This window comes from Equus quagga, chromosome 5 (genome assembly GCF_021613505.1).
Source record: "Equus quagga isolate Etosha38 chromosome 5, UCLA_HA_Equagga_1.0, whole genome shotgun sequence".
NCBI lineage: Eukaryota > Metazoa > Chordata > Mammalia > Perissodactyla > Equidae > Equus > Equus quagga.
The window spans coordinates 38789346-38920806 of NC_060271.1; the positions used below are offsets into that span (position 1 = coordinate 38789346).

The window sequence follows — 131461 nt, forward strand, 5'->3', positions numbered from 1 at the left end:
GGGCTAGGAGGCGATACATAAGGCAAGTTTCAGGTACAAACTTTAAGGAGACTGTCACTCTTGGAATCATGTAAGCGCTGACTTTCAATGGCCCCGGCCCCTTCCCCAGGCCCTGCATGGAAGGGAGCTGACCGGAAGTCATATAACCAGGAGTGGCCTTCCCCAGCCTCATCCTGACAGCAAACCTGCTTGTTCTCTGACCCGCTGCGGGACTAGGAGGGCAGATCAGGAGAAGAAGAGAGAAACTTACCTTGCACTCCATCCACCAGGGACAGGCTGCAGGCTCCATTTCCCACTGGACTGGGCGCTTCATGCCCGCCCCTCCAGCCTGTTGTAAAGATGGGGCGGGTCCTGGGCCAGGTCGGCCTCTTGGAGCACAGGCTCCACGGGCTGGGGGTCAGCAGCTCGTCTTCTCAGCTGAACCGTGGCAAGGCAAAGCTGCTGGGGCTTCTGAAGCTTCCAGTCTCCTGACCCAGTGGACTTCTCCCCTCAGGGCCTAGAGGGTCAGAGGGAGCCGAACACCCTGCCCCAGACCACTGTATCTCTTCCTTCATCTCACACCTGAGGCGCGAGGGTGGGGGGCGGTGCAGCAAGCCTCTCTCTTCAGGGCAGGGAGCTCGGGAACCTGCTTCACACCCCCTCAGCCAAGTGGCTCTGTGGCCTCAAGGCTCCTTTTGACCTCAATCAGCCTTAACCAGGAGCACCTGGCTGGCTCACGGGCCCTGGAGCCTTGGCGTGAGGGAGGACCCCCATCTGCTGGTGACTGTCAGCATCACAGCCTCAGGGGAGCTGTGGGTCCCCCTCGCTGGCTCCCACCAAGGTGCCCAGGAAGATGCGCCGACCCCCAGGCACGCTGCTCTTGGGTTTGGTGCGCAGTGCGCACGGGGCCCTGGATCCCGAGCGGACCTCGCCCAGGCCTGGGGCTCAGCGGTGTCTGCTTCCCCTCAGACCTCGTCCAAGTCCTAGTGTCTCCACCACGGTCCCCGCTGGGCTCTCACTTGTCCCGGGAATTCGAGCCGGCTCTCGTTCCGTGTGCCGTGGCCCCAGGGGTCTGTGCCACTCCGTTCCCTGATCCCTGCAGCCAGCACCGCCCTCCTCTTGGGTCCAGCGGACGCAGGTGGCCAGGTTTAACAGGATCTGCTCACCCCTGGAGGCTGTGCATTTCTGGAGCCCGTCTCCCCTCCCCTAACCGTGACCAAGTGCCAGGCACAGCCTGATGAGCAGAAAAACCACCAGAGATGCGGCTAAAGCAGCCTCCAGCCCCCATGGTGCCTGTGGTTCAGGGTTGGCCCAGGCCCGGAAGGCTGATTTCAGTGGTCGCTATAGCCATGGTCCTCGACCTCAGTGGGCTTTCAGCTTGGCGGGACGTGCAGAGCTTGTCGACAACGCTGGTGGCCCAGACCCAGCTCCAGGGATCTCCACCTGGCGGACGTGGGGGTGGAGGCCACGAATCCGCCTTAACCACCAGCCACGTGACTCGGGGCGGGTGAGTGGACCTCCCCTCAGGAGACACAGCGGTAGCTGACTTCTCTCCTCACCAGAGGTAGGAAGATGGGGACAGTGATCATACCCTTGGACACGCAAGGAACCGAGCTGAGGTCGGTGACCAGCTCAAGGTCACACGGCCAAGAAGGAGCAGATCTGAAATTTAACCCAGTCCTGGTGACCCCTGACCCGGAACTTTTAAACTTACACTTCTCATACAGGCACGCATCTGGGGTGGAGCAAAGTCTAGCAACAGATTGCCTTGTGCTGGGGTGTTGGGGACTGACTTTGGTTGTAATGTTTCCACCTGCAGGTGGCTTGAGAGCTGGAGGAACCAATATGGTGGCAATAGATGCACGGCGAGGGGTCGGGATGGGTGAGGAGGAAATAGGGAACTTTGGGCCTGAAAGTCCTGAGTCCACTTTCTGACCCACCTCTGCCAGCTGTGTGACCCTGGACAAATTGCTTAATGTGTCTGAGCCTCAGTTTCTTCATCTGTGAAGTGGCCATGGAGGTACTCATGCTGTTGAGTTGTTTTGAGACGAGAGGGAATATGCAGGGACCATCTGGCCTGTCACAGCGCTCAGGCACTGGTGCCTGTGGAAAAGCAGCCCTGGCCTTGGAGTCGGAGTTGGGCTCTGGTCCCTCCTGACGTTGAACAGGTGGAACCTGGGTGAGTCATCGACTGTTGGGGCTCCATCTGGTAGAAGAGACGTGAGACCTGCCCGCCCCCTAGGGCTTATTGGAAGCATGAGATGGAATATGTGTGAGCGCACCCGATGGAGCTGAAAAGCAGTCCACTGATGCACCCTCTCATTTTCATTTTAATTCCAGGCTACTTGCAGTAACTAAGAAAACTTCGTGAATCTTCTAAGGCCCAACATGGAGATCAGGGAAGGAGACCGATCAGGGTCTGCAAGCGTCCTCTGTGTTCCCTCCCCTTCCAGGAAGCCCTCCCTAAGGCCCAGGCTGGATGAGGGGTCCCACCTCTATGCTCTCAAGGACCCAAGGTTGGCCTCTGCTCCAGCCTCTTACGTTTCCCAAATGGTCTGCTTTCTCCTCCATCTACTCTTGTGCCTCCCCCACTGTGAACCCCTCCACAGGCAGGCCTGTGTGAAATTCACCTCTGCGTGCCCAGACCGGAGGTCTGCCAAGGCTGATGAGCTGGATCCACTGATGTTGCCTCATTAGGAGGTTCTGCTGTGTTTGCTTCCCAGACAGGTTTGCTCCAAAGACTGGAAAGTCACGTGGGAGGGTTAATTTGGAGTCAGCTTGATTGGCCACGGGGTGCCCTGATTACACATTGTTTCTGGGTGCGCCTGTGAGTGTGTTTCCGGGTGAGATTAGCATTTGAACGGGGTGGGCGGCAGGGGATCTGTTGAGGGCCTAAAGGAAACAAAAGGCAGAGAAGGAGGAATTTGCCCCTTCCCACCGCCTCCCCTCCCCGTGGAGCTGGCTCATCTCATCTCTTCTGCCGTCCAGCCAGTTCTCATAATAAAAAAATAGATATATCTCCTATTGGTTCTGTTTCTTTAGAGAACTCTGACTACATCACGTCTTCTTTTTAGAGAAAGCGTTTTAGGGAGAAGACAGAACTTTGGGCTCTTCCTTCTACCTCTCTGCAAGATTTGGATGGGGGCAAAGACCATTTTGGGGCCTCCTAGATCTACCACCCCAAATCCAAGAAAATGGGTCTCTCACCTCCCATCAAAATTCACCTGTTCTCATGCCCATCCTCTTGCGTGCGGCCCTCGTATCTAACTCTGCCAGGATGTGTCATCAGATGGATGGTTAGCCCTTCAAAGAACTGATTTGCATTCACACCCACTAGGATGGCTAAAATTAAAAAGACAATAACAAGTGCTAGGGAGAATGTGGAGAAATCAGAATCCTCATATATTGCTGGTGAGAAGGTACAATGGTGTAGCCACTTTGAAAAATAGTTTGGCAGTCCCTTGAAAAGGGAAATATACAGTTACTATACGACCCACCAATTCCTTCCTAGCGATATACCCCAAAAATCTATGTCTACGCAAAAACTTCCAGAGGAACGTTCATAGCGGCATTATTCTTAATGGCCAAAAAGTGGAAACAACCCAAAAGTCCATCAACTGCAGAATGGATAAATGAAAGATGGCGTGTCCAGACAATGCGCTATTTGGCCCTAGAAAGGAATGAAGTACTGATTCACGCTGCAACCTGGATGAACCTTGAAAACATTCTGTGAAGTGAAGGAGCCAGACACAAAAGACCACACATTGCATGACTCCATCTACAGGAAATGTCCAGAATAGGTAAATCTGTAGGGACAGAAAGTAGCCTTGTGCTTGCTTAGGGCTGGGGGCTCGGGGAGAAATGGGAAGTGACTGCTAACGGATAGGGGGCTGCTTCTTGGAGTGAATGAAAATGTTCTAAAATTGATTGTGGTGATGGTTGCCCACCTGTAAATATAGGGAAAACCATTGATTTGTACACTTAAAGGGGTAAATGGTGCGGTATGTGAATTAGATCTCAATACGCCTGTTTAAGAAGACATTTGCAATCATAGGAGGCCTTTCGAAATGAAACGGCCTAACTCACTGGCCGGTGGGTGGGAGAGGGACTGAAGGCAGTAAGCTTGGTCAGCAGGCTGGATAATTGCACCGTAAGCTTCCTCAAAACCTTCCACTTCTCCCTGTTGGAATTTGGAATGGAGCCTTCAGGGGCCCCCCCCGCCAGCCCACTCCCACCCACCTCCCACCCCACCAACACAGAAACCACCAAAACGGAATACACAAAACACAGAAGCCAGAACCATCGCTCCACGCTTGTTCCTTACAATCGCGCTTCACACGTTTATTGTTAATTTTCTTCACATGGCAGATACAGAACCATCCTCTTCTGTGATCCAAATGCACGCGCGAGAACCATCACTGACCAGGAAACACCACTCTTTAAGAACCGCCCTCCCCTTTCAGGATGGAAACACTCGTGGCAACTCTCCTGCTGGTCTGAGGGTGTTGCAGGCTGACCAGCACGTTTGTGCGTGCCAGAAACGAGTGTCCCCAGGTCCCCCACGACATTTTCCAGAATTTGCCATTGGCTGAAGGTGACTTTGAAAGCTATAGGTTTGTGAGCCTTCCTCGCTGCTAAAAGGGGAAAACCCTCGAGAACTGAGAGGCTGGGGTACAGTTCGTGAGCGTCAACATTTATGGGACAAAATCATATCGTTAGGATAAGGGACAGCCACAGTTCTTCATGCTTGTGAGGGCTAATTTTAGGAGTGGGCAAAAGGATTCCAGTTTACAAAAATTTCAAACAAACAACGGTTTTTAGCTGGGTGGGAAATAGGGAGACTGCGACGTGGGCCAACGAGCGGCATCGTTCTGCCCATGTGAGGAGCTCCCGGACCACGACCAGACCCCACGCTGCAGCCAGTCGACTGGGTAATTAAATAACACAAGTTATAAAACTTTAAAAATGGGGCATTTACAGTCAGGGACATAAATACGTGCTTTTAAAAGTGTCTACGTACATATTTACAGAGTTGTAAGACCAACCGTAGTAGCCCTGAAAAAAAGTCCCTTTTTCGTGTGACCACTGGTCCTCTTCAAAGTTCCACTTTGGGCTTAATCTATCACTATTGGAAATGGAGCTGAGAAAACAGCGCCAGAGTGGCCTCCGACATCCTAGTCTGGGGTCTGCCCCAAAGGCACAAAACCCAAGGCCCTCACTGAACTGAGTCGGACGCCTAGCTCAGCTCACCCGTTTCTCCGAGACGTGGGCTGTGCCCGCAGCGGGCAGGACCCGACGCCCTCATTCCCTGGCAGGCGACCGACGGCCTCTGGAAATCTCTTTCTTCCCCCCTTGCTTTTCAATCCTCCAACTTATTTTCCATTGCCCAATTTTTCTTTGTTTGTTTCCCTTTTCAGCTAATTGAGAAGCTCAGACACTAACGGTGTTGATGGTCCCGGCAAGTGAGGCAAAGCACATGGGAGACCTCCCTCTGCCCCTACAGGCGTCCCCTCCCTGCTGCTCTCACGGGAGGAGCCGATCTATCAATGGGACGAGGGCCTTCTCCCAGGTGCACATGGACTGACTGGAATTTCAAATCTGGAAAGAACTCGAGAGCCAGCAGCTCAGGTGGCTCGGGCAAAGAAGGGGCCAGAGGGCCGGTCAGCGAGGCTCCAACGTGCCCACACGTATTGATTCCCAGAGATGGGGGGCGAGGGAGAGTGGGGGTGAGGGGCGTGGAAGGGGAACTTGGCCTCTGCCTGAAGGCCTTCCTTGGACAGGGCTGGGGCTGACCCTGGGCCAGACCGAAGTCCCCGTCACGGCAGAAGACAACTCGAGAAGCAAAAAGCAGGATCAAGGAGCTCTTGAAAAATTGCATAGTAGGAGAGGCCCCACCCAACAGGAAGGCTGCGCTGCAGGACACGGTCCGGGGGCTGCACCCACGTGTCATCCCTGCCGAGTCCGCTGCCTTCCTGCCTGCCTGGGGCTCGGACCCCGTCTGAAGGCCGCACGCACACGCACACGCACACGCTCTCGCAGGCTCGTACGACTGGGACAGGTCGGTCCTCCCTGCAGGGCAGAAGGCTCGTCCCTTTGGCTTCACTGATTCCAGGTCACTTCAGGTGCTGAGGAGAAAAGAAAAGAAAAATAGTAACAGTTGCCACACACTCGGGGCCCACTGTGGGCTGTTCAGGCATTATCCCACTTCATTTTTCTAATTAAACGATTTATTGAGTATGCCACACACACAGAAAGAAGCACAGGCTGGTGGATCTTCACAGTGAACACCCCTGTGTGACCAGCACCCAGATCAGGAAACGGAACACGGCCGACCTCCGTTAGCCCCGACCCACACCCTTTTAGGACAACCCTCACCCCCAGAATAACCACCATCCTGACCTCTACTCGCTCTTTAACTTAAATCAATGAGCCAGTCAGCACATAGCCTCCTGCGCTGGCTTCTTCGGCATAACGTGTGTGAGCCGTCCCTCCCGAGCGGGGGCTGTTAGCTCTCGGCATCTCCTTGCTGTGCCGGCGTCCACGGGAGGGTTGCGCCCTGCATCCGCCTGGTCTGCTGCCAGGGCACAAGTGATTAGGTCCAGTCCGGGGCCACCATGAGTAACGCTGCTGGGACGTTCTCATAAACGTCTAGGGGACACGGACGGTGCACACGTGCCCATATTCCCGCCACGTGGAAACGCTGGGTGGTGGGTGTGCATGTGTAACACGAGCGCTCTCGCAGGTGTGCTCTGGTGCACACACTTCCGATGAGGGTCTCCCTGGGGCGTCATCACTCGGTCCCGGGGTGTGCGTGTGTTCAGCTTCAGTCGACACTGCCAAGCAGGTTCCAAGTAGTTACGCTATCACTGACCGCCATTCTAGTGCTCACAACCCCCCAGGGCAGGTGACACAGACCCCCGTTCTGCGGGGAAGAAACGGAGGCTCAGCAGGGAGAAGTAACTTTTTTTTCTTGAAGACTTTATCCAGCAGAACTACTACAATGGGGTTTTGCAGTAGGGGAGAGAGATGGGTTCAACTCCTGAAGTCTAATTTGTTTTTATTTTATTATTTATTCATTCATTTTTTTAAATAAGATTGGCACCTGAGCTAACATCTGTTGCCAATCTTCTTTTTCTTCTTCTTCTTCTTCTTCTTCTTCTCCCCAAAGCCCCCCAGTACATAGTTATATATTCTAGCTGTAGGTCCCTCTGGTTGTGGCATGTGGGATGCAGCCTCAGCATGGCCTGACGAGCGGTGCCACGTCTGTGCCCAGGATCCGAACCGGCGAAACCCTGGGCCGAGGGGAAGTGGAGCGCACGGACTTAGCCACTCGGCATGGGGCCAGCCCCAGAGAAGTAACTTTCCTAAGGCCAGGCTGACGCTGAGGGGCGGGGGTGGGCCCGGAGCCCAGTCAGGCCTGCTTAGAGCCGGCGCCTGCTTCCTGGTACGAGCCTGTGGCTCAGCCCTCGGGCTTCCTCCATGGAGACCTGGTCCCAGCCCCTGGCACAGAGCCAGGCACACGGTGAGTGCTTCACACTGTGTGCTTTGGGGGGTCGCATACGAGCCTGGAGCTGTGCTGGGCTAGGTTCAGGGGTTCAGTTCTCTCACCCAGAGGACCTGGTCATCGTTACTATTCCCGATCCTACTAATGACGCTGTACAAACTCAGTGAGAAGAATGATAATAGCGGTGCAGATTTATAGAAGGCTGACTATACGCCAGGCACTTTCCTAAGTGTTTTCATGAACTGGCCTACGCAATCCCTACAAGATACCCAGGAGAGGGATATTATCATTATTAACCCATTTTACAGATGGGTGAATTGAAACACAGAGACGTGAAGTAGCTGCCAGGGTTACTGGAGACAGGATTCAACTCCAGAAAATGCGCACTAACCACTACACGACATCAATTCCAATACCCCAAAACCTCTGATGAGGCTGGAAAGAGAGCTGCTTGCGGTGGAGCGGGGCGCCTTCAGGACAGGCAGCCTCCCTTCCCAGGGGCGGCCTGCATGTGCCCACGCCTGGCGGAGCCCCAGCAGAGGGAGGAACGGACGCAGAGACACGGCCAGCATGGAGTGGCCTGCACCCCTCATCTGGCGTGGCCATTGTGTGAGTTTCCTGTAGGTCGTGGAGCAGGATCCACGAAAGAAGCCACCTTGCCAGGCCCCACCAGAGAGGCCGCCCTCCAGGGAGGAGCCCAACAGCAGGGGCTGTGGGCTGGACACCTGGGGCTGGAGCTGAGGGGAGGTCGGCAGAGGCTGCGCCAGAGGGGAGCTCTCTTATCAGGGTGGCCTTCCACCCAGCCCACTCCGGGACCCTGTGAGAGGTCTTAGCCAGAGGAGCAGCGACAGCCCAGAGGAGGATCACGGTGGCAGCCAGACAAGTGAGAGGTCCAGTCCCTCCGCTGGACCCCCCTCTCAGACCCTCAGGCACGAGTCCAGCTGGCCCGAGGATTGGACAGAGACAGAGGTGAAATAGGACGTGCAGTGGAAGCTTCACGCTGGACTAGGCAGTGTGGCCCTTCCCTATCTGTAAGAGTGAACAGAAAGCTCTGGGTTTTGCTTAAGACACCGTGAGAGCACAGAAAAGGGAGGCGCAGCCCAGGACGGCAGAAGGCAGATGCCGGAGAACAGCCGGTTCAGACGGCCTGGTCACAGAGCCTCTGAGCCAGTGGGACAACGGGGTGAGAGGCAGTCACGGGTCCTGGTGCTCTGAGGATGCCATCCTTTTCTCAGAACAAACCTTGTCCTCATGCACAGTTTGCATATGGTTGCGGGGACAGACACAGCCCACGTAAAGTCCATTGTCCACTGCAGGAGTCAGAGATGCCAGTTCTGCTCCCACGTCTGCCACTCGCCTGCCCCGTGCCTCAGTCCCCTCTCTGTAAAGCGAGGGCGTGGACCTACACATCCCTTCTCATGCTAAAATCCAGTGCCATGGTATTTTTAAAGGTCATTCTGGAACTGTGTTAAACAGTGCAATCGACTAAGTTGTGTCCCCTCAAAATTCACATAGGGTAGCTGTGAGCCCCAGTGTGATGGTATTTGGGGGTGGGGCCCTCACAAGTGGATTAGTGCTCTTGTAAGAAGAGACACCAGAGCTTTCTCTCTTCACCAAGGCCACGGTGAGAAAGGGGCTGTCGGCAGGCCGGGACGAGAGCCCTCACCAGGACGCCGCCTGGCAGCCTGACCTCAGACTTCCAGCCTCCAGATCTGCGAGAAATCAGTGTCTGTTGTCTAAGCCCCTGGTCTGTGCCATTTTATCATGGCAGCCCCAGCAGACTAGGACAAACAGTACACGGAAGATGTGTCTGAAGTCATTTAAAAAAATTACCTCTATAAGTGGCACATGCTTGTTGTCAATACAAATTCGAAAAATAGAAAAAATTAAATAAGACTTTAAGGAGCAAGTTTCAGTGCCTTCGAAATTAAACTGTTGAGTTTGGCATATTCACTGTTGGCGAGTGAATACCAGCTGAGGGTGGCAGATGCAGACTGAGTTGGGTCTGTAGTCATCTGAGCATCTAGCTGGGGAAGCTGCACAGGTTTGAAAATAAGGGAAAAGAAGGCACCTGTATGGGGTCGTGCCCTGGCCCCAGGGGAGAGCTTCAGTTAGCAAGGCTCGGCAAATGCCGCGGGTGGACGTCATCATCGCTGAGACCACGGTGGCCCAAGGAAATGCCCAGTCTGTGAAGGAATCAGCCCAGTTGCACCTGGCTCTCCCTCTGCTGCCACAGGGAGGGTCCCGGGACACGCATGGGACTCAGAGTTGGGAAGTGCTCATCCTGGTGCTGCCTCCCATTCTCCGGAAGACTCTCCTCTCTGGGCCCACTCTTTCCATCTGTAAAATGGGACAGGGGGAGGGGCTGACCTCCCAGCCCTTCCAGTTCTGCCACCTTAGCATCCATGTCAACTTGGCCCCAGAGCATTCCCAGCTCGGGTCACGTCCCCTCTCAGGAGCAGGTTCCCGAGGGGCGGGCTCAGTTCCGGCTGCAGACAACAGATTCTGGGAAGGGGGGTTTTATTTCATTCGCCTCCCCAGTTCCTAGAGAAATAAGGGCAAGCCCAGAAGCTCCGACGGCTAAGGAAGGGAGGAGCGAGTGAGTGATGGGGGTGGGAGGGCAGACAGCAGAGAAGGTACCACACAAAAGACCCCAGACCTGCAGAATTCTGCCCGTTCTTGCCTTAAACAACCACATTCTCATTCCAAACGACCCTACAGGCACCCCCAATCTTACGTGTGTCCCAGATCACGGCGCCACCCGCTAACACAGATTCCCAGGCCCTGTGCACCAGCATGCTTGTTCAGTAAATTGGCAGCGGGACCCTAGGCTGTTTTTAACCAGTGCCCCAATGCACAGGTGCATGGGGTTCTCCAGTCATGCCTGACACACTGTCTCGGGGACATGCTGAGAGAAGGCATGCTGTGTCACCACAGGGAAGCTCAGCCCCCAAGATGGAAAGTCCAGCTTCTACGAATGAACTCAGGTTTTACCATTAGAAAATCTGGAAAAAAGCTTCTGGTTCAACAGAATTCTAAGTTTCATATTTTACAGATTAGGATTCCTTTCACTTTCAAATCCACTGTGGGAATAGGGCGTCCACAATCTTCTCTGGGCTTCAAGCCTCTGGAGGCCGTGATTAAGTGCTATGTATTATTACCATTATTATTATCCCAATAATCACAGCTAATACGTACCTAGCGCCTCCTATGGGCCGGGCACTGTTCCAAGTGCTTTGCACCCATTTAACGCTTGTAATTCTCACAACCCTAGGAAGTAGGTACTACTGTCATCCCCATCTTATAGACGTGGAAACCGAGGCTCAGAGATACTGAGAAACTTGTTGAGTCCCGCAGCCAATAAGCGACAGAGCTGGGATTTCAACCCAGGTGGTGCAGGGTCCACCCTCCCTGCAGGAGGCCCAGTGCCCCAGCTGGCACACAGGAGGCTGTACAAACGATCATGCCCACCCCTTCTCTTCCGCCCAGCCCCGCCCAAGACCCAAGCCCAGCCCCCCGAGGTGCCCAGAGCCACCCAAACGGTGCCAGAAGCTGCTCCAGCCTTCTCGTACCTGTCAGGGAGCAGGCGAAGCGTCTACTCTTTGAAGAGGGGTCCCTGGAACTGGGCTGCAGCCGCGGCCTTGACATTCCTACACTGCCTGGTGATGTAGGGGGCGGCGGGTGGAGGGCACCGGGATGCCAGGCGGAGACTGTAGCTGTGCGGGGAGAGGAACAACACATGCCATCACCAGGGGCCTGGCCGGTTGACCCAGACGGCGCCTGGGAGGCCCAGTGAGGGCCCCGCCTCTCCAGGCACCTTGAAACCAATAGGACGCGAGCTTTAACAACCCCTGTGAGCCCCACTGAGCCCGGTCCGCCACCTCCCCTCCTCTTGGAGGCCACGGGCCAGCGGATGTGCCCAGCATTTGGGTTCGGAGACCCTGCGCACAGCGGGGTCATCCTGGGGACCGCAGGAGGCGAGCTGGGGATGAACGCTCGTGTGCAGCTTTACCCTTTTGCCCTCCAAAGCACCTGGGGGGGGTTCCAGTACCAATCCATCGCCTTGGGTGGGGACAGGAGGGAGGGCCCGGTCCCCTCTAGGCCATTGGCTCCACACTGGCCCTCTATCCTGGCTTCGCTGCACCGAGCACTGTCACATCCGGGATCTCAGAAATCCTGTGACACCGCTTGGCCCTATTTGCTACTACAGCCCATTAAATTGGATTTTTTTCAGGAAAAAGCTTCAAAGTTTTTTTAAAGATGGGTAACCCAGACGTTACTGCTCCCCTCCTTCAGCAGCTCACTCCTGCTTGTTTGTCAGGCCTCGGCTGGGGTGCCACCTCCTCCAGGAAGTGTTTCTTCTCTAACTCCTGTGTGCCCCCAGCGCCCGCGTCCTTCCCATCATAGCACTGTTAGGCTGAGTGGCAAAGGCAGGACAATGGTCCGCCTCCCCCGTGAGCTGTGAGAGCCCCAGGTCAGGGCCTTTGTCTCGTTCGTTGCTGCGTCCCCAGCCCAGCACAACAGAAATAAGTATTTATCGAATAAGAACAACACAGATGGCACTTAATGACGTGCCCAGCACTGTGTTAGGTATTTCACGTGTATCAATATCTTACTCTATGGACAACCTACCAAGGCGGATACTATTCACCCTGCTTTACAGATGGGGAAACAGAGGCACAGGGAGGTTCAGTAACTTGTCCCTGGTCCCAAGTCTGCCTCTCTAGATAGAAGAACAGAAGTGAGCAGGCCCTCTGGTCAGGAGAGGTGGGAGGTGAGATGTGGGGGGGCCGGGGTAGGGTGGGCACGATGACCAGGACAGTGGGAAGGATGGATACTTCGACAACTTCCCGTGCTCCAGGAAGCCAGCTCTGTGTGAGGGAGCAAGAGACAGGGACCGGGCCAGTTCTCGAAGCTGAACCGCCAGGGTTTAGACCAGTGCTTCTCAACCCAGGCTCACATTTGGCAATGTCTGGAGACATTTTTGGCTGTCACTTCTGAGGGGAGGGATGTTACTACTGGCATCTAGTGGGTGGGACCAGGGATGCTGTGAAACATCTTACAACGTACCGGACGATCCCCACAGCAAAGGGCAACCCAGCCCAAAGTGTTCGCAGTGCCAAAGTTGACAAGGTAGCTCTCAGTACGTGCTTAGGAAAATAAATGAAATAAGTGAACGCATGAACAGACAGACGTTGAAACAGACCAGCGAGGGCCTGGCTCCCCATCCAGGCTCAGGCCGCCGCATTTGAATTTCTCCCCCACACTGTGTGATCCAGGCCCATGGTCAGCTCTTTCCACCACCTGAGCAAGGTTCAAGGCAGAAGACCAAGACCCGGCACTCAGCGGTAAGCCTGTGCCACACACGGTCCACCAAGGCTGCAGGGATTATAAGGCCCCCAAGGCGGCCTGTGGGGGCTCCATGGGCTGGCTGGCACCCCGGTGTGAGCTCAGCCCCTGGGCCAGCTGTCCCAACCGTGAGTTGGCAACCAGCTGTGAGGCAGCCTGGAAACAGGGACAACTTGCACACCCTTGTCCTGTTGGGGAATAAGGGATGGTCCTGGCACATCACGGGTCTCCCCCCCATGTCCCCTCTGGGGAAATGTCTCCAGCAGGGTATACAGGACGAGCAGCAGCTCTGGAGACGCTCAGGCCCTGCGCCATCGATATCCAGCTTCTTCCTCTGTCTGTTACCATCATCACTCATCTATTAAACACTCAACACCCAAATCAATCAAACGGGGAGAACAGCCCCTAGCCTCGCAGCCTTTCCAGCTGCTGGCCTTTCCCTGCTCCCTTCCCTTCTGTTCCACTCAGGCTTCTGAGGCCGCAGCAACCACAGCCATTTCCACTAGGGGGCGTGCTTTCTCCTGGCTCTGGGCATCCACCTGCCGGGAGCACTTATGGCCAAGGGCAAAGCCAGCGAGGACAGGTCCCTCCCACCACGCCAGCACCCTGCCTGGCCCAATGGAGCATAACATCCCAATGGAGGGACAGGCACATGGCCCTGGGGTCCCCAGGGCCTTTCTCAGTGGTTATCTCTGGACTCTCCCAGCCACTCAGGAGGTAGGAAGACCGAGCGCTTTTATACCCATTTCACGGATGAGGAAACTGAGGCTCAGACAGATGTGGAGACTTTCCTAGGGGAGCAGAGCCTAGGCCCAGATCCATGGGCCACCAGGTCACCACCTGTTTCCCGTCAGGATCAGGGCAGTGATGGCCAGAAGGACAGTCTCCTTCCTGATCCTGAAACCCTTTCTCTGGTCAAAGGACCCCGGAGGGCCCAGTGGCTATCTGGGGCCGTGATGCTAAGTGCCGAGGAACAGCGTCCCCAGAACCAGACAGTTCTCAGTCCCCAGCTTGGTGGTGGTGAACGTGCAGAGACCTCATGATTCTTGGTGCCCACTTGCTAGCTGTGTGACCTCAGCAAGTCATGGACCTCTCTGAGCTCCAGTTTCACCATCGGAAAAATGGGAACAGTAATTTCAGAGGGTTATTGTGATAATTAAGTTTAGAGACAGCTCTCGGCACAGCTCTGACCGGCGCTCCACTCTCTACGAGCCCTGTGTTTGGACGGTGGTGGTTGGGGGAGAGGGCGGCTCTGCTAAGGGAAGAAAGGAATCCTAGGAGGTGCCACACACCCCGAGAAGCCATGTGGCAGCACGGCCATCAGAGACCGGGGGCGAGTTCCCCTCCTCATACTCGCTGGCTGTGAGACCCAGGCTCTCCCTACCTCCCGGCCTCGGAGCCTCTGTTTCCTCATCTGTGAAGTGGGGACGCCCCCGCCGGCCTGCCGATGCAGAGCAGGGCTGGGAAGAGCCCAGGGACCGGGCCGGGAGAGCCCGCTGCCTTCCGAGAAGAGGTCAGCACCGTGGGATCTTCCAGTGGGGTGACGGCGTGGAGCGTCGGGGCAGGAGCCCGGCCGGGCCTCCCTCCCTCTCTTCCACCCCCCGCTTCCCCCGAGCCTGGTCTCCTGCGAGACCCCCTCCTCACTGGCTTCCTCACTGCCACGCTGGCACCCCTCCCATCTGTTCGACTGAGGAGTGACCCTCCCTTCCCAAGGCAATTGGGTCATGACACACCCCACTGCAACTGTCAATTCCGGGCCCCCCGATGGGCACCACGTTCTTTACACAGATAGTCCAGCCCCACTGACCTCCCAGCTCATCTCACTTCCTTCGGCCCTGGTTACCCCAGCGACACGGGGCTTCTTCCAGCACATCCACACAGAGCCCTCTGGCCAGGGGGCCTTCAGCCCTGGCTACTCATTAGAATCACCTGGGGCAGCCCGGGCTGCATGCCAGACCTGCGACATCAGAACTGCTGCAGGTGGCATTGGGCATCAGTGTTTTAAGCTCCCCAGTGAGTCCCACGTGGGACCAAAGTAGGGAACCACTGCTCTGGAGATGCTTCCAGGCCACCTGTGTGAGGCAAAGTGGCCCTGGGCCATGTCCTCTCTGCCCTAGCCCTGCGGCTTCATGTTGTCTGTGTGACTGTGTGATGGATGCGGGGCTTCCCGGGAGACCAGCGGTCTATGACTGCAAAACCTGGCTGGGTTTGCTCATCATTGTAGCCTAAACTTCTAATTTTGAGTGAGTGAATAGCAGACCCTCAAAATTTAATGAATGAAGAAATGAGTGACTCTAGACCCCACGATACTCCCACTGCACAGGCTTTTTCAGACATCAGGAAACCTGCACCCATTTAGTGCCAGGGCTACAGGACGGACTTACGAGGCCTCCTCGAACACCTCTCCTAACAGCCCAGGAAAACGGCTAACGCTCGTCACTAAATCCAAGACATCAAGAAAGGGCGGAACAAGCTCAGCATCTGCTGTTTCTAACAGGCAGGCGAGTATAGCACTTCTTTTATAAGGTTTTCATACGACATGGTTTAACTTTTATAAAATAGTGTTGTGGCCGGGAGGGGCCTGCTCAGTGCTCCACACAGACTTTGCTCAGAGTTGTCCATCCACCTGAAGAAAGCTCTCTACTCTTGGGCTCTGGACATTTCACCTAAGTGGAACAAAAACACATGGATGGTTAGAGCACAGCGGGGCCTCACACGCAGTCTCGCCCCAGTCTGCACAGGTGGGGAAGCATGAGCGGAGAGGATGTGTCCAGCACACCTGGCTCGCAGCAAGGGCTCATAGACAGTGGCCTCACAGCATCATCTCCTCCGGATGGTAATTTCTTAATTGTCAGAATCCCTCGATGGTCTGAAGGCACCGAAAGGGCAGAGCTGTTCTATTCCTGGCACTTGGGGACACATCCATTCTGTCATTCAGCCACTTAACATTTCCTTGGTCCAGTCCTGCCACAGGGACTCGACACGTCCTGTTCCCTGCCTGGAAGGCTCCCCACAGGGCATCACGGGGCTCGCCCCTCCCTCCAAGTTCTTGCCAAGAGCCGGCTTCTTGAGGACCCACCCCTCCCCACTCCACCTGAGATTGCAACGCCCTCCCCTACACTCCCGGCCTGCAGGCCAGTGACTTTCTTTACTCTATTTACCGCCAACACACTCGGGAGCTGCTTGGTTGTTTGTTTACCAGCTCCACCAGGATGTCACTTTTTGTCCCCAACATACCCCCAGCACCGAGACAGGTGCCTGACACACGGTAGGGAGCCATTCACTATCTGTTGGCTGAACGGTGTGTCTACCACCGTCCAGGGGCTCTGCCGAGGAAGATTTGGTGAGTAAGACACACAGGGTTCTTGACCTTGAGCAGTCTGAGTGTGACTTGGTGGAGCCTAGGGGGAAAAACGCTCAGTTCCAGAGGGAGTCTGAGGCCAGCGCGAGGCCGAGACTCGGGCCTCCGGGCTCCCAGGCCGCCACGTTCTCATTTAGCTCCTACTGGTTTCTGGGAAAGGAGATATGCAGACACACTGAGCTACACATGAGAAATGAAACGGAAAGAACAGGAGGGAAGGCTGGGGTCAGGGAGAAGACAAGGACACAGACAAGGATTCTGAGAGAGGAAGGGTCCAGCCCACGGCCCCAGCAGAGAGCAAGGCAGGACCCAGGAGGATCTAACAGTTGGTGTGTTGCCTGGGGCATCTCCACGGACTAACAAGTCACAATGGAAGGAGGCTCCCTCACCCTAACTGGTGTTCCTGGAGCTCCAGCCTCACCGGGCTTTGGGGAGTTGGGGAGAAGGTGACGTCCAGGGACAAGGGACGCGTGGGCCAGGGAGATGCATTGAAGTAACAACAAAAACTAAATAAAAATGGGCAAAGCCTATCCAATCATTGAACAGATAATTTAATGACATGAAGAGGCAATTCTCAGGGAAATCCAAAGCCAACAAAGATAGACGATGCCGGGCCTCTCCGCTGTGCCCCAAAGAGCTTAACAGGAGAAACCGCGGTCACTGGTCAGACAAGACAGACACACACATGGGGCCACAGGTGATGGATGTGATGGGATGGGGACTGTTCCCAATTCCCTGCCATCTGGGAAGGCCATGCCCACCCGCCCCCACCTCCTGAGATCTTCATCTAGGCCCCGTCACAGCTGTCGGTCTCGGCCCCTGGATGAGCAGTAACTATCGCTCAGCATGGTGTGAGCACTGAAGACACAGTGGAGAACGAGAGGGTCCCAGGCCATGTCCCAGTAGAGAGAGAAAGTGGATGAATGAGGAAGAGGCATGTCAAATGGCAGCGATCACTATGGTGAGAAACGAAGCCGAGGAGAGAGCTCGGACGTGCGGTGGGGGCGGGCGGGGTGGCAGGGTGGAAGAGGAAGACTTCAAAGAAACGTGTGAGCTGATCCGAAGGAGCTGGGTCACGGATCCGCTGGGAGACCTGGGCCTTGAGTGTTGTAGGTGGCGTGAACAGCATGTGCAAAGGCCCTGAGCTGACACTTGCCTGGGATAGCAGAGAAGTAAGGGGGGGCAGAGGGGAGGGTCTTGTAGGGCCCTGAGCGAGGTGGGAGTCAGGCTGTCCTTCCGGGCAGAGGAGTGACATGGCCTGATGTAGCCACTGTGTTGGGCACAGACTGTAGGATGACAAGAATGGAATACGGGAGACCAGTCAGGAGGCGACTGCCGTCATGCAGGCGAGAGATGATGGCAGCCTGGACCTCGGGGCCAGCTGAGGAGGCGAGTAGTGAGAAGTGGCTGGATTCTGGATACATTTCGGAAGTGGTGCGGACAGGGTTTGCTGATGAACTAACTGGATGCTGGGGCTGCGGCAGGGGGCTGAGAAAGAGACTGGAGTCTAGCCAGACTCCAGGGTGGGACGGTGTCCGTTTAACCGTGGTGGGAAGACGGCAGGAGAAGGAGGCCGCGTGGGGAGGTCAGTTTTGCGAGGATTACATTTGAGGGAGAAGCCAAGCGGGTGGTGGAAACGCGACCCCCATGACTTTGGGATGGGGCAGCGTCTAGGTGGACAGGACGGGCTCACTAAGGGGAGGGGCGACCGAGGGGAGGAGTCCAGGGGCTGCAGGAGGACGGGATGCTGAGGAGCAACCAGTGATGTGAGAAAGATGGTGGTGTCAGTGGCGGCAACATTTCAAGGAATAAGGAGGATTGACAGTGTCCCCCGCTGCCCGAGGGTCAAGGAGATGGACTGAAAACCAGCGGACCACCACACCGAACCTCCTAGAGGCCAGCAGCTTCCAGGGCATGGCAGAGACAAACGCACAAAAGAAGCAAGTTCTAGAGGCAGGGAGGACAGAAACCAACCGGGGCAGGGTCCAGAGAACTCCATCACAGGGAGCAGGGAGGGGGAGCGGCCGGCTCCAGGACACGCTCTCCAGGGCTCTCTCTCATCCCCACCGGGCCAAGGCGCTCTTCCACGCTCCCCTACCACGCTGCCCAGGCACTGAGTGGAGACGGCCTGCTGCGTCCCTCCCTCACCTCTTCCTCCCACACGTGTCAGGAGACATCTCCTGGAACGCAGTCCCCAAAGCTGGGTAGACCACACAGCCCCGCAGGAGTCACACAACTCTCGTAAATTCTCGGAGCACCGTTCATTAGAAGTCAGTGTCTGATGTTCTGCGCTCTTGCCAGAGGCGAGGGAGAGGCCAAGGGCATGGGAGCCGGTGCCAAAGTAAGACAATCTGAGAGGACGCTGGATTTCCCTGGAAGCCAGGTGAAGGCCCCCAGGTGGGAGAAGTGGGAGGCACTGGGGGCTTCCTGGCACCAGCCACCAAACACTTCCGGAATGGTCACCATCTAAAGAGGGCAGCCCCTTCTGCTCCCGTGGGGTCCTTCTCACTCGTTTGAGGTCCCCAGGCTGGGAGGCGGGGTGGGAGAAGTGACATAGCCCTGGGATGCAGGAGACCTGAGTTTCAGCCCTCGATCCACCACTGACTTGCTGTGTGGCCTCTGGAAATGTCTCCACCTCTCTGAGCCAGAGTAGTCTCGCCTGTAAAATGAGGATGTCAAGCAAGGAAAAGAATGTGAAGCACCCACTATGCACCAGGAGCTACTTTGGGTGCTTAACAGGAGCTCCTCAAATCCTCCCAGCAGCCTTTGAGGTGGAGACTGTGACAGTCCGCATCTTACAGAAGAGGAGACAGAGGCTCAGAGAGGTGAGGAAGCCCAATGTCCACCTTCCCTCGGCCAGTAGGGGTGCAACCAAGATCTGAATCCAGGACCATTTGACACCAAAGCCTGGTCCTTTGACTCAGACCTTGCAGCAATGGGGATGGAAGAGCTCTTTTCCATATTCCAAAAGCCAGATGGGGCTGACCCTCTGCACACAGAACAGTCGCAAGAGCTGCCCAAGAAGCTGGGAGCTGGCTTTGGGCTGGAACCAAAGGCTCAGAAAGGCCCTGGCGTGGGGGTCTCAAACTGCGACACTCCCTGGAGTCACCCGGAGAGACGAAAACAGCCCTGAGGCCTGCTGCTCAGCCCGCCTGGCGCTGATCTAGCTGGTTTGCATCCCGGGAATTGAGAATTTTAAAGGCCACCCTTGAGAGCCACTGGTCTAGAGCCCTCTTCTCAAAGTTTGGTCCGAGGCCCAGCAGCATCCGCAGTCCCTGGGGGCTCATCAGAAATGCAGCCGCTCGGCCCCCACCCCAGCACCCAAGTCAGAAACTGCATCTTAACGGGATCCCTGGAGAGGCGTCTGTGCACTGAGGTTGGGAGCGGGGCTGGGCAGCCTTCGGCAGGAGCCAAGTGCAGGCGCTGTGGGCGTGGCAGAGGTCTGGTCTGAAGCTGGGGGAGGCCAGGGAAGCTTTGTGGAGCAGGCCTTTCCCACGTGATGGCTGAGGCAGGAAAATGAAAGTGATCCCTGGGGGACAGGAGCAGAGGCTTGAAACCACGAGCCGGGACCGTCACTGGGGTTCCTTCAAGTGGAGATGCTGGGGACTGGCGGGGTCTGAGGGCGGAGGGGGTACCCGCAGCTAACACACGAGGGGCTGGCATCAGGGCCCTGCGGGCTGTGCTTAGGCGGTTTTCTCACTTAATCCCCCCTTTGACCATGTGAGATGGGGAATGGTTATTGTGCCCTTTTTGTGGATGAGGGGACAGCAGCACAGAGAGATCAAGTACTGTGGTTAAGGTCACAGAGAAAGGCGGGAATAGAAGGGGCGGAGGAAGGAGGGGGAGCCTGGAGTGGGAAGGAGGGAGCCAGGACTCACAGGGATCCGACTCCAGGGCTGGCTGCCTCTTAGCAGACAGATTTGCCCTCCTGCCCATCAGCTCTGAGGGAGGCACGGGCCCAGTGCCGGCTCCTGATTTGGTGTCCCCACATCCCAAAGACTAATCACGTCCCTGTCACGTGGGGCTGTCACGCCGGGTTTTGAGGTCTTCCGAGGCCATTATCTCCCCAAACCTGTCTGGCTTGAGCTTCAAATACCCAGCCTGTGACAGCTCATAACACCACCGACGACGCAGCAGGAAAGCCGGCTGGCCTGCGATGACCTCAGCAAAGGAAGCTGCCAGCGGGAGATCCCTGCTGTGGCCGCGTCCCGCCCTGCCAGGACGGCAGAGAGGCGGTGCCAAGCAGCAACTCACTCTGCCGAGGAAACCGAGCCAGAGTGAGGAGGTTACTTGCTCAAGGTCACACAGCAAGTTGTTCTTAGGAAGGAAGGAGGGGACACGACAGGGTGCACTGCACATTTGGGGACACATAACGGGGAGGAAGAGCAGAGTGAAGCCCCAGTGGACTTGGGAAAAAGAACCCTGGGAGGCAGTGCCCTTTGGGCGAGGGCACCTGGCACTGTCACTGCCTCCACCTGCTGCCTCCCCCACTGGACCTGAGCCCCAGCGAGCACACTCTGAGTCTATTCACGTCTCACCCGCTCACCTGCCTGCCACAAGTCCAGAGGACACGACACCTGCAGGAAACACAGGCCCTGCCCGTGGCAGGCCCGGCTCGGGCGGGGAAGCCCCAGCAGGCTGGAGGAGCAGCCTTATCAGTGCCCCAGCTCTGCTCTCCTCTGAGTTCCCACCTCTCACTGACCTTCTGCAACCACTCAGTTCTGGCCCAAATGGCGTCCCTTCTCTTCCCCTCGAGCTGAGCTGAGTTTGCTTTCTTCAAAAGGAAAACTTCTAAACAGGAGGGAGACCAAAAAGAAAACATGAACAAATACATGTGTCACAAGAATGATGAACACACACAAAGCAGGTTCCCAACTCGTGAGAGAAAGGGATCAGGGACCTCCCACGTGGCCGAGATGGGAACGCTCTTTTAAGTGGTAAAATTCTACGACGCTAGGACTTAATTATTATGGCCACTCTGTCTTTTACAGTTGACTTAGGCCAACGAAGTTACAAAGATGACTGAGTCAACTCCAGGGACAAACCCTCACATGGTTTTGAGTTGTTGGAATGCGAGTCCCGTAAGCCCTACATGGGATCTGCCCTGGTCACGGGATTTCTAGAACTCGATGTCTGGTGCCCGTCCAAGGACGCGAACAGTAAGGTGTGGCTGCCTTGATGGAGCAGCCTTGTGGGAACTCAAGGGCATCTCAGCCAGCTCGTCTCGGGAGCCCTGGGTGTGCCTGGCTGGCAGGGCAGCCCAGACGTGGGGCTGGCACCGCCGCGGGAAAGGCACGCTTGCTACGAGCCAGACGGAGTGATGACGCTGCCCAAAGGGCAAAGGGGCAGGGGGCTGTGGGGCTGGAGCATCCTGAGAGGGTCCAGGGCATTGGACCACAATCTGTTCACGCAGCTTCTCCCCACCCCTGCCCCGCCATCTCCAGAGCCCTCGCCCTGAACCCCAGCTGACCTCAAACAGGATGGAGGGTGGCTAGACAGGTGGACCTTTTCACAGACGGGGAAACAGCGGAGGCCTGCAGATGCCACCTGACTTGGACCACGCCCTCTGACTCCACTCTGGGCTGCTCGGGCCTCCCCAGGATCCTGCCCTCCATGTGGTTAGGAACCGCTCGTTTGCTCCATGGAGGCCTCGCCAACAGGCCCCCTCCCTGTGGGGACAGACACCAGGCCCAGCCAGACACTGGGAAGCCCGCGGACTCACGCCCAGGCAGTGGCGGACGTGGAAGGAAAAGCCCCCTAACGGTTCTTTCACGTCACCAGCATCTCCCAGACAAAGGTTCAGTGCAACTGCTTCCCCAGACACTGCCTGCGTCCTCCTCATTCTCCTCTGCACCACAGCAGCCAACATTTCCATGCTTACCGTGCGCCAAGCGCTGTGCCCAATGTATGACACAGTATAACAACTGCCACTCTTCACAAGGAAATTTATGAGATGGGTACTATGACAGCTTACACATGAGGAACTAAGGCACAGAGAGGTTCAGTAGCTTGCCCAAGAACACACAGCTGGCAAGAGGCAGGGCTGGGAAGGTAGCCTGAGCCATTTGCCTCCAGGGCACGGGGTCGTGAAGCCAAACGAGCAAGCCTCCGCAGGATTTCTGAGCCTTGAATGTGCTGACAGGCAGTGTAAATTCCCTAGAGGAGGATCCAGGCTGTCATTTACCCCAAACTTAGTTCCCCCATCGATCTGATAACTACTTAGTGATGGCCTGCTGTGCCAGGTAGTGAGGGCCACAGTGGAGAGCCAAGCAGCCTTGCTCGCGGAAGGCGCGGGAGAGTCCTGCCAGGGATGGCTTTGGTCAAAGGTCTACGCTGAGCCGCCGGAGGGAACCCTTTAAGCACCAAAAGAATGTTTTTAATTTAACCTCATTGGACAGAAATGTTCTAAAATCAGCTGTATGAAGCAGTGTGTCCTGAATTTCTTGAGCATCCTCTCTGGGAGTCAGGTTTCCCGCTCTGCACATGTCCGTGTGCTGGCACAGAGAGACGTCCTCGGGGCCCGCGAGGGTCTGCAAACCTTCTTGTCCACACGCTAAACCAAACCAGCCATTCCAGTGTTCATCACCCACCCTGATCAGTGGAACCCTATCACGCCCCCGACCCTGTGCTGGCGCGGGGGACGCAGCAGCAAACCAAGAGACCTGGTCTCTGCCCTCGGGGCATATGTTCCAGAGAAGAAACTCATTTGCATAGTATATAAGTAAATACATAATTACAACCAGTGATTTGCATTAAGGAGGGAAAACAGAGGCTATGAGAGCTCAGAACAAGGGACCTGACCACAGAAGCAGCGTGTGTGTGCGCGCGCGCACTTGTGTGTACACACATGTAGCTTCTGCTTACGCCCTGAGACTTGGGCTCCGTGGAACACACGGAACACGTTTCAGGATTTGCTTCACGTGACCATGCTGCCCGTGGGAGAGTAGAGAATGCACAAGTTACTTTACCCCCAGGAACAAAGAGAAAGGATTTCCAGAAGAGGTCGTTTCTGTCCCTGAAGGCCACTCCTCGGGGACAGAAGGGGACATTGTTACTACCTACCCTCACCCCCAAATCTTTCCTGCCCTCTTTCTGTGCCTGAATCTCAAAGCAAGTTTTTACCCCAGGAGATCTGGGGAGTTTGCAAGTTGGAACAAGACGGGGGTGAGGACGCCTCACGTCTCCTCCCCAGACCTCTTCCTGAACTGTGAATGACAGTCAGGTTACTCAAGGGCTTTTGCTCTTTACAAGAGGCCGATCTGAGTGTTTGTGAGCAGCGAGGACAGGCCCTGGGTTTTGATGGGGTCACGCTTGGCACGTTGTGGAGATGGGTTTCAGATGGAAATGGCCCACCACCTGGAGAATGGCAGGAAAGTGGAGGAGGATTGTGACTGAGATGTCTCCCCAGATAAGTCAGGGGCCACTTCCACCTGCTGTGCAGACCCAATCGACGTCCTACGATGGCGGAGAGGAGATACTTAGAAATGCAGAGCGCCCTACTCAAATCCAGGAGAGGGGCCTCCAGCACAGGAAGGCCCTCGTCTGAACCCACCACCACCTCCCTCCAGTGCCACATCACCCCCTTCCACACCCTCAGCCCAGAACACTTCCAGGCTCTTCCAAATCTCTCCGAGCTCTCAACACTGGAGCGCCCCCAGACTCAATTCCTGGGCTTCTTCTCCATCTACTCACTCTCTTGGCGGTTCCAAGCTCATGGTTTGAAATCTCATGTGTACTCTGAGGACCCCCAAGTTTCTATTTCCTGGGTCCTTTCCTCTGAACTTCCCACCTGCATGTTCAACTAACCCTTCCACATCTCCCCTGGAATGTCCAAGAGCATCTCAAACTTAACATGCCCCAAACGGAACTCCCAGCACACACGCACCCTGCAAACCGGCTCCAACCACAGTCCTCGCCTCGTCACTCAGTGACAACCCCATGCATCCATCTGGAGGCCCAGGCAAAAAACCCTGTTGTCATTGGGGACCTCTCTCACTCATCCAATCCTCACAAATCTTGTGGCTCTACCTTCAAGATACATCCAGAATTCCACTGCTACTCACCATCCCTGCTACTACACTCTGCCCACCTGCCATCGTTCCTCACCTGGTCACGGCCTACGCTTCCCAGTCTCTATTTCTACTCTTGGCACCTTTCAGTCTATTCTCAGCAGAACAGCCAGAGTGAACCTTTCAAAAGGCAAGTCATCCCATATTACTCCTTCCCTCAAAACCCTCCAGTGACTTCCACTCCCTCAGGGTAAAGCAAAGCCTTTACAAAGGCTGCAATAGCCAATACAGTCCACCCCTGGTTACCCCGACCTCATCTCCTACTCCAATAGCCAATACGAACCACCCCTGGTTACCCCGACCTCATCTCCTATTCCAATAGCCAATACGAACCACCCCTGGTTACCCCGACCTCATCTCCTACTCCAATAGCCAATACGGTCCACCCCTGGTTACCCCAACCTCATCTCCTACTCCAATAGCCAATACGAACCACCCGATTACCCCGACCTCATCTCCTACTCCAATAGACAATACAAACCACCCCTGGTTATCCCGACCTCATCTCCTACACCAATAGCCAATACGGTCCACCCCTGGTTACCCCGACCTCATCTCCTACTCCAATAGCCAATACAAACCACCCCTGGTTACCCCGACCTCATCTCCTACTCCAATAGCCAGTACGAACCACCCCTGGTTACCCCAACCTCATCTCCTATTCCTTTCCCCTCCTGGCCTCTCACTCTTCCTTGAGCATGCCAGGGATGCTTCCACCTCAGGACCCTGGCACTTGCTCTTCCCTCTGCCAAGTGCTTTCCTCCCCTTCATCGCAGGCTTGCTTCCTCATCTCCAAGTCTTTGCTTAAATTTCCCTTTTTCGGTCAGCCTTTCTCTGACCCCTCTATTTAAAACGGTAGCTCCCATTTTCACTCCAGAACTCTCTGCCCTCTTCCCTGTTTTACTTCTCGCACAGCACTCATCACCTGACATCCTATCCAGTTACCTGCTTGTTCACTGTCTGCCTCCCCGCCTAGGATGTGAGTTCCAGGAGGGTGGGCAATTTTACCCGCTGGGTTCAATGCCGCATCCTTCTAGAACAGCACCTGGCACACGACAGCAGGCACCAGCCCCTACGTTCATTATTAATGAATGGATGAAGACAATGAATGAAGGGCCAAGATCTGCACTCTTTCTTGACTAAATCACACCCATAATGCATCATCTATGATTTCCAGTTATTGTTTACAGAGGGGCAAGAACTTAAGACACATAAAAGCAATCTGAGTGCAAAATCTTTCCATGCCTTTATGTAAATTTTTAATTCTTTCTCACCCACCCCTAATTGGATGGCATTTTTTAAACAAATTACTGTAAGTCTTTCTAAGCATTCAACTTATTTTTCATAAACACTTCTATGCTCATATTTCATCAGTTTGGATACTATTTAAGTCATACAAGCACAATAATAAATATGAGTGGCACAAAGAGGGTTGGGAACAAACAGAACTGACCTTTGGCATTATTTAACTTGATTGCTGGGAACTGAAGTGTACGGGCTCTCCCGCTAGGTGTCGTCAGGATGCTTTCCAGAAGGAATGAGGAGCATCCATTAATATGGCGGGTCGGTTAAATGAAAATCAACTGAGCTTCAACTGCACTTCATTTTAACCACAGTTGGTATCCTAACAAAAGTTTGGAAAGATTTCCAGTACCACTGTACCCTCCTGGGCCCTGAACTCTACAAAACGCTCTCACAGCAATTATTCCCTACGCAACGGTGAACACACTGGACTTGATGATCGACTGATGTGCAAACGGGAGACCTCTGTCCTACCCTCTGGCTTCATCAGCTGGACCCCATTACACAGCAGCTCTGACTCATAAGCATGATGGAGAAAGCGCCAAGGTGAGGGATCCTGTGTGGCAGATCCAGTTTGGGGAACAGCCTTGTTCAGCACAGCCCAGTCAAGTACATATGACAGCATGAGAGCAATCAGCATTTAAGCTCTAAGAGGAAGAGACTTGCCATTTTTAGCAAAAGAAAGAAAACACACAAGGAAAATCGTCCACTGCCAGGTATTTTGGAGGCTCTACGGGAGAGGGACCCCTTAGAAGATGTCAGGTAACAGGAGGCAGAATTAAGGCTGGTGACAGAGGGAGGATGACCCTATTTTCAGAGCCAAAAACTGGGGGAAAGGATTTAAAAATGTGAGAGGCTATTTGGACAGCTGTAGTCCAGGAAGGTCAGGATGCTTGATTATAGTCACAGCCAGCCTGTGTGTGCACGGCGTGGATTGGTAACGGGGAATACTGTTTCACTGAGATTTCTGAATTAATGAGCCACGCTGTACTGACTTCTGGCACAGTCTCCTGGCCTCTCTGGGGTATTGCTCGACTTTCATTACACCTCCTTAACCCTGACGATGCGCCCCCATTAGTAAGCCTTTAATAATGACTGTAACTATCACCAAATAACCAACCCTTTTTTTCAACTTGATTTTAATTGGTCATTTGCTATCCAAGTAACACTCTCTACTCAGTTGCCAATAATTAACTGCCCCCAAATATATATTTTAAGGCAAAAAGCCATGAGTTAGAGAGCAGGTCACCAGAGTGGTGGCTTTGGTTCTATTGTTACTGGAAATTTCTTCCTTTTTTTTTTCTTTCTTTTCATTCTACCAATACTGAGCACCTACTATGGCTGGGAGCCGCAGTGGGTGCTGGGGCACACTGCAGGTCACAGGTCACTGTGCGACACCATGCTTGTCCTAGATAAGTCATATAGCCCCCTTGAAAAGACACACAAAGAGCAAAGATGGACAAGGCAGGGAATCCTGGGAGATGAGAAGTGTCCCAGCCCTGCGGCTGCCCTGGCTCGTCTGTCACAGGGCAGCTTTTAGGATTAAGGAGATACATAAGTGAAAGTGTTCTGAGAATTTTAAAGTGCTATAAATATATCAGAGATTGTTAATAAGCAAAGGAAAATAAAACGAAAACCAGAAGCAAATTAAACGATAAGATGGGGTGCTTGCTCTTTTTTTTTTTGAGGAAGATTAGCCCTGAGCTAACTGCTGCCAATCCTCTTTTTGCTGAGGAAGACTGGCCCTGAGCTAACATCCGTGCCCATCGTCCTCTACTTTATATGTGGGACGCCTACCACAGCATGGCTTGCCAAGTGCTGCCATGTCCGCACCCCGGATCCGAACCGGTGAACACAGGCCACCGAAGCGGAATGTGCGCACTTAACCGCTGCGCCACCGGACTGGCCCCCTAAAGGAGAATTCTGAAGTCTGGGTAAGACTCATCTGAGAAGCTGATAAACATGAAGATTTCAAAGACCCGCCCCCAGAGACTACGGTTTAGTAGGGCTGGAATTCCTAATAGGCCTCCCAGGTGGTTTTTTTTTTTTTTTTTTTTTTAAAGATTTTATTTTTTCCTTTTTCTCCCCAAAGCCCCCGGTACATAGCTGTATATTCTTCGTTGTGGGTTCCCCTAGTTGTGGCATGTGGGACGCTGCCTCAGCGTGGTTTGATGAGCAGTGCCATGTCCACGCCCAGGATTCGAACCAACGAAACACTGGGCTGCCTGCAGCGGAGCGCGAGAACTTAACCACTCGGCCACGGGGCCAGCCCCCTCCCAGGTGGTTTTTGACGCAGGTGGCCCACTGAGTGAACATCCTGGTGAGATGACCCCAACTACGGCCCCTCGCACAGCTGGGAACAAGCAGGAAACGGGCTTTCTCCAGCTGAAATCAACAAGACGGTACCTACTGACCAGCAAAACTCTCCCCTCATCTAAGCACCTGTCTGACTCAACTCAGGACAGCACCTTAAGAAAACCTGCTGTTAGCTGGCACTAATGGGCTGTAGCTGTAATTTTTATAAACATGACAATTATACTGATGAAATAATTCAACAGAGCATATGCCTCAACGACAGTATGTGACACCAATTTATTGCGGTACATCAAGAAGTTTGGGTCCTACATAAAGGCAAAGTCAACACAGGCCAGTTTTCACCCAGCTCATTCATAACATTCAGTCAAAGGAGCCTACATCTGAATGAAGAAGGGAAGCATAAAACACCTATTAACCTGTGCCCAGGTTCTTAGAGGAACTCTGAAAACTTCTGGAGTAATACCCCAAATTAGAGAAGAAATCAAATCAACGCACAGGTGTAGGAGCCAGGGCCACAAGGAGTGAGACGGAATGAACTCCAGCTACGTCCCTACAGTCAACCACTCGTTAGCACTCGGCACCAAGGAAAATATTTGTGCTAAACTTAGAGGACACAGGCATCAGGTAAAGACAAGAAACCTATTCTGTTTCAGAACAAGGTACTTCACCTGGCAACACATCTTCGCCAAGAAAGACATTGTGTGCACTTTCACCCCAACTTTCATTTCATTCTCTCCACAAATCATTTATTCAACGCACATGTGTTTTAGGAGCTTAAAAGAAAAAAGCAGAGGCCAGCCGGTGGCATAGTGGTTAAGTTTGCACACTCTGCTTCAGCAGCTCGGGGTTGGCAGATTCGGATTATGGACGTGGACCTAGGACTGTTCGTCAAGCCATGCTGTGGCAGCATCCCACATAAAATAGAGGAAAATTGGCACAGATGTTAGCTCAGTGACAATCTTCCTCAAGCAAGAGGAGGAAGATAGGCAACAGACGTTAGCTCAGGACCAATCTTCCACACCAAAAAAAGAAAGGAAAAAAGCAGTCTCTACGTGCTGCTCTCAGTGCACTTTGCTTACAGGGCCACCTCTTTATTTACGTGTGCTATGAATAGGACCACTATCTAGCTTCCTAGCCCACAGATGGTTACAGAAGCATGCCCGAAGGATGCCAGGGAGTGCAGAAAATATCCATAAATGACAGATGAAAAGGGAGACGGTGAGAGCACATCCTTCTCAAAAGATGCTGAAGTCACCTCTCAAGCTTCTGGATCCTGTAGGCCTGAATTATCTCTGAGGGCATCGCTTCTCCACAACAAAGTATTAATTGACGGTTACCTTGAGCCTTCAAGGAAACGTGAAATAGCATCCAGGGTACCATTTTTAAAAGCAGGAAGCAGCAGACATGTTAGACCACAGACAGCGAACACCTGGCACTGCAGAGCCGTCGCCCTTCCTGCGTCCAAGGCTGACACCGGGCACTCAGCCCAGCCCTCTCTCCCCGGTCGTGACCCTGCTCTGAATCCAGCTCAACGCAGCAGCACAGGCAGCTGCTCCCCATGCACAGATGGAAACCTACCTGCCAACCATGGCTTGGAAAGACTTCTATGAAAACAGAGAAAAGAAAAAAAGTTGACACTGGAGAGTAAGGTTTAACTCCCTGGACGAGTCGGTATCTGCATCTGCTCCTTCCCTCACAAAGCTGGGTGGAGGGGGCACCAGCGCAGCCGTCACACTGGGCCTGGCTGAAACCACTCAGCCTGGTCTCCAACAAATACAAAATGGACCAGGACCAAGAGGGCCAAGACCTGTGTTCACCTCCGCATGTCTAGCTCCTTCAAGTCAGTCGGTGCTTCTTGTCCACACTCGGGCAGCTGCATACTAACAAGCCGTGTCTCCCCGCTTCAAGATGCCACTGGGAAGAACTGGGCACAGCCAGGGCTCCCTTCCCAGACCAAGGGACAAAGAGGCAGGACAGACTTAGGAGGAGGGGTGGAGCCAGACAGCCTGGACTTGTTTCCTAGCTGTGACCTCAGGCAAATTGCTTAACCTCTCTGTGTGTCGGTTTCCCCATCTGTAAAAAAGGAGAACATAAAAAGCATTTACTTCAAGGGTTGTTTTAATGATGAAATGTGGTAATAAACGTAAAGCCCTTAAAACAGCAGCTAGCTGGAGCTTTAAAATATCAGCGATCATTCTTATACTGTTATTTCAATGAATCAGCATTCCTTGGTTAAGTTTCAATGGTTTCACAGAGCTAATGTTTTCTTCTGACCCTAGCTTTTAAAAAAATTTACATTTTGACTTTGAGATTCAAAACCAAGAGGAAGAAAGTGATATGGAGGGGTGATTGGATAAGGGTTAATCATCTTTTTTCTCGCCTTGATTTGAAAACTGATTCCATCTTATAGCTCATTCTCTTTAGTTGTGTTGGGAGAGCGTGCCTGACATGGGAAGGGGGCAGCTACGGTCGGCATATGAACAGCTCAGGCCCGGCTGAGGCACAGCCAAGACCCCTGGGTCCCTGGTGGCAGGACCAGGAGTCAGCTGAGAGCCTTCTCTCTGGGCAGAGGCAAGAGAGGAGGGAATGTTCCGGATGCTGCAACCTGTGCTGTTATGAAATCTCATACGTGGCAAGTCAGCTTTAAGCAGCAGCCACAACTTTTAATCAGATTGAGATTTAAGAGTACATCTTTCAATAACAGTAACAGAAGCAGCTAACGTTAAAAAAAACACTACGGCAGGTAGCATTGTGTGGTCCTCACAGGCTTATTATCTGTTGTCTTCAAAACCATCTTTTGTGGTCAGATTGATCATTAATGCCATTTTACAGAAAGGAAAACTGGGCCTCAGAGGTTAAGTAGTTTGCCCAAGGTAAGTGCTAGTCAGTGATAAAGCCAGGATTCAAATCACTTTATTCATTCAACAAATATTTACTGAGCAGCTACTACAAGCCGGAACTGTTGCAGATGCTGGCAATGCAGCAGTGAACAAAACAGATTTCCTGCCACGGGAGAACTTTCCTTCTAGGAGGGAAGACAGTAAACAAACGGAACATTGGGTAACAGAATGTATGGAAGAGTGAAGTGTCTCCAAGAACAGCGGGGCAGAGTAAGGACATGCAGAGGGACAAGGGCAGGATTTCAGACCCGTTGGTCAGGGAAAGCTGCTTGGAAGTTGATCAGCCGCTCCAGGTCCCAAGCCAATGAATGCCCTTACCTACATTCCACTGCCTGTAATGAAATCACAGCGTAACCTCCAAACCAGGCCAGCGCTGGCCTGCACTGCACTCTCTTTTGTGGAAGGCAAGAGGCCCTCAGGAAACTCTGAACTTTGAATTCCATTCTGTGTAATCATGGCAGGCCGCCCCGAACCAAAGCTCCACATGGACTCACACTGCTCCCCTACGGGGCTCCTGGGCTCCCGGGAGGCCAGGCCAAGGGCTCCCCAGGCACCTCCGCACGCTCCGTGCATCCCGCTCACTGCTTCTTTGCCCAGATGGAGAGGGAAGGAGACCATAACAGAAGTCTCTAGGAGTGTTTCTAAAATTCTGACTAGTTCTATCCTCACCAAAGGCAGTAATGACCCATTCTGTGACACTAACATAAGCTCATGTTTGTCAGTTTCCACAAAGGAATCTCTTTTCTTCCACGGCCTTTAAAAGCATGAGCAGTTTCTTCTGCAGCCTCTTCCAAGAGTTCCTCAGGGACCACCGCCATCTCAGTTCTACCCCTTTCCACCGGGATGGTTACTAAACCCTGTCAGTTTCCTCAGTGAGCTTCCTGGGTCTTTTATTGCGAGGACTCAAGTCTCTGACCCCATATAAACGTTAGTGGTCATTCCCACCACAGCCATCAGCAACTGAATCCTTACAAGGGGACACGCCACCTCCTTTAACATAGATGCCCGCAGACGAGGAGGCCGAGGCTCACTGGCGGCGTGCCCTGGCCTCAGTTCCAAATGGTACCCAGGGAATTAAAACCCAGGTCGCTAGTTCAAGGCCAGTGCTTAGTCCCTCTATGCTACTCCACCTCTCTGCAACAAAACCCCTCCGTGGGCAGTGACACCAGCATCAGTCATGCCGGGGACACAACAGCTCCGTGAAACCTATGGGCACAGTGAATTACGTGGTTTCACACTGCAGTTAAAAGCGTGGCTCTCAAATGAGGGGGCTGCGTTTGGGGTCCCCACTTAGAGTTGTGGGACGTAATGCAAATGATGGCACCTCTCAGACTCGGTCGATTTATCTGTAATCGAGGAGACTGCTGTCTCCCTCAGGCAGCGGGAGAGCTTCTGAGGAGTGAAGCCCTGTAAAGCGCTGGGACAGGGCTGGGCACGGAGGGACGGCCGGGAGCATTTTCAGCTCCCTCCATGGTGGCCAGCTACATCCGAGGGTCCTCTGAAAGGCCCAGGACACAGGACAGAGCCCATCAGATCTACAGTCCGACACCTTCATGATCCAGATTGACCATCAGAGACGTTTTCTGAATGGCTGACCGACTGAATCAGTACAGGAGAATGTGGCTGAATTCACAAGTCCAAGAATAGCCTGGAAATAGAAGCCATATGAACATGTTCCTAAACTCGAGCTGGCTTGGCAAGGACTGGATGTGATTATAAAAAGCAAGTGAGAGGAGAATGTTACTGCAAGGAAAATTGAATCCATATGAGTTTTAAACAACTTCATTCCAAGAGAAAGTATTAAAATATTAGATTTTTGGCAATTATTAAATATTAAAACAAATGAAATTATTTTAAATTGAAATTTCTTAAGCTAAAAAATTAAAGTTTCCACAACTGTATCATAAGGCCTAATTACTCTTTTGTTATTAACTTACCTGTGCAACAAATTCCACGTCTTTTTAAAATGATTCCTGTTTAAAATTTACATTTAGATTTGATGCTAAGACTCAGCAGTTATCTGAGCCCAGATTATACAGTAGATTCCTGTCTAAATACTGATCTGGAAACATTCTTAGCTTACATATGCCCTGACTCGGGACATAAGCCTGTACTTTAAATAAAACCCATTTGCAGCTTTCTGTCATTACTGAAATGACACCCCAGCTCTCTCCCCTCTCACTGAGTAACTCGGGTAGCACTGTCACAGAATGTTCAAAAACGTGGGGTTTTTTGTCTGGCTTCCTGCTGTAGGTTATAAACTGGACACGGGAAGGCATATTTAGGCACTAACTTCTTCCAGAAAGTGTTCACGTTCTCTGGAACATCCGCTTGAATTTCGGGGGTCGCTTTCTGTAAGAGAAAGCTGAAAAGGAATCCAGCTGGTACAAGCGAGGCAGAAAAAAAAGCACGCACAAATCCCATGACCCCAATAGCTCGGCAAGTTTTCTCTCATAAAAGTATTTCCAAGCCCCTTTTAATGGCTCACAACAGAATTAATTTTTGCAACTGCAAGTAATTTAATGCAGAGGCGCGATGGTTTTTCCAATTCTTATTCTTAATCTAGAAAGTAAACAAAACCTACACACACCCTCCAGGCTCTAATCCTATACTTTCAAAACAACTTACCACTGGCAGAAACTTAACCCTTTGTTTTGCATGTGACACACTGTTCGCTGAGGTGAGAAGGCAAGCCGACCAACTTTCTCTTTGGGCTAATGCCCAACAGGTCAACTTCTCAAGTGACATCTGAGGACACTCCCCATGACCCCCGGACCCTTCTTCAGAGCCACTTTCAAAATCAAAGGATACTATTATAATGAGCTTGATTTCTATTAAACCGATTTTTGTTGGCTAACCAACAACTGATCTAGAAAGCCAGCTGGACCTGAGAGGTCTACGACACGGGTGGAAGCAGATCCCAAGAGTCCAGCATGAGACTAGCCTCACTGTCCCAGGAGCGGCTCCTGCCTCATCAACGCTCTCGCTGCACTGGTTGTGCCCACAACGCGACAATTCTCATGTCCGCCAATGCTGGAAAAGCCCTTGGTATCAAGGCCTGTATTCCACATCTAGAGGAAATGAAGCTTCAAAAAAAAAAAAAAAACTATAAAAATCATCAACAGCATGGCGTAGCTTGGAGGCAGTTCAAATCCTAGCTTGCCACTTGAGAGCTGTATGACCTTTGAACAAAATCACTTCCCCGGGGTGTTTCTCCGTCTGTAAATGATGCCAACCACACGGTGTTACTGTCAAGAGTCAAGTGCACAAAATGCTTACTTAGCACAGTACCTCACACACAGAAAGCATCCAAGAGATATGTGGAATTCCCCCTAGAGTTTATCAGATCCTTTCCAGCAGCACTTGGAAAGGAAGCAGCACCAGGGCGGGAGTGGGAGAAAGAAGTGAAGTGTGGCTGGGGTTGAGGAGTGGGCACGGGGTTGTGGCCTGGGCGGTCCCCAAATGGGAGCCTGGGGCCTCGAGCCTGAACACATCAACCGATGAGCAGTTCCACATTTTCCTCTACAACACACCCACTCGAGCCTCAAGTTTCGTTCAACTTTTTTTTTTGACACTGGGTGTTTTCATTTTTTCTATAAAGAATGTTAATGGTAAGATGGATGTCACCATTCCCACCAATCTGGATCTCGTTTCTACTCTATTTTTTTAGCCCACAGCACTGTGTATTTAAGGCCCGGCATCCTGTAGGCAAATTCCCAGGGAGAGTCAAGGCCCCAGGAGGGCGAGGCTCTGGAATAAACATGGTGAGAAACTGCGCAGCGGCCCGCTGTTCCTCTTTCCCCAGGCCTAGCACCTTCTTCCATGAAGTACACACCCCTCTCTACAGCCCAGGGCTCAAGACCATTCACAACAGCCCTTCACCCTCTGCCCCCCAGCCTTCAGAAAAACGGGAACAACGAAAGTACCTACTTTGCAGGGTGAGTCTGAGGATTCAACGTGGCACTGAGAGGCTCAAATGAGATTACTCAAATACTTCAGCAATTAGGAGCTTCACACATTCGTTAACATAAACTCAGAGATTCTTCAGTGTGCACTGAGATTACCTGGGGGCTTTAAACGACAGAGCGCACAGGGCCCCCCCTCAAACTGTCTCATTTGTAAGGTTGGTTGTAGGGCCCTGGAACCCGGAGCTTGAGCACCAATCTGGGTTACGTTTGAGAACCGATGCGCTGGAGGACAGGGCTGTGGCTCCCGTCTGCTCACAGCCAGGGCCTGGCGCCAGGCGATCGAACCATCGCTGCAGTCACCTCCAGCTCTCCCGCCCTTCCCAAATCCCTCCACACAGCGTGGTCACTCTCCAGGCTCCTGAACACACCCTCGGCAGTGCTTCCCCAGGACGTCCGCTGAGACCGCACCCCAGGCAGCAGAGCAGGGTTGGTGCCACCAGGAGAGGCATGGGCTGCTGGGCCTCCACAAATACGACAGAAATGGCAAACCATTTTAGCTATCAGCCTGGTCTCGGGAGTACTTTAAACGTGGCCTTTACACCTGAGTCAACCTGTTCTCACCCACCTGTACTCTCATCCGCTCTTCAAGGTAAACTGCCCTTTACAAATTTTTTCATGGATATAAGTCAATCTATTCAAACTGAGGTTTGATATCAAATCAAAACCCACATAAAATATCAAACGCATTAAATGAGTTCTAATTTAAGTAAAGTCACTTGAACGTAAATATTAAAAGTCTGCAGTCATCTAGACATTTGGTCTCAAATATTAAGCTGGAAGCACCACCTTGACCACCTAGTCTTTGGAGAGTTGTGACAAAGTGAGGAGGTTTTGAACATGAAGTAAAAAAGAGCAAAAAGCCACCATGCAAATATAAGTTCCACAACTTCAGCATTTTGTCCACTGATGTAATCTAGCACCTAGAACACAGCCTGGTATACAGCAGGTGCTTAATAAATTAATGTGCTTCTGTAAAATACCTTGCTAGAAAGTACCTGTAGTAACCAAGTAAAAATAGCCTAAAAAAGGATTTGTAATCAGACGCATGGTGAGACGCCTCAAAATAGCAGGAGAGACATAAGGCTTTAGCCATGTTTTAAAACGTTTAACTCCATAAAGAGTAAAACCACCAAACTGAGAGAACTTGTTCCCGGTAAGATATGAGTTAAGTGACTTCCTGGGGACTCCTCCATTGAGGAAACAGCCGAGTGCCTGCCACGCTCAGGCACTGCTGTAAGAATAGCGACACAAGACAGACCTCGCCCTGCTCCTTCAGTCCCGTGAGTCTGTGAGCATCTGCACCCCGGAAAAAAGACCTCCTTCTAGAAGAAAAACTCAGACCATCTACTCCATTCCTCACTTTTGGCAGATTGGGAACTAAGATGCAGAAAGCGAAATAACTTGCCCAAGGCTAAGCCACCAGCAGCAGGGACACAGGCGGCTAGAAGGCGCCTGTCAGGTGCCCATTCACTGATGGTATGGAGGGACGAAAGAATGGCCAGCAGATGCTCCAAGACGGAAACCATCGTCCTTTCCAGAGCCGAGCTCTTTCTATCCCCCAACGGCCGCCTCCTCACAGGGCGCTGCACGTGTTCAGCACTCCCTTTAGAAGAGCACTTAACACAATGTTGAAATCCACTGCAAAACCTCGTCAGCCCCGCCCCCTCCCCCTCCCCGCTGGGTTTTTCTAACGCAGGGATATTGTAAGCCAGAAATGTGAACATTTGACCAAGGGAGGTTGATCCTATCTTCAGCTTTACCACCTTTCCCTAAGAAGGAATGTCACAGAGATATAAAGAAAGTATGAGAAACACAAGTGCTATCATGTAGGACTTTATGAAACGGCTTATATTCAACCACTTTTAAAAAAACAGCACTCCACAAAACCTTAAAACACGTTGCAACTTGTTTCTTCGGGGAATCCATAAGAATAAAAACCCCAAACTAGAGTAAATTGTTAACAAGCCAAGACCCCATAGGAAACTCTCTAGTTCACTCTTAAAAAAAAAGTCCACAAGGCCCTTCTTAGGGCCACTGTCCGTCCTGCTGCCTGTCTACCCTCTGGATGGTATATAAGCAGTCTGACTACCAAATATTCAGCTCACGCCAAATGGAAACCGGCGAGCAGAGGCCGGCCGGCCTGCCTGTGACGGGCAGCCCCTAACGCTCCTCCCACACGCCCCCTCCGTGCTCTCCCTTAACTGCGCCCAGTGACGCACAAAATGCAGTCCTTCCACAAGCGTTTAGAAAGTGTTTTTATTGGTTACAATGATATAAAATGAATCATTTGAATCCCCCCTAGTTATTAAGTGCTTGCTAGCAAGAGCATAAAAAAACTTTTTTATACATCTGACAAACTCAAACGGTTTATTTCATGCTGAAAGGGGAAAAACAGCAAACAGCGCTGGTCACTTGTCTATGATGAACCGCTCCCTCAAGGCTACATTGGTTAAAATCAACGGACAACCCCTTTTGTATGTGAAATTGCAAATTTTAATGTTTTCATTAGAATAGTCTTTTATATCACTCTCCAACAAGAAACAATAAAATAACTAACAGCAAACTTCAATACAAGTACACTCTCCAGATTAACAACTCAAACAAAAATGTAAAATGTAAATCACATATAATACAATTGAAGCGTCCAAAACAATTTAAATAATTTTAAATATTTTATTTTTAAACTACTACAAATGCTTTATACAACATTTCAACACAAAGTCCCCGTAACAGAAATGTAACAAAATGGGAATGATAGTGAAAGGATTAAAGTGGCACAAATTCACCAAACAAGTATTAAAAACTACAGATTTTAAGAGGTAGATTATTTTAAAGTTGGGAACAAAAAACAACATGAATAAACCTAACCATTTTCCACCAACTCAGTCATTAATTAGGGGGAAGGCATATAATGCATGGAGAAATGATACTTAGATACTCAGGAAGAGGCCAATCTGTCGTTTTTAATCTCTGTTAGAGACTGCGGTGTAAAAGCTGGTATGTAAGCTCGTTTATACTTACGTGTACACCTACATCTGTGCAGGCCTGTGATGCATCCTGGGCACTGATATATTGCTACATAGTCTCTGATAATATAATAGTTATAAATTAGTGCCAGATAATGATCTGAGAGGATAACGTCCATTTGGACATATAAACATGACACTGGAAGAGGCATAAAAAAGAGTCCATATCCCATCCGGTTTCCTCTCCATTATGCTGGCAATCTGCTTGTGATAAGAAGCAGGCTGAGAGAGAAGCTAAACGCCTCTCTGTCTACAATTCATTGAAAAGAAAGGCATCAAGAGCTGGTGTGTGACCAAAACGTCTTAAAATGAGTGCATCAGAATTCGTCATCCCTGAAATCTACAACAAACTACTGAGAAGGAGAGGACTTGCTTTGCAAGGTTAAGTTCAAATTATTCCTTTCTCTGTTATGTGCCAAAAACCAGGGCCACACTTGATTTGAGTTACCAGTCCCATGACGAGGAGCCAGGTCATCTAGCCCATCTTACAGCGCCCTCCTCTTTGCATCTCAATCACCCGGGAGCCCAGTACGCGTGGTGGGCACCAGCGAGGAAGCGGATGCCTGATTCTAACTGGGACAAGAAGCCTGCTGGCAATCGGTTGTGTGTGAGCACTTTTGAGTCAGCTTCAATGGTCTTGCAAGCTTGGTAGATTTCGTATTCTTTGCCGCAGTGCTTATCCTAAGTTGAGCATGCAATATCTTTATTTAGTCAATTAAGGTTTGTTTTGTTTGGGGGGCTTTTCTACAGGAAGTTCCTAGAAAATAAGAAAACTGAAGATAAATGACAACATAACATAACCTTTTATGAAGTGACCATGTTAAAGAAAAGGTGAGTAGACCATGTGACAAATGTCAAGACAGCAACAGAATGACTCTGAAGGTATGCAGGAACTTGAGAGTACCCCACTCAAAAGAGACGCGCTGGGAAGGGCCCCAAGCAGGTCTATTTGGAGTGGTGAGGCAGAGACAGATGTGGGAAATCAGCATATTTTTATTTTTTTAATTGATTCACGGTAAATGGGAAAACTTAGTCTGGAATTTCATTTTGCTTCTCCATCTTTAAGTGATCTTGACTGGTTACAATGGGAACACAGCATTTAAGAAAAACTTGCTCTAAAAGGAGCATTAAAGAACGTAAAAACACCTCTGGATTTACAGAGACCAGAGACGGAAGGAGGAGAGCAGAGAACGTGCCTCCTTCCCTGTCCTTTGTCTTACAGCCCAAGGAAAGCAGCCCCAGCCACGGACCTAAATTCAGCCCCCAATAAGCCACAGGTAGGCTCCGATGGCTAACTGTGGACAGTGAGCCCAACCCAGGAGCCAGTGGGCTAAGAGCTGTCACAGGAGACTCTAAAGATGGGTGCTCTGCCTGGTGGCCTTTGCTGCTTTATGCTCAGAAAAGGACTCGGAGCACCAGTCTTTTTTATACCCAGATCGACACAATGGCTTGTTCTCCAGTACGTGACCAACTGGCAAATTCTGCTGAGCCCTCAATGTTAAATGGAAAACTCTGACTTCATTCACAAGGCCGTCTACAAGCATACACTTGAAAATCTGTGGAATCCTAACTGGCATTCAAATGGACAATGCCTGAGTGTTGGGGACTAGCTCTTAATCACTGTTGCGTATGATGAAATACACAGGAGCAGAGGCGCTGCCAGCTCTGCGCGAAGTCCTTGACTATGCAGTGAGCCAAGGGAAGCAAACTCACTGAAAACAGAGTGAAAAGAAAGTATTTCTAAACACGTGCCATGAAACCTCCCCTGAATAAAAGTGACAAGTAGAAATAATATACTGAAGAGGAAAGGAGACTACAGCTAAAACACAACAAGAAGCGAGGACGAGGCCTACTCTCCCAGAGCCCTGGGCTGGACGCTGATGAACCACCACATCCCCAGGCCTGACTTTAGGAATCCTGATTATATACCCAATTCACTACAAGGTGCGGAAGACTGCAACAGACCCGCTGAAGAACTGCCCACTCTTATGCCCAGATAATCAAAATATACATGTCCTGTTGAACATGTGCGTTTTAATTCCCAAAAATACTTCATAAATTATTATAGTCACTTTTAAGTGGACCCCTGTGTAAGACACACGTCCTTCAGACGCGTCCGCAGCACAGTTCCAGGGACACACACAAAAGGGAACAGCCACCCTGGATGCCTGCTCCTACCATCTGCCAGTTAGGACAATACTAATGTTTTCTTATCTGATTCTTCTGTGTTTCAAATTTCACTCCAGCAATGTAACCTGCTGTTCACTATCAAACAAAGCAAAATAATTAAAACTAACTGGAGCAAAGAATACACACACTTTTATGAGGCACTTCGGTCCTCTGCGGTCTTAAGGGTTCTTCAAAAAGCAGTGGATGAGCTCAGAGGCTACCTGAACGAACTTCATAAATCTACAGCTACTCAGGGAACTTTTCTTTACAGTACTTTAATTCTTCATATCAACTTTACCCTTAAACTGTTAAATGGGGTCCAGTACAAATGAGTGATTCTTTCAGACAAGACTGGAGACAAAAGGGGACACAGTGCATTCTAAAGCATCAACCACCCAGGAGATGTTTTTAGTACCATCTGTGAAAAGAGGCATATTCTGGTTCTTTAAGCTGGGAAAGGACTCAGTTTAAGAATGTTCTATTGTTGTGGAACTTCCAGAACACAGACTGGGCACAAACGGGTACACAGTGAAACTGCTACGGGCAGGCAGCTTTATCAGCTGATAAACAGGTGCTTGTTTTCGCCAGGGCTAAGCTCCCAAATGGTACAAATGCATGTGCCATGGTCAGAGACCAGATGTTGACTATGACCCACAGTAACTGATTATTTACTACATTTATGAAGTAGCTTTTTAAAAGTCTGATCCTTTAGTCCTAGAGTAAATCACTCCAAGCAGCCTCGGCTAATGGTTCCGTAGCCACGACTCAAGGCAGCGGCACCAACAACTCCACCTCATCAACTGTGCCGTGGCAACAGCACCTTTGAGTCCTCACAGCCTCTCCCAAATGGCAGCCATTCCCCAGTTAATGCTGACTGCCTGAAACACCAAAGAATTTTCAGACACTGAAAGTTACAGCCAAGAAAGCCTAGTGTCAGGCAGCTCACTCTCAAGAGACGAGATTTTTAAAAATTTTGCAGAAATTCTATCTGATGATGAGTAATCTCACATGAGACTGGCCTGCAGGCATGATTCAGGAAACAGCAGGAATTCCAAGAGCACACATCAACTCAGGTTATTTAAGCAACTTAGAAAGTTTGAGAAGTCAATGTAACAAATTTAACTATTGCCCTATGTTTTTATCTGTCACTAATAACAGTTCCTGACATAGGGAGAACACAGAAGCCAGCAGTAAAATCACCTCAGATGTAGGAGGGGGTCTCACCCCATCACCGGGGAAGGCAAGGCGCTGAGCCATGCGGCTGCCCTGCCCTGAGTCACCGCCGTGCCCGAGAGAACCCGAGCGCTGCCCCCTGCTCCTTGGGAATCGGGCCTGATTCCTACCCTGAGCCTGGAGACGGGAGGGGCGGGGGCACAGCAGGCATTCTCAAAGGAATATGGGGTGGTGGTGGGTTTCATTTAACCCAGGAGGGAAGTTTTTTAATTAAAACAGAATAAAAGCAAGCATGAATAACAGTGGCATTCTCAGGTGCTTTAACTACGCTGAGGCCACAACCAGCAAACAAGACTGCAAAATGGTTTCAATGAACTCAGTGATTCATCTTAACACAAGGAGCGATCTATGGCTGGAAATACGACAAGTGACACTGAGATATCACCCAAGATATGAAGGAAGTTTGAGAGAATTTCATTTTTTCAAAATAGGGTACTTCTGAGAGCTTTTCACGGTTTCAAATTCAATTCACAACTGGCCCTATTAAAGAAAGGGCAGCACTCTGCACGTCCTAGGTCTGAAACAGGAGCTGGGTGCTCACCTCCACGACGGCCAAGGCAGTGACCCTTCTTCATGCCTCCAACTTAAGCCACAGCTATAGCCTTTAAACGCTTATGTCAAAATTATATAGGAAAAAGAAAAAAACGCCCTTGGGCAAGTATATTGTTTACTTCCAACCGTCTCCCCCCCAACTCTCTTGAGCTCTGAATTCCTCCGGCCCTGAAGACACACTTACCTGAAGTCCTTCAGCTCCTGCTTGCCACTGCTGTCCTCCCTCCTGTTTTCACTCGGGTCGGCAGCAGCTGCCAGCTGGAGACTTCGGGTGACTGGCCCCCCACTCCGTTCCCTAGATTTGACATTGAGCCGGTCTGTTCTTTTCTTATTGGCCAAAGCAGATTTGCTTTTTAAGACAGCTTTGCTCTTCTGTACCCTCACGTGCAGGCTCCGGGATGTCTTGTTCGAGAGCTGAGCAGAATGATTCTTGGCCACGGCTTTGGGTTTTTTCCCCTCTACATGAGTTATTTTGGCCATTCTTATCGGGCTTGAGTTCCTTAAAGAGGAGCTTGGTTTTTTGGACTTCACCGAAGCTGCAAATTTGACATTCTGCTTGGACCTGAAGGACGAGGAGGGCAGTGGGGCTTGTGCGGGGCCCGAGCTGCGGGCTCTGGTCTTGCCCAGAGGAGCCTGCGTGCTCTGCATTTTAATCTCTGCATCCGCTGTCCGTCTGCGGTGGCTGCCGCTGCCACTGTTTTTGTCACTACTTGCAGGTGACGAGTGCCCGCCTTTCTTGGATGAATGAGAAACTTTTTTTTTGGAAGGAGAAAGAGGTTTTTTGGGGCAGCTGAAGGCGGCGTGTTTATTCAGGCTCCCGATGTACGTGAACTCTCTATTACAGTACGGGCAGATGTGCGACGACGACTCGGAAGTGTTTTTGAAGTCGGCCTTCTGCTTTGCAGATTTGTTTTTTTGAAGGATTGCTTTCTGGACAAGCTGATTTTTCTTCTTCAATGCACTTAATTTGAGCTTATTCGATGACATTTTGCTGAGTTCCACACTGAAGTTCAGTCTTTTGGGCTGTCCCATTCGTCTGAAGGCATTTTTCCCAGAGCTATCTAAAACCACCACACCATTTTTGGGTTGCACAGTTTGTTTCAATGGTACTGGATTTTTCTTAGGGGTATACCTCTTCTTGTCACTAGCAGAAGCACATGCCAGGATATGTTTGTGTAACTCGGGCATGTTGTCAACACCTTTTCCACACTTTGTGCAGCGAATGGCAGTAGTGAAAGTCTGCGGGATATTGTGTGTAGTGAAATTTGTGGCCGTCACACCAATACCCATGGGGTTTCGGTGATGGTACTGAAATGGAGGTGGTTTAAAGCTTGGGTAATGTTGATTGAGACCCAATCGAACATCTGGATCTTTCGTCTTTATTCCAGAAGCCATTATTTTTATGGTTGTGTACAGCTCCTCAGAGGAATCATTTAACTCCTCCTCTTCTTTAGACGTTTCTAAAGGATCTTCTGGCAAACTCTGCATATGCTCTATATGGGCCTTGCTGGGATCTGTAAAGTTCTGGGGCCTCAGGGTGCCACTTTCAAACTCATGGTGCGTGCACACTTTATCTGGGTGGAGATCTCGCTGGTGCTGCTGCAAATTGCACAAAAAAGCAAATTCTTTTTTACACACTGAACACACAAAAATATTCCCAACTCCATGAAGCAAAAAGCGATGTTCTGACAAATCAGTTTTAGCCTTAAAAAGCTGCACACAAAATTCACATTTGAAGGGCCATTCTTCAGCATGAATAGATAAATGTTTGGTTAGATCTTTAATAGAAAGAAAAGGTGATTCACAGACATTGCAGACAAAGCTTTTGTTGAATGTTTCCTGAACAATATCCTGTTCAGCTGCAGACTGGGGTTCTTCCCTGGGTTTCAGATCTTCATTTTCTAATTCCTCCTGTTTGAAAGATATCATGGGGAGAGAAGCTTCCAGATTATCCCCGGAGGAAACAACAGATGACACTGCTGAGAGAGGGGGTGGCGAAGGGGAAGAGGAAGAAGATGAAGAAGAGAATGAAGATGAAGAAGAGGAGGAAGAAGATGAGGAAAGTGTTGGAGGCCCAGGTGAAGCAGCAGACATGAGCGGCTCCACAGAAGGAATGGGAGATGGCGAGGGGGACACCGTAGGCGAAAGAAGTGGAAGTGGGGACTGTGCAGCAGCATTCGAGAGTGGAGAGGGACATGGAGGAGGAGACGTGCCAGAAGACGGAGCTGGAAGAGGTACGGTAGGAAGGAGTGGAGGGGGTGGGGTGGCGACAGTTAACACTGGAGGACAGGGCGGAGGGGAAGAGGGATTTGTTGGGATCAAGAGAGGAGGCAGCTGCCCGGAAGAAAGGGAAGATGTTTGCAGGGCAGGTGATGAAGGAGAAACATCCGGTGGGGACCCGACAGCAGGGGCAGATAAACCAGAGTCAGGACCCAGGTCAGGATCTGGCTGGGGATCTAGGGATTTGCAAGGACTCGGGCTCCTGGTCACATCTGCAGTATTTTCTACAGGTAAATCGATGCCATTGTATTCATTGAGAAGAACCTTCTGTAGCATGCAGGTGGTTGGTTTCTTTTTCTTTACAGCACTGCAGGCTGCCTGGACCAGATGACTTTCTTTGAATTCCTTGCCTTCAGAGTCACTACATGGCTTTTTATGCACACTGAGATCTAATACAGATTCCCACTGGAGCGGAGTCTTGCCTGCACCCTCAGCCTTCTGTTTTACACCACTAGATAAATCCAGTGGCTGCTGGTTGCACACATTGCTGAAAGTAGAACTGGCTGCCCACTCTGTAGATCCCTTATAGTCATCAAAGCATGGCGGGCTCACGTTCTCTCTCTCCTCTCTCCCAGACAAACTCCATGCTGGTGAGTTGCTATGACTTTCTAATTTGGGTTTTTTCGAACTTAGAACTCCATCAGACCACACTGCTTTACCATCGCTCGGCTTTCCAAAGTCTCGAAGGGCAGGACTGTGTTGTGGAGAACTGGGAGGAGAGCTGGTCCGCCGCTTAAACCTACTCGAGAGTGCAGGCAGCATGGAAGCAGGAGCGGACACACAAACAGGACCTAACTTAGGTATTTCGGCTGCTGAAATCCCTGCAGGAGGAGTTAGTTTATCCTGGGTTTGAAGAAGCTGTTTGAGCTTCGATGACAAATACACACTTTTCTCTTTGTGGAAAGATACGGCCTCTGGAGTCGCTATGCTAAGAGGCAGACTTAGGGAACACGAGGGTGCTACAGGGTCAGACTCGGCTTCAGCCTTAATTTTGGGTAGCACAGGAGGACTAGAAGTTCTCCGTTTCTTGGCCTCACTGTTTGTGCTGCTGGAAGGCTCTTTAGGAAGCTCATCTGCTATGGGGACCTGTGTGGTCTTTATATTTTGAGTGATTTCCACCGTAACTGGAGTAAGCAGACAATTTATACCATACAAGTCTGCCGAATTGGACTCCATCTCAATCACATCACAGTTACTCGTGCTGCTGCTGGTCTGAATTTTACCATCAATATAGTAATTTAAGTTTTCAGAAATATTGCTAGAAATATCCATGATGTACACGTCATCTGCCTCCCCTTCCTCCTCTGGTTCTGTGCTTGGTACGTAGACATTCTGAGCGGGTGGGGCCTGCTCCGCTGGAGGCTGTGGCTCTTCGAGGAGGCCTCCTTTCCGCCGCACCCCTTTGGGAATCAGATGACGTTCATGAACTCTGCGCTGATGTCGTCTCATATTAGTATGAGTTCCAAAAACCTTTTTACAATATTTGCACGGATGAAGCTCTTTGACTTCTCCATTCTCTTCTACAACAGAAGAATTTACTGTTTCTTGGGAAGCTTTCTCTGAATTCAAGATCAGACAGTCTTGCCCAAGACTGGGAGGACTTGAGTCCTCTTTTGGAGTAGCACTGTCTCCAGACACTTTGCCATCAGCGGGGTCTCCTGATGGCTGGAGTGTGAGGCTGGGTTTTCGCTTTAACCCTGCCTCATGGCGACGCTCATGTCTCCTCCTGTTAATCTGTGTGCCAAATGCTTTCCCACAGTACTTGCATTTGAAAGCGTGATTGACTGTCGATATGTGGATATGCATGTGACGTTCAAGCCCCTGTTTGGTTGTAAACTTCCTTTCACAATGCTGACAGGGAAACATAAATGCTTCAAATACATCACCATTGGCTTCTTCTTTAGTTTTGGGAATTTTGATAACAGATGTTACCTCTGGAGAGTCTTCAAGAGCTTCTTTTGAAGTATTTTTTGGTTCTTCTAATAAATCTTCTAGCTTCTCATCACACTGTATTTCTGGCTCTTTCACAGAACTTTCATTTGGCGTGTCGGCTTCTTCTTCCCCCTCTTCTTCCAATTCTTCATCTTCATCTTCTTCCTCCTCCTCCTCTTCCTCCAGATCATTCACCTCACAATTTGTGGCCTCCAGCTCCTCATCTGGTTCTGTCCGTGGCTCGCAGGCAGGGGCAGGGACATCTAGTTCTGGAAGAGCATCCTGGTTAGCCACCTCCTGAAGAACAGCCGTCTGCTCAGCCGCTGAGGCTGAAGGCTTCTCGTCCTCTTCTTTGGGACCTAGAAAACAGAGAAGCAGAAGCACAGAAGTGAGGGCAAAAACTAGCCACTTCGTGATCAATTCTTGTCATTTACGTTATTTCTCTTATCACCTAAAATGCGGAAGGGAGATTCTGTTAACAATAAATAGCTCTACTTTCTCGTTTATCACGTTGTACTGGATAAGAATCCACCTCACTCATTCATTCAACAAGTACTTACAGAGCACCTTCCATGTAGCAGGCCATGCCGGGCATGCGGATAAACACATGAACAAAGAAGGCCCACGTGGAGCCGAGATTCCTGTCTGTGTTTAGTCACAGAAATATACATACATTTTCATTCACAGAAACTGTAGTGCTTAAAATTGTACTGGAGTAGCTGACAATGAATTTCAGGAGATTAAATGTGAACTCCAATTTCTCATGATTCTAAACTGAAACAAGGAAATTGCTAAATATATTACCAGGTTAGAGTCTTAGTAGTCTGTCTTGAATGAAATGATTCTCTCCGTTCTGACCAAAACTATCTATTTAGAAGCTAAAATATTTTCCAGAATCTGTGATCAGAATTTTTTTTAAGTAAAAGAAACTTCAGCGATATCTCTCCCAAGCCTGATCAAATTATTGAGAATTCAGGAGTACCTCAAGAAGGAAACAGAAATCGGAAGTCACACCTGAGTCTCCACGCCTGGGAGAAACCCAGCCTAGCCCAACCTGAGGTGGATGGTAGACAGTTGGTCAGGGAAGGACTCAATAGAAAGGTGACAGCTGAGCAGAGACCTAAAGAAAATGAGTCATGCAAATATCTAGGGGAGGGAGGGAAGCCCTCTGGACAGAGGCCACATCAGATGTACAAGCTGTGAGTCAAGAACATGCCAGCTATGTTCAAGGAACAGCAAGGAGGGTGGAAAGGCTGGAGGGCGCTGGAGGGCCAGCAGGGAAGAGAGCAGGAGATGAGATCAGAGGTAACCAGAGGTCAGCTCATGCAGGACCTGGAGGCTGCTGGCGTTCAGACTGAGTGAAACAGGGAGCTACCAGAAAGTTCTAACAGAGAAATATGGTATGAGACTTATATTCAAGAGAAATCACTCCAGCTGCTACGTGGGAGACAGAAAAAACTAGGTGGACAGCATGGGGGCAGAGAGACAAGAGAGGAGCCTACTACTCCTGCAGAAGCAGGGTGGGTGGGGAGACTAGGGTGGCATGGCAGGTGGCAGAAAATGGTCAGACTCTGGATACACTTTGAAGATGAAGCTGACAAGAAGTGCTTGTTGACTGGCTGTGGTGAGAGAAAGGAGTCAGGAGAATTCCATGGCAAGTGCAACAATCCTGTAGAATAAAACTACAGAAGACTGAGGGAAAAGCAGTTTTATTCTGTGCACGTGTGCATGTTGGGGGGAATCAGAGTTTACCTTGGATGTGCTGAAGTCTGAGCTACCCAAGCGATATCAAAGTAAAGATATTAAGTAGTCAGTCATACGTGACTTGAGTTCATCAAAGAAGCTGAGCCTAGAAATGCACAAGTCCTCAGACTAGGAACGGTATTTGAAGCCTGGGACTGGGTGAGGTCACACGGAGAGTGAGTGTGGAGGGAAGACTGTCCCTCAGGTGACTCCAGTGCTCAGAGGTTGGAGAAATGGCCAGTGAGGTGTCTGGAAAGACAAGAGAGTGCCCGCCCTTCGATTAAGGACAAAGTTTCAAGGAGGGAGCGATCTGCTGTACAGAACCGCTGAGGGGTTGGGTAAGAGGAGAAATGAACATCTCGTTTACCAAGATGGAGGTACAGAGATCACGACAACAACAGTTTTAGTGGAGTAGTGGGGACAAAAGCCTTGTGGAGCTCCTAAGAGAATGGAAGGAGGAGTGCGACACAGGAAGACTTATAAGCAACCCTTTCAAGTTTAGTGATAAAGGAAAGCACAGAAGTGGGGCAGTGGCGGGGAGGAAACAGGGACAGCAGGGAGCCCTAAGAGAGGAGCTGCTACAGCGCACTTAGGGCTGATGGGGATGGTTCAGGATGCTGCTTTCTCACTGCACCACCTGAGTCTCTGCTGACTAGGCCCCTCTTACTGTTCACACTTCAAGAGTTAAGAAAGGCTCTGTAGGTGCTGGGAAAACTGGACAGCCACATGTAAAAGATTGAAAATTGACCATTCTTTTTCACCAATCACAAAAATAAACTCAAAATGGACCAAGGACCTAAAGATTAGGCCTGAAACAATAAGTCTTCTAGAAGAGAATATAGGGAGTACACTCTTTGACATCAGTTTGAAAAGAATCTTTTCGGACACCACAACTCCTCAGATGAGGGAAACAATAGAAAGAATAAACAAATGGGACTTCATCAGACTAAAGAGCTTCTTCAAGGCAAGGGAAAACAGGATTGAAACAAAAAAAACAGCCCACTAATTGGGAAAAAATATTTACAAGCTACTTATCCGACAAAGGATTAATCTCCATAATATATAAAGAACTCACACAGCTCAACAACAAAAAAACAAACAACCCGATCCAAAAATGGGCAGAGGACATGAACAGACATTTCTCCAAAGAAGATATAAGGATGGCCAATAGACACATGAAAAGATGCTCATCATCACTAATCATCAGGGAAATGCAAATCAAAACTACACTAAGATATCACCTTACACCTGTTAGAATGGCAAAAATAACCAAAACAAAAAGTGACAAATGTTGGAGAGGTTGTGGAGAAAAAGAAACCCTCATACACTGTTGGTGGGAATGCAAACTGGTGCAGCCACTATGGAAAACAGTATGGAGATTTCTCAAAAAGTTAAAAATAGAAATACCTTATGACCAAGCCATCCCACTACTGGGTATCTATCCTAAGAACCTGAAATCAGCAATCCCAAGAATCCCATGCACCCCTATGTTCACTGCAGCATTATTCACAATAGCCAAGACGTGGAACCAACCTAAGTGCCCAGCAACTGATGACTGGATAAAGAAGATATGGTATATATACACAATGGAATACTACTCAGCCATAAAAAAGGACAAAATCGTCCCATTCGCATCAACATGGATGGACCTTGAGGGTATTATGTTAAGCGAAATAAGCCAGACAGAGAAAGACGAACTCTATATGACTCCACTCATAGGTGGAAGTTAACATATAGACAAAGAGATCTGATCAGTGGTTACCAGGGAAAAGGGGGGTGGGGGTGGGGGGAGGGCACAAAGGGTGAAGTGGTGTACCCACAACATGACTAACAATAATGTACAACTGAAATCTCACAAGGTTGTAATCTATCATAATCTTAATTTAAAAAATTAATTAATTAATTAATTAAAAAAAAATGAAAGGCTCTGTAGGAGCCTGTAGGGGGAGGCAGAGCTACCCTCACTTCTCCAGGCTGTTAATCAGCTCTTCCCCCACTCACTGGACCAATATTTACCACATGCTGGTACTGGTGAACAAGACTGTCAAGATCCTTATCTTTAAAGAACTTCACTTTAACAGCAGCTACACACAAGCAAGCAGGCAGCAACTCTATAATAAACTAATGGTCATAATCGTGGAAGTACACGCTCCTATGGAGGCACAGAGCAAGAAAATCTAGGTCTTGGTTAATTACGGCAGGCTTCTGAGAAAAGTACTGAGCAGGCTGAACCTGAAGGTCAAGGCTAGAAGAGGAAAAGGAAGCAGGAGGAAGCAAAACATGTAGCACGTGGTAAATGAGTTCGGACTGAACTGGGGCAATGGGGATCCACTGAGGTACTTTAAAGCAGGAGAATGCCATCGCGGAGATGTGGCTGCAGTGTGGATTAAGGGACTGGGAGGAAGACATCAGCAGAAGCAGAAGACCCACACCGATGCAGTGGTAACAGAAGGAAGATGATGGCCGCCGACACTAGGAGATGGAAAGAAGCAGTAGAGGCAGAAGAAAGTGGCCAGACTGTCCCGAGAGACAAGGTCTGTTCACAGACCCGGGGACTGCCTGGATACGGGGAAGACAGAGGGTTACAAAGGCCAACGGTTCCAGCCTCTGCAAACTCAAGGTATCAATACGAGCTCGATTACTCAGGCCCGGCCCTCCTGCTGTTTCCTAGGAATATCAGTCTGATGGTACCCATCTGCTACTACATTTACCAGCACTGAGGTTTCTGCCTCTAAATAGGAACTAGCCTTCTCACCCCCTAGACAAATTTCATCAATCCCATGAGTCTTGCACACACTGGGAAAGCAGTCACTTGATGGTGGTAATGTATTTCAAATGTGGAGCTAACTCCCTTTCCAAATACACTTCCAACAAAGACTCGGCATGCTGCTAAAAAAGTCAAACTGAGACAACAGAAAATGAAAATCATATCTCTAAGGCTCAGAAATCTCTTCACAGAGTTCATTTTTGGCCAAAATCTGTGGCTTCTTTTAATGGAAAAAAAAAATTCTTTCCCTGTGATTGGTAAACAATTCCAGATTTAAAACTGTCCAAAGTAATATGAACCAAAACATGCACAGCTCTATTAACTAGTAAGGCTCATACCAAAGTGTGTCCACATACTCAGTGAGGTCTGCTGAGTTTTAAACATAAAGGAAGGTTTGGAGAACATGAGGAAGAGTCTAGACTGTTGGCTCCGTAGGAAAATCGCTTGCTGAGGACAATACAGGATGTTCAGGAGAGGCCGACAACTACACCATCCAGAACCCACCACACTCTGACCAGCTGTTCCACAGCAGGTAAACATTACATACCTCTTTTCATGGGACCTGATGTTATCAGGGAAAAAATAACTGTCTTGAATTACTGAAAGGGAGAGGGGGCTGTTCGATTTTCTTTTTTAATTCTGCTAGCAAATGTAGTGATGTATTTGTATTTTGGTTGTTGTCCAAACAAATGTCTGTCTTAGCAAATCTGCTATCAGTAGGCAGAACTTAGTTTTACAAGGCTCTGGGAAATAAATGTGTAAAATGCTACAGGAAATTACAATCCTTTATGAACGTCATTACCCCAAAAAGTGCTAATAAAATGGTTTAAAAGGCATCCAAAATATTTTGTTGGGTTTTTTTCTCTACAAGCAATTCTTAAGAGTCACAAGCCTACACTTTGAAATTGGCCTATTAGGTCACTAGGAATAAGTCTTGAGCAAGCTCTAGTCTGCATAAATTGGCCACGTAACAAATTAAGACACACCTCCCTCACTTCTAGGATCAACAGTCTTAATATGGTGGCTCAACGCAACGAGCACAGAGCAACCTGCCTTTCTGACTAACTTTCAATCCATGCCTCTCTGTATATTCTTACGTGACTGGAGGGCCTGGAATGTGAAGCCTCACATGGTTCCATGCAAAAGAACATTTTGTGGGAAGAAACACAAAGAGATAAAATAGGCATTTAAATTCTAACAAAAGACAGACACATTTTTATTCTGATATATAAAATCAAAGGTGTTTGAGATTTTAAGTAAAATTTTAACTGAAATGCAAAACATACATAAAGTGTATAAATCACAAGTATATGGTAAGATAAGATGCTTACAAAGTAAAGACAATGAGGGACCCAGCACGGCTCAGTGAGGAACAGTACCAGCACCCCAGCAGCCTCTTGAGCCCCGCCAGTCTGACTTCTAGCACCACAGATTTGTTTTGAACTTTACAAATTATTTATAAATGCAATCACATAGTAGGTTTCATTTTATTTTAACCAGGGAATAAGTTCATTTTTAACAGGGAAGGCCTTTTATAACTTTTTTGAAGGGAAGGGGGAGGTGGAAGGCTCAGTTCACCATGTGACACGCAGGTGGCCTTTTTGCTGTTTAACCCTTTACAGTTCCCGCATGATTCTCAGGCCATTCCGAGGAGATACAAAGTTCAAGGAACTGGCGATACATACCCGGATCAGACAGGTCCGAGACCCCTGCTTACCTTCCGCAGGATCTCTCATGTTGGCAGAGGTGGAACCTGGCTCACTTGTCTTCACCTGTATGTCTTCAGTTTTGTTTGCTTTGCTTTTATTTTCTTGGGATTTTTTCTTCCCTGAAACACAATATTATTTATTTGTTTGTTTGCTTATGCATTCATTCACTCACTCACTCGCTATTATCCTGTATTCTTGAAGGAGACAATTACTAATGCAATCACAGCAAACGGTATATTTCTAGGCAATTATCACTTCAGATTCCTAAAGAAAGGAATGAATGATGAATATGAATTCTTTTAAGTCATGTCAGAGGGGAAGAAAAAGAAACCCATAAATACTGTACTTTTCAAAATCTTGGGCAATAGTTCCCTCTTAGCTATAATGTATTACATAGTAAATAATATATTCTAGAAAAGTTAACAATATTGATGTCAGAGGAAAATTAGATCATAGCACTGAGTTTCAACACCACACAAATAATAGTGACTGTCAGAAGTCTGGTTATTCATAAGAAGTATATTAGAGAAAAACAATAAGGTATAAGTTGGGGCCCTTTTCGTTAAGATAAGATTACCCATAACTGTCAAGGTGAAACAGCAGAAGCAGAGACTCTGCTGAACTGCAAGGGACAGACACGCACAGTGACTCCAACAGCCAATGCAGTCATGAATAATTCACAGCCAGCGGCGTGGCACTGGGAGGGTCCTGAGGGACTTGACTCCAGGTCCAGGATAATTCAATATTTCATTAACGATTCAGAGAATGGAATTCAGGAAACACTAACTGCATTCCAAGTGATACCACAGTTCAGAAGATAAGATTAAAATGCAACACATTTCTGACAAGCTGGAACAATGAACTCAAGTCAGCAGATATTCAATAAGGATAAGGGGAAACAACTGGAGGTTCAGACCCTCAGTCTCCTTGGGATTTAACCAGAATTTGTGACCCTCTTCTCCATTTTTTAGACTCTAAGTTTCTTCTCTTTGGTAGCTTTTGTTTTCAGAGTTCAGAATCAGAATATGCTCCTATTCATCTGCCCCCAAATTTCCTTCTCTTTCTGCAATGCTGTCCCCAGCCAGGTCTCAAACAGCTCCTAGAGCTGTCCTTGCTCTTTTGGAGCAACCCTCTTGCCATCTTTATCTCTGAATTAGTAAAATAACAAGTAGAAACCATTCATGGTTTCCGGAAAATGGAATTCTCTATAACAGAAAATCACTACAGAGAAGCATTAGACAACAAATGAAAATGCAGTCAGAGACACAAAATATTACTATTGAAAAGATCATAATGATTAGAAATAGAAATATCGATTACAATACAAAGCAAATACTAATCCTAAAAAACCCACCAGATTTTGATAAATGTTAAAGAGATGCGACAACAAAGTATGAAATACTTAATAATCAGTCACTTATTTTGCTAGTCTTAAAAAGCAAATTCTAAAATACCATTGTAAATCCCTAATTCTTCAGCCTATAAAAAAAAAACAGATGTTTTCTGCAACTATGAAAGTGAAGCTCAAATTCCTGGTAACACCTCTCTGTTCATTTCCAAAGGCAGCTAAAATGGAACTCAGGACACAAGCATGCACATCGTGGAACCACACTCTGGAGGGAACAGAAGCTGAGAGCCTGCGTGGAGACCGGAGATTCAGGTCCCCAGCTGGCAGGATTATAAACCAGTCACCTCTGCAAGGGCAAGGACACGGAAACACCGTTCACAGTGAGGGGGAATCTATTCTTTCAGTTCCTTCTTCCTGTGTCAACCTTCCAGCACTTAGCCTAAATCTGATGATGACAAAGGCTCCTGAGGAATCCAGTTGTGCTGAGGGAATCTGGAATCCACCCCCTTTCAACCAGTTTTGTTATTCTCACTGGGACACATGCCCGTCCCTGTGTGTGATGCCCAGGCTATATCGGATTACTGGCGGCACACAAGGCCAACATAAATGATCTGGCTACTAACATAACTGCTTTAGCGCTGCAGTTCACGTCCGACTAGATCCACGGCAAGGGCTCCCGGTGCCCTCAGATGCTGGAGTTGAAAGTTATATTCAGAAAAGTTTTTCCCTGGTCAGCACCACCTCATGTCCCTCAAACAAGCCGGGGAATATGACCCTTTCTCACTGAGCTCTTACTTTCTACTTTGTACAGGTAGGGGCCTTGGAAATAAACAAAAATAGAGGTACAGTCTAAACTTTGCCTTTTAAGCATAAACCTTACATACATTTAAAAAAGTCACTGTAAAATTTAATAGAAATATAGATGTCAATTTGTTGTAATACAATCCCTTGCAAAAGCATTTGAAAGATTTTCTGCAACGTCTCCAGTGCTACGCAAAGCTAGTTAGCAGGTCATACACAAAAAGTAAATCGGCCTATTTGTAAACAGGGCATTAAATAAGTGAAATTTCTAGATTTATATCACATTATAGATTTATATTATATTATATATATTATATACACTATATTATAGATTTATATATTATAATAAAGCAAAGCACAGCTTTAATAATACCATACATTAATATGTACTGGGAATGAAATCACATAGCTACCTAAAAGTAAAACTTATTTTAAGTTTTATTCCCTGCCTAAAGGAATATTAGCACACCTAGCTAACACTAATGTCAAATGTCTATTTTTGGATGCTCCCGACCCAATCAGTGAGAAGGGTCTCCCCCCCATCCCTCGGTGCCTTCTTTAAACCAATGACCAAGAAACCAGATCCCCTGGGAAGAGAAGCCAATTGTGGCGGGACCTCTGCCTCCTGTTCCGAGGGCTAACAAAAGTACCCCTGCCACAGGCTGCTACAGGCTACCCGGGTGTCCCAACCTGCAGCACGAATGACATCTGGGGACAGAAGGTTCCTGTTATGGGGTTTTTCAACGCTTCAGAGGATGTTCAGCAGCATCCCTGACCGCCACTCACTAGATGCCGGTAGCAGCCCCCTTCTGGTTGTGACAAGCAAAAGTCTCCAGACACGGCCAACCATCCCCTGGAGGAGGGAGTGTCTCCCCAGGTTAAGAACCACTGGGCTAAACCAATATTACATGGGTCACTACAGACATATGGGGCTCTGAAGTCTATGTATCTATTAAACATTGAAAAAGTATCTGAATAACACTAATAAACATCTAAAAACTAAGGAATGGAACAATTCAATTTACCTCCAAAGTACCTTTGGTGAACACTGATAGACTTAGTTTATGATGGAAATAAGTCTCATGAATCTAATTATCATTCATTCTTGGAACTGAGATCATCTGACACGTGAAACAATCTTCTCAACCTTAATCGGAACCATCTAACATTCAAGTTATTTCCCATTAGGCCCGTGGACTAGAGGTGAAGGGGCCACTGAAATCACCTGTCTGACCTGCTGTTCTGAGGGTGGACACAGCAGGGCCCCAGGGACTCAGTAGTCCACAACAGCCCAGACAGCAGGAACCGGGCGTCCTGACTCACACTCAGGCACGCTTGGTGTCATTCACAAGGCCAAAGATTGCAGTAACAGGTGGTAGAACCTGCTATATTTCCTTAAATCAGTAAATTTCTTTCCTGCTATTTGGTTTCTGTTCTATTTACAATCAAATTAAAAGAAAAAACAAAAACAAGCCCATAATCAAAAACAACCTACAATGACTCTTACGAGGGGGTGAGGGGACTCAGTCTCTCTCTGAGGCAGGAGGCGCCTCAAGCACTGGTCCGGCAGAGCCCACTGGGAGCCTGGTAAGCACACGTGTGCACTTACCATCAGGTTCGTGCAGGGTCCTACATAGAGGCTACTGCCAGCTGCAGGCTCCACTTGGTCTAAACAAGAAAGATACAGGAATGAAACACAAGGAAAGTGAAATGGAAACGGTGACAAAGAACATAATGAAGGACAGGACAAAACCGTGTGTACGTAAGGAAAAGAAATATACACAGAGTTATGAAGAAAACAGAAGGGAAACGGCGGTTACCTACTGCATCCGGGTTCTCACACACACTCAAGTTCGTCTTTGTGCTCTTGGGCAGTGACAGGACCCGCGCGGTATACTTACTCTCCAGCCCGTGCCAGGCCCATGTTGTAAAACTGATGCTCTCATCACTGCATACCGCTTCTGCTAGGAGACTGAAAGTCCCAATCCGTGCCTTTCACTTTATAGAGACACCTAAGGACTGGAGACATGAAGCCATCTGCCCAAGGTCACACAACTAAATTAGCTCTAGAGCTAGAATTTAAAAGCCAAGGAGGGAGCCAGCCCAGGGTCATAGTGGTTAAGTTAACACGCTCTGCTTCAGTGGCCCAGGGTTCACAGGTTCAGATCCCGGGCATGGACCTACACACTGCTCATCAAGCCAGGCTGTGGCAGCATCCCACATGCAAAATAGAGGGAGATGGCACAGATGTTTAGCACAGGGCCAATCTACCTCACCAGAAAAACCCCCAAAAAAGAAAACCCCACACACACACTCAGAGGAGGAGGATGCTAAAATTGCTCTTTCTACTATATGTATTTCTTAGGACCAACAATGGCACAATAAGCATATCTTATTCTTTACAAAACATTTTCTATCATTTTTTTCACTAGGTTTCAAGGGCAAATGAAAGAAAAGCGACTTCCACTGCATTTACAGAAAATGAGTAACAATCAAATTGGATGCAGACTTTTTTTCCATTTTAACTTCACCTTATGCCAGAAACAAGTATCAGCCAATACCACAGAACACCAATCTGAGCAAATGCGATTCATCATTAAACAATACAAATAAAGCTGGATTTCCTAGTGAAATAGCTTCCATATCCAGAAATCCAACAGCCATGACTACTTTTTAAAGACAACGCGTAGCATTGTCCTGCCAGTGCCTAGGATGCAAGCTGCAAAACCAAAACTGCCTAAAGCAACACATGAATAATCTAACCTAGGTCTGCACGGTGTTCCACTACTCTACTAAACTGGACGAACACTAGAAAATTCCAGAGAATGATGTTTCACTTCAAAATGTTCAGGCATCAGAGAGATCGCAAAATTCTAGAAGGCTTGCTCAACTTACATTAAAAATTCATCACAAGAGTTGAAGGCTCATGCATTTGGGGATTTAAATGAATTAAAGGTAGAACCATATGCAACTCTACGTGCACTGCCTCCTCACTGGGGAGCCACCCAACTCCCGAGGATAAAATTAGAAGTCGGTATCCACGCACAGAGGCAGGTCTACCCAATCTCTGTTGGGGAGCTCGCCATCTCACTCAGATACACAGCTGACTTCAAGGAGGCCCCATCTGTGAGAGTTCCACGATCGCACCATGAAAGGTCAGCGAGGACACAAGCTGCCCTGAACAGGATCCATACTCAACTCCCCAAAAGGTGGGTTGTGCCTGCTGCCTCCTGGTCCGCACCCTGCATTCAGCCCTTCATCACTCCACCTGAACTTTCACCCTCTCCACTCCACTGGAGCTCCACCTTCCACGGTCACCACTGATCTCATAATTACACAAGCCCAAATTTCTTCAGGCTTTATGTGCCCCAAGTTTCTCCTTTGTGTTTGACAGTTTGATGGGTCTTAAATTCTTAAAATTCCTCTCTCCAGCCTTATGACACTACCATCCAGAATCTCCTCCTTTCGTGACTATTCTCTTGCGAAATTTTCCTCTTCTTCCTGCCACTAAATGAGAGGGTCCTTCCAGGAAATCTGAAGATTGGAAGTATGCTTTCATTTGAGGTTAAAGAAAGTCTTCAACAAAGTATTCAGCTAAGCTGAGGGTACAGATCTCAGAGAACAGAACAGACAGGGAATAATGGAATTAATCCGCTGCCTTAAAAGGTAAGAGAGAAGAACCCTAAGATTTAGAGGAGCCTTAAAGATGGTCTTTGCTTCCCAAACTTCACAAACACACCTCTCTGAGCTTCATCTCATTATATATGAATTGCCTAAAAACTCACAGCAAGTTTACACAAAACTGGCGCTTTTATTCCCATCCAATTCACTACTCCAACCACCGTGTTCTAGCAGCCTTGTTAGGGAGCAACACTTTCTGGGTTCTAATTGCATCCTTAAAAAAGAGAATTAACAGAGCCATCTACATTTCAGGCGAGTTTGAGAAATTCATCATTAATATGTAAAGTCAGTATCCACGTTTTTGAATCTTTAAAAGAAAAGGGTGTGATTTTCAGGCCAGCAGGCCAGCGTGGCCCTGATATTAGCACTCAGGACGTCTGGTTAAGTCAGAGTTCCAAAAGCATGATGAAAAGCTCAACTGGCAAAAAAGCATAAAGCTCATGTGAAATGACTTATTAAGATTTTTACAAAAGCCCACAAGAGACCAGGTAGTAAAGAAGGGGAAATCTGGATAACGGCAAAGTTCTTAGCTTAAAGAATGGTGACAACGATGTTAGGCATGAGCTGGGAAAGGGTGGTCAGAGTTAGACCTCAGCAGTGTTTTACATCTGGTGGTGGTTTAACCTGCAGTTGGTGTGATGAGTAGAGAGGAGAAAAGCTGGAAACAGATATATAAAACTAAGTTTTTCACAAGGAATTAACAGTCTATTTCAATATCCTTAATCTGACTTGGGTACCCCGGAAGTCAGCAGAAGTCACTGACAGGACAATTGGGAACCTGGGGCAGCACAAGTGATGACAGAACAGCATCTCAGGAACTGCAACCAGAGGGGCTGGCCTTGCAGCTGAGTGGTTAAGTTTGCATGCTCCGCTTGGCGGCCCAGGGTTCGCAGGTTCAGATCCTGGGCGCACACCTATGCACCACTCATCAAGCCATGCTGAGGCGGCGTCCTACATAGAGGAACCAGAGTGACTTACCACTAGCATATACAACTATGCACTGGGCTTTGGGGAGAAAAAACAAGAGAAAGAGTGGCAACGGGTGTTAGCTCAGGGGCAACGTTTCACACACACACACACACAAGAGTGGTCCATGGCAAATCTCAGATTTGAAGCAGGTGGAAAAATCCCTTAAAAAAAGAGAAATCTCGACCAGAAAGGCTTCCATGAAGGTCAACAGCATGACCCAGGGGGATGCATTTATCAGATGATCAGAAGTGGTGAGATCAGCGGGAAAACAAGCCACTCGGGGCCTAGCCACACTGGTCCACAGTGTTTGAAAGAGAAGTCTGAAGCAGTAAGATGCTGCACCAGTTGGTTTTTATGAAAGTAATATGCTATACATTTCCAGATTTCTTTTACAGTTAACTTTGAAATGTACCTGACAGTAAAAAATTCTGTTAAGCTTCTTGGGCATAACTTCAAGTCTTTCTCTGTAAACTCACCAAGAGCTGGCCGTAATCCTGGAGGCAAATTATAAAAATAAAACCTCTCTGGTTTTAAGTTGCTTGTGGTATTAAAACAGGACTCTAGGCTTTGCTTCCAACAGAAACAATGGAAAAGTTCTGGATTTTTCAGTGCTGCAGAGCAGTGTAAATTCCTGGAATGCTTGCCTCCCGCCAGGGGTGCAGAGCCTCTGCCCCCCGGGGCTCTGGCCCCCACCTCTCCCAAGCTGTCAGGTTGATGGGAGAACAGCGAAGATCACATCCGCAGGGAGCTTTGACCTTCTGTAAAAAAGGCTTTTAGTGGCTCTGAGTGGATAACTCCAAGTACGAGAAAGGGCTCCCCAAATAAACTTGAATAAATTCAAATTAAGAAAGCATTAATTTCCTCATACTCTTTGGAACCTCAAAAAGTCTTGTGGCATGAACAAAATGATTTTAGAGACTAATTAAATACCTCTGAAACTTAAGCTGCCAGCCTGTTCTACTTTATAATTATTTTAATTTCTAGGGTTCTTCTCATGGATTTTCAGTAGATTTTATTTTAGAGGAAACAAATATATATATCTAAAGTCTGAAAATCTTACATGTAAAGAGTGAACTGGCAACCACCAAGTGAAGAACTGAACTCAAGCCCAGGTGTCAGTCCCCTGGGGCCAGGCCAACCAGGACTGGGGACTGTGCAGGCAGGCGGGGAGCTACAAGAACCTGGCAAGGTGCCAAACAGAGGGGGCCACACCCTCGAGCCTTGGTTATTCAGCTAAAACGAAAGGCATTTTTTTCTCACAAATTCCATGATAAATTTTACAATGTCATACCTTGATAAATTATCTACAAAATTTAGTTTAAAATATTTTCAGGAAGTAAAATCCAGATATAAATCTGAGTCAAGACAACTGCAATACTCAAAATTCATTCTCTACATTTCTTCAGAAAAATGTTCACAGGAACAAGGGTCAAGCCATATCACTAATTAATAAAATCAGGCTACAACGCCTCCATAGACATGACCAAGAAGACACACAGCGCGATGTGGCAGGTGGCTCCCCGTGATTACTGATGAGAGTATGAGACCTGTCTCCCCATCTGTTTGTATTTTCTAATCTTTCCAGACGAACATTTGGTTATATTATGCAGAAAATGAAGGAGTAATTTTTTAAAAAGAAGAAATACCTACAAAAGCAAAATTAATGAGACAAATGAAAATGTTTCCACTGGGTGAGATTAACATATGCAATTTTGTAACAGTACATTTGGAAAAGGCCTCAATTTTGTACTTTGCCTGCACAGCAAAGAGTGTTGCTGAAGCGTTTCTCTGTTTTCTGTCTCCTACCTTACACTCCTTATAAGTGCCCAGAAAAAAGCGCTATCTCCAGAAACACCAAATCCACAACACACACACAGTCATAAAAATTTAAAAGGGATTTCAAATATTTGTAACATACATTATTAAAAAGCCAAAACTGCTTAAGCATTCAAATTACCACTGTTAACCTTTGGGCGTAGATCCTTCAACTCTTTTTCCTATGCCTCACATTACTTTGAACAAAAAATTAATTGGTGTCCTCCATTTGAACAGCCACACACCTCCTATTCTTTGTCTTGTTTCACTGCACTTGGTTATTATACCTATCATTATTTAAATAAAAAATCTATCTTAAACCATCACATTGAGTGCCTCCCAGGTATAAGCTGAGGGAGTGTGATAATCATGCTTCTAAAATGCAAAAACTAGGCAATGGCATTTGAATATGCCACATCTCAGTAGAGGTTTAAGAAATTCATGCATAAAAACAAGAGAATTTACAAAGATACTAAACTACCTAGCATGAAATGGAACACACTGATTCCAGCCTAAGTTTTAAGACCTTTCATCACTGTTACTAAATGACCTCCTTCCCTTCTGTCCGAGACCTCAGCCGCCTTCCCGCCCCTTCCACGCCTGCAGGCGCGCCCCGCTCAGAGCCTATGAACAGATGCCCTGCTGCCCTCTCGGCAGAGAGCTCGGACCTCTCGAGGCTCACCCACGGACCTCTCGAGGCTCACCCACGCGCAGGGGCAGCGCCAAGGCCCCAGCTCCGACAAACTCAAAACTGCATCTTTCAGATGCAAGAAGCAGAGAAGGAACTAAAATGTATTTGTTCTCCTCATAAAGTTCTTACTTTTTAAATCACAAATTACATTTAAAATCAATTCCAGATTTTTTTCTTATAGATCTCTACCTAAAAACACAATCCCACTAGCCTACGTAACAACAAACTTCATTCTCAGATGGACGAGCCTGTATCAGACTACTGTTCAGATTTAGCCCAAGCTCATTACTCTTGCTCAATGATAAACGTTTTCCTCTACATACTTTGTAAAGTTTCTGGAATAATGGTGTAGTAGAAGGATTTTGATAATTTTTCTTGGGTGATTATTATCTACAAGGCACTTTGTTAAGAGCTATAGGGAATACACATATATTACTAAAAAGATGTCTGCCACGAAGGAATTGAAAATTCAAGTTGTATGTCTAACTTTGTGAAAAGCAAGCCCCTTTGCAGAAAGGCCCTACTAATGTCAACAAGAAGCAAATTTTGAGTGGGAAAAAATGTTCCAGAGAATCTGTATTTCATTAAAAATAAGAAGCGAAGGAGGGAGGGAGGGAGGAAGAAAGAAGAGGGAAGGACAAGACAGAGAGGTGGGGGGAGGGAGAAAGAGATGGGGAGATGGGCGGTGTGAACAGCCATCCAGCCAGGTAAAGCTAGGAGGCTCAGGGAGTCAGCTGACCAGGCAGCTACAAGCTGTGGCCCTCCTTAGGCGCACGGCCACCGCCCTCCAGCACCGAGACCACAGCCTTTTAGAAACACTAACCCTTACTTAGTGCAGGTCTGCAAGGATTATCCCACACTGTCCTGAGCTGATGCTGCTTCTCTCTTTTACCAATATAGGTAAAATAATGCCCCCAGGGAACAAACAACACTGCCAAAAGGCTCACAAAGGACTAGGATGTGAAACACAGTGCCTACCAGGCCAGTGCCCATGCTGGAGAAAGGGCCTCATTCTCCATCCAGCCACTCATTCCATCTGCTCCCAAAAGTTTCCTGTGTCCTCCAGGTCACACATCTTCCCTGCAAAGAGCTGACCCCAACTAAAGGGAGACACTGGACTGGGCTCTCCTCTGAATAAAAGAGGTCCTCAAAGGACAGAAGACACAACACTGATATTCACGAAACTGAAAGTACATTGCACAGCCTTGGGCCCTGACTTGATTAACGAAAAGTAATCGTGTTCAGGGCAGATGGGAACTAACTGTGATACACGCTGGTGATAACTACCTGATACTGCCATCGGGGGGAAAAAAACGAAATAATGTGCGGAAAGAACTTCACACAATAAATGGAATAAATTGTAAGGACTATCCACAGTAGATTCTACTAAACAAATATAGAAACCCCACACCTACAAGTCTAAATTGTCAGCATACGTTCCTTCTTATGAAGACAAGGACATTCTGCTTCCACTGACAACTCCGAATTCATCCATTTGCTGTGTTCATTTGTTCTATCCCAATTCACAAGATCCCACTCAGACATCATTAGGGAAATGTACAAGTCCAGTGAGGACAGAACTTTACCGAAAGAAGAGGGAACTCTGCCAAACACTCACTAACATCTCCACCAATATATATTAATGTTCTAAGAGCAGAAGCTGTGAGTATATTTCATTTCTTAAGTCTGTAACCTGCTGATTTTACTGTTTCCAACTAACTGTCTCTGCTTAATTTTTAAAATTAAACATACTAGGTTCACTCTAGTGGTTCCTAATCTTTTCAGGAAGAAACTTTAGACCCCTCTGAAAATCAGAGAACACTTTCTCTCTCCAGATAGTCACTAACAGACATAAACACAATATTTGGGGGCTCGGGGACCTCCTAAGTTATCACAAAGTCAAGCTGTGAGTTCATGCAAATGTACATTATCAACAGGAGTCCTCTGCATGATCCCTGAAAAAGAACCCCTACCCCTCAGACTGCTCAACAAAAATGCTGCACAAGCAGTTAAGTTTGCACGTTCTGCTTCCGCGGCCTGGGGTTCGCCGGTTCAGATCCCAAGTGCGGACATGGCACTACTTGGCAAGCCATGCTGTAGTAGGCGTCCCACATATAAAGTAGAGGAAGATGGGCACGGATGTTAGCTCAGGGCCAGTCTTCCTCAGCAAAAAGAGGAGGGTTGGCAGCAGATATTAGCTCAGGGCTAATCTTCCTCAAAAAAATAAAAAAGGAATAAAAATAAAAATGCTGCACAGATCATCAGAACGTTTGTTTCCCTAAAACGGATGTCATCAACTTAACTAGTAACTTCTCCTAAGAAAACAGCTCTTTCACACTTCTCTTTTTCCTGATTTCATATCAAGATGAAAGATGACAGATTTCCTAATCTGTCACATATAGCACTGAAATTGCTCCCACATAGTTACTTCGAAGGCTGTCTGATAATTTGGTATCTAAAAAAATGCATCCAAAATTCATCCAAAATGTCACCAGCATAGAATGTGGTTCTAACAGTACAGAAGAGTCACGAGTGGTTTAGACCACATCGAGAGAGGACAGAACAGAAGACAGCAGTCAACCCTCCATTTGGGCAGCAAGCAGAGAGCTGAAACATGTTTACTTCTGTCTAGGCCCATGCAACAAATCAAATGCCAAGAGTTGTCTAATCCACTAACCTTACCTAGGTGACAAGTGTCCTAGTTTGGGTAACGAGTGAAACAAGACAGCTTTTAAGAGAGACTGAGTCTCTAGCACCTGAGCAATTCTCTAGTGCCTGCAGATGCAAAGAAGCCCTTTACTCTTACCTCATTTGCAATCTACTTAATCCACTCCATGTCACCAAAGGAACATACATGGATTTTAAGAGGACATGCTGAAACTTTTATTTATTTTTAAATTCAGAAGTGCCATGATAAGCCCAAGGATGAGCAGAGTTCCCACATAGCGAATTTTTCTCGTGCCCAGCAATGATATGGAATGGACCAAGGCTGGTGTGCCATGCATGTTCCTATGAGGCTCTCAATGCTCAGAGCAACCCTACAAGGCAGGTCATATCCCCATTTTACAGACGGGCAAAGTGAAGATCAAAACATGCAGAGTAACCCATGCAAAGTCACACTGCTCTTAAGTGGTGGAGCTGGGATTTGAATCTGGCCGTGTAACTCCAAGGCTACGTTCTAACATGCCACAAGAAAGTGCACAGATTGTGCATCTCCCAGCACCCAGAGGTGTAGCTGGGGTCAGGAATTTTTCCCTTCTCTCCTCCACCAAACACAAACACACACACACACACACACACACACACACACATTTCCAGTTCATTTTAAACAAGTTATCCATTTGCAAAGTACTGATCTAGTGGTATTTAATACAGAAGCGATAGTGCAGCCTGAGCAGCACACTTCCACTCCACTAAAAAACTGCGGGGTCGTTTTTTTTCTTTTTAATGTGCTTCAGCATAGAAATTGAATTTGGGGGTGGGGGCTTACAACAACCATTCACTCTGGAAACAAAGTTTACCAATTCCATGTACTTTTTCTCTAGAGGACCCTGTCTCTTTAAAACTGAAGAGTCAGAAATAAACATCACAATATTCTTTATCACAATATTCTCTATACTCTATCACAACCATGAATTTAATTTACCTTGGCATACAGATAGTAGTTTACATTATTTTCTATCCTGAATTCCTGAAATTATCATTTTGATGGAATCAAAACCGCAAACAGATATTTACTAAGCTTAACATTTAAATTTGACCTTATCAAATATTCCTACGATCACACCTAGCAAGGAAAAGATACTTCCTGTGATAATACTCTTAGCACCTAATAAAACTCCTAAAAAGAAGCAAATTTGAAATCTTAAGCCCTTGTTCAAAATTCCAAACAAGAGCGAGACAACAGATAGTTATTCTTTTTTATTATTAGTTTTGGATGCCAGTGAGAGGGAAACTCTCAATTCCAGGTTAATCCTATGAGAACTACAATCCATAATGTGTAAACAGACAAGGAGCTTGCTCCACATGTAAAAGATCAAAACTGCAACTAACCAGCAGCGTGCTGCCTGCAGCACAAACCTGGGAGAGATGAAGGTGACAGGTCTTCACCAACGCCAACACGAGCCTGCTCACAGCGAAGGTGCCAAGGCTGTAGGTGGAGGGCAGTGAAGCCCCCATTCCTCACAGGGACCTCGACATTCTGCTCACAGCCAGCAGTCGCTTTACTCCACAGAGAAACAGGTTCTGATAATCTCACACGTGAAAAACAAAACTACAGCCAACAGAACCAGAAAGGCATATTCTACACCTCAAACTGGCAAGAGAATCAAACCTGAACCAAAGAAGCCAAACAGGAGAAACAACAACGAAAGGCACAGAAATTCCACTGGTGCCCATTCTAAACGGCAATGCAACTTCAAACACTGCACATAATTCGGTTTGGGGGTTCTAAACACGGGTGAACAAACCAGTTTGCCTTCATTTTTGTGGCATGTGGTGTCTCAGAAAACCTACAAAGGACCGCACCAAGGGGTAGGATAGTAAGCACAAGAAGAAAAGATTGTTTATCACTGTGGCTTCAACAGGAATAAACGGGGGGAGGGGTATTTTAACCTACGTAGTACTTACTGCTTTTCTTTTTAACCAAAGCAAAAATAATCCTCTGCAACTATACATAGCTGGTAACATACAGTTAATCCATTAAGGGTGAAACTAGGTTTTGATCATTGGGAAACAGATTAAACTAATAAGAACTTACATAAATGTGAAACTTGTGAAGGTATCAAATTAGCAAGGATTTTAGAACCTGGTATTTTTATACACCATACCCATACAATATCATTATTTTATAGTTAGAATAAATCTCTTGCCTCTGAAACTGTTCAAATATTCTTTGTATACTAAAGATAAATATATTAACTTTTATATAACACTTAAAATAACTATACAACATTTACCAGATTATTAAAACTTTCATCAAAAAATTTTTTTAAATTTCAAGGTCATGACCACAAAAATGGAAAGAGGAAACAGCTACAATAAATGCTTCAGAATGCTGAGAATTTTCTAGTCTCTTACCCATAATCCCTCAGGACTTTTTCTTCTTAATATATGCACCAATTTTTAACCTTTTAAACAAAGTTACCACCTCCTATTCTGTAGAGAAAAGGGTAGAACAGAAAGGAAAATGTCCGAGCAATCTGAAAAACGCAAGCACAGATGGCTAAGTGGGTTCTGTCCAGCCAACTACATCCGGGTCGGAGGCTCGGCGCTGGGCTGCTGATGGCTTACTGCATCTGGAAGGAAGAACTGGATAAAGTCCTCGCAGGACAAGCTTTAGGGAGGAAAGGCCAGATTACACTTTGTTACACATTCGAGAAGTTTTTAAGATTTTATAAACACACACATTCTAAAAACTCTCTTGTGAGACACACACAATTAAGAAATCAACCCCTGGCCCTCATTCGGAAAATCCAAGAGTGCTCTGGGACAGGTCAGGGCAGCTCCTTTCTTGTTCTTGTTTCCCTTCATGCTTTTCCCCAGAAATGAGTCAAGCCGCTAGAATAGGAACAGCTTTATCAGCAAACAAAACCTCTTAAGAAGGGACTGCTTCAAACAGTTCAAATGAGTTCCTCCTAAAGGAAAAAGTAAAAAATAAAAAGCTATGCTCCCCGAAAGAGACATCTGACAAAACAGAAAAACAAATTCCCCATCTTTTAGTGCTGTCACATCGTAAGGGCGACACAAACTAACAAGTACGAGGGAACTCCACTACAGCCACAAACAAGTCAGAACTGCACTAGATCGCATTTGCAGTGGATGTTAATTAAAACATGCTCATGATCCATAACAGTCATCTTACGAAAACTTGAAAAATTATGTTTTATTCAATCATTCTCAAAGTTTAGCGAGCCATTCTCAACAAAACATCACCAGGGCAGAGGAGGAAGCCACAGAGCACGGGCTTCTTGAAAGCATCAATAAGGCACAATGAGAGTCCTACGGTCCTGGCTCAAGCCCTCTGCCATCCGTATGGGAGGGGCGTTCGGCAAAGACAGCATCTCACCCTGTTCTTGTGGTTTCTAAACCGATTTCAAAAATAATATAAACCTTAAGAGAAATAACTTCACAAAAAGCCCAAACCGACAAATATGTCATTAAAAAAACACTTAACAGCTAGCAAGGGATAAAATGTAATCTGTCAGTGTTTTTGAAAACTGTTCACTTGAAGCGCTCAAAGGAATACAATAAATCTATTCAACCCATAAACCCCCAGAGCAAAAATAACTGAAGGCATTAGTTCTCACCAGAACTTAGCTTTCCAATACCGATGACTTCACTTAATCACACTGCCTTATTATTTAGGATTAAAGTAGGCAATTCTAAAGTAAGTGGTAAAAATTCATCTTGGCTAATTAGCAAAGCCTTATAAAACACTGCTACTTATTCAGTATAAGTGTCCTACTTGAAAACATTAGGAACAAACTGGATTTAGGCAAGGCGGAGCCAGTGACTGAGTAGCTGGGTGACTTGGGCAAACCACAGAAGCCCCCTGAGCATCAGTTTCCTCACGTGGAAAGGAGGAGAAGGACCCCTGCTTTGCAGGGGTCCTCGGAGGATGAGCAATGATGTATGTGGAGCACCAAGCACAGCACTAGGCACACACGACATGCGCTAAAGAAACGAGTAATTGCTCTCACTGTCACCATCAACAGAAAGCAGTGATTCGCAACAGAATGACGTAATATGCAGATAAATGTCAAATCATGAAATATGTCCATATCGAAGTACGTTGTAATGAATAAAGTCAGCCAGGAAGTCTTGTAATGTCTGACACTGGTTTAATCTGACCGGTAAAAAACAACACAACGGTTTTCAGTGTTTATCTTTTTCACTTTGAGAAACAGTAGTGTTTTCAAAAAACTCTTGCCTCTCCACATCATTCAGCTTCCCTAACTATGTCGACCAAATTATTAACATCAATGAAACCCACCTCAGCACTGTCCTTGGCAGCACGTAAAACACGAACGGCTAACGCCCACAGAGCGCCAGGCCGGTCTCTGGGCCACTGCAGCTCCCAGCGCTCCACAGCACCTCGGACCCACAGCACGGCCAGCACCTTGCCACCGCGCGCCGGCGTTCTTGGACTAGCTACCCAATTCCTGTTATTTAGAGGCAATTTCGAATAGAAAACTATACTCTCCTCCTCTCTGCAACTCTCACATGAACATTAAGTTCAAGTATTGTAACAGCCCATCCATAAACCAGAATACGACATTGCCTAGGAAAAGGAAACACTCATTGAGTTTTAAAAATAGTAATTAATCCATAATTTAGAACAAGAACTTAGTACTCATATTTAAGGAAAGCACAGCAAATTGTTTTTTTACTTTCAAATTACAACTGAATTTTTTAAATCAACTAAACTATTTTGAACTCACTACGATAAGGGTCTTATTTTTTTACCTTTCAGAAAACAATTATAATCAAGCCTTTTTTCTGTATTAGGCAAGTCTCACCTTCCAATTTACATAAGGACAAGAGAACCAGAATAACCTCTAAGCATAGACAGAGGACAGCACAGTCCCCAGTATACTCAATTACAATGTTTGAAGCGGTTTTTAATCACAGCATATATTAGGATTTTTGCAAATCATCCACTAAGATACAGGTGAAAAATCTGCAAAATGCTTTGAAAGATTTTAGTTCATCCACATACTTTCCCTATGAACAAGGGTATACATAAGCAAGAATCAAAGGCACAAAACAAAAATACTGCCTAACTTATTTACCTAAATTTGGAGCCACTCAGTAGCAGCAGAATCAGATATCAAAAAACTTCCCTGACTCCTGATGAAAAAATATTAAAACTGCACCGAGCTTTTAAAAACAGGCCACTGTAACAGCAACAGCGATCAAGCTGGCCGGCAATCAGCAGAGACAGGACACCCAAAGCTCAGCAAAGGCATCCCTCGGCTGGAAGGCCGCGAGAGCTGACAGGCCAACCGCTCAACGCAACAAGCCTGCGAGCCGTGGAGCACTCAGTGCTGGGCCACGATGCCACAGGAACATGGAAACCTTTCCACCTCTCACTGTCCCACACCCTGCTCCGGCACGTAAAACAAGAACGATGTGAGTGCCTGTAAGTAAGTGGGCACAGGAGCTGCCCACCAGGCACCCAGAAGGTGCAGGGCCCCTCGGCCATCATCCTCAGGCCCCTCAGCAGGCCTCTGCCATTCAGCCTTGGCTAAGGAGCCTGAAACAGAGCTGTCGGCTGCGAAGGAAGGTCAGGAGATCAAACTCCACTGCGGCCCACCTGTTTTCTGCCTTTATTAAATGTATTCTCTAATTTTAAATTTAAATAGAAGAAGCGTTGTCACTTCTACTGCTGTTGCCCACCACACGTACAAGTGGACAAACAGCAGCATATTACGTAAAACTAAAGGCACGAAAATGTAAAAGCTAGGTTCAAGTTCTGACTCTGACACTCACTGGCAGAGGAAGCTTGGACAAGTTATCCAACCTCACTAGGTGCCCACTTCCTCCTCTGGAGCTCGTACAAACCATGGAGACGGTGGGGACAGCACAGAAGCAGCCGCTAAGCAGGAATGCCTGTGCAAGCGCTCAGCCCCACTCGGCACTACGCGTCTGCCGCAGCACCGCACACCTCTGCCCAGGGGGCTCTGCATCTCCATCAGAGCCTCTTGCTACATCTGATTTCGACCTGTTGTCTCTCAGTTCCTGTGACCTCCCAAAGCCCTGTGAGGTTTTCTTTCCCCAACTCAGGTTTGCTCTTTCCTTCTTCCCCTCCCCAATTTCCTTCTCACGGATCCTCTCCACTGTGTGCCATTTTGCGACCACAGAGCAGCATCACCTCCTCTCTCAAAGGGCTCCCACCGACCCCTTCCCTATCCTGGACCCCGTATACACATCAACTGAAACACCCAGGAAGTCTAACCCGTGCTGAGCCGCAATAAAATGGACGAGAAGCTCCTCCCTGGATGTTCTAGTCATCTTTCTCATCTTCCCTACCCATCCAGCCGCTAAGTGCAGTGCCTGGTAGAAAGGGGGCCAGTGTGTCCACCTGCAGAATTGCGTTTCATCATTCAAAACACCCATGTGGGTTTCTAGGTGGCCCTTGCCATGCCCCTACCCCAGCAATAAACTTCCCTAATCACTAATAGAACACCCCATGCAGTCCCTCTTCCCGGAGCTCTTAGCCCCTAGAACTTGACCGGGCCCACCCCTGTGCCATTCATGTCACAGCCTCCTAAAGGCCACCCCCGGCTACCCATCTGAAGTCATGCCATACCTCTCCCCCGACTCCACACACACACTTCACTAACATCACAAGACTTGTCCTGTTCATCTGTTGGCCAGTTGTCCCCTCACTCTCCAGAATGTCCGTGGTCATTTTAGTTCTCTGCTCTAACTTCACACCTAGAATAGTGTCTGACACAGGCCCAGAAAATACTTGTTAAATAACAGCGCGAAGGAAGGTGGCGGGGACCTAAGGTTCCTCTGCATGCCCCCGCTGCTCCTCTCTACATTCTGAAATGCCCCCACCCCGCCCCCTTCCTAAATAAAGACCCCCAGCCAGCCCAGGCCAGAGTCCCTTCCCTTCTCTAAAGGTCAACAGTCCTCACTGTCTAAACCATTAGTTTAGCACTTTCTTTTTTTTTGAGAAAGATCAGCCCTGAGCTAACATCTGCTGCCAATCCTCCTCTTTTTGCTGAGGAAGACGGGCCCTGAGCTAAGAGCCGTGCCCATCTTCCCCTACTTTATATATGGGACGCCTACCACAGCATGGCTTGCCAAGCCGTGACATGTCCTCACCCGGGATCCGAACCGGCAAACCCCAGGCTGCCAAGAAGCGGAACATGAGAACGTTTAACCACTGCACCACCGAGCCAGCCCAATTTTTTTTTAAACTGCCTCCAAGTGAATGAATTTGCATGTGGCTCTCTTACCGCCCTAAATTGACTAGAAACTTCTACAGGCTTTGCCACCTTTGGAAAAGAAAGAATTTCAAATATGTGTAACTTCAAAAAACTTGAGTGTTCTTCACAGTACCAAGGTTTTTTATTTGAACGAAGTGGATTGTAGAGACAGATGAAATAGCCCCTTTCTAAGGTGATTACAATTTAACCAGTCTGTGGTGACTAAAAGTCATCTAGATAAAGACTATAAACTAGCTGATATTCTCAGGGACTACTTACAGTTTCTCTAAGGGATTATGCGAACCTATTCAGTGGCCCTCAGGAACTGTGCTCTTCATAGGTTAGTAGTGGTTTGTGAGAAACCTTGTCATCTTCACCATCCAGCCATCAGCTGTCAAACCACCTGCTGCGATAATTAACTCCTCTCTTTCTAATCTGCTGCGAACAGGAAAGCCAATAGGTCAGAACTGGGGTGAATCGGCAGAGTGAGGCTCTGCCATGGGAAGCAGCAGGGACAGACCCACTGCTCATTTTGAGGTGACACAGGGGCTCCATAAACACTGACTGATTAAATGACTCACAAATCAGTAGTTCCTTTGCAAGAAACACATAAGCAACTGTCTCCACATTCTGTCGCTCTGTCAGTGGCACTTACAGTGACTACGGACCCACATGCTGCACAGAGCTGTTCCTTTTTATCATCTCTCTGGCTCTTGACAGCGACCATGAGAGGTTAGGTAGCACAAAGACCACTCCACATCATGACACCAGTTTTAAAGCTATGGAAACTGTGCCCCAGAAAAGTGACAGGATTTGCCTAGTCACATACCTGGTGAAAACCCAGGGGTGCCGCGTTTTTCATTCCTTCCACTAAGCCCATTTCTATAAAGCCACCGTTGCTTCTTTGGGGTGAAAGGACTTCAGGTAAGGCTGTGGGAGCCAAGAGAGAGCAAGGCAACAACATGCTCTGCTATTCTTTATTTTAAAAGAGCATTTGCCAACACTCCTACTTTATCACTAATGAGCAAATTCAATCTCTGATTTCTCACAGTAAGAAACAAGGGACAGAAATCAAGAGGATGACTTTAAATACTTCTAAATTTGACCTTTCTATGTTACTTTACAGATTATAATCTTCCTATGGTTCAAATTAAAATAACCTGAAATACCGGACACTAAAGACGCCCCCTTCCTCTCCACATGAAAAGTTTAATCTGTCCCAGCCAAGAACCTTCTCATGTTCAATTTCATTACAGGGGCTGCTCACACAGGCAAGAATTTAGGCTGGATTACAAGGTTGAGAATCCAAAATTCTAGTTCAAGATGCCTAATATGTGTACATCTCTGGCCCACGGCAAAACTGGACACTTTCTGGTCAGAGACAATATGAACTGTGTTCGCACAGCTCAGTCTTCTTTTTCTTCATTACAGGTTTGTGTGTGTCCTTGCCAATCAGTGAATATTTATTGAGGGCCTATTCCATGCCAACCATCTAGGCGCTGACCAGCAACTTGGTGATTTAACGTGTGTCTCTTCCACTGGGCTACAGGCGCCACGAGAAGAGTTACAGCTTCTCTTCTGCTCGCCACTGTACTGTACAACCTAGCAGAGCACCTGGCACTCCACAGGGGCTCAACAAATGTTAGGTGAATGAAGGAAGGACAGACGGAGAGGGAGACAGAGAGGGAGAGAGAAGGGGCCACTTTGCATGTAACGGAATCAGGGCTTTTCACTGCCCAGAACATGCCTCATGATCCACCAGTGATCTGATGAATTCTGAAAGGCACCACATGCAATGCACAGCTGTAGGCACAGCAGCTGTCACGCAAGGGAGCCGAGGCCCAGAACTCAGAAGAATTCAGCCCTTTGTTTCTCTCTGCCTGCCTCATGACCGAGATGAACTCAGGACCACCGTCAATCTACCTGTCAGAACATGTCTTCCACAGCTGGCTCTCAGAAATACTACGTAACATTGCTACTGAATGAAATTCACATTGATTTACTCTCTGACACCACTGCCGAAAGGATATTTAAATGTCTGAGGTCACACATAAAACCTAAACAGAACCAAGTGAATATAAAAAGTTCTCCGTTTCAAGTCTTTGCAAGCTATAAATTAGCTTTCACAGAGTAATTTAAAGACAAAAAAGGCTGGACTCGTTATTTAAACTCTCCAAACTTTAAGTCATAAAGAGCAAACAGGGCTCTTTAACAATACGCTGTTCAAAACAGACTAAGTTCCAAGAGGGAGCTTCATGCAAGTATTTTCATTAAAACCTAAGATTCAGTGGGTTATATGCTGCCCAGAGTAGTTATAAAAACAATAATAGGTAATAAGAAATACGAACTACTTCACTCAGTATAAAAACCCAGCCATCTAGACAGGTATAAAAATGAAGATGTGTAAGCTCATGTATCACTAGCAAAACAAAAAGTTTATTTTCAGTTTCTTTCTCCATATCCAACTAAATGAATAGAAAGAAAATTAAGGGATAAATAAAAAAGCAAAGCAAAATGTAATGAAATGTTCTAAACACGCACACAAAGTATGCCAAAGAGAGAAAGGCCTGAAAGTGAAGCTGTTATTAAGCTATGAATATATCTAAATATATGAGCTAGTTATGCTTACTGGCAGAATAAAGATTTCCCTTTCCCCCTAAACTCCCTGCCACCTGCAAATCACAACTTACCTGGAAAGGCTGGTGACATCAATTATTAACAAAATGAACATTCAATAAAGGAACAAGTTGAATTATGTCAAGAGTTTACAAACAATTATGCACGAAGCCTAATATCAACAAAATCTCAATACTCAAACAGTGAAAAAAAAAGACCTGGGAATTTTCTAGACCCTGATCATCTGATATTCAGGATCAAAGCATTTCATGGCCCACAACAGCAACGAAATCATGTTCAATAAATAGAGAACATGTATTTGGTAAAATGCCCACAAACTGTCCCTTGGATGAGTTAGTTGTATTTGCATTTATGCTGTGAAATACACAAAATATGTAACGGAAAAATCAGAACAGACTTCTTGTGTACATTTTTAAATACTATTTTTACTTTTTCCAAAATCAAGTTTAAGTTATGATTTTATTTACAGTATGACTTCCACAACTCACTCTGCAATGTTCTGAGTAAAGGACAGACTCATTAGTTCAGATGACTACAAAAATTTACTCTGGTAGGCAAAAAACAAACAAAAAAAAGGTTTATATTACTGAGAAACTACTATACCGTGCCTTGGCATATACTCAAACCCGGCTTTATGAAAGAGTCACAACTCACGTTAAAATTCTTGATTAAAAATAAAAAATCCCAACAACGTGTCAAGACGCCAGCTGGAAATACGATATATCCAACCAAACTATTTTCCTACCCAGAAATGATCCCCACCCTTTCGTGAATGTGACTACGCTTTACCTTATGTTTAAAAACATCATAAAACTACTGGAGTTGAGTCAAAAGTAACAAAACAGCACACCCTTCAACTTCCATCTTGTGCTGTCCTAATTTCGGGAAGAGGCGTCGCGCTAAGACCTTCGCCCACCGCGCAGCGCTGGAGTGTTGCAACCGCGCGCAGCAGGCCCGGCCGCGCGTGGAGCGGGGCGGAGGCCGGGGTGGCCCGGAGCGGCCGCGCAGGGCCGGGCGCTCCCGGCGGGCGCGGGGGGCAGCGGCCGGGCCCGGGCGGGGCGGGGCGGGGCGGCGCGGAGCAGAGCTGCGCTGGCCCCGGAGGCGAGCTCCCCGCTGCAGCGCCTGGCCCTTCGCGCACAGTCGGGGCGGACGCGGCCGCCGAATCTGCGGACCTGGAAATGTCACTCCGGGAACACGTTTCATGACGCGTTCGCTGGCGAACGGCACAAAAAGCTAAGAATATACCGGGCGCGTACGGCTCTGGAGAGCCCGCCGCTGCTCCCACCCAGATCTGGCTGCTTCTGACGTCCGCGAGCGCAGTGACAACCAGCCCCCGGCCGGCCCGGCGCCCGGGCAGCTCGCCTCTCCGCGGCCCCAAGTTAGGAAAGCGCCCGAGCGCGGCGTCCGTCCGGCGGGGCCGTGATTCAGCAGCGGCCGGGGGGGCAGGGAGCGCGGGCTGGAGCGGGGCCGGCAGCCGCGGCCGGAAAAGGTCACGGAGAGCCGCGGGCGCCGCCCGAGCCCGGATCTGGCGCGGCCGGGCGGCGGCGGGGCGCCGGGCGCCTACCTTTCCTGCTTTTCGGGGAGCTCCGCTTGCTCCGGGCGCTGGCTCGCTCTTCCTCAATCGCAGCTGCTATCTCGGGGTTGTCTTCCCCATTGTACCAGACCAGGAGCTCCTCGCCCGGCGCGATTGGCTGCGGGGAGAGAAGAGACAGGCGCCGGGCCAATCAGAGCGGCGGTTGTTGGCGGGGGCGGGGCGGGGGCGGCGCGCCGCGGCCAGCCCGGCAGGAAGGGCTCCTCAAGCCTCGGCGCCGCCACGGGCTGGCGGCCGCGGGAGGGCCCCTCTGCTGGAGGGAGGACCGCACTGCTCGGCCCGCCGCCTCCACGGGGGCGCACGGCCGAAGGACGGATGGGACTAGGAGCGATCGCTTTAAACTCAGAACTGCCACATGGTGCTGAGTCTTACTGTTCAAAGCTCACGGCTACCCACGCAGAAGGAAAAATAAAACACGGAACTATTTTGCCCACGAAATCTAAGCTGATGAGAAATTTAAAGCATAATTAAAAAGAACCAGGTGGTCTGGAAAGAGAAGGGCTGAAAGCTAATCACCAGCCCAGGTTTCCGATTTCAAGAGCAAGTTAAGCAAGATGAGGCAGAAGGATACGGCACTGCACGTTTATAAATGCGCCGCTCACTGCATCACGGAAAAGCTGAAGGAGAGGCGGTGCGGGGGACACACGCGTCCGGGCGGTGTTAGCATCTACGCACCGCCACCAACCCGCTCGATCCGGGGAGCGTCTGCTGCCTTGCCCTCTATACCAGACATCGAGTTTACATGACAACTTTTACATTTTGAAGGAAATGCCTAAAAGTACCTCACATGAATTATACTCCTAAGACATTCATTCTTGGCCATGTGAGTAGTGAGGGCATATACATTACCATTACTGATTACACCTAGAACAAGATCCTGAAGAAAAAATACACCGAGAGCAAAGATTAGACTCCCGAATAGAATTTAAGGAACTAGCTTGTTGGTTTCTATCACAATGACACATCTATTCAAAAAGTACCAAAAGTATCAACACAAGTAAAATTCCACCTAAAACCCATTGAATAAAATAAGAATCCATGAGTCCATACTAATACAAATGAACGAAGGAACCAACAAGTAAATAAATAAGAAGGAAAGCTCTTGCTTAATGTAGATCCCAACTAATCAATGAAAAGGAAATAATGGGATTAGAAAATCACCCCGTAGCAATCATCACAGGAGTAACTGATTCAGGCAAGAATCATCTATGATGCTAAAACTCGTAGGTTGAAGTTCGAGGAGAAACAGAATATTTGCATGATCTCAAAATAATTCCCCATAAAACATTTACTAGTTACAAAGGGAAAAACAGAATCTTTATAATGAGACAAATTGACATCATGTGCCTCCTGATATAGTGCACAGAAGAGAACATAGCATCACTTCTGGAGATTTCTGCCCAAAACGCATGAATGAAATTTAATCGTGACAAAACATAAGAGAAGCCCAAGCTGTGAGACCTACAAAATAACTGACCAGTTCTCCCAAAACTGAAAGGTTGTAAAGGACAAAGACTGAGGTACTGTCCGAACTTTGGAGATGACAAGACATTACAACTAAAGGCACGTAAGTTTTCTTTTCCTATAACTACATGACTTCAACAAGTGACAAAATTTGAATAAGGTACATAGATCAGCTAATAAAATCCCGTGTCGGTGTCAGCGTCCTGACTTTGATCACTGCCCTACAGTTATGGAGAGGATGCCCTTGTTTGTAGGGGTGGGGAGAATTCTAAATAAGACGTCAGTTTAGAAACAACAGAGCTCCTCACTTCAACATACCTTCTAGTCTAGATAAAGCCTTTGAAAGTAAATATTATTTTGTTTCATTCTCTGCAGAACTCACTGTTTATATAGTCCAAATTTTAAAATACTCTAAATTCTTTAAAAGAACAAGCCACTTCTTCCTTTGCTCCCCCAAAGATGGCTAAGAACTTGCATTTTCTTATCTTTAAACTAACGTATTATTTTTTTCATTCCTGAATTATTTACACCTATATCAAAAAACAGCCTAATTTGTCAGATGTTAACGACCTTACAGATGCCTTTTGGCACTCTGATGAGCTAATCTGTTTCTGCTGAAGGAACAGTCTTTTTTATTTAAGTAAACTATTTCTACTTCCAAGCGTATAGTTTGCTTCTCTATTTTCTGTTATGAGTCACATTTATGAAATGATGGTATCATATAATATTTGAAATGATTAGGGTTCACAGAAATATGTAATGTTTTAAATAAAACCAAAATGAAAAAGAACACGTGAGGAAAACGTATGCCCAATTTATTCTTACCCCAACAGCATAGCCAGAACACTGGCTGGAAGACACTCGCTGGGCGTTTGCAAGGTGGCTCCCAGACTCAGAGCTGAAGTCCCCACGTTCATCCCACTGCGATCTTCTCCCAAGAACTCACTGCAATCTACTAGCAACTTAATTAAGCTAAATATCGGCACAAACTCTTCACTGAGAAGGGGACTCTTGTTGTTGCAAAACACACAATATAAAAACATAACAGAATCTGTTTTTGCCTCAAATCTAACATAAAATTTCTAACTGGCTAATGAGCTGATGAACAGCTAGATTAAGAGCAACCTGATTTGTGAGCTATTGAAAAACCTTCAAAATTGTCAGCAACTGAGATGATTATTGTATTATTGAGCTATATACTTCCCAACTTCATTTTAAAACAGCTACACAAATAACAGACCTTTATGAAGAGAAAAATAATATATTTTTTATAATCAGTGATTGTTTCTGTACTGTATTGGTTTTTCTTCTGCACTGCTTAGCACACAAGATTTTCTAAGTCAAATTTCAGGCGAAAAGAAAAATTATGTCCTTAAACACAGGAAATATAAACACACATTTAAAAAAATAGAGTCAAAAGTCCAAACAACCTCTTTTTTAACATATTGTATTTTGATGTTTAACAAAAAAAATAACAGCAAAAAGACTAAACTCTTCCCACTTTTCCTTTGGCTTCTGACAGGCTTATAGAACCAAGCATACTCTTTTCTCTAAATATCAGTAAATAGAAACTTGAAATTTTACCAGACCAATTAGGAAGAGGCAAAGTTCCAATAAATATTCCTGCCACTAGGTTAAAATTAGAGCAATACTCCAGAATCAGAGAACACGCACGTCCACGCTCACCCACCTACAACGCCTACAATCAATCAGTTTCCCAGCATGATCTAAACGTCACAGGTCACACAGCCTCAACTCTCAAATGGCTGGACTGAACTAAGACTGGAAGTCACACCCCTCCTACAGCCACTAGGGCCCACCGACCTGGGCCTTGCTGCTTCGCCAGCCTCATCTGCCATGCCACTCCTCGCTCCAGGCACACTGGCCTTTGTTCTATTCCTTAAAAAAAACAAAAATCAAGCTCATTCCTACTTCAAGGCCTTTGCTCCTGCTGGAGCCCCTCTCCTGGGCCACTCTTCCCACACACACAGATCTTCGCGCGGCTGGCTCCTTCCCGCAGCAGAGGGCTCCTGTGTCTTGTCTTGCCTGACCCGCCTGAGCTATGGCAGCACTCCTCCTACCTGGTCATTCTGTCACATTTTCTCGTCTTCAGAGCACTTATCACTATCTGAAATTATTTTATTTACTGATTCACTTGCTTATTATCTGCTTCCTCCCCCATGCATTGGAAGTTCCACGAGAGCAGAGATCTTGTCTGTTCTGTTCACTATTATAGAAGAATATCTGGCACACAGTAGCGACTCAATAAATATTCACTGAACCAATGAATAGATGAATGAATAGACAGCAGGCTAACAGCTAACTTTCAAGAATTTAAAATACTTTTTAAGCATGATACAAACAAAACCAATGTTGAGATTTCCGAATTATCCCAGTGATAGTTGGGAAGACGATACAGAGCCCAGAAGAACATCACATGTAATCTGTTCACAAAACCTAACCCATAGAAAGCTTAGTCTAAAGAATACAGTGAGATAATCACTAGGAAGGAATGTGAAGGTCTCCGCAGACTTGAGCAAACATTAAAGGTCAGGACTGGGGAAGGCCTGCAAGGATCACGAGCACGCTACTGCAGACAGACAGGTAAAAGCAACAGTAGTAGGATAGCTAGTTAATACTTTGAGGACTTCAGTTAGACTGAGAACTGTTCACAGAGCCTTATACATATTGGCTGGTTTAATCTCCCCAACGACTGTATGTTTTAATTTTACTATTACCTCCATCTTTACAGATGAGAAAACTAAGACAGAGAGAGTCTAAGTAACTTCTCATGGTCATACATCTAGAAGCCAAAATTTGCTTCCAAGGCAGTCTGCCCTACAGTTCGCACTCCTAAGCACGACACTATACCGCCTCATCAAAAGTTACAGCTGTCACTTATTCAGCTATTGTAATCACCTATACAATCAGTCATGATAACCCCATAACCCCGATCTGTATCTTACAAATATAGAAACCGAGGCACAGGAAGGTGACGTCCCTAAGGTTATACAGCTGGTAAAGCCACTATGCCTTGCCTTGGGTCCCACAGCAAGCGAGCATTTAGTCCAGCAGTCTGACTTCAGAGTTCACTCTCCCCAACATTATTCTCTCCTGCTTCTCACTGTTTCTCAGATTTGCTATCAGAGATGAACACGTCTTAGCCTGAAGTCTGAGGAAGGAATTGCAAAGCGTCCTAATATCTCCCTGGGCTTGCTCTCCCTTGGGACCTCATTTATACTCCTTGATTGTCTCATATTCGTCCCCTCACTGGTATTTCATCTCCACCAGGATTCTGCCTCGCTGATTCAACCAGACGTAAATCTCACTTTAAATAAATTTGAGAAAGAGAATGAATTCTTCAATCGAATTTTGAATCCAATTTCAAACTCCAGTGTAACAAAATTGTACAGTAATATCTACTAGAAAATCATGCTATTACAATCCAGCAGAAAGAAAATGAGACAGAAAGTTGTAGAAGTTTTAAATGAGAAGTACCACAAAAAATATTTCCTATAGGGACTGGAAACAAGGACGTGGGTATATATGAGGTAAAGGGCAGCCCGACTGGCTAAAGATGAGAGGAAAAATAAGCAAAGGAATATTAAACAGCTATATGTTGCCTAAAGTTCCAGAAGGCCTAGTGCTACCACACAGGCAAAACTCAGCAGGCTGCAAAGCTGAGCATCTTAAATGCTTGCTCATAAAGAGTTTTCAACTCCATGAAGATAATATTTTTCACGGACTGTCCCCAATCTATGACATTTTTCATGAAGTAAGTGAGCAAAGAGAAATTTGCCTTACAGCAATTTTAGTAAATATATCTATTCCAAAAAGCAACAATCATCTATCTTTAGAGCTCAGGACTCCGCCTTGGAGAACATCTCTATGCATGATCAGTGTAGATCTGCCTCAGAGAGAACAAGAAAACGAGGGAGACGGACACAGGCTTGCTTCTTGCAGAAATGCAGCAACACTCAATGCTTCCTAACTTCCCTGAGGGTACTCAGTGACCTCTGACATCACCACAAACTCTAAAAAATGACTTTCCTCTCCTTTTCATCTCAACGATTAATGTCTCCAAATAAAAATTTGGCAGAAGAAAGAAACATGTTCTGTTTAATTTCCATTCTGAATGAGATTTAGGGAAAAGGAAAGCTAATCCAGAGCTGCATTTCACTGAAGACTAAGAACGTGTTTTCAGTTAACACAGAACCCCCATAGCTAGCGAGAGTTCCTTACAGTTGGATGAATCTGCCAGTCAGACAGTCCCTAATGCATCTGTATCTCAGGAGGGAAGTGGCTGCCACACGCTTAACTCCCCAGTATCTATAAAGATGCGGTATGTAATTACCTAACACGATCTTCACGCTTTAGTGCCCTTACGCACACGAAGCAGTGGCAATCGGATATTTAAAACACAGACCTTTCAATGTACTGATGAACTACTTTCAAATATAATCCTTTCAGGTCTGCAAAGTCATTACTGTCAGTCTCGACTAAGGACAGCATTTGCGAAAATGCATGCAGAGTAACAGCAGAAATTGTAACACTCTTACCTTTAAAGTTTTATAGTAAATGGCCCTGTTGATTTCCAGAGGAAATAAATTTTGCTCCTCTCCTGAGCAAGCCCAATTCACATATCGCAGCCAGTTCCCCTTCTCTGGATCGGTGGCGTCAATGCACATCCATCCCAAATTTGGGTAATATACCTTGGGAGGGGGAAAAAAACACCTTTGTTAAAATAGGAGAATCTTAAACACGTTCCCATTTTCAACTTGTAAAACAATTCTTTTTCATTATATGCAAGTATTCTATACAGCATTTCACAGAAACAAAATAAGCAACAGAGAAAAGAAAAATAAAAGATGAAAACTGAGATCCAAAACTGTAATCCTCAGTTATTTTTCTATTTGGGCTTGTCTGAGCAATTCTTTTCTGCTTAACTTAAAGAGTTATAGCAAATATGCTTAAGATCTCCAAATGCTTAGCAAATATGTACACAAGGACAAGTGACAACTCTATTCCCTAAAGTCTAACTTAGAGAGGAAGAGTGAGCTTGCAGCAGTACTTTCCACAGCACCCACTCCCCTGAGCTTTCTGGGTGGTTCTGCAAGTGGAGTGTGGGGTCCAGTCCTGCCGGGTGCACAGCTCAGCCAGTGCCTTTACTGCAGGGCTGACAGGACATTCCAGAAGTGAACACGCAGTGTGACCTCCACATGGCTGACAGGTATGATGCTTTGCAAACTCAGCTGACCCTGAAAACATTCTCTACCCAGAGCATCTGTCAGGACTAAGGTGCAATGGAACAGACTCTGGGAAATATCAGTGTCCTTCCAAAAAAAGACCAAAATCCCACCCCTCTTTCAGGAGTTAGATCACATCTGCTCTTGCGGGAACTTTCCCCAATCACCCATCTTAGTCGGTTCCTCCTCCCAGACGCTTCCAGCACTCCTTCATTGTAAAGAAAACCTATTAAGCAACTATTTTTAACTTTATCTTTGTATACACATACATTATATATGTTTTACTTCCCCAAAACTAGACTATAAAACACTTGATTAGGCACTGAAATAGAACTGCAGAATCAACTTATGACAGACCTGTCAAAAACGAAGCAAAAGAAAGGAGTCTTTGACTTTCTCTTTAGGAAGAAAGGGAAGAACCCAATGCTTCCCTTTCTTCCCTGCACACACAGCCGAGACTCCCAGCACTCGCTTCTTCCTTTCTCTGCTTCCCACATCAAGCGCTCAGCTTCCCTGCAGCTTCCTCTGGAACAGAGCTCCCCAGTCTCCACTCTCCGCTCTCCTGGGCATACCTCCTTCTCCAGGCCTGCGGGTGCCAGTGGGCAGCAGCCCCCTTTCTGGGCACTAAGCACACTTTCTTCCTGTTGGGAGGCATGATGCTGCCTGCTTTCATGTTATCTCATCTAACCCTGTGCAGCAGGTTCGTTACTATCTGGCTTTTTTTTTAACATGTGGAAATTGAAGATCAAAAGTTAAACAGCTTTCCTCAAATCGCGCACTTAATTAGGAGTAAAGACGGGCTTAGACCTGGATCTGCCTGAGCTCTACTATCCCCGCCTTCCTAACGCATCCTAGTGAGGACCGCCAGTCCTTCTCTCCCCATGAGCACTCCAGCCATCCCCCCACCTGACTGTTCTTCGTAGCACTTATGCTCTTTTAAAGCACGAGATCACCAGCTTGCTTACTTATTTTGTTTAATGACCACCTCTCCACATCAGAGTGTTAGCTCCATGAGAAGTCATTCGGGCCTTTTCATTCACTACAGTACCCCCGATACCTTGATCAGAGCCTGGCAGAGAGCAGGCTCTCAATAAATCACCATGGAATGAATGAAAGGATATCATTATACACGAATGTATAACTGCTGCTATGTGACAGTACCATGCCAGAAGGCGCTTTGCAGTCACTTTATTTAATCACCCTAAGCGCCAAGAAGAATATTTTCATTAGCTTGTGAGTATGCTGAGTGAATTTACTCAAAAATCGGTTGTTTACTAAAATACCTAATCTGTACCATTCTAAAGAGAGGTCATCCATGTTGGATTATACTCCTTTTCAAACTCCTTGTCACACTCACTCTCAGCTCATACATACAGACACACTTTAACCAGCATACACCCTTGCAGGAATTCATTCTCATGAGAGAATTGGACGATAGTACCAAGATGTATGTACAAAGCTGTTCATGGCAGTGTGGTTTACCACAGACTGTTTCCAATTCATTGCTGAATGGAAAACACTACGGATCAGCTCACTATGAGAATCCCTGCATAGAGCGGAATACTAAGCAGACATTAAACAGTACTGTTGCGTAAACATTTGAATTACATTGAAACTTTTATTTCCTGTCAGACATTTCTGTGTTCCTTAAGAATTTTTCCAATAAACATACAGTATTTCTATAATTAGAAGAAAACAAATACAATCAGAAGTTGCAGAAATATATTTATCAGTATCAAACATAGTCGTAATACACTGATGATTGACTAGAGCCATTTACCAAAAGTGTGGCTGAGATGATACCATTTTTGTTTTAAACATAATTAAACATAGTAATATATAAAGAGAAAAGTAATCTGAAACTAAATACATGAAAATGTTAATAATGGTTTTCTCTGAGAAGTGGGTTATCGCAATTTCTATTTTCTTTTTTCTGCTTATCTGAATTTTCTACCCTTTCTCCAGTGATTTAGTATAAAAAGGAAGTGGGTGGAGAGAGCAAGTCGTCTTTTGAATGAAACCCCAGTTTGCAGGAAGGCAGCCGAGGTCTGCTGAAGGCTGCGTTGCATGACTCCCCTATCCTCTTCCCACCACCAGCAGCGTGCGCACACATTTTTTTTAAAGTATGTAGTTTTCTCATTTTTATTGAGAGTCTAACCTCATAACTAGGAACTGGGATGAAAATGTGTTTTTATACAATGCCTACCTTAATTGGTGAAACCTTGGTTTCCAATCAGAATTAAATTTGGTGACTAATACACAGAACTTAATGTTCAAAATGTGACCGAATTTTGCTTAATGTAACTATAAATTACTAGACTGGAAAAGTGCCATAACACCATTAAGCCAGGGTGGTGGAAAGACAGTGGAGAGCCAACTAGACAGAACCCCTGCCTTCCAAAGGCGATGCAGAGGCAGATAAAACCCTCCCACCTCGGCTCCAACTCGGCCAGTGATACGTAACAAATCTATTTCCACATCGTCATCGTGACCAAGAAATACTAGCTGACTCGATCCCAAGGAGAAATATTTCCACATAACCAAAAATTTGTTCTGATCCAAGCTATAAACAGTCCCTTTTAACAAAGCAAGGGTACCTGACTATGCACTATTATAAACAATTTTTACACGTGAACTTTCTAGTGGGAATTCCCCATTTGGAGACAGGGGACTGAAGGAAGAGAAGCACCTCTACGCCAAGCACTGGGCTGGATGCTTCGCGCGCTATTTCACTCAAGCTTCACAAGAACCCTGTGAAACACTATTAATCCCCCTTTATGAATGACGACACTAGGGGAGGCTGGTAATTTACCAGAATACTGAAGTCACTAAAAGTCAGAGCCGGGATTCAAACCTGGTCCCGCGTTTACTCCTCCACTTCTATTTTTCCTCTTTCCAAAGCCCTCCTCCCATCCTCAGCCTCGCCTAGTCATCTAGCCTGACCTCCTTTCTGCCCCCCACTAAACAGAGACTGGGCGTTAACTCGCTGTCAAACAAAGTAATTTTCATACCACCCGATTTCCATTCCATTTAATCCAGTCATTTTCAAATAGTCATAAAATAATCCACATTCAAATTTTAGCACACACTCCAATTTAAAAAACACTCAAAATTAAATCCTCATGACATATAGAGAAAGGTCTGCAAAAAGCAAACCTAACTGTTAGACACAGTTACCTCAGGGGTTGGGGTTGAGGGTTTTACCTTATTCCCTCCTTATCGTTTCCTCGTTAAACTGTACATGTATTCATCCAGATCTGTAAATTTGCAAAGATTCTCAGTCAATTGATGCAAACGTCCCATCATGCGAGTCCTCGACTGTCCGCCTATGAGGTCCTTACCCGCTCTCCACTCGCAGTAACCACGCGCTTCGGCAGAATCACTCCCCGGAATGAAGACACCTGCGCGCCCGAGCTAAGTCTGATTCGTCCAACCTGGCCCGCACAGGGAGAGGCTACGGTAAGAAAGCCACGCCGGCGGTGGGTCTCTGGACTCCCCCCAACAGCATGCAACCTAGAGCTCGAACACACTAATGACGGAGACGGAACCTCTCCTGGAGGGCCGAGCTCCACACCAGGGTCTCCAGTTTGCCATAGTGCCTGAGGCTCCTTTTGTCCTTATTTCTCTGGGGATCTAGCCTGTCGTATTTTCCAACACTATGATCTATACACTGTTTCTCACGTTCCCTGTCTGTTCGTGGAAGACAGAAAATATCTAATTCTATTTCCATTTGTTTAGACTGACAAAGGAGTGCAGGGGACAAACAAGGTTAACGTCCCCACGAGCTCAACTTGCACGGCATCTCCCCGCAGAGTGCATCCATAAGTGAACAATAACTCAGACAGCTTTCAGAAGCCAATGCCAGGACTTCCCCCTAAACAGTATTCTAGTTTTTTGGTTCAAAATATAGGCCATACTCGCTAACATTAGAAGAGAAAGAAACTCTAAGCAAAAGTGAAGATTGGTACTCTTTTACAAAGTACCCCCCCCAAAAATGTTTTTATCCTCTATACGATCATTCAAGTGCTTTTCTTTTTTTTTTCTGCTTTATCTCCCCAAACCCCCCAGTACACAGTTGTATATCTTAGTTGCAGGTCCCTCCAGTTGTGGGATGTGGGACGCTGCCTCAACGTGGCCCGACAAGCGGCGCCACGTCTGTGCCCAGGATGCGAACCCTGGGCCACAGCAGCAGAGCGCGCGAACTTAACCACTCGGCCACGGAGCCGGCCCCTCAAGTGCTTTTCTTTGATGTTTAGGCTCAGCTAATATTTACTGAGCCAGAGTAATCTATATCAAGCAATTTCATAGACATCATCTCATTTGTAGTCGAACAAATCTGTGAGGAGCTTGTTATCATTTAAAAGTGAAGACAAAGAAAAAAAGGATAACCTTGTTGTGGTATAAGAGCATTTCAACGAAAACATTTAATACACATTCTATCTTTCCAAGTCATAAAGAATTTTATTAACACTGCTACCTAGAAAATACTATACCTTCCTGGTGTGTTCACATCCCCGTTTTGAATGACAGAATCAGATCCCTGGAGGGCTTCTTAAGGACCAGAAAACGGCCACCCCACCATACCCACACACAGAAATCTATCTCCACTCCTCAGATTGTTTTAGAAAACCAGGGGCTTCTTTTTAAGAGCCATTCAAATGCATCACTGTATCTGAAACATTCTGAAAATTCTAGAATAAGGGGAAAAAAGACCATCTAACAGGTGGTGGCACATTCTACTACAATAAGCCAATTTGTAGCGATTCTAAAACATAAATTTAAAAACTAAACTGCTGGGCCTCACAAGCCTGCAAAGCCCAGTCTCACAGCCATCATTACCAAAGCCCTGCACTGATCCTTAACTCCCTCCCTTTGTGGGGTGTTTTTTTTTTTTTTTTTGGGTGAGGAAGAGTGGCCCTGAGCTAACATCTGTGCCAATCTTCCCCTATTTTGTATGTGAGATGCTGCTACAGCATAGCTTAATGAGTAATGTGAGGTCCATGCCTGGGACCCAAACCCGTGAACCCTGGGCCACTGAAGCAGAGTATGCGAACTTAACTACTATGCCATTGGGTTGGCCCCTTGACCCCCTTTTTTGAAATTACTTCAAGTTTCACACCTACAACTACACGAATGTTTCTGGAAACTCTCCCAACAATGGATGCTCAATAAATGTTGACAGGTTTGCATTAGGCCCCCAATCAAAAGCCAGTGATGAACAAAATAACTTCTCTTAAATCAGAAATTCTAACTCTGGACCATGGATGTTTAGGAATTCCATATAACTCTAGAAATCATATGCAAAGTTTTGTGTATATATGTGCATTTGTATTTCTAGGGAGATTTTCAAAAGTTCCCACAACACAGAAAAAAGTAAGAATCCCGGCTCTGTGAGTGGTAAGAGCACTGAACAGGTAACCAAGAGCCTAGGGCTCGGGACCTGAGTCCAGGACCACCAGCTGTAAGACACCAAGCAAGCCACTTCACACTCAGATTTCTCATCTGTGCAAAGACTGAGGGCACTTCTAGTATTCCTTCATTCCACAAACAAAAATCCCCACAGAGTATGGCGTAGTCTATACACTACTACAAATGCTATATGCCAAGCTTGGTGCTCCAGGACTTAGGGTGGTGCCCAACACATGGTAAAAGCTTAACAAATAGGGGTTAAGTGACTGAATAAATAAACTCGCAAAGAGAATTTGTTTTTGCTCCAGACCAAGCTGCCTATTTGAGTCCAAGTGAACTTATTCAGGAAGATCGCTTAATTCTTAGGACTTCTACATCCTCGACTGTCCCCAGGTTCCTGAGAGAAGAAGAGCAGGACTGGCCTCGCCTTTCTATGACAAGCAGCTCTACAGCCAGCCCCCTTTTAACTTCCAAGTTCAAAACCTTTGCACTGCTGTTAACCACACAGCTTCGCAGCAAACCTAAGACAGCAGACGTCACCACACTCTCTCCTACTGCCTCCCCTCTCCACACACTGGGACCAGGGCTCAGCCAACTTATTCTGTAAAGGCCAGACAACAAACATTTTCAGTTTTGCTGGCCATACGGTCTCTGTTGCAACTCTGCTCAACTCTGCCACTGCAGGGCAGCGGCCACAGACAATATGGAAGTGAATGAGCATTGCTGTGTTACAATAAAACTTTGCTCATGCACTGAAATGTGAATTCCACATAATTTTCATGTGTCACAAAACATTACAAGTTTTGCTTAAACCACTTAAAAATGTAAAACCGCTCTTAGCTGCAGGGCTTTGAAAGGCAGGCGGCAAGCTGGATGTGCCCTGTGATGTGGGTCTTTCCCTCCGGCACCACCTTGAGGTCTGGGTTAGCAGTTGGGAAAGAGCAGTAAGAGCTGAGAAGTAGTTCCTGGAAAATGATTCTGTAGACTCAGCTGGTTGACTTCTCTACTCACTCTTTTCCTCTTGCCTCCATTTTTAACTTAGAAGTAATTTGAAATGAGAAGAATTGAGATAGCAAGGACTATGAAACTCACTTGTCAATATGTAATCATAACAGTGCTGACTGATAAAAAGCTTGTTTTCACTTCTTAAAAAATTATGTTACAGAGACGGTGTCAAGATGGCAGCGTAGGCACTCTGAACTCACCTCCTCCCATGGACACGACAAATTTACAACTACTCTGGGAACAATTATCCCTGAGAGGGAACTGAAAACTGGATAAAAAGAACCCCCACAATAAGGGACGGTGATGACTGAGGTGGAAGAGGCAGAAATTCCTTTCTGGAGAGAAAAAAGCCGTCTCCAAGCTGTGGTGCCTCCCAGGCGGCCGGGAGCAACCCTAAGGTACGCAGCCTTGCCTGGAGGAGGGGGGGAGCATTATCAGGTAAGCAGCTCTTGGACTCAGGACAAGAGAGACAAGGGTCATATTATCTGGCTTTGCTGGCTACTAACCACAATGGGGAATACCCCCAGAAAAGCTATGAGACATAAGGGAAAAAAACGCCTCCTCTTAAAGGGCCCAATGCACAAATTCACCCATTTTGGAAAGCAACCTAAAATCAGCAGAAAGAAAGGTGCACAGTCCTTTGGTGACAAGAGACTCACTTGATAGGCTCTGTGCACATCTCGGTGAGAGGCAAGACCTCTCCAGGAACTGAGAATTGGCAGCAGCCATCACTGTGGCCTAGTACAGGTGTGCTGACACAGACGCAGGCAGACACCATGGGAGTTCTTCCCCTGGCCTGTTAGCGGAAGGGTATGCCCCACCCATTAAAGCACCAATTTAATCCAGCTCAGGAAGGGCAGACAGACCAACCTAGGGACTGGCCCCCCAACAGCAAGCCCTCAGGCAACTTGTGGGCCCACATAGGTGGGGTGCAGGGAAACTGCAGCCAGGTGAGTGGGTCAGCCTCTGTGGAGCAGGAAGTACATGACGGGCGGGCCTGCTTTGTTGGAATGTGCAGGGCCTCTACAGTGGGCTGACTGGGTCCACTTCAGGGGGTCGGGGCATGCACATAGAGCAGGAAAGTGTTGACAGGGTGTGTGGCCCTGTGGTCAGGAGGGGCTTGTCAGCTGCAGCAGACTTGTGCTTCTCAAACAGCCACACAGGGGATCGGACCCAGACTTCCAATGCCTGAAACAATTGGGTGCGCCCATGTCTGGGCCTGGCCTCACTCAGCTGCAATCCTGAGAGAGCTGACAACACTCTTGCAGGCCAGAAGCCTATAGTAATTATAAGGCCGTGAGCCAAGCAACCAGCCATGCTGGGGGCCCGCTCACTTACCAGAAAAACTGCAAAAGGAATGTGTTATTAGGCCTTGCAGCCAACTGTGCTGGGACTCCCCACACCCAACAAAGTGACTGAAGGGTCCACAGCAGCCACACACAGCTGAGCATTACAACCAGCCGGCCAGGGAGACAGCCTGGCTTCCCCAATCACCTGCAACAAGAGAAGGACACACGTAGCCCACACAGGGGACACTCCTGGAACATTTGGAACTGATGAGAAGTGGGAAGCACACTTCTTGGCCTCATAAGGCATCTCTTACATAAGGTCACCTCTCCAAAATCAGGAGACAAAGCTGACCTACCTAATACATAGATATAAGCACAGAGAAAAAAGCAAAATGAAGAAACAAAGGAATATGTTCCAAGTAAGGGAATAGGACAAGACCCCAGGAAAAGAACTAAACGAAACAGAGATAAACAATCTACCTGACAAAGAGTACGAACTAAGACTCATAAGGATGCTCACTGATCTTTGGAGAAGAATGGACGAACTCAGTGAGAACTTCAGCAAAGAATTGGAAAATATAAAAAAGAACCAATCAGAAATAAAGAATACTGGAAATGAAAAATTCACTGGAGGGACTCAAAAGCAGAATAGATGATAGAGAAGAATGGATCAGTGAGCAGGAGGAAAGTCTAGAGGAACTCACCCAAGCTGAACAGATAAAAGAAAAGGAGGATAATCTAAGGTACCTCTGGGACAACATCAAGCACATTAACATCCATAATATAGGTGTCAGAGAAGGAGAAGAGAGAGACAAAGGGGCAGAGAATCTATTCGAAGAAATTATCACTGAAAACTTTCCTAACCTAAGGAAAGAAACAGACATCCAGGTATAGGAAGCACAGAGAGCACCAAACAAGATAAACCCACAGAGGCCCACATCAAGACACATTATAATTAAAATACCAAGAATTAAAGATAAAGACAGAATCCTAAAAGCTGCAAGAGAAAGGCAACAAGTTACATACAAAGGAAACCCCATAAGGCTATCAGCTGACTTCTCAGCAGAAAGCTGACAGGCTAGATGGGAGTGGCATGATATATTTAAAGCATTGAAAGGAAAAAACCTACAGCCAAGAATACTCAACCCAGCAAGGTTATCATTCCAGAATGGAAGGAGAGATAAAGAGTTTCCCAGATGAGCAAAAACTAAAGGAGTTTATCACCAAGAAACCAGTTTCACAAGAAATGCTAAAGGACTTATTTAAGTGGGGAAGAGAAGACCAAAAACAGGAATAAGAAAATTATCAAAAAACGAAAGCAATCAATCACTGGTAAAGGCAAAGATACAGTAAAGGTAGCAAACGAACCACCTATGAAGCTAATATGAAGGTGAAATGACAAAAGTACTAAAATTATCTATTTCCATGATAACAGAGAAACAGACACACACACAAAGAGGTTAGATACAATATCAAAAACATAAAATGTGGGAGGAGGGAAGTAAGAGTAGAGCTTTTAGCAAGAGGTCAAACTAAAGAAACCATCAACTACAGACTGCTATTTACGTAAGTTATTATATATAAATCTTATGGTAATCACAAACCAGAAACCTGTTAAAAAATACACAGAAAAATTAAGAGGAAGGAATCCAAACATAATACTAAAGAAAGCCATAAAACCACAGGGAAAAGAGCAAGAAAAGAAGAAAGGAACAGAGAGGACCTACTAAAACACCCAGAAAAAAAGTAACAAAATGGCAGTAAGTACATTTTTATCAATAGCTACTTTAAATGTCAATGGACTAAATCTTCCAATCAAAAGCCATAGGGTGGCTCACTGGATAAAAAAACAAGACCCATATCTATGCTGCATACAAGGGACACATTTCAGACCTAAAGACACTCACAAACTGAAAGTGAGAGATGGAAGAAGATACTCCATGCAAACGACAATGAAAAGAAAGCTGGGGTAGCAATCCTTATATCAGGCAAAACAAACTTTAAAACAAAAACTGTAACAAGAGACAAAGAAAGGCACTACATAATGATAAAAGGAACAATCCAACAAGAGGAGATAACACTTGTAAATATCTATGCACCCAACACAGACACACCCAAGTACACAAAGCAATTATTAACAGATATAAAAGGAGAAATAGACAGTAACACAATAATAGTAGGGGACTTTAACACTCTACTTACACCAATGGATAGATCATCCAAACAGAATTAAGGAAACATTGGCCATAAATGACACATTAGACCAGATGGACTTAGTAGGTATATACAGAACATTCCATCCAAAAACCACAGAATACACATTCTTTTCAAATGCACATGGAACATTCTCCAGGATAGATCACTTATTAGGCCACAAAACAAGTCTCAATAAATGTAAGAAGATCAAAATAATATCAAGCATCTTTTCTGACCACAATGGTATGAAACTAGAAATCACCTACAGGAAGAATATTGGAAAAGTCACAAATATGTGGAGATTAAGCAAAATGCTACTAAACAACAATGGGGTCAATGAAGAAATGAAAAGAGAAATCAAAAAATACCTGGAGACAAATGAAAATGAAAATACGACATGCCAAAATTTATGGGATACAGCAAAAGCAGTTCTAAGAGGGAAATTTATAGCAATACAGGCCTACCTCAACAAACAAGAAAAATCTCAAATAAACAAGCTAACAGTGCACCTAAAGGAAGTGGAAAAAGAAGAACAAACAAAGTTCAAAATCAGTAGAAGGAAATCAGAGCAGAAATATATGAAATAGAGACTAAAAAAACTATAGAAAAAAATCAATGAAACCAAGAGCTGGTTCTTTGAAAAGAAAAACAAAATTGACAAGCCCTTAGCTAGACTTACCAAGTAAAAAGAGAGAATGTTCAAATAAAATCAGAAATGAAGAGGAGAAATTACAGACACCTCAGAAATACAAAAGATTCTAAGAGAACAGAATACTACAAAAAGCTATGCACCAAGAAACTGGATAATCTAGAAGGAACGGATGAATTCTGAGACTCATACAACCTTGCAGAACTGAATCAAGAAGAAATAGAGAATTTGAATAAACCAATCACCAGTAATAAGATGAAAACAGTAATCAAAAACTTCCCAAAAAATAAAAGTCCATGACCAGACAGCTTCCTTGATGAATTCTAGCAAACATTCAAAGAAGACTTAATACCTATCCTTCTTAAACTCTTCCAAAAAATTGAAGAGGAGGGGAAGCTTCCTAACTCATTCTACAAAGCCAAAATTACCCTGATAGCAAAACCAGACAAGGGCCACAGAAAAAAAGAAAATTACAGGCCAATATCACTGAAAAACATTGATGGAAAAATCCTCAACAAAATACTGGCAAATCGAATACAACACATTAAAAAGATCACACACCATGATGAAGTGGGATTTATTCCAGGGATACAGGGATGGTTCAACATCAATCAATGTGATACACCACATTAACAAAATGAAGAATAAAAATCACATGATCATCTCAATAGATGCAGAGGAAGCACATGATAAGATACAGCACCCTTTATGATAAAAATTCTGAATAAAATGGGTGTAGAAGGAAAGTACCTCAACATAATAAAGACCATATATGACAAACCCACAGCTAATATCATTCTCAACAGAGAAAAACTGAAAGTTGTCCCTCTAAGAACAGGAACCAGACAAGGATGCCCACTGTCACCACTCTTATTTAACATAGTATTAGAAGTCCTAACCAGAGCAATCAGACAAGAAAAAGAAATAAAAAGGACCCAAATTGGAAAGGAAGAAGTTAAACTGTCACTATTTGCAGATGACATAATTTTATATGACAAAATTTTATAATTTTATATAACCTTTGAGAAATAAGTATAAATAATAAATGAATACAGTAAAGTTGCAGGATACAAAATCAACATACAAAAATCAGTTGCATTTCTACACACTAACAACAAAGTAGCAGAAACAGAAATTAAGAATACAATCCCATTTACAAATGCCACAAAAAAAGTAAAATACCTAGGAAAAAATTTACCCAAAGAGGTGAAAGATCTGTACACTGAAAACTATAAACATTGTTGAAAGAAACTGAAGAAGACACAAAGAAATGGAAACATATTCCATGCTCTTGGATTGGAAGAATTAACATAGTTAAAATGTCCATACTTCCTAAAGCAATCTAAGGATTCAATGCAATCTCTATCAAAGTTCCAACAACAGTTTTCACAGAAATAGAACAAAGAATCCTAAAATTCATATGGAACAACAAAAGACCCCGAATAGCCAAAGGAATCCCAGGAAAAAAGAACAAAGCTGAGGTATCACACTCCCCAATTTCAAAATATACTACAAAGCTCTAGTAACCAAAACAGCATGGTACTGGCACAAAAACAGACACACAGATCAATGGAACAGAATCAAGATCCCAGAAACAAACCCACACATCTATGGACAGCTCATTTTCAACCAAGGAGCCAAGAACATACAACAGAGAAAGGAAAGTCTCTTCAATAAATGGTGTCGGGAAAACTGGACAGCCACATGCAAAAGAATGAAAGTAGACCATTATCTTACACCATACACAAAAACTAACTCAAAATGGATTTAAGACCTGAAACCATGAAACTTCTACAAGAAAATATAGGCAGTACGCTCTTTGACATCAATTCTAGCAGCATATTTTCAAGTACCATGTCTGACAGGGCAAGGGAAACAATAGAAAAAATAAATAAATGGGACTACATCAAACCGAAAAACTTCTGCACAGCAAAGGAAACCATCAACAAAACAAAAAGACAACCTAACAACTGGGAGAAGATATCTGCAAACCACATATCTGATAAGGGTTTAATATCCAAAATACATGAAGAACTCATACATTTCAACAACAAAAAAACCAACAACCCAATTAAAAAATGGGCAAAAGATCTGAACAGACATTTCTCCAAAGAAGATATACAGATGGCCAACAGGCACATGAAAAGATGCTCAACATCACTAATCATTAGGGAAATTCAAATCAAAATTACAATGCGATATCATACCTCACGCCCTTCAGAATGGCTATAATTAACAAGACAGGAAACAAAAAGTGTTGGAAAGGATGTGGAAAGAAGGGAACCCTCATACACTGCTGGTGGGAGTGCAAACTGGTGCAGCCACTATGGAAAACAGTATGGAGATTTCTCAAAAAATTAAGAAGAGAACTACCATATGATCCAGCTATTCCACTGCATAGTATTTATCCAAAGAACATGAACACATGAATGCATAAAGATATATGTGCCCCTGTGTTCACTGCAGCATTATTCAAAATAGCCAAGACTTGGAAGCAACGTAGGTGGCCACCAAGGGACAAATGGATAAAGAAGATGTGGTGTACATATACACTGGAATACTATTCAGCCATAAAAAAATGATGAAATCTGGCCATTTATGACAACATGGATGGACCTTGAGGGTATTATGCTAAGCGAAATAAGTCAGAGGGAGAAAGCCAAATACTGTATGATCTCACTCATAAAGAGAAGATAAACAGAAGATAAAAACAACAACAAATGAACACACAGAGACAGAGACTGGACCGGGGGCTACCAGAAGGGACGGGGAGAGGGAGGAGAGCGAAAGGGTGACTGGACACATGTGTACGGTGATGGATTGTAATTATAGTCTTCGGGTGGTGAACATGATGCAATCTAGACAGAAATCGAAATATAATGATATACACCTGAAATTTATAGAATGTTATAAACCAGTGTTACTGCAATAAAAATAATTAAATTAAAAAATTACATTAAAGTCTTCCCATTCTACAGAAATAATTTTTCTATCGATTTTAGTTGAAATGCAATTTTACTTCTTCCCTCCTATCCTCTTGACTCAAAATTCATTGCCTGAATGAATAACATGCAAATAGAAGCAGTAAACTACAGTTTTCATCTATAAGAATGAGGAGGAAAAAATCTTAAAAGATTAACAATATTAGGTTTTAAAAAGATAGGAAGAGGGGCCTGCCCAGTGGCCTAGTGGCTAAGTTTGCACATTCCACTGTGGTGGCCAGGGGTTTGCAAGATCAGATCCCAGGCACAGACCTAGCACCACTCGTCAAGCCACGCTGTGACAGTATCCTACTCAAACAGAGGAAGACTGGCACAGATGTTAGCTCAGGGCCAATCTTCCTCACAAAAAAAATTAAAAAATAAATAAAAAGATGGGAAGAAATATGTACTCTTCATGGCTATGTAAATTAGGATAATCCTTCTGGAGGTCTATCAGGCAAAATTTCCCAAAGGTTAAAATGTATATAACTTTTGGGGCCGGCCCGGTGGCGCAGCGGTTAAGTTCCCACGTTCCGCTTCTCGGCGGCCCAGGGTTCGCTGGTTCGGATCCCGGGTGCGGACATGGCACTGCTTGGCAGCCATGCTGTGGTAGGCGTCCCACGTATAAACTAGAGGAAGATGGGCACGGATGTTGGCTCAGAGCCAGGCTTCCTCAGCAAAAGGAGGAGGACTGGCAGTAGTTAGCTGAGGGCTAATCCTCCTCCAAAAAAAAAAAAAACAACAACAACAACAACAACAAAAAATGTATATAACTTTGACTTTACAATTATACTTGCAGGAATTTATCTTCAGAAGATAACCAGACAGGTCAGCAAATATAGATATAAAGAGAGTTTCATACTTCAAAGTATTGTCAATATCATGAAAAGATCAAAACTATTTAAATAGCCAACTGGTTAAATAGTGGAAGAAAACAATGAGATTCTAGGAAGCCATAAGAAATAAAGATGTAGGTAAGTATATGACACAGATATATCCACCACATGTTGAAAGAAAAAAGCACGTTACAAACCTGCATGCACGTTTGATCTCAACTGCAGAAAATGTCTATATATGGTGTTTGTATATGTACCAGAGTGTGTGAAAGACGGAAGAAAAACGAGAGGTAGAGTTAACAGAATGTTCACCAAGATATTCACAGATGACTTTTACTTTGTTTATAGTTTTCTGTATTGTTTACATTAATTTGCAATGAGCACGTATTACTTTTATAACTTAAAAAGGACTTCTTAGAATGTACACCACCAAGAGTGACCCATAATGTAGACTACGGACTTTAAGTGATGATGATGCGTCAATGCAGGTTCGCCGATTTTAACAAATGGCCCACTCTGGTGCGCGATGTTAACAGTGGGAAAAGCTGTGTGTTTACAGGGGTTGGGGGTTTATAAGAACTCTGTACTTTCTATTCAATTTGCTGTGAACCTAAAACTGCTCTAAAAAATACACTCTATTTTTTTAAAAGACTTATTAAAATATCTTGTATGCAAACAATTTAAAAGTTCTGTTCATCAGAAGCAATCTGAGCCTTAGAAGTGAATGCGAAAGGCTTTCATCAGCAGTGGTTTTAGAACACTGCAGACTGCTCAGTGTGTGGCGGGGCAGTCGAGGGAAGCAGTACACGAAGTCCAGCGTTTCGGGTGGCTAGCAGTTTCCACCAGAAACTGATCAAAGAGCGCTCTCCTCTTCTGAGAGCCTGACTGGCTTGTGCATTCACTCTGCGGATACTCTAATTTTTCTCTCCTGTTATTTCTGATCGAACAGAATGTTTTCAGTGAAAGCTTAGAGGACTTAAGACTGCATTAGATAATCAAGGGCTCAAAAAAAGCAATTTAACACTTTGTCCTGGATTAACTTTAAAATGGGAGTTCTAGCTGGGGCAAAACTCCGGGCTGCTAAAAGATAAGCTGGTCTTAAGGGGCTTTAATGGAAGAGCAAATGCCACGATGAGATCTTAATGATAAGCAGTTTCTATTACATTAATAAGAGGCATTCTGATGCAAGTCTGAGGATATGACCAAGGTTGGAATAAATTAATGGGGGAATATTACATTTTACCTGAATTTTTATTTTCTTCTTTATAAGAAATAAGTGCATTATAATTTAGTCTTCCTATACTTTGCCAAATGCACACTTCTACATATAAAAGTCATATATAACTTTGTTTTAACATAGCAAAAGGCTTAAAAGCTTCTGTGCAGAATATATACTTCACAGTCGGAATTATCTAAATGACATCCACATTTTTTTGTTTTAATTGCAAGAAGGAAAAGCCAGCCAGCCTTGACAAGAACTAAATCATTAAACCTGACTAACAAGAACTGGCCATGTCATAAGGATTCAGGGCCTGTGGTAGTACATAAGTAGAAGTATCTTAAGTTAACAAAGGGATGTCAACAAATTCACAATACAAATCGAATCCCCAATGTGGTCATGGCTCCAAATTACAATTTTCACCAAGCTACTATGTATGAATTTCAATACAAATGGAGCTTAACTTACCAAAAGGGACTAGTAATAATTTATACGACATGCCTAATGACATCAAATTGTTATGCTGGGTAAAAGACAAACCATAAAGTTAGATTTAATACTAGTGGCATTTCTTCGAGCTTAGCGTTACACACACAGAACTGGAGTAAGCATTTCCTGGTTCCCTGCCATCATCCTAAGATTAGTGCTAACCCGGTAAAACGTATTTGTTACCCTCCCTTGGGAAACTTCTAAAACTAAAAATGCAGTTTATTTTGGAGCACAGTTTTGTGGTCAAGACATTTTTAATCATTCAGGCATTATCTTGAGTAATTAACATCATTTTTTGGCTGGGCAGTTTTTCTACAAATAGTGTTCTTTTACCTCAAAAGTGGTGAAATAATAAACAAATTATTCTCAGGGTAAAGCCTTGTCTCCCAAGGCACCTTGGGTTATCTGTCATTAGATTTATTATAAGGGATTCGCAACAAATAAACTCAAAATTACTGCAAGAAACTCAGAATTTTCAAATTAACAAACACTGCTTGTAGCATTGAGAAAAACTGCAACATCCCTCAAACGTGCAAATGCCACAGCCTTTCTGACGGGAAAAATCCAGACATTTCCTAGGCACATTTGATTTTTAAGCTTTTCTATGTTTACGTGTGAATCAGATCTGATTCAATTTAAGACCATCTGATAAAAATGCTTTTCCTTACCACCAAAAAACTTCACTTGCTTTAAAAAGGATTGTCACACCACTGACTTCCTATAATAATGTGAGGAGCTTCCCAAGGCACCTGATCTAAATTCGACACAAACCCTGAATTTGCATGCAACTCTCCCGGAAACAATAACAGGTGTTATCTTCACAGCTATCTTACTGAGACATTTTTTATTCTGCAGTTTTTAAGCTGAGGGCTTCAGGGCCCAGAGGGTAAGTGCCCTGCCCAGAGTCACAAAGCTCAAGGTAGCACTGGACCCAGGCAACCCAAAGAACTATTTTTCATCGCTGCACCGTCAGGCAGGAGACGGGGGTTCTAGCGCTGCATCGACACCACTCTCAACATGAGGGCCCCCTGGGCAGGAGCAGTTCACCTCTGTCTTGACCACTGCACCTCTGTGAGCAGGGTGTTAATGCTCTGCTCGGTCTTCCAGGATTGTTGTGAGAACATGAAATGAACAGAATGAAAGCCTTTCAGAAAGTTCAAAGTGCTATACAAATGCGCCATGTGCTAAACATATTCAACTCTGAATACTCCAGGAACAGAGAGATTACTCTCGAAACTATAGAGAAGAATCTAACAGTCTTTTATTTGCAGCCACCTTGAAGTGTCTTTTATGGTGTCTATCTGGAAGCCTGTAAAGTAACAGACCAAAGTCTTGGCTGCAAAGCCAAACACCCTGAACGAGGCAATATAAAAAGTGGACTTGCCGGTTATTGTTGACAGCCAAGCAGTTTCAAAATACAGATGCAAACAGCAGTCTGTAGCCAAGGAAATACATTTTCCCTTCAATGAAAATAATCTTGATTTTAAAGAACACATTAAGATGATCATTTTAATTTCAAAATATCAAATCCTGAGAGAATAGAATGATTTCTTAAAAAATGTACAGAACTCTGATAAACAAAGAACCAGAATTCTTTCTTACCTCCCACATGTATACATTATTCTTAACCTGAGATCTCTTTTTCTTATCACCAACAAATGGCCCAAACTTTTTGCCTTTTAAAATTGGTTTAGTGGCCCAGACACCTAGAAAATAAAACCAATATTTTTGTTTTGTGGTTATTTTAAAAATTGAAGCATTAAAATCAATTCAGTTTCACAAAAGTTAAAAGGCTAGACAGCCTAAAAGCAAGAAAATGTTAAATCTACTGAGATCGTGACATCAAATTAAATCAAATCTTCAACAGAGATTTTTATTTTTCTTCTTTACATTGCTCTGCATTTTCCAAATAGCCTGCACAGAATCTATATTGTTTTATAAATAGGAAAGAATTTTGTATACTTGTTTTTAATTTCTACATGTGAAATTACCCAGACAGTACAATCACAAACACACAGAGAACAGCACAATCACAACAACTAAAGAGAAAAAATATCATAATGTAGTGAACCTATAAACAATTTTTAAACTCCTCTTTCTACTTTTCTACAGATTCCAAATGGTTTGCAATGAACATGAGTTGCTTTCATAAAGGATTACAAATACAGTTTGATGAATATAGATTTTTGAAGTTTGTTTGCTCAAGGTGGAAAACCCTCTCCTCTCTAGCTAAATTTCCTGAAAACTTAGCTCCTGGAACAACGTACTTTTCAGAGTTTCAAACAGCCAAGATTCATACTGCTCTGTGGCATTCTCAAGGGTATTTCCATGTTCCCTGCCCTGACCATAAGGCACACAGACAAGATGAAGAAGCAGTGGGCAAAACGGCAGGAGGCCGCCCCGGAGTCAAGGGAACCAGCACCCAGCAGTGACTCTCACTGACAACAGCACTCTGGACAGGCTCCCTCACCCGCTGGCCTCAGTTTCCTCGTGTACAGGAGGAGGGTGGGGCTGAGACAGTCCTGTCCAGCTAAGATACACGAATTCTACTTTTCTGTAAGTCTGCTCTGAATCCCATTTCATAACACAGCTAATAATCAAATAGGGAAAGTACAAAATCAATCACTTTCATGCGACCAATACAATATAAATGCTCAACTAACATCATAACTTTTCAATGACATTTAGGAAAAGCATTTATCAGCTACTTATTCACATACATATATACATAAAACTGGAATATGAGAAATACATCTTAAAAAAAAGAAAACAGGATACAAACATGATACATTCCAAGACTGTATTTTAACTAAACTTTCATAATTTACTTCCTTAGGCTTCTGTCTAAAGATTAGGACACAAAAATAAGTCCAAAAACACAAAAGTTTGGCTTGTACTCAATGAGAAATCCCAGCCAGAAGCATTCAGGCACACTCAGGTTGTCACTCATTCAAGTACCTACTGAGGTCCATGAAGCATCAGGTACTAGAGACATAAAGATAAGTGCAGGTACTCACAATCAATGAAAGGGACAGACGTGAAAACAAGTACAAAATAATGAAATAAACATCATAGTAAAATCATGCTCAAGTCACAGTGAAATCAGAGGAGGGAGTGAGACACTCTGTGGGAAGAAGAGGCTGAGGGAGACACAGAGGAAGGGGGACACTCAGGCTGGGTCACAAAAGATGGGGGGAGGGGGTATTTGTGTGTGTTTCCAGTTTAATTTTTTTTTTCTTTTTTTTTTGAGGAAGATTAGCCCTGAGCTAATATCTGCTGCCAATCCTCCTCTTTTTGCTGAGGAGGACTGGCCCTGAGCTAACATCCATGCCCATCTTCCTCTACTTTATATGTGGGACGCCTACCCCAGCATGGCTTGCCAAGTGGTGCCATGTCCGTACCTGGGATCCGAACTGGCAAACCCCAGGCCGCTGGAGAAGAATGTGCAAATGTAACTGCTGCGCCACCGAGCTGACCTCTCTAGTTTAAATTTTGTAATCTACGTTCACTTTGGAAAATGTATAAACACTACATAATCTTCCAAGTCAAAATGTAAATCTGTTGCTTTTATGGTGAGCTCCCAACCTTAACTGTGGCAAAGGGAGCCTCGCCACAGCCTGCACCCCCTTCCCCGTCTCCTCTGCGACCCTTATACTCACCGATCCGAGCCTTGTCAACAGCAGATGGGAAAAGCCTCACTTCCTCTGGAAGGCCTCGAAGTACATGGTCAGGTACCTCGGCGAGGGTCTCAGCAGCTGCTACAGGCTCAGGAGCGTTCTGCAAGTCAAGAAGCAGAAGGATCACAGCAAAAGGAAGAAAGCCCAGTTAGTGTTTTGGTGTTTTTCTGGTCCAATAAGCAAATATGCAAAAATGTAACTGAAACTCGAAACTGGCAAGCCAGACCAAGGCGATGATGGCAAGCATTTCAGGAGTTGCTCTGACACTTGTCTGTGAATCTCCAAAGGAAACCATGCAACCTTCAAACATGTCTGTGTTCATCTATTTTGTCCCAGCCACCTGCAGCCATTTTCAAAATATGTAAATCTCTGGCACCATACTGCTTTAAACTCCTGCAGAATCTGGCAGCAAAGCACAGCTTAAGCTTACTTTTTAAGTCAAAAGCTACCATTTCGAACATTTAAAAACAAAAAATCAACGCTCTCTATTTAAATAAAGACTTCCAGCCGGCACACACGATAATGACCGAGCTGGGCTATCAGACCCACCGAGCCAAGTTTTCACCCCCCAGCAACCACACCCCTTCACAGGGGCTTGCACATTCCGACCGAGAACACGACAGCTTACTCGGGGCCCTCAACAGAAGTACGGCCTTCCAGGAAACAGGAATTTACCACTGGATACCAAGTCACTAAAGAGCAGAGTCACCACAGTATCACAAACTCTCTAACAAACAGAGAATTTTATATAATTACTGACCAAAGTTTATGCTAAAATTCATCATAATGTTAAGAAATAAGATTACTATTCAATATGCATGTAAGGGAATAGAAAGGGGAGATTTGAGCCAACTGGTAGAACAAGACTTAGTTTAAAAATAACTTTCAAAGCAAAGGAAACCCAAGTGTCTATTAACTGGTACCACATATGCCCTAAAGAACTGCTGTGCATTTCATGACACCGCAAAGAATGATGGGTTTTGTAGTCTGAGTGTTTTTTATTTCACCACAAAACGAAACATTTCTCAAGGATTTTCAAAGAAACTAATATAGGCAAAAAGCAAACTCCAAACTAAAAAGATCAATTTTCCCAAAACAATGAAGCTCTTGTAGTCTTTTAAGAATGTTTTATGCCAAGAAAATAATTTGTGCCAATAAAACAACTGCCAAATTTGCGTAATCCCAGCATTTCAATCTTTTTACAATATCAATAGGCCGCTTTGAGAGAAATAAATCTCACAGCCACGAACAAGATATTATGAAGCCGGCCTGCCTGGAGCCAGAATGGGCAAAAGTGAGCATCTACTCGGGTTCATTCTTGGGCAGGGCAAAGCTGACAGCGCACAGACTTCAGAAGCACAAATGCTTCCATCCTGCTGGATTTACTTCTTGGTCCCGACAGTATCACCAAGCACAAGTTAAATGCCTTCCAAAACATGGGAATATCAAAATTGCCCCAGAAAATGGTCTTACGGTATTTCTAATTAGCTGAAGTGTGAAGAAATCTAGCCCACAAATTTCTCACTTCTAAATATAGTGTCCTCGTTTTTAAAATGTTAATCTATAAGGTGGATTTTTGCAAACATGAATAAATTTTTCCCAAAGAGGGAAAAGGTATTAAATTGGTAGTTGGTGTCCTAGGCTACATAATAATACTTTTCTAACAGGATAAATTAAGCAGTCTTAACAAGTAACAGCCAGAGTTGTGAGTCCTAACAGCACGTGGCCATTTCGCACAAGAGAAGTTTTTCTTTCCCTTTCTCAGATGGGACCCTAGGCAAAGATTTAAAATGATTTGACACCACTTAACCTCCCCAGGAGCTTTGAAAACAGAGTGTCAGCTAACCTAAACTGACACGTCCAGGCCCTATTATATTAATACTAACCAACCTCTGGGGCCTCCTCGGGCAAGGCCCTGTGCGAACTGTCTGACGCCCATGACAGAGTTTACTCCAAACAGCCAAGAGGCAGGGACCATCAGTGCCTCCTCCCAGCCCCCCTACTCCCTACAGACACACAGAGGAGGAAACTGAGGCTTAGGGAAGTCGTCTGAGTTAGAGCCCAAGTTCGTAACCAGGTGGTGTTTCCAGTTAAGATTCTGCTGGATCAGGTCTAACGAGCTAGTGTAAAAGCTGGAACTCTAGTTGACAACACTGTACTACAGAATCGAAATTGGCTGAAAGAGTAGAATTTACATGTTCTCACCAAAGGAAAAAAGAGAAAAAGATAAATAATGAGAGGTGATAGATGTGCTTATTAACTAGACAGTGGGAATCCTTTCATAATGTATATGTATATCAAATCACCATGATGTACGTTTTAAATATCTCACAATTTTGTCACTTATAGTTCAATAAAGCTAAAAAAACAAAAACGATTCTGCTGAAATACAATCTAAGAACCTCTGCCCTAAAACCTCCAAACTTAAATGGAAATGTCGGCAGGAGATGGCACCTAAGATAGGAATGGTCATCCAACAGGAAATTTGTCACTTGAGTGTAAGTTGGAGACGATGTATATTAAAATTCCTGAAACACCTGTGACTATAAAGGACCTCAGCAGAGCTGTCACAGGAAAAAGAAATAAGGAAAATTCCTATGCGTTTATTTATCTGCTTTCAGCTACCCCATTATTTTTAATTTGCGCTCATTCACCTAGTAGAGAAAAGCTTACTTTCTGTTTATTTCAGTGTCCTTCACACTATAACGGGACTCAACTAAATAGGAGGACCTCAGTCCACACCAAGCCATCCGGACACTGGCCGGCTGCAAGGCCTTCCTCGCGCCTCTCCAGCTGCTGGAATCTCCAGGGCAGTGGCTGTGGCTGGAAACTGACTGGAACATCTTTAGAAAATCAGTGACTCGCGAAGTAAAAGGCGGTGAGATGATTTGCCTGCATAGAACCACCCTCTCGCCTTCCTTATTTTTCCCTCATAGGTCTTATCACAATTTTAAGTAATTATCTGTATAATTACATGTTTAATGTACCTGCCGTTAGACTGCAATAAAGACAAGCTGGCATCTTATTCAATGTTGCATTCCCAGTGCTTAGCAGTAGACATGAAATGTTTGTTGTCACTTAAATACTTGAATGAATAAATGATTCTTGTACACTAACAAATCTTTTTCAGAAAAAGGAGGGATAGTAACAAATAAAATAGCAGGGTCATCTATCAGAAACTATTTTCTCCATGTGTGCCTGAATTTCTTGAATCCGAAGTAGGTAGTCTTCTGGGTCAATATAAGAATCCTCTTCTAGAAAATATGACTTGCTCTCAATTCCAAGCAATCAATTTACAAGTAAATCTTTGAAACAAAAAAACATTTAAAAGAAAATTTCTCTCCCCTACACACTCATAAACTAGAATCTCTTTTTTATGTATATCCTGATAGTATTAGATGCATTTGATGTAATATCATATTCCAAACAGGGTCATCTTGGTTCTCATGCTGAAGAATCACAACTTGACCCTGGGAATATTTCCCAGACTGATTTTGTCAAAAGTAATTGCAACATCTACCCAATTTATTAAAATATTTCTGCATCCTACCACGTTTTAGGCATCACACTGGCCTTAAATGCATCACTCTAGTGAGGAAGGCAAAGTCAAGCAAAGATATACAAAGCCTGGTAGTTACTGATGCTCTGAAGAAAAATCAAGGACAAGAAGGGGACTCAGTGATGGAGAAGCGGCAGGGTGCTACTGTGACTGCATCCTCAGGGAGGCCCTCTCTACAAGGAAAAGAATTTTGTAATGATATGGAGGAACACACGCCAGGAAAGGGAAGCAGAGGGACCGAATCCTGACTTGGAGATAAGCTTGGTGTGCTCAGAGAACAGACGAGTAGAAAGAGCAATGTATCTGGAGCAGAGAAGGTGAGAGAAAAGCAGCTAGCAGTGAGGTGGGAGAGGCAGGCTGGGGCAATGCCTTAGGAGAAATGCATCATCATCTGCTGGACCACACAGAGCAAGAGAAGCAGAAGGGAGCCAACCAGGGAGCAGATCGCAAGCTCCAGGAGGGAGCCATCACGGCTCCTTCTCCCAGCACCCCAGTCCTGCTGGCCCTGAATGAAGGCACATTCCCATTTTAAGGGTTTCTAACCCTGATCACTGAGATAAGTATGGAGGAAGTTACACAGACATCTCTACTTTCCTGTTACATAATAGGAAATATAAGGACGCGTTATTTCACTCCTTAATGAAGTACAGTCTCCAAACATGTATCAATGAACTGATCTGGAACAGTATGTATTAAATATAATGTATTAAATTTAAGTTAACGTATAAATTACTTAGTTATTAACTGCCAATTGATCTCATTAATTCGATGTCTCCAACTTCCTACCTCAAATTAAAAGAAAGTCAATACACCCTCCCTTCCCCAATTAATGGCCACAGGCATCTCTCCCTCATTCAGTCTGTCATTCAATGATTAACAAACACTTCCTGAGTGCCTGCTCAATCATTAACAAACACTTCCTGAGTGCCTGCTCAGCATCGGTACTGTGCTGAGCCATGAAGATACAATAGTTAACAAAGCTGATTGAGGCCCCTTCCTCACAAAGCTCACTGGCTAGCGGATCTGCTCTTCTCCCTTTCTAACACAAGGAACCTTAGAGATATTTTCATTCTCCAGTTTTGACCCTGCTGCAGAGCCTGTTAAAGGTCCTTCTTCTGCCTTCCCCTAACACCTGTCTTTGGCCCAGGATGACCTTCCCATGATGTTTGAGGGGGAACATAGGGAGTCTGACATTGACTGCTGCCTCTGGCCCAAGATCTATGCTAAGCCCTTTCCGTGCATCACCTCACGGCGTCATCACAACAATAAGCCCGGCTAACACAGACAGAGTATTCAGGACACTATGCAGACACTAGTCCAAGCACTTTCTACATCTTGCCTCATTTAATCTTCACACTACCACTCTGGCTGTGGGTAACTTCATGATCCCCATTTCACAGATGAAACTGAAGCCTTCCCAGTGCCACAGCTAGTAAGTGGCAGAGCTAGGACTCAAAGCCAGCGAGGCTTTGGCGTCCAAACTCAAATAATACGCTGCAGAGGAGCCCTGTCAAGTAACTTTCCCAAGCTACATGGCTTCAAAGTGGTGGAGCCAAGATAAACACCAGACGTCCAGAGTCCCCATCTTAACCTCTAACCCAGTGGGGTCTCGCACTCTAGTCCAGGGACGCCCAGGAAGTCCTTTTCAGGGGTCCACGAGGTCAGAGTTATTGTTCTAACAATACTCAGATGTCATCTGCCTTTTCTCTTACATATGTAAAGGAGAGTTTTCGGGAGGCTATGACATGCAACGATGTCATCATTTTGCCAGCTAATGGAATGTGTGATTGTTTAATCTTGTGTTTGAAAACTTTTTGACTTATGAGTAAGGCCTGCAGTCTAATGAACTACTGTGCCAAGTCAATTTCTTGGTTTTGAGACTGTACTGGAGTTACATAAGATGTCACCACAGGGGAAAGCTGAGTGAAGAAGAGTACACTAGATTCTCTGTACTATTTTTGCAACTTCCCATAAATCTATATTTGTTTAAAAAGTTTAAACAATTTGTTTCAATTTCTAACTTGGTAAATATCCAAAGAATAATCCATACAAACCAACAGCCTGCAAACGGCTGTACTAAGTGAGACCGCCTCTGATCTTCCGGGGCCTCTGACCTCAGGACTGAGAAGCAGAGAACAGGAGCGATGACGAGAGTGTGGAGGTCAGAGAGGAAAGTGAGGGAGGAGGCTGGGTCCACACATCTGTGCCCTACCTCCCCTGCTTCTTCGGTACAACTGGAGGGGGTGCTCCTCCAAAACAGGCACGAGGGATTCTTTTTATTTTCAGGGCCTCACCACTGATCACCAGAAGAGAACAAGCAAAATATACTAGAATAAACTGGGATACATAGCTTCAAAATATTAAAGACAACACCTAATCGTCAGTGCCAGTTAGGGCTCCCGCACGGATGAGAAAGAAAAGCAGGAGGAGTTGCCATCATTTGCTTCTAAGCCCCAGGATGGGGGGTGGGGGGGCGGTGCTGAGACCCCATCAAGGCAAGAAGATTACCTAAAGGAGCCAATTTGCATCTGTGTTCTAGGCTCTGCCCTACCCAGAGGAAGCCTGTCCCGCGGTGGTCCTTCCTAGCAGGATCTCCCCTCCAAGGCCCTGTTACCAGACTCTCCGCAGCTCACAGCACTCCGCATTTCGTAAGCACTTACCGGCTGGCTTGTTTAATGGCCTCTCCCCTAGAAGCAGGATTAGATCACAGACACACAGGGCAGGTTCTGTTTCCCTCACCACCGCACCCAGTGCCTGGCACAGGATGCCTAACTCAGAGCAGCGGTCGCTGTGAACAAACAAGCAAGTGTCTGGCAGTCAAGTGCCAAGAGGTCTGGGCGCACAGAGACAGCTGTAAGCGTACAGACTCAACCGCTAACGGATTCAATGGGAGGGGATGAGACCGCAGAGCAGAGAACGACAGAAGAGCAAGGACAAAGCCCTCAGGAGAAGAAGCAGAAGAACAGGAACAGCAGAGAAGTCCTGGAAGAAGTCATCACAGAGGCACATGGGGCCCCAAGAGCATGGTCTCAGAAAGGCCGAGAAAAGGTTCAAAGAATGGAGAGAGGTCAACAGAGTCAAATGCTGCTGGGGAGCCTTCAAAATCTGTTGTGTCTGATCCCTTTCTCCAGTTGCCATTGCCACCATCATCCTTTAAATCTGAAATAACACAGCAATTTCCACCCGTCCTGCAAATGTCCCACGAGCGTCCCATGTGCCAGCACTGTACTACTCCAGGAAAGCGGCAGTGAAGAGGCGAGGGGTCCTGCCTGCCTGCAGCCTGCCGGTTAACACAGGAGACTGATGGGGTACTCCCCTTCAGTGAAGTAAAGAGTGTGACAGACAGAGACAAGGGGGGGATACTGCTTGAGTTAGGGTAGCTGCTGGGGAGGGCATCTCAGAGAAGACGACGCAGAGACTTGGACTTGAAGGATGGGAATGAGCTGTGTGCTCCAGACTGAGCCCTCCAGAGGAACATCCCAAGGAGACAAAGGGCCTGGCAGGTCAGGAACAAAAAGAGGCCACTGTAGCAGGGGCAGAAGGAGCCAGGGAGAAAGCTGAGGTGGCCGCCGCCAGGACCTGTAGAACCTGGAAGTGCTGCCAGCGTGAGGAGACTGAATGGCACTTCGAGAGCGGGGGGACACCACTAGAAGGTTTGGGGCAGGACAATGACAAGATGTGACAGGAAGGTTTTCTGGCATCCAGTCTATTCTATGTTCAACTTCTCCAAACCCTCTGCCTTCCTGATTAATCGTCCTATTTATAGGCTGAAGCATCTGCCTCAAAAATCTTTTTAAAAACTTTCTAAATAAAACCCAGCAGTTCCTCTACTGGTTTTAGAGACTTTAAGGTTCAAGAGAAGCAAAGTAAATGAGGTACCTGAGAGCTCTCTCCACCTGCCACACCCTTCCTTGTCTGGAAGAGGCTGACACAGGGTGGGAAGGGGCGGGCTGAGCGGAAGAAGGAGCATTCCGGTGCCTCCTTCCCACGGAGTCTGCTACTGGCGAGGCAGGGCTGCCACTTCTCAAACCATCTTCGTCCAAAGCAGCAAACTGTAGGGGCTACAACCTTTCAGGTCAGACGGAGTCTGTTTGGTCCACCCACAGCTTTATTTAAAAAAAAAATTTCTACTGGAAGAAGTCTCAGAAAAATCCCCACTTTACTCTGCAAGTTCCTCCCTGGCCACACAGGCCCCACCGCTGGCCTCTTCCCTCACCAGACCAGGTCCTCTCACTCCGCATCTCTCGCAATTCAGGCTTTCAGCTGATAACGACCCCAAGCCACCAGTCCTTCTGGCCCCAGTTCTTCTGACTAGTCAATATCTTCTACATCCTTCTAGGTCAAGTTCACATTCCAGTTCATCCACAAAGACATTCCAAACAAGTCATGAAGACTGTCCACTTTTCCGATTTCAATCTTATGTTGCACACGTATAGTACTCAAGGCACATGGAGATGGCTCGATGGGAGAGAGACACTGTCAGGGAGGAAACCACTTGGGAGGCTTCCGGAATAGTCCAAACAGGGTGTGTTTGGGTCCGAATTCAAACAGTAACAATGATTACGAGGTATTTTATAGGGCAGAATCAAGACTTAATCACTGGCTGAAAATAATGATAACGATGATGATGATGATACTTCCACAGTGTTTCCTATACTCCAGGCACTAGACTAAGGGCTTCACGTTTATTAACTCGGTTACTCTTGACCACAGCTGCATGGGGTGGGCCCCACTACTACCCCTATCTAACGGGTAAGAAAGCAAATAGCAAGAAGTCAAGTGACCTGCCCAAGGTCACACAGCTGGAGTGGCAAAGTCAGGAGTGAAGGTGGAATGTGAGTCAAAAGACAGCAAAGGTGAGACAGAGCTAAACAATCCTACAACCTTCTTCTCTACTGAAGCGTTAATATCAGAATAACAAAAACCTAAGCCTTCTTGCCACACTTCCTGCCACAGTTATACAACGAAATGCTATTCAAGTTGCTGAACTTTTTTTCAAATTTCAGAAATAATCAAATATTTTCATTCAGAAAAACAATGCTCCAGATTTTATAAAAATAGCTAATTTATCTAGTAGAATACATGATTCAAAATGAGATTTAAGTGCCACTGTTATTCAACAGGTTAATTTCCTAAATGATACATTCATTAACTGAGGTTTAAGTTATGAGAGATAGGAATTACCTCACTTAGAAGACTTCTTTTAAAATGTCTGAAAAATCAGATTTATAAATTATCTATAAAAATGTAATTCTATATCAGTAATGTGCTAAAACAGCAAAAGTGTTTTTTACTTTAACACCATATATATATTGAAGATTAGAAAAAAAGGGGGGGCTGGGATAACTAAAATGAAAGATAGAAAGCCATCCCAGGGTTTCACCAAATCTTTAGAAATACAACTATGAACATATTTATCCAGATGGTACAATGTTCTCCCACAAAATATCTTCTGTAAAAGGAATAAACTACTGCTACACACAACAACATGGATGAATCTCAAAGACATTATGCCGACCAAAAGGAGACAAACACAAAAGAGCACGTACTATATGATTCTGTTCACAAGAAATGAGGAAAAACCAACCCACAGGGACAGAAAGCCAATCAGTGGTTGCCTGGAATAGGGGCTGGGGGGAGGACTAAGTGCAGAGCAGCAAGTAGGAGCTTTGTGGGGAGGTGCAAATGTCCATATCTTGACAGCAGCGGTAGTTACAGAAGTGTACATATTTGTCAAAACTCAACACTCTGTACTTCAAATGAGTACATTTTACTGCACAGAAATTATAACTCAAAGTTTATTTTTAAAGTAAAATAAGTAACTAAACCCTACACTCTCCTCTTTAAATGATGTTAAAATGGAACTTTAATGCCCCAAGAAAATAAAGGACAAAAATACAGATGCTTTGGAAAAAAATTTTTAATCAGTGTTTTTTCTTAACCCAACTAAAGCATTCATCTGCTCCAAACCCTCCAATGGTTTCCCATCTCCCTGGGCAAAATCGACTCTGGTCCTTGCAATGACCACAGAGCGGACCCCACACCTCTCTGACCAGTCACTCCTCCCTCGTCTGCTCTGCTCCAGGCACACTGTGGCCTTGGACGCCTTGGAGCCAGCCTGCTCCACTTCCTGTCCACTCCCCTCTCCTCACACTCCTAAACAAACAGTCACTGGAATTAGGAAGGTAACTCCACTGCACAGCACAGCATTGGCGCTGCCTGCTGCGACCTAAGGCCACGTGTACCATCTTACGTAGGCGACACATACGACTGTGCTTATTTTTCAAAATATAAGAATGAGCAACTTCTACTGGTATTTCATTTAAATTTATAGCAGTAACTCCTTATACACGCTCCATCCAGAGAATGACCATAAATTATTATACCAGATTCAATCTACTTAATTAAAACACCTAGCTTCTTAAGTATCAATTTGACCAAAACTAACACACTGGAGAGCAAAAGCAGTGGGTAACAGAAGAGATTAAATTCAATATTGCTTAAAAGTAAGAGCACATCATAGTATATTCACACTAAGACATCTATCATAACTGTTGTTACCAGCAAAAGACACTCAAGAATCAGAGTATGAAAATACTCTAAATTCTATGAACAATTCTTCTTTGTCTAGACTTGCAAACAAGACTCTTAGCTGCCATTCTGGGGGCAAACAATGGGAGGAAATCAAACAAACTTCAGTTTACTGAAATAGCATTAAAACGTATCTGCCTAAGGAATGAGTATTAAGACTACAATAACAATAAACAGATGGGGACACAGAACAAGAAAATCTTATATGTTGCCTTTGGAAAAGAACAGCAGTCAAATAGTTCAGAAACATATAAAAAAGGACTCTCTTTCCAAAAAGCTGGCAGGTCCATTAAGCTGTCCAATGGAAGAAACTGTCCTCAAATATGGTATTAATCTCAATAGCGCACAAACATATTACTACACCCCTGCCTCCTTACAAGCCAGTCTCCACGGCACAATAAGGATGATGTTCCAAAAAATGGATATCAGATTATGTCACTGTCCAGAGGTTCCCACTACACTTAGAATAAAACAGAAACTTCTTCCCACGGCCCTTCAGGCCCCATAAATCCAGCCCTTGCCTCTCACACCTGGATGCTTGCCAAGCTCCAGCCCCGAGTCTGCTCTCTGTTCCTTGAAACTGCAAGCTCATTCCCACCTCAGGGCCTTTGCACTCTCTGTTCACTCTGCCTAGAATGTTCTTTGCCCAGATCTTCATATACCTGGCTCTCGGTTCCTACTTGCATGTCTGTTGTGCTACTAACCAGCCCTTCAGAACCACCTGCTCCGCCCACCGAATGCAGGGAGCCTCCCTCACCTGCACCACCATTCTTCATCACGTCACCTTGCTGCACTGTCTTCACAGCACTTCTCACCACCTGAAATGATCTTGTTTGTCTTCCTGCTTTTTAACTGTCTCCCTCTATGCATATGTGTCATAGAGCAGAGCCCTTGCCTACCTAGTTCACTGCAGAATCCACAACACACGGGGATGCTGTCTACGCAGGATGAACGAGGGAATCAACGAGCATTCAGAACAGTTAAGATGATGGAACTATGGATGGCTTATCACAATTCTCAGGGTCGGATCTGCAGCATCAAGTGATTAAAAGCTTCTTTTGTTATCTTACTATATAAAACTTTAAAACAAGTTTGGAAGGCTAAATTGCTAAATTGCTTTGCTACAAGTTACTGGTAATATCACAGATTACTGATTGGGATGCAGAGATGCTGTAATCATAAACTACTATATTGATAGAAAGTTTCAAATATTAGTAACAATTTCAGTTATACAAAGATTCTTTGTAAAAAATTAAGTGTGACTCAATAAATTAGTAATCAAGGCCTTTGTATTAAATCATTAGGGATAACAGTGTTATACACCAATTATATCTCAATAAAGCTGGGGGAAAATCATTGAGGATGTATCCAAATAGTACGGCTCTCCTCTCCTTCCGGCATCTGACAGGACTGCGCTGCTTCCCCGCCCCGAGTTTTAAGATAGATGTGGCCAAATGTGAGTGGAAGTGACATGCGTTGAGACAAAGCCTCTATCATCCTTGGTTCTTGAGCAACCACAACAGTAGACCCACGCTGGATGTGTAGTGAGAACAAGAAAGAAACAGGTGCTGTGTTAAGCCTCGAGATTCTGGGGCTGCCTGTTGTTAGCACAGCATAACAAAGCGTATCCTGACTGACAGGGCAGTATAGCATGGTGACCAAGAAGCTGTGCTCTGGAATCTGACAGGCTTGAGTGTGAATCAGAGTTCTACCACTTACTATCTGAGTGATCATGGGCAAGCCATGCCACCTCTCTGGACCTTAATGTCTTCACCCATAAAATGGCTATAATACTTACACGTCATAGAGTGGCTGCAAAAAGTGAATTAATGAGAAAATGTATACACAATACTTAACGGAGGGCCTGGCAAGCTGGCTGAGCAAGCAATACAGAGGTGGTATTAAACTCTAGCATATCTACTTGAAGCTACTATGAGCATATTCACATCATGGAAGTTTGCTCACCTTGGATGTTCTATAAAATACAGCATTCTAAACTCTTTATGGAATGAGAGAGCCACTTATAAAGGTCTGGATTCTCCTATATAAATCTAGAAAAAACATAAGGAAAATAGCGGAACATCTCAAAAGTTAAATATCGGATGGATGTGGAATGTTAGTGAAGCAAGAAAAAGATATCTATGATTTGAAAATGGAGAGAAAAGACAATGGAGAGTGAGGGGAGAGAGTAGAGTGCCTGCTCCTCTTCTTTCCCTACCAGGCCTGGGCTCAGCTGGAAGGAACAAAGGCTCACATGCAAAGAAAGCTGGGTTCCAAATTGGGGAGATAAGAGATATTAAGAAAGGGGTAAGTGCTGAGTGGAGAACAGACCAGAAGAGAAAGGCAGACAAAGAACATATGGGTCTGGGGGCTCTGTGGAGCCCAGGGCTGGGGTTGGAGGGAGAGCCTGGCGAGCCACCACACCAGGAACGACTTGGAACATGCTGATAAGACTGAGCAGTTCAGAATGCTGCATCAACAGCCAGTGCCTAAAATCTGGGAGGCTCTGGCCTCTGTTGCTTCTTCTAAAGGACTCACTCGCAAACAATATGGCATGCTCGCTCCCAGGACCCTTCAGTCCGTAAAACTCAACTGTCAGGCACACATGAACGAGCGATTCTGTGTTATTGTCTTAGAGACCATGCTCACCATAAGAGACAGATCTGACAGCTAAAACTCATCAAAGCAATGCTGACCGGTCCCCAGAGGGAATAATGCAACCCTAAACTCACCATCAAGATTTTAATTAAAAATCAATTTGGCTCAAGTTAAATCTTTTTAATACCTGAAATTTTGTGTAGTTATTTTGAAGTTTTTCAACATTTACTGCTCATTTTCACTGGCTGAAATGAGAAGAATAAATACAAGAGGGAAAAACATACAACGTCCTGAAACAATTCTTAATTTTTAAAAGTTACTGGAATAATTGTTGAAAAACACTCACGCCATGACATAATAGTCAGGTCTAAATATCATACTACTAATATTCTTCAAATAATGAAAACATAACTAAAGACACTGAAAATTTTACTCATAGAAAGTGGACAATTTTTATAATCCACTAAAAGTTTCATTACTACCAGACCATTTAAATTACACTCAAATCAGAAATGTGCTAACCATTAGAAACATAAGAGGACGCTTTTCCATTGATATTTGGCATTTGGCATCAAAGGCAGTCCTCTGCAGATCTGATATTAAAACCTGTCAAAAGCAAAATGAAATTGTAAAAGAGCCAGAAAAAGACATGATTACTGCTACAGCTCATGAATGGCATGTGGACTTTCTTTAAACGCAAGTTCATTTGATAAAATGGAATATTCAAGTGAAAGTCTGAGGTGTCAAACTGGTCTAAATACATTAGATATAAAATATTACTAGCCTAATACAGTATAACAATTAAAGCATCATTAAGCCTAAGATTAAAGTTGTAGCCACTTGAAATAAATGCTGACCAGTGATGCAAAAAAAGCAATGTCAGTATTTAGATTCCACTTTGGAAGCATTCACAGTCATTCTAATCCAGAACCAAGACTCCTCTAACAAGGTCCTAGGCAGGAGAACAGCAAGCTCCTTTGCGTGACCAGGTTGGCATTAAGAATCAATCTTAAAATAGGAAAATAAATGAAATCTGTAACATATATATGCACATAACTTTGATGGACAATGACAGTGAAAATCCACTCTGTTCTCTTTTCCCTCCCCCATCTCACCATTTCAAAAATAATTTGCCTTCAAAAGCATGTCAGTAAATCTACAAGTCTTAAAATAATAGAAACCATGTGCCCCATGTGTTTGCCAGATTCATTTTTTATGATGTATGGGTCCTCTGCATTAAAATAAAAGTATTTTTGATAAAAAAAGTAATGAAAAGAAATCGAAAGAATCCATTCCAAAGATTTCACATCTCTCAATGCAACATGGGCCTGAATTTATTAAACTTGGCCACGTAATAAAATTGAACTTGTGATCTCTAGTTAGAGCTACTTATAAATGATAAAAAGGTGTCTGAAGTTTCAGTTGATGAAGGATATAAAATGTTTTCAAGTCTGATGGTTCTAACCTAAGCACTAAAAATTACAGACTCCACATTTTTAAGTTTTGTCCTTCATATTTTAAAAAAATATGTTTATGAAGATTTCAAAAGAAAATGCTTCTGACACCCCAAAATTTCTATAACTGCAAGTGAAATGATATTAAGACGAGCAAATAAGAATCCTGCTTTAGAATATATTAAATCCACATAACTGGCTTTACTCATCGGAACACCTTTGAGGCTACAGAAATATCCATAGCAGAACTGCTAAATCTCCAGGTAATCCCACACCTCCTGTAAGGAGACACACATCTTACATTTCAATATCTGCCCTCCTGTTTTTATTCTATGAATATGTTTTTCAAGGACAGAATGCTTAAATTTTCCCATTTGATCAGTTTTGGTCTCTAAAAACAACTTTCGATCTTCCCTTTACAAACAATGGGTAATTACAAAGTATTAAAAATGAAAGCTTAATAAGCTTCAAAACAAAAAACAAAAAAAAACACTACAGTGTGGCAGAGGAGAGGTTAAAAAAAAAGAAAGTCTGAACTAATGTTTCTAAGAATGAGCCCTCTACTCAGGGTTCCACAGAAATGGCAACCCATGCCAAAACAACGCACGCTCCACTCCACGAACAAACGCACACTGTGAAAGCAATGAACTAATTAATGGTATTGAGAAACAGAAAGGAAAATCCGGGAGGAATGAACATGTGTGTTACTGTCTTTTAAAAATCAAGAACTGGCCCAACATCTAGGTAATGTATTTGTATAAATTCTTATTTTGAAACTCACCTGATTCATTTTCAATTCCTGTTGTGTTCTGAAAAGATACACACAACAAAGAAACTTCTTTGATTACATGAGCCCTAAAAAGAAAAACAGACAATTGTAATATGCACCTGCCTACAAATTTACAGTGATTTAAAACCACATACAGAACTGCAGAGTCTGCTCAAGGGCTATTCAGAAAGCAACTCCACGTCAGATCAACTCAGGTCTATGCCGAGAGCTTACTCTGCAGATTAATTATGTACAATATAATAGATTTCTTACTAATCTTTACTAGGGCTTCATTGTACTCTACAATTGAAAGCAGATTCATTAGAATAACATCAAATTTTTCCTTTGGAATTACATCATTCCTAAGAAGAAATAAATTAGCTTTGTTAATAGTCAGAAACACAAAGCTTTGCTGAGAAACTGATTATGCAATGTAAATATCCTTTTATTTCTATCAACACGGTGTTGAATACAAACACAATTAAACCCCTTTACATTACTTTGTTTCTCAAGTTCCCAAAGTAGAAAGGTAGATTTACTAACATTTCCAGGGGGAGTTCTCTTCAAGGAACAGGACAAAATCTTGTAGTAAAATGCAAACGTTTTAATATAAGCTGTTTGGAAAGAACTACGATAATTCCTTTAAAATTTTTGTTCAATATTATTCATAGTATAGTAAAACAAGACGACAAAATCATTTCTTGTAAATACATATGACATACTTGTTTCTAAATAATCTATGAAGAAATTCTATAATTTCTGCAACGTACATCCTAGGAGTCCTTTGAAGTCATTCATAAGTGAAAATGGTGCCACTTTAAGTAGCACTTCCATTGTAATATTCTAAATGTTTTCAGCATGTATATATACACACACCATTAAGCATAATGTTATTTCTTCAGAGACTTGCTTATAATAATTAATCTCTCCTTCCTAGACCCCCAAGACTCTGACCGCATTGTAATTTTATGTTCTAATTGTTAATAAACCAAGGAATGTGTAACGTAATGACATCCTTCGTACTAGCTCTATTGCCTGCCCACTAGCAAAAAGACAGTGCTGTGACATTTTACCCCCATTCATTAGTAAGGATCGTTTTGGGGTTTTTCTCCTTGAGCTAATTAATCACACTCACCTGATCACCTTTAACAATCAAAAGCACCATATTTAAGTTAAGACCTAGTCATCTGAACTATTGTTTACTCATAATTGGCACAAGGAACGTATTCCATAACTTGCATCTTGTTAGAGAGCTCAGTGCTGGCCAAATGATTATAAACTCTCAGTAAAGTAAATACTCAGTGAACACAATTCCAGATAACTGGAGGTTACCCCCATGAAGTTCACTCCTTTAAATTTCAGATTTGAGCATCCCTCTCATATATATTTAACATGTCCTTCCTTAGTATACATCCTATATTGAACATAATCGACCCTTTTCTACGGAAATTGTTATGCAGTTACAAACGTGTTATTTGAGTGTCAGACAGTGATGAAGTTCGTGGCCCCTGAAGGCTGCATGCCTGATACCCTCTACTGTAAATGCCTACTGATTGCCACACAGTGCCACTAGGAGGACCCTGTGAGACACCTTCGGCCCCCAGGAGCGAATGAAACGGCAGAGGTTTCACTTGCTCTCTTACTAAGCTTTTCTAAATGGATTTACACAGGGAGTTCTCTTTGAAGAACAGACCAAAGAAACCTGCAGTAAAATGCAAATGTTTTAGGCAACATCTTAGCAAAGAGCTACAATGCTTTATCACTTCCTTTGGTTTGTCTTTTCCTTCTCCCAAGAACCACTAGGATCACCATCTTAACTATCATCTCCAAAGCTTCTTCTAAGGCCAGCAGGCACAAACCAGCTCAGTTCATTTTCACAAAGTACTAGTTGACATCCTCAACTAACAAGACACAGATTCAAGGAAGCTGATAGGTCAGCCAGTCTCATGATTTTGGTTTCTCCTATTGCTTCTTAACCATTTTTCACCAACTTTTTACTCCTGCCTCCACTCGAGCACCTACTATGTATGCGGCACTGTTTCGAAGCAGTAAGCGGAGCACCCCTGCCCTCTAGGGGAAGAGACCCACCATAAACAAGTGAGTAAAATGTGCAGCACGTCAGATAACAAAAGTGCTTTAGAGGAAAATACGCAGCAGAGGACAGGGAGATGGGGATTACTGTCTCTGTCTCTATGCCTGTGACCCCAACAGCGTGGTGAGAGAAGGCCCCACTGAGAGGGGGCCATCTGCATAAAAGCCAGGGAGGAGCTGTGAGATAGGAAGGCACGGGGAGGGGCAGCGTAAGGAACTAGGAACATGCCGTGAGAAGCTCCCAGATGGCAGCATGCTTGGGTACTGGAAGGGAGGCACGGATACCAGTGCTACGGGTGCACAGTGAGTGAGAAAGTGGAGGAGGTGACGTCAGAAAGGTGTGGGGGGACGGTGGAGCGGGGGAGACAGATTACGTATAGGCTTCCCAAGGTAAGCACTGTTCACCAGAATGGTTACAGCTTTTCCACCCAGAGATGGAAAGCACTGGGAGGCTCAAAGTGCCAGAAGTGACCTAATGTGACTTAGATTTTGAAGGAGACTGTAGGGAGTAGAGTGGGGGCAAGCAGACCTCTTAAGAGCTAATGCCCCAATCAGTCTAGGAAAGAGATGATGATGGCTTGGCCGAGGGAGTAGAAGAGATGTGAGAAGTACATGGATCCTGGATATATTTTATAAATAGAACCCTCAAGATTTGCTGCCAGATTAGACGTTAGGTGCGAAGGAAAGGAAGTAGGGGATGACACCAGGGTTTTTATCCTAAGGACATGGGAGGATGGAGCTGCCATTTTCTGAGATGCTGCCTCCTTCTTTCCATCTGCTTCCCATTTGGTTTTCCCTCTTTATTTAAAGCTTTTCTCCTTTCCTTTTCCTCCCCTCGTCACTGCTAGCTCACAGGCACAATTCAAACAACTGAGATAAGATGACATCTGATACCAAATAACGAACATATTCAAGTACTTAAAACGTTGTATTCTTTCATTTATTTCAATGAATCTCAACTTTTTCTTAATAAAAAAGTTACACTATAATTGAGACTGCTACATGATTAATAATCCTCTCTGACTTTCTAGGCTGTCTGTTCCCTCATTGTCCAAATAAGAATGCACTCATCATTTTTTCCAGAGAAAAGAAGGATCTTAACACCTTTATGAAGAGTTCACTGCCCACCCGTATGTGTGGGCTCTCCTCCCCGTCACGTCTAACCCTAACTGCTAAAAACCAGACCTTCATTTTTTCCTTCTCCCTCTTGACTCACAACATTGTCAAATTATATTTTTAAAATATTTTACAATATCAAAAGTATTGCAAATCCCATATCGACTCCTCAAATGATTTTTTTTAAGTTAGATTAGTAAACTATACTAAAAACAAGGAGTGTTAAAAAAAAAAGAAGCGAGACTTTCGGGCAGCGTCTCTTAACAGAGAACCACTGCGTTTGGGGCTGGGCAACTCCTCCCTGTGCGGACTGTCCCTTCTGGCAAGGCCATTTAGCACTGCGCTGCACAATCAACGCCAGCAGTGCCTCGGATCACTTTGACAACCAAATATACCCTGCCCCCATCCCAAACACCCTCCCGGTTGAGACCCTCTGCACTGCAGTAATCACGTGACTAGCTGCAACATGCTGATATATTTCAAAGCAACTTCTGACTCAAAGTTGTTATTGGAGTAACATCCTTAAGACCCCTCTAGGACTGAAAACCCCTGTGGAAGTGTCGCGGCAATCCTACGTAACTTTCATATTGTGTTGACCTCAGCACTGTTTTTATACCCACTTAACACAGATACCTCAACGTCAAAGTTTTATCAAATGTGAGGAGTTCAACTATCAATCCTATAGCGTAGAGGCAGAGGGGACTCTTTCCACATATATCACTGAAACTTAACTATTCTATCAAATTTCTTTAAAATGCTAAACAATTAAGTGTCTCTGGTTTTCCAATGGTAAACACTGAAAATCTTAAAATCCCTAGGACTACTCCGACCCTCACTTACGCCTTAGTTTCCTTGTTGAATTTCTATGCCTGACCAAACTTTCTTGAATATTTCTACATATCCATCCCATTCCACCTTGCTGACATTTCTCAGATAAAGTACATTAGGCAGACATACAAATTGAGAGCACCTGAATCTTTATCACCAACTATGCTCTACTAATAGCATACACTCCTAGAAAAATAAGAGCTTGATCTTGATTTCATATATCTGATTTTAATAACATACACGTACCTAACTTTTCAAGATGTTGCTTCCAAATTCTAGGACAAATCACCCTTACAAATATTTAACTTAATCATATCATACAGATAATTTGATTATACATGAGCAGTATCAATACAGCAACAATAAAATAATTCAGGTCTTTATTCAAATACTCATCCCTTAAAGTGTCAAGACAACCTCAACAACTGTTAAGCTTCTGTCATCTGATATGGAGGGCCGGAGACCAGGAAATCTAGAGATGCATGAGACACCCGAGTCCCCGGGTCAGACTAGCCCTGCAGCCTCAGCCATCTCTCCGTCACTCATCCTCTGAGACAGGGCAGATCAAACTAAAGACAGACACAAACGAACATTAATGCCACTCATATAACACATTATACTGCCATATCTGACCTTTGTAGATTTGTAAAATCTCAAAACTATACGAAAGGTAAAGTAAAAACAACAGCAAACTCTTTAAGATTAGCTGAAATCTGGGAGGGAGGGGAGAAAATCAGGAAAATAATTATTTGATTTGATTTGCACATTCACCTTGAAGTCACTGAGACTATTTTACAATTATTCTTTTGGATCACTTTAGATCTTTTGGGGCTACTTGGAAAATAATGAGTTAAATATGCAACATTCATTTAGAGGTCACTAATATTAATTATCTTATAATTACTTTAAGTTGCAAAAAAATTCCACATTGTAACATCAAGACTCAGAAGAGACTTTAACTTTTTGTTTTTTTTGAGGAAGATCAGCCCTGAGCTAACTACTGCCATTCCTCCTCTTTTTGCTAAGGAAGACTGGCCCTGAGCTAACAACTGTGCCCATCTTCCTCTACTTTATATGTGGGACGCCTACCACAGCATGGCTTGCCAAGCAGTGCCATGTCCGCAGCCGGGATCCGAACCGGCGAACCCTGGGCCGCTGAGAAGAACGCGCAAACTTCACCACTGCGCCCCCGGGCCAGCTGAGACTTTAACTTTTAAGACTCAAGAAGCAACATATAGCTCAGGGACAAACAGTAAAACAGAAATAAGTAAGAGAACTAGTATGGCTGTATCAAAATTTAAAAGGTTATAAATGCACTGAAAACATGGACTAGATGCAAAAAAAGTTTTAAAATTACCATTTTGTGAAAGGAGTCTTAGAAAGTTTACGGCCTACATAGGATTCGAAAAATGTTCTAAAATTAATCACTACGTAAAGTAGATCTTTCATGGTAAATAAATATCATTGTAGCAAACAGAGAGATTAAGCTTTCAGTAGAGTAGATTTACAGTGTTTAACACTCAACTTACTCTGACCAAAAGATTCTTGCAATCCAGAAACTTCTGGAAAAATAATTTAAAAATCTACTATGCAAACTTCTCAAAAGCAGTTTTTATTAATTTACAAACACAGCAAATGCACGCATCACAAACAATTACCACTCATAATTCCTACCAGCAGAATGAAATCACCAAATTACAAACTATAAATTCTAGGTATCAACATGAAAACATTTAGCTCCTACTTGGATTAAGCAAAAAAGCACATATGTCATAAATACTGAATCTGCAAGGAATTTGCTAAACGAAAAATCATTTCCTTTTCTAAAATAATAAATACAATTTCACAAGAACAATCATCTAGAACATCCAGTTTCACACTAAAAATATACCCCCAACCTTCCTTTGAAATGGCAGACTATATTATGAAATCAAATAAGCTAAAGGGAAAAATCAAACACGATATGCTCATCATTTTAAGAATCAGGAGACCGTGTGTATGTGTAAAGATAGAGACTGAAAAAATAGCAAAGATTTGGTAAACTGCTGAATCAGAGGGTATGAACTCTTACTGCTTGCAACTGGTTGCTCACGTCTCTCGCCCTCTAGAATGATTCTATCTAAGGCAAAAAGGCAATGGTATATCAGAGCATACCACACAGAGGAATTTCCCTACCTAAAAAATATACCAAGAGATAGAGAACAGAATGCTCACAAATAAACCAATAATTTTTCCCATTTCAATAAACTAGTTTCCTCAGTGAGGCCCAGAACACCACAGACAAATATCCCAGGGCCCGATTCCCCAAATTCATAGCGCAGTGTCCTGCCACAAACCTAAACAAGAAAGCAGGGTTTAGCGAATTTACTCCAGGTGGGAGAATATGGTATGACAATAGTTTCCACGTTCCAGAGGCTGAAAACAGAGGGTCCGCTGTTCTGAATGGCTTTAGAGCTGCAGAGCTCCAATGAGAAAATGAGGCTGATTAGAGCTTTTGTCTGAAATACGTGAGGTAAACACACAGTAGAACATATATAAGAGACCTGCGGATATGTGAGGAAAGTACTATAAATGCAAATTTAGACTATGGCACTCTAGGGGTTTTTTCCTCCCCTAGAATCTCTCCTTTACTTGAAGGGGAAAAAAAGATCAAAGAGAAATTCTTCAAAAAGTACTGCTCCACACATCCACTAATAAAGAGCAACTGCTGATTATTTATCACTTAACCTGGTTGACGGACAGCTATTAATATATGTTCTCCCTTATTCTTTTGATTAAATTAATACATCTATGTCATTATATTGTACTGAACACGTAATTTATCACATTATAAATTTCAGGTTTTGTTTAGGGTTCCTACAATAATTCCCTCTAACCCCACAACTAAAAACACTTAGTTTCTCTAAAGAAATTAAAACATACTACTCTCACCGTAACAGCAGGATGTTCCTCCCCTTGCCAGTAAAAACAAAAGAATCATTGTCAACTTTCCTGCATGAAGGAACTCCATCCACTCAAAATACCCATAAATTAAAAAGTCAATTTCCTTTCCTTATTTTCAAGACTACTTGTCAAAAAATAAAGATAGAAAAATTCACATGAAAAGGTGGGTGGGCAAGAATACAAATGCTTTCCAGCCAGTCCCTGCTGTCTGACGAGAACTGTGCCACAGATTAAAGATTCTATTACAACTCCCATCTCTCCCAGAAAAAGCCCAACCTGAGCAACTGCTGACTGCATATCCTGCGAAAGAACCCTAGAAGCAAAGACGTTCCTACGGAACGACACTTTTCTAACATTTTCCCTATGTTACATGCGTAAAAACTTTCAATTATCATAGGAAAGAACTGACTTAGTTTTTTTTCTAACACTCAAATGCCAAGCTTGCAACTCAAACACAAAACGTCTAAAGCAAGATGCCCCATGATAGCTCATTTCACAATTCCCAAATTAAAACGAATTCTCCGTTGACCCTTTGAGTTATTGTTTTTGCACTGGAGTTGCCGATGTGGATGTTACTTTGGGGGCTAAACATTTAAAATTGAGGGATTTTCAGGAACCCTGCAAAATACTTCTGAATTTCTTGAAAAGGGGAAGGAAGCTTCAGCGGCGTGATGGGCTGGTCCTGGCACTCAAGTATTCATTTCCTCGAGTGAAGACCCTCGAAGCATAATATAGTCATCTTGCAAGGGGCTGCTCAGACCGTTCTTGGTTTTTCCCACACAATAAAATACATAGGAAAACTCACCTTCCAAAAACTACACATAAATGACAAAGCGGCTTCCTAAATTCATAAGTGAACCCACCTAAAGCAAGACTGGAAGTTCCAGTAGATACAGTGACAACCTAAACTATATTTTGCCAAGATGCCAGGCACACTTATCTCACCAAAAGATTCTATAGGTCTTCCCCCAAGAGTTTGTCAAGGCATTTAGTATTTTGGTAGGAAGCGACTCATCTACTTAAATAAAATCTGTGGTTTAGGGTCTATCCTCTAACTATAATAGTTAACGCCTACTGTTTGCAGAGCAATGTCTGTTTACTGCTCTACAGTTTAAGAAGCTCTGGTACACATGCGAACTTTTTTTTTAAGGACAGTATGTTTCCTCAAAATAACATATTCGTAGTTGTTGTTTCAAGGTAAAGATAAATGCCTCCCCATTTATGATAAAAAGGATGAGAGACTACCTCTTGGTGCTACCAGCTGTGGGAAAGCAAACAGTGGACTCACACGAGGGTCTGGGCAGAGCAGTGATAGACTAGATGGGACAGCTGTTGGGCAGTCTGAGCGCCAGGTTAAACGGCATCTTGCCCTGTGGGGAGGGCTCCCCAGATGTGGTGTGAGGAGTTGTTATCCTTCCCATCCTCCCTCTCGACCTACTCCGAAAGCCCTGAAGGTCAGAAGAGCCACTTGGAGGCAGAGCCAGGAACAAATGCAGGCAGGAGGTCAGGGGAAGAGCCCAGTTTCACGACTGGCCATCAGGAAGGCAGCTTCGGCCACCTGGGATGAGCAACGTCAGCCACAAGGAGTTTCTGACTGAGGAGTGCCACGAACAAAACAAAGTCTGACAGTTTAAGATTATGTTGACAGGAAAGAGTAAGCACGTAGGTGGGGAGAGTACAGTCAGAAAGACTGAGGCCAGATAAGCCGGTTAAGAATCTGAGATGATAAACGAAAAGGGTTTGAACCACAGATGACAGCTGAAAAGAAACAAAAAATATGACCGACACTACAGAAGAAAAATGGACAGAATGTGTTTTCTAACTGAACAGGAGGCAAAAAGAGATGATGAAGATGAGTTCAAAGTCTGGAATGTGACTGATTGGAGGAATGAATATATTTTAACGATCTAGCAAGCCAGGAGCAGGGATGGTATTTAAGGGGAAGGTAGGTGGTGAACTCCATTTGAGAGACTCTGAAGGGAGGCCAGACAGCCACATGGAAAGCTGCATCTATCAAATGGAAAGCGAGGTCCTGGCACAGAACGGCTTTCCAGGCTGGGGATTTAGAAGGCTTCAGCCGCAAGGGGGTGCCTGGGGCCAGACAAAATCACCAAGGGAAAAAATATCCAGAGAGAACAGTAGAAGACAAGGATTTGGCTTTGTGAAAGGGATGGAAGAGATTAGAAACACACTCACCCCCCACTCCACCATGCTCAGTAAGGGGAGGTGGGGGGAGGCCAAAACTCTAAGGACTCAGATATAACTTGGAAGGTTTCTCTCAACAACAACTGTGCCACATTATCCCTCAAGACCCACTGTATGAAGAAAAACTCCTAAGAAAAATGCTATTAATATTTTTGAAAAACCTAAAGTATCTCAAATTGCTTGCATATTCTTCACCTATTCATCTCAAAACATCCCAGTGAAAGAAAGAAGTAACCATTGTTTCCACTTTACAAATGGGAAGAGCTGAGAGAGTAACTGACCTCCCCCTCCACAGCCAGAAATAACAGGGCCGCCTGATCTGGGATACAGTGTGTCCTGGACACCCAGGCAGGGCTCAATTCAGTTACCAGGGCCTTGAGTGACACAACACTTACCTCCTGAAAGAGGTGACCTGCCCTGCTCAGTGACCTCTAACAAGTAACAGAGCTCCACAATTAACACCTAAATTTATCGCAAGAGCCCTTCTTTTTAAAACTCCCACTTTCAGATGTACTTAAAAACTAGGTCTTTCAGAATTTTGGCCAAGTCCCTAAAATAAGCCTCACAGAGTGAGAAACATTTAGAATGTCATTTTTAATAGTGATACTCCAAATTATGCTTAATTTATATTGTCTTAATAAGGTCTTAGGTTGTGTGCAGGATTCATACTGAACTATATAAAGGTTCGGTGAATTTCACAATTCTTTTCAAATTTTGATGACATCATTTAAATTATTTGAAAATGCCACAGAATTTTCCCACCAGAGTTTAACGTAGTCTTAGTGGAAGTACTTAGAAAACACACGTAAAATCTGTAGGTTTTACCAATTTCCAGACGGGCTGCCCAACGTAATCAAACTAACAGTTGCACCTAGCTTTACATATTTCAGGCAAGCCGTGCCAAGAAGTCGTTTAGCTCTTTCAAAGCAAAGCCTATCATATGATTTATTGCAAGAGCTACAAAATACTCTTTTCACCAAAATGGCTGGCAAATATATAAGTACTCTGTGAAACCTCCTTTACTGCATGTTCCAAATGACTAATAAATGAAAATACAGTATAGGCATGACAGGAACCCAGACTCTGAGAATAAATACTATACACTACTGAGAAAAAGATTATATGCATATTTCACTCGGAATCAACAAGATTTACTACATACAATAACTAACTCATGCTTCAGGGAGGTGGGGGTGAGGAATGAAAGGCATTCTTTTTAAGAAAGAAAATTCAAATGACACAGGCTTTCATTCCAGTGAAATAACACAGATATTCTATGATTCAGAAAACCAATTGTGGTCCAACAGCACATCTCCTTTTTATGTTTTATTTATCAGGAAGTCCTAACTAAAGATTACTTACGCCACAACAAAACTTCAATCTATCCCATCTATACTGTTAAGGATTACAAATGAGGATTTGACAACTTAAGACTTTTTTCACCCTAGGAAAGTTGCACTGATGAAGCAAGTTTGTCATGAAGAGCAATAAGCTATCTTTCAATTATAAAGCAATAAGTTAAAGTTATGTAAGCACTTCAGAAGTAAACCTTTATTTCCTCAAGATAAATTCACCACTTTCAGTGCATAACACTGAATCGGTTGTTTTAAAAAAAGGAGATTTTAGAAAAACTAGTTTGGCTTCTACAGTCTTCTAGGGGCTGCTTAAGGCTCGTTTTCTAGGAGAAAAGACAGCTGTTTCCATGCTAGTCAGTATAAGAAACCACAAGCTTAAATTATTCACCATGTACCAACTCTACGCAAATTTATTTAAATTTCATAATAATTTAATCTACATACTAGGCATGGCGTTCATATGTCACGAAAATTCCTTCGCAGTTTCCAGATTACCTCACATTGCTTTATCTTTCGCCACAAAAGCAAAACTTCTGAAAGTGACCATCCAATAAAGTCATAAAACCAAATGCAGGAAGGAACCTGCACAGGCCTCTAAGTCCACTGCCGCCTTCGAGGTGGACTTCATGTAAACCATGCAGTCTATTCTTACAGGTTTTGACTAAAGAGATTCCAGAAACTGCTTCAGCGACTCAACCACCCAGTCAGATGAGCCTTCCTTCAACGCAGCAGTTGGGAATGGGGGCAATTTTGCCCCCCGAGGGACACCTGCCAACCTCTGCAGACTGGATCAGCTGTCCTGACTCGGGGGAGGTGCTCCTGGCGCCTGGTGGGGAGAGGCCTGTGAGGCTGCTACAGTGTCCTACACTGTACAGCACGGCCTCCACAACAAAGAACTACCCAGGCCCCAATGTCCACAGTGCTGAGGTGAAGAAACCTTACCTTAATGGAAGCCAAGTATTGCTCTCACTATTGGAGTCCACAGCTTTCAGTTGCTCTAAGAAGATGATACTTACAGCTCTAATACTTCTAACTTCAAAAGGAGAGAGCCAGGGGGCCGGCTCGGTGGCGCAGCAGTTAAGTGCACATGTTCCGCTTCAGTGGCCCGAGGTTCGGATCCCTGGTGCGGACATGGCACCGCTTGGCAAGCCACGCTGTGGTAGGCGTCCCACATATAAAGTAGAGGAAGATGGGCACGGATGTTAGCTCAGGGCCAGTCCTCAGCAAAAAGAGGAGGATTGGCAGATGTTAGCTCAGGGCCAATCTTCCTCAAGAAAAAAAAAAGGAGAGAGCCAGAATACTACCCCAGACCTCTAACCAAATGCTCCCAAGGGTGACAGCATAGCCGATGGGCAGCAGGCCAAGCGCAAGGCAGTGGACACACGTCAGCAATATCAGTAGTAACAACTGTCAGGTAATGTCCCCATCCTCTGGAAACTCCCCGTATCTACACTTCGCCATGTAATTGACAATTTCCCCCACTGTCCACCTACTCCCTTTTCACTCCCCACTACACAGTTTTCTAGTGGCAGCCCACAGGTTTTTTTTTTTTTTTTCTGCATGAGTATTAAAAATAGCATGAAAAGCAAATCAGAGAAGATGAAAATAGTAAATAACCTAAGGTACTTTCCATCTCAGAAAGTCTATGATTTAACAGGACTTAAAAGGTTTGTAAATCAGATCTTGAACTTGAAAAGAGATCGGCAGCGTAAAGAAACAGTCCCATGAATAAACATCTAATGTAAAATAATCATCAAAAGAACATGTGTGCAGATATATGTATGTAACTGCACAGACCCGACTGAGGGAGAACAGAATAAAAGGGAGCTGAAAGTGAACGCTGCTTCTTATAACTGCATTGGCAGGAAAAATGCATATTTAGAGGCTAAAAAACAGAATTTACATTTTCACATATCTTAAAAGATTACAGAATTTTGAAATTCACAGTGGAAAAGCCTTTTGAACAAATCTTAATGACGAGAAAATCTCAGCCTACAGAAACCTTACTGATCAATACGGAATTGATAAATAAATTATGACCCATCCATATATCACACAGCCATTAAAAATCATAATGAAGAATATTTACCAGCATAGGTATAGGCTCACAATATTGTAAGGGAAGACAGGTAACAAACAATATATACAGTATGATACCAATTCTGCATAAAATGTAAATAACAGGAGAGAATAAATACATATAAGTAAAGAAACACACACGCGCACATCAAGAGAGACCAGGAGGAAGTCTGCCAAAATGTTAACAGTGGTTATCTGCGGAGTGGGAAGGTTAGGGCTGATTTCTATTCCTTCTTTGTGCTTTTCTCTATTTTCAAACTGGTCTACAGTGAGACTCTTGTTATGTTTTGTACAGTACTTACAAAACTAATACATTATTACAAATTTAGACCGCATTGTTTCTGGAACTGTCCACAAAAAGGGGGGGGAACCCAAATCTGAATATGCCAGCGTTTTCCGTTGAAGAAATCACCTTGAGAAACAGCAAATGGCATCTTTATTGAGCATTATCATGGTGTGCCTGGCAGTTTATTCTAAGCACTTCAAATGGACTAAGTTATTTAAATCAAACCAAAAATACCCCTGGAAGGCCAGAAGCTGTGAACGAGTGTTGGTCCCCCTACAAATTTCAGTCTCAGTTTCCACACCTTGAAATGAGGAGGTTTATTAATAAAATGATCTTTAAAGCTCCTCTCAAGGCTACACTGAGGTCCTGCGCGTAAGACACTGTGGTCAAGTGTTCGTAAGGAAGCTTGGAGGGAAGGACGGGGCAGCTGCATGCCATCTCCAAAACAAAACCCTACGAAAAAAGAACACAGGATCATGTGTTTCGGTTCCTCCTCCTTAATATTTGTAAAGCAAAAGTCATAACATGTTAAAAAAAAAATTTTTAAGGCCCACATTTTTCCAATACTTGGACGCAACTGATGCCATCAACACGAAGTCTGGCGTCAGAGGGAAGAGAATCATTGAAAGGTTCCGTTTGTTGTCAAACCTTGTGGCTGCTTTTTGTTAACCTGGAGTTAACAAAAACTTTCAGAAATATGTCAGTGGCTTTCGGGGAAGACCATTTTAGTGTGTGTTTCAAGGGAGGTCAGGACCTAACTGGGATTCACCCAACGGCGTTGCACTTCTGAAATAAAACCAAAACCTCAACGCAACGAGTGGAAGGAAACGGGGGCCAGCGTGGATCGCCTGTCTTGGGGAGAACTGCAGCCGCGTGGCTAAGGGAACTGGGGCTTCCCGGTGAAACGGGGGGCTGCTCCCGCACTCACGGCCCCACTGACGGCGGCCGGGCGCGGCTCCGGGGTCCACGCGTGGGTGGGCGGCTTGGGGATGACACTGACCCGTTAGGTCTACTTCGGGTCCCACCTGCCACCATCAAAAACAGGTTGGCGAACATCGTTAGTAACGAAATTAACCACATAGAAGTGCACGTCTGTTAAAAACAAACACAAAAACACCGGTGGGTCTAGGATGGGAATATTGAGGGAGACCGTTTCCAGGTTTCAACCACACAAACTAAGCATCACAAAGACGCAAGACACACAGGACACACAAGAATGCGAGGGTGGAAGGCACCTTCGGCTGGAACACAAAAGAGAAAAGCGAAGCGACTGGAAATTGGGGCGGCCCGGGCCCCGCGCGAGCCCCGGGACTCGCAGCCGCCCGCCCGCGTCCCCTCGCGGGGCGCGCGGCAGCCCAACGGCGACAAAGCCAGCCCGCGACTTCCCCGGGCGGGCCCCGAGGCCGGACCGGGCGCTGGGCGCCGGACGGAGGGACCCGGCCGCCCCCGAACCGCCGGCGATGCGCGCTTCGTCCGGGGCCCCGCCGGCCCGGG

The 131461-nt window shown here is 45.4% G+C and overlaps 1 protein-coding gene across 9 annotated transcripts; it reads right to left on the reverse strand.

Annotated features, from left to right (window-relative positions):
• Positions 1 to 4295: 4295 nt before the first annotated feature.
• Positions 4296 to 121537, reverse strand: PRDM2 (PR/SET domain 2). Of its 9 annotated transcripts, none has more exons than XM_046661959.1 (10): positions 121517 to 121537; positions 117077 to 117150; positions 102076 to 102193; positions 100019 to 100122; positions 81657 to 81809; positions 75607 to 75733; positions 52168 to 52278; positions 41913 to 46299; positions 11056 to 11199; positions 4296 to 6104 (listed from the first exon to the last, which is right to left on the reverse strand). In XM_046661959.1, the coding sequence occupies exons 2-9, from the start codon at positions 117083 to 117085 to the stop codon at positions 11079 to 11081; spliced, it is 5130 nt and encodes a 1709-aa protein (XP_046517915.1). In that variant the 5' UTR covers positions 117086 to 117150; positions 121517 to 121537; the 3' UTR covers positions 4296 to 6104; positions 11056 to 11078. The 9 variants fall into 9 exon arrangements, with proteins under 9 accessions (XP_046517915.1, XP_046517913.1, XP_046517917.1 ...); XM_046661957.1 differs by lacking the exon at positions 121517 to 121537 and adding an exon at positions 115364 to 115447 and having other exon boundaries at positions 117077 to 117100; XM_046661961.1 differs by lacking the exons at positions 11056 to 11199; positions 121517 to 121537 and adding an exon at positions 115364 to 115447 and having other exon boundaries at positions 117077 to 117100.
• Positions 121538 to 131461: the final 9924 nt, after the last annotated feature.

Coding starts and splice junctions, on each gene's coding strand:
- PRDM2 (XM_046661957.1), bottom strand. Junction 75,734..81,656: donor TTTACTATAAAACTTTAAAG/GTAAGAGTGTTA, acceptor CTCTCCCCGCAG/CCAATCGCGCCGGGCGAGGA. Junction 11,200..41,912: donor CAGGAGCTGAAGGACTTCAG/GTAAGTGTGTCT, acceptor CTCCCCGCACAG/CTACAGTCTCCGCCTGGCAT.